Source organism: Schistocerca serialis, chromosome 2, assembly GCF_023864345.2.
Source record: "Schistocerca serialis cubense isolate TAMUIC-IGC-003099 chromosome 2, iqSchSeri2.2, whole genome shotgun sequence".
Taxonomy (NCBI): Eukaryota; Metazoa; Arthropoda; class Insecta; order Orthoptera; family Acrididae; genus Schistocerca; species Schistocerca serialis.
Window position 1 is genome coordinate 319,978,102 of NC_064639.1, and position 144,179 is coordinate 320,122,280.

The 144,179-nt window shown below is 40.1% G+C and overlaps 1 protein-coding gene across 1 annotated transcript; it reads right to left on the reverse strand.

The window, feature by feature from the left end:
* Positions 1-34,998: 34,998 nt before the first annotated feature.
* On the reverse strand, positions 34,999-108,974 carry LOC126457118 (beta-galactoside alpha-2,6-sialyltransferase 2). Its single transcript, XM_050093173.1, has 4 exons — positions 107,918-108,974; positions 58,220-58,419; positions 50,660-50,834; positions 34,999-37,768 (listed from the first exon to the last, which is right to left on the reverse strand). The coding sequence occupies exons 1-4, from the start codon at positions 108,729-108,731 to the stop codon at positions 37,527-37,529; spliced, it is 1,431 nt and encodes a 476-aa protein (XP_049949130.1). The 5' UTR covers positions 108,732-108,974; the 3' UTR covers positions 34,999-37,526.
* Between the last annotated feature and the right edge of the window lie 35,205 nt (positions 108,975-144,179).

Below are 144,179 nucleotides of genomic sequence, written 5' to 3' on the forward strand. Positions count from 1 at the left end.
CGCTTCTCTTTACAGTCTCTTGTATTTATCAACAGACATTATTAAGTCATCTGCGCTAGCTGTTTCCTTTAAAAAGAAAAAGTGCATGTTGCAGCTGATCTTCACAAAACTGTATAACACAGACATCGTCACCATAGAGCGTAGTACCAACTGAGATACTTTCTCCATGAAAATTCCGTGTGAACCAGGAATTTCCATATTCTAAACATATCGACCTTACATGTTTCAAAATTATTTGAAAAAGGGAGAGAACTTAGAGAGCTCTTCTTTCTTCGATTACTCGTTTCACTGCGAAAATGGTAGCTGTTCATGACCGCTCTTTCCTAAAATTATATTGTTCCTCGGAGAGTAAATGTTTTGTAATGGTTTGAATATTTTAGCATGGTGCAGCAGAATCAGCAACTGTAAAATGTAATTATATTAAATTTCATCCTGCAGTTGCATAAGCAAAGAAACTTTACCTAGGTTTCGGCTATAATAATGTAGCCCTCTTCAGAAATGTGACAGCATAATACTACACTACTGGCCATTAAAATTGCTACACCACGAAGACGTGCTATAGACGCGAAATTTAACCGACAGGAAGAAGATGCTGTGATATGCAAATGATTAGCTTTTCAGAGCATTCACACAAGGTTTGCGCCGGTGGCGACACCTACAACGTGCTGACATGAGGAAAGTTTCCAACCGATTTCTTATACACAAACAGCAGTTGACCGGCATTGCCTGGTGAAACGTTGATGTGATGCCTCGTGTAAGGAGGAGAAATGCGTACCATCACGTTTCCGACTTTGATAAAGGTCGGATTGTAGCCTATCGCGATTGCGGTTTGTCGTATCGCGACATTGCTGCTCGCGTTGATCGAGATCCAATGACTGTTAGCAGAATATAGAATCGGTGGGTTCAGGAGGGTAATACGGAACCCCGTGCTGGAACCCAACGGCCTCGTATCACTAGCAGTCGAGATGACAGGCATCTTATCCGCATGGCTGTAACGATCGTGCAGCCACGTCTCGATCCCTGAGTCAACAGATGGGGACGTTTGCAAGACAACAACAATCTGCACGAACAGTTCGACGACGTTTGCAGTAGTATGGACTATCAGCTCGGAGACCATGGCTGCGGTTACCCTTGACTCTGCATCGCAGACAGGAGCGCCTGCGATGGTGTGCTCAACGACGAACCTGGGTGCACGAATGGCAAAACGTCATTTTTTCGGATGAATCCAGGCTCTGTGTACAGCATCATGATGATCGCATCCGTGTTTGGCGACGTCGCGGTGAACGCACATTGGAAGCGTGTAATCGTCATCGCCATACTGGCGTATCACCCGGCGTGATGGTATGGGGTGCCATTGGTTACACGTCCCGGTCACCTCTTGCCCGCATTGACGGCACTTTGAACAGTGGACGTTACATTTCAGATGTGTTACGACCCGTGGCTCTACCCTTCATTAAATCCCCGCGAAACCCTACATTTCAGCAGGATAACGCACGGCCGCATGTTGCAGGTCCTGCACGGGCCTTTCTGGATACAGGAAATGTTCGACTGCTGCCCTAGTCACCACATTCTCCAGATCTCTCACCAACTGGAAACGTCTGGTCAATGGTGGCCGAGCAACTGGCTCATCACAATACGCCAGTCACTACTCTTGATGAACTGTGGTATCGTGTTGAAGCTGCATGGGCAGCTGTACCTGTACACGCCATCCAAGCTCTGACTCAATGCCCAGGCGTATCAAGGCCGTTATTGCGGCCAGAGGTGGTTGCTCTGGGTACTGATTTCTCAGAATCTGTGCACCCAAATTGCGTGAAAATGTAATCACATGTCAGTTCTAGTATAATATATTTGTCCAATGAATACCCGTTTATCATCTGCATTTCTTCTTGGTGTAGCAATTTTAATGGCCAGTAGTGTAAATTAAAACATGCCAGATATTGGCCTTGTCAAACTTAAACAGTTAGTACTACAGTACATAGTCATAAGACTGCGTCACTTCTACTAATGTTTTGCCGATAGGTCACACCAACGGGCCAGACAGGTGGGCCGCGGGCTCTGAGTCGTAACTGGGAGCCGCGGGCAGCGACGCAGCGAGCTCAGCTGGTGGTCGCGCGCAGGCGCGTGCGGAGCAATACAAACTTAAACCAATAAATGTTAACTGAGATTATTACTCACAATAACTTATTACTATAGTTCGGACTATTAATGGCATTAAAACCATAAGTCACTGAAGTTACCGTTTCATAAAATCATCCTCTGTACAGTACACTTTTTAGATGTCTTTTGTCTTTTATAGTTATTGTGAGTAACAATCTCAGTTAACATTTATTGGTTTAAGTTTGTATTGCTCCGCACGCGCCTGCGCGCGACCACCAGCTGAGCTCGCTGCGTCGCTGCCCGCGGCTCCCAGTTACGACTCAGAGCCCGCGGCCCACCTGTCTGGCCCGTTGGTGTGACCTATCGGCAAAACATTAGTAGAAGTGACGCAGTCTTATGACTATGTACTGTAGTACTAACTGTTTAAGTTTGACAAGGCCAATATCTGGCATGTTTTAATTTAATTTTATATTGTGACATTTCTGAACAAGGCTACATTATTATAGCCGAAACCTAGGTAAAGTTGCTTATGCAACTGGAGGCTGAAATTTAACATAATTTTGTAATGGTCTTTCCCTGATTTAATGTTCTTGTGCATTATTACCCATAAAAATCACAATAATGTCTGTCAAATTTTCTGTTACCCATTAGAAGTTGTTCATTTGTACTCGCAGCCCTTGCACGCCACAGAAAATTCGAGTGACATATAATAAACCTGATTTTACTTACAGTACATTCTACTTTTCTCCATAAGCAAAACCAACAGACTCATAATATGAGCTGGGGAAGGCAAAAGGGGGGACGGAGGGGAACAGTGGTTATAATAGAGGGAGGGGGGCATGGATATCACAGGCACCTAGTCCTTACTTAACCCTTAAATGCATGATTTTTTATTTCAAGCTGCAAAAATTACCACGTTTAGTTTATAGTGACTACATTACGAAAAAAATATTGAAATTTTTTTAATTAAATTGACAAAGCATTACTGTTGACAATCGCTACAAACACAACAACAGACCTAATTTCAAATCTATCGTAAAGACATTCGAATTAACTGTTTACACCATATCTACTTACGTTTTCAAAATAAAAAAGTAATTTTCAGACGCCGGCCGGGGTGGCCGAGCGGTTCTAGGCGCTACAGTCTGCAACCGCGCGACCGCTACGGTCGCAGGTTCGAATCCTGCCTCGGGCATGGATGTTTGTGATGTCCTTAGGTTAGTTAGGTTTAAGTAGTTCTAAGTTCTAGGGGACTGATGACCTCAGAAGTTAAGTCCCATAGTGCTCAGAGCCATTTGAACCATTTTTTCAAATTTTCAAACCCACAAATCAGCGCACAAACACCAAAAACACGTCTCTACTTTCCTCCAAAACACATGTGCGGCAGTACATTCACATAGCTGATTGTCGAACTGGTTCAGTTCATCCTGCCATTTAAGATCGCTATGAAGAACTACTAGCAGCTTAGCAGCTGCAGTAAAGTGTATACACTTAACTACGTAACGAATTTGTTACAAAATGTTGCTCAGTATAGGATACACCGAAGAAATAAAGTCTGTAGCTGATCAGTTACTCTAAGCATTAAAGGGTTAATTGAGAGAGTATAATTTGTACACATTACACAGCCTGACAAAAAAGTGAAGCACCCAGAAGTCGCGGTTGGATGTCATTGGAACTTAGTACACATATAAACCATCGCCGGGTACGTAAATAAATGATTTAGAGTCGCAATTCTGTATGACAGTTAGGCACCCACCAGAGTGCTTTAATATTCCAGAATGAGATTTTCACTCAGCAGCGGAGTGTGCGCTGATATGAAACTTCCTGGCAGATTAAAACTGTGTGCCGGACGGAGACTCGAACTCGGGACCTTTGCCTTTCGCGGGCAAGTGCTCTACCAACTGAGCTATCCAAGTACGACTCACGCCCCGTCCTCACAGCTTTACTTCTGCCTGTATCTCGTCTCCTACCTTCCAAGCTGTGAGGACGGGGCGTGAGTCGTGCTTGGGTAGCTCAGTTGGAAGAGCACTTGCCCGCGAAAGGCAAAGGTCCCGAGTTCGAGTCTCGGTCCGGCACACAGTTTTAATCTGCCAGGAAGTTTCATTGCTTTAATATTGTTCATAGAAGGGAAGTGGACAGCTTCATTTGTTGAGTGACAACTGTGAAGGATGTAGAGATGCCGCATACTCATGGTGGACAGCGTTATCAGCACCTGACAGAGTTTGAAAGGAGCCTCATTGTTGGTCTCCATTTTGTCATGTGGTCGAATCGTACAATATCCAGATTTGTAGTGCAGTCGAGTGTGACAGTGGCCTGCATGTTAGACTGCATGGGAACTTGAGGGCAGACGTACTCGTCGTAGAGGTTCCTGTCGACCACGCCTGACCACCACAAGGAAGGTCACCGTATTGTCCACCACACATGGTAAGCACTTCACATCTGCACCTGCCATACATGAATAAGTAATGTGCTCCCTGGGTTATTCTGTCATCCCGCTCCATTGACTGGGGACTAAAAATTACATTATAATCTTAAGAGCCCCTTGCCAAGCCCGTGAGTTAATTTATTTCTGGCAAACGTATGTCTTGAGATTTTTGATACTTCCAAGTCGGGATTACATGGCGAGACGTTGCAAAGAACTTTCTGATATCTTGATGCTCGCCGCCATTCGAACTACAAATCTTCCTTACTATCAGATCTCGGAACTTGTAGTTCGCTAGCAGGCTTTAGGAAGGTAAAAACAACAGCAGAACTCGTAAACATGGCACGTATGTCGTTTGCCCCTTAGTGGCCCCTTCTAGCGCGTCGTAGCCAACGGGTTTTTGACACACAGAAGCGAACAGATTGCACAAATTATGTTGTGCAACAGGAAACCTGCGATGCGTGCGGGAAGTCGGGTTTCCGATAAGTGAGGTACAGTAACCACTGTAATTCAAGGGCCGCATTGTCCGACGCATCCTTGAAATACGGCTGGCGCTCTGGTCGGAACAACTACGTAACTGTCCGCACAGATGTCACCTGCAGCATTTTGCACCGGTTTTTGAAAAAATCAACTTGTCAAATGAATTTAATTTTTCCCTCATTGACCAATGGAGCAACGGTCATTGTCGATGGTGGCACGCATTTTCCCATTAAATCTCAAACGCATCTAAAAAGAATGCGATGATTTCAGAATAAAATTGGCTCCTAAGGTTTTTACCATTTACGAGCAGTGGTAATTTAATACCACCATCACTTCTGTGGTGCCTGCATCTGACAGAAGCGAGAGCAGCAGAGTCATAGTTCGGAGACAATGGCCAGATCATACGTAATTTGCATTTGATCAGAATGATTGCAAATCGCCGTTAAATAATCCGCAAATAATCTCAGGGGCACGCTTTGCTTATAGAAGAATGAAATTAATGGCTGAACGCGGTCTGCATTCGGCATCCGCTGAGCTCGCCGTTTACAAATATGTAAAAAACCATAACTCATCTACAACTTAATAATTTCTGGGAGAACTACTTATTCTTTCGAACAACCCATTTGGAGAGTGCGATGAATCAACTTTGGCTACTCTTCGTTGTATTAGATTTCCTTACTTTCCAAATTTTCTTCATCCTTTTAGACTGTTGTTCCCTTTCTTCTTGAGTCCACTTTCGTCTAGTTGTTTTCTTTCTCTCCTGAAATTCTGCCTTTTGAACTGCCTTTCTGAAATGTGTTCTCTTTTCTATTGTGTGTATTGTAATTCCAGCGTTTTCCATGTCCTTTTCAGTCTCTATGAGACATGCGGGCTTGGATTTGTAGCTATTGAGTAATGTGAATATCCGCTTGGTTAGTCTGTTGTTATCCATTCTGAATATATGTCCAAAAAACTGTAGTTTGCGCTTCCTCATTACAGCAGTTAGTTTTTCAGTTTTCAAGTATAGCTCTCTGTTTCGTCTAGCCGCACGGTCTAGGGCGTCTTGTCACGGTTCGCGTGGCTGCCCCCCCCCCCCCCCCCCCGGAGGTTCGAGCCCTCTCTCGGGCATGGATGTGTGTTGTCCTTAGCGTAAGTTAGTTTAAGTTAGATTAAGTAGTGTGTAAGTCTAGGGGCCGATGGCCTGAGCAAATTGGTCCCATAGGAGCTTAACACAAATTTCCAAAAATTCAGCATTGTTTTTTTCTTTTTTTAGCTCCCAGTATTTTCCTTAAAATTCTTTTTTCGACCTTCTCTGGTTTCTCAAGATCTCCATTTCATGTTTAAGTGTTTCTGCCGCATACAGAGCTTCAGTCAGGTCTGGCCACTGTTTGGTAGTGTCTTCATTTCGCGTTCCAGGACAAGGATTTTTTGTTATAAACGTTTTTGGTCATATGAAACTCTTTCCATTTTGTTCACTCTAGTTTCTATAGCTATTTTTTGCATTGTATGTAATCTACTCTCCTTGATATTTAACAGAATCTGTTTTGTGTATTGTATTGTTGTCAACTGCAATATTTTGAGGAGCATCACAGTTGCTTGTCATGAACTTTGTTTTTTCCAAGGATACTTGTAGTCCTACTTTGGCTGCTTGTGTTTGCAGTTCTCTTATTTGTTCTTGGGCATTAGCTAGCGAATCTGTAATCAATGCCATGTCATCTGCGAAGGCTAAACATTCGACAGTGATCTTGTCTAAACAGTCGACAGTGATCTTGTTTGGATTTCTTCCTAGTTGAATCCGTTTGGTATTGATGGCCTTTCTCCATTCTCGAACTACCTTCTTTAACACACAATTCAAAGGCAGAGGTGACAAACCATCTCCCTGTCGGACACCTGACTATATTTCAAACGATTTTGATAGCTCTCCCCTAAAGTTTACTTTCGATTTTGTATTTGTCAAAGTTTCCTTAAATATTTCACTTGTTTTAGTATTGAGTCCCAATTATTTTAAAATTCACAAAAGTAATTACATATTTTAAGCTCCTGACTTTTCTCATTTCTATTATGTTCTTTAAGTTTAATATTTGTTCTGCACATGACCTTCCCTTCCTAAATCCAGCTTGATACTCTCCTAGTCGTTTGTCAAGTATTTTTCTGCTCTTTTTAAAAGCGTCTTAGACAAGATCTTATAGGTCACTGGTAAGAGGGAGATTCCCCTATAGTTGATAGGGTCTGTTTTCTTCCCTTTTTATGTAGTGGATGTATTAGCGCAGATGTCCATTCTGATGGTAAGCTGTGTGTTGTCCAGATTTCTGATAGCCATTGTATCATGTTGTCACTAGAATACTTCCATAGTTAAGCAACTATATTATCCTCTCCAGGTGCTTTATTATTTTTAAGGTCTTTTATGATTTCTTTTATTTTTTCTGTGGTTGGTGGCTGCGTTTTTGAGTCCGTGAAAAATAGACTAGGTGGAGTGTATTTCTTTAAGCTAATTTTTAAAGTTTTGTAAAAGTCCCTAGCATTGTTCTGTTTGAAGTTGGAGTCTATTGATGCTATTTGGTCTTTCATGTATTATACTTTGATCTTTTTAAGGCCTTTTGATGTTTGCTTCCGGTCTTCTTTAGTGAGTTCCTATTTTTATCATTTTTATTTGCATTCCATATGTTCCAAGCTCGTTGTCTTGTTAGGATTAGTTCGTCACACTCATCATTCCACCAGGCATGTTTCCATTTTCTGGTAAGGAGAATGGTTTCTTCTGCTGTCTGTACTACGTCTTTTAGAAGTTGTTCCCATATTTTAGGTGTTCTCTTTTCCAAAAGTGCCCTGAAATTATATTCCTCAGTTAATTTCTGAGTGTCAAACTTTTTAGGTTTATATTAGCTCTTTCTTTTATATATTGGCCTAATTTTGAATTTAACGATAGACCCTCAAACGGCGGATGGAAAGGAAAGTCCTCTCATTCACTACATGCCACAGTGAACCCTGTAACACCCCATTTTCAGAGTAGGAGCTCCTCAGCACCTTTGCACGTTGCCCCAACACAGCTCCTGGGCCAGATCGTATCCACAGATGATTAAACATCTCTCGTTTGACTACAAGCGACATCTCCTCGTCATCTTCAACCAGATCCGGTGCGATGGCGTCTTTCCATCGCAATGGCGGGAGAGCACCATCATTCCGGTGCTCAAACCCGGTCAAAACCCACTTGATGTGGATGGCTACCAGCCCATCAGCCTCACCAACTTTCTTTGTAAGTTGCTGGAACGTATGATGTGTCGGCGGTCGGGTTGGGTTCTGGAGTCACGTTGCCTACTGGCTCCATGTCAGGGCGGCTTCCACCAGGGTGGCTCTACAACTGATAATCTTGTGTCCCTCAAGTCTGCCATCCAAACAGCCTTTTTCGGACGCCAGCATCTTGTTGCCGCCTCTTTTGACTTAACATAAGGCATACGACACGACCTGGTGACATCATATCCTTGCCACATTGTATGAGTGGGGTCTCTGGGGACTGCTCCCAATTTTTATCCAAAACTTCCTGTCGCTTCGTACTTTCCATGTCCAAGTCGGTGCCTCCCATAGTTCCCCGCGCATCCAGAAGAATGGCGTTCCACAGGGCTCCGTATTGAGAGTCTCTCTATTTTTAGTGGCTGTTAACGGTCTAGCAGCAGCTGTAGTGCCGTCGGTGTCACCTTCTCTGTATGCAGATGACTTCTTCATTTCGTACTGCTCCACCAGTACTGGTGTTGCTGAGTGGCCCCTACAGGGAGCCATTCACAAGGCGCAGTCATGGGCTCTAGCCCACAGCTTTCAGTTTTCAGCCGCGAAGTCGTGTGTCGTGTATTTCTGTTGGCGTTGCACCATTCATCCAGAACCAGAACTTTACCTTAATGATGCTCCGCTCACTGTAGTGGGGACATATCATTTCATAGGACTGGTTTTCGACGTCAGATTGACTTGGCTACCTCACCTTCGTTAGCTAAAGCGAAAGTGTTGGCAGCACCTCATGCCCACCACTGCCTGAGCAACACCAACTGGGGTGCAGATCGCTCTACGCTGCTGCAGCTCTACAGAGCCCTTGTTCAATCCCGCCTTGACTATGGGAGTCTGGTTTACGGTTCAGCAGCATCCTCAGCGTTGCATTTACTCCACTCAGTGCACCACTGTGGGTTTAGTGTATGTTCATGGAGGACATACTGAACAGCACTCCTTGCCAGATGGCTGCAGTGTTTTCACTGCAGAGCTGGTGGCCATATCTTATGCTCTTGTGTACATCCACTCATGCCCTGACGAGTCATTTCTCCTGTGTACTCACTCTTTGAGCAGCCTACAGGCTATCGACCAGTGCTATCCTCGCCATCTTTTGGTAGCGTCCATTCAGGAGTCCATCTATGCTCTGGAACAGTCCCTTCGTTCAATGGTGTTTGTGTGGACCTCAGGACATGTCGGAATCCCAGGCAACGAACTTACCGACAGGCTTGCCAAAAAGGCTATGCGGAAACTGCTTCGGGAGATGGGCATCTCCGAAAATGACCTGCATTCTGTCTCATGCTGCAGAGTTTTTCGGCTTTGGGAGATGGAATGGCATAACAGTATGCACAACAAACTGCATGTCATTAAGGAGACTACGAATGTGTGGAAGTTTTCCATGCGGTCCTCTCGCAAGGAATCAGTTGTCCTCTGCCGGCTCCGCATTGGCCATACGTGGCTAAGGCATCGTTACCTCGCCTGTCGCGAGGACCCACCTCAGTGTCGCTGTGGCTCGCAAAGGACAGTCGTCCACCTCTTGCTGGACTGCCCACTTTTGGTCGCTCTGCGGCAGACTTTTAAATTTCCCAGCACCCTACGTTCGGTGTTGGGTGACAATGCCTCAACAGTAGCTTTACTTTTACGTTTTATTCGCGAGGGAGGGTTTTATCATTTGATCTAAGTTTTAGCGCATGTCCTTTGTCCCTCTTTGTCCTTTACCCTAGTGCTTTTAGGGTGGAGGTTTTAATGTGTTGCAGAGTGGCTGGCTTCTTTTTATTCTCATGGTCAGCCAGCTATGTTAATCTGCTCTCTTGCATTGATCTCTTCTACATGTTTATTGCGCCTCTCTGTGGTTTTCTTGTCCGATTTTGTCCATTTTAGTGTTTGTTACCCTTCTGTCATTCTTGTGGTTTTCTCCTTTCTTCCAGCTGTGTTTTGTATGTCTGGATTATTTCACTGCCGGCCGGAGTGGCCGTGCGGTTCTAGGCGCTACAGTCTGGAACCGAGCGACCGCTACGGTCGCAGGTTCGAATCCTGCCTCGGGCATGGATGTGTGTGTTGTCCTTAGGTTAGTTAGGTTTAATTAGTTCTAAGTTCTAGGCGACTGATGACCTCAGAAGTTAAGTCGCATAGTGCTCAGAGCCATTTGAACCATTTTGATTATTTCACTCCCACCCTTGTGGGATTATTTCAATCGGAACGAGGGACCGATGACCTAGCAGTTTGGTCTCCCCCCCCCCCCCCTCTCCCCTCTTTTAAAGCAACCAATCTTCTTTTTAGAACGTAGATTGCAACAATCTCTGTTTCCCCAACATTTTTAGATTTGATTATTAAATGATGGAGGGGCGTTTTCATCCTTAATCCACTTAATTGGCACATACATTTCCTGAGTACGATTTAAGTTCGTTTAAACTTTGCCCATAGTCCCTGTATCTCTATCATATTTCAACTAAACGATGTCCATTCATTGTCCAAGTGGGATGCCAACAATTGCTTATCTGATATGTTTTTCTGGAATAAATACTCTCCTAGCCTTCTTCAGGGATTTAAAACTTTAGTAACCACCGTCGCTATAATGACATTATGATCTCTAACCCTTTCTCCATACTGACACTGTTGATAAGGTCAGCCCTGTGTATAGATACAGGGCCTAAAATACATGCGTTGCGTTGGAGTGTCTAACAAATTGCTCAAGGAAGTTTTAGGAAAACGCGTTCAAAAGTACTTCACAAGACCGTCTGTCTGTACCACCTCCATTGAATCCACAGATGTCCTAGTCTATACTCGGTAGGTTAAAGTCAATTCCTATTAATACTGCATGATCTGGATATTTCCATGCTACTAAGCATAGAATTTCCTTGAATGATTCTACACCCAAAACGACGGAATCGGGTGACTGGTAAAAACATCCAGTGATTAACTGACTTCGCATATGGCTGCTACTCGTTGTCCAGATAACTTCACGTATATAACTCAGTTTCGACTTTGATGGACACAACGTTTTTGTCGACAGCAATGAACACTCTTCCTCCTACGGCGTCTAATCTTTGTTTTCGGTGTTTGTTCCATGCCTCTCTCTTTCCACTTCGCGTTTCAGCCATCTCTAAGTTCCGAGAGTAATTTCAGTGTGACAACTTTCCTGGAGGGCAGTAAGCTCAGGAACTTTGTGACGAATACTTGGAAAATTTACTGATGAAATTTTGTGTCTCTACTTTGTATGCAATCTGATTTCGCTCTCTGTGAATCGACTGACGAGCGTTGACCAGAGGACCCCAAATTACTGCCTAGCTTAAAAAAAACCATGTGTACACCACAGGTACTCTGCTATCTGAGTAGTTGCTTCCATTGTGTAGTACATCCCTGGCCTATCAAGAGGAGCCTTACAGCTCTCCACCACAGAAGGAAGATACATAAATCTGCAGCCATGACCGCCACAGAATCGACGGAGCCTCTGGTTGAGACACTCCACTCGGTTCCAGTACAAAGGGCATTGATCGAATCTAGATAGGAAACCGCAAATTGTGAGCTCTGCTTGCACGCAATGAGTGAGGCCAGCAGCCTTCATCACCTTCGTAAGCCGCCTATAGGAACTCAGAATGGTCTCCGAACCCAAGCGACAGGCGTCGTTGGTGCCAACATGAGCAACAACTTGCAGGCTACTGCACCCTGCACCCTCAATAGCTGCAGCCATGGCCTCTTCAGCATCTCGTATAAGGCCCCTGGCAGACACACTGAGTGCACACTGGAATTCTTTCAGGCCCTGGACGTTATTTCCCCAAGGGACTCCATAATGTGCCTAAAGCTATGTTCAAGTCGGGGCATTTGTAACATAGCCTTGTGCCTGGCACATGTAGCCGGTGAGGTGTGGCACAAGTTTCAAGCTCCTGCGACATGTGCTTGTAACATCGACGCTGGTATTCCAGGAAATACTCTGTTGTGGCACATATTCCTCTACCCATTCGCTCATCTAAAACACGCCACAAATCTCTGATCTACTGTGCATGCACAGTCAGTTCACAGGCAGACTCGTGATGTTGCATCTTACATGCAAGTGATCAGCTTTGTACAATCGGTAGCAGTTTGTGAAGCTGGAGTGGACTAAATTAATACTATTAGACTAATTGAAGAATATCGCCAAAAGCGTTCGTTATGAGATTCCATGATTCCAAAATCTCATCACCAAACGCGATACAGTTCTTCATTTGCGTATCAGATAAAAAATTGGGCAGTAAAATTCACAACCTGAGGTCACAATTCCTCCTTGAATTTAACAAATTTTCATCGTCGAAGACATCAGGATTGGGCAAAGAAGAACTGTACATATCAAAGTGGTCCGCCTACAATTAGTCGCTCTTCCTGAAGAATGTAAAAAAAAACAAGAATGAGTTTATCCACTTTTGAGATAAGTAAGAGCGTATTTCTTTCACACAATTTTTATCATAAATATTTATTTACATGTTAATGAAGAATTTTAATGTCTTGTTCACAGTCGTGCATGGAAAAGAAAGCGTTTTTGGTGAAGTTGATGAGTATCACTCAACAATCTTCGACACTATGCAAACAAATATTGCCACTCTATTTGTCCTTCAGCAGTGGCCAAATATACTGCAAAACTGTTTCTCACTTGCTTAGCCTCTTTGGTAATATTTCTACTGATTCTTGATATTGATGTAAGTGATGATGATGATGATGATGAAGATGATGATGATGTCTCGTTTGTGGGCACGGCACTCAAGTACGTGGTCATAAGCTCCCGTACAAAGTCCCACTTTTTACACAGTCCATTCTCTTATAACAATCAAATGTAGTCACTCTCACAAATGATGATGATGATGATGGAATGATGAGGACAACACAGACACCCAGTCCCCGGACAGAGAAAATCTCCAATGCTGCTGGGAATCAGACCCGGGACCCCGTGAACCAGAGGCAGCAATGCTAGCCAATAGACCACGAGCTGCAGACATTGATGTAAGTGGTGGGTAATCTCTCAATCTTCTGGGATCTACAGTCCCCCTTTCTAGGTTTTGAGAATCGAAACGACGTGGTGATAAGCAAATTAGGCAAGCTTCTCCATTTCTTCTTACAAGTTATGAAGATAAATACAGCACAAAATCACAATAGTTGCTTTATGGGGATTGAGATGAATAGGTTTTAGTAGGACATTAAAAACAGACGATAGTATACCAAAAACATTTTCAACAGTTTGTCGGGCTCTACTGAGCCTGTAATTATTCTAACTTTGCTGCTTTTGTTATGACATGTCCTTGAAGTGGAAAGACATTGTCAGCAATAATTACTTGGGGGAGGGGGTGGACATGGCTCTCCCAGACAGAGGTTCTGATCTGGGTATGTGCAGCTCACCTGTTTGAAGGTCTTTATTAAAGGTTGTATGGTTAAATATGTCCTTGCACTGTCAGACCCCACTGAAGGAGCGGCCACTTGTCCACTCACAGAGTAAATGGATGAGGCCAGACGGCCAGCCTCCACATTGGTCCTCTGCCTCGAGCGATGTGACAGTGTAATGCCCTGCCACTCATCCTGCAGTGAGCATTGATCCCCTGCGTCTGGTACACTGGAAGGTGCCCCAACAACAGAGCCCATGGATGAAGCAAGGACACCTGAGGTGTCCTATTCAATGGCCCGTTTCTCTGCTGCCGCCACACCCTGTGCCAGCAGCCCATGGACATTTGACCACAGTGCCTTCAGTTGTCCCTCAACTACAAGCAGCTCCTTCTACATCTGCACACAGCATGCACACAACCTGTTAGTCCTACTACTGCTAACTTAAGAATTCAACTATGAAAACAAACAGAAAAGACTAAATATGTGACTTGCTAGTCTCCTGTTACTTCACCAACAGAGGCTGGCAGCTGACAGAGCTGTGGCCAGTGATCACTGGCTGTCCAAAACAACATATGGCTACTGTGCTACACACATGTACACCTGGTTACAGAATGCAAATGAGTTACACAAAATTGCTTTGGTAATAATTAAGTAAGTTGCTGACTGGCTAATTGATCAGGATTGCATTGTGAAAGTACACCCATCAGCCAGAACAATGCAATCACCCACATAATAGGCAGTGTGTCGACCTTTGGCATGGATAACAGCAGCACTGCATCACGGAGTGAAAGCAATGAGGCCGCGCGGTAGGTTGCTGGAGGGTGTTGGCACCACATCTGCACACACAAGTAAATTCTGGGAAAGGTTGCAATGAACTCTGAAGCCACATAAATGACATCCCAGATATGTTTGATTGGGTTCATGTCTGGCGAGTTGGGGGCCGGCACATCAATTGGGAATCACCACTGTGGTCCTCAAACATCTCTATCACACTCCTGGCCTTGTGACTTGATGCAGTATCTTTCTGAAAAATGCCACTGCCATCAGGAAACATGACCGTCATGAAGGGGTGATGTGACTGCAACCTGTGTACCATATTCCCTGGCCAGTGTGGCGCTTTTCACAAGCTCCACTTGACCCATGGATACCAATGTGAATCTTTCCCAGAGCATAATGAAATCACCACCATCTCATCTCCTTGTCGCAGTGCAGGTGTCAAGGAGCTGTTCCCATGGAAGACGATGGATTCATGCCCTCCCACTGGCATGATGAAGAAGGTATTGGAAATTCATCAGACCAGGTGATGCTCTGCCACTGTGCCAACATCCAGTGCCGATGGTCACGTGCCCATTTCATTCACAGTTGCCAATGTCGTGGTGTTAACATTGGAACATGCGTGGGTTGTCGGCTGTGGAGGCCCGTCGTTAGGAGTGTTTGATGCACTCTGTGTTCAGACATATTTGTACTCTGCACAGCATTAAAGTCATGATAGTTCCACCACTGCTGGCTAACTAACCTGTTTTAACAGTCTGCACAGCCTATGACTTCCACCATCTGTAATGGAGGGTGGCCACCTAACCGCCGCACACTGTCTGGACATGATTTCACCTTGGTTTTGCCACCTTTTGAAGGCCCTCACCATATCACTCCTTGAATAACTCACAAGTTGTGCAGTTTCCAAAACGCTCATCCTGAGCCTCTGGACCATCATAATCTCCCCTCATTCAAACTCAGATAGGTCACGTGCCTTCACCATACTACACAGAGACAGCACACTCACTGGTAATACGTACACAATGACTGTGTCTGACTAGCAGTCATTCCTCGCCAGATGACACTGCTCTTTCCTGGATTGGTTTATATCAATAATAGGTCAGTGGTCATAATGTTCTGCCTGATCAGTGTATAGTCTTGCCACTCACTAAGTGCAGTGTTTCAAATTATGTAAATTCAGGTTGGAGTATCAAAAATATTAGAGAATTGATGGACTGCTACTCACGATGTCATCTTTACAGTGAGTAGCACTCTATTCTTTTTGTAACATTGTTAAAGGTGTTTCATCAACTATCTGCTTTCTTGTCTTAATTCCAGACCTTAGTAAAATACAGTAGATATTATTGTGTTAGGGATGTGGAAACTGAGAGACCAGGCTGTTCTGTGACATCCTGATTAAGCTTACACCATATTGGGCTGTATCATTACTATGGCTACATGGATTGCTGATTGGTATCTAATGCAACTAATAACTACAAAAGACACTAAAAGACTGGTAAACATTTAATCACCATTTCTTCCTTGCTGACTTGTCACATCTCATGTGTTAGCCTGCCTTGTGCCATTAACTACCCCCATGTCTGCAGTAGTGCTGCTCAATTATTTCTGGAATACTGTTTTTTTTCCCTCATTTACTATCCTTGTTAATACATTTTGACAAGTTGAATATTGTACTAGACTAACTTAGGACTGCTCTGTCAACTGGGTACATAAAATTCTGCTTTAAAAATAATTTTGTTTGTGACAGGCAACAAACTGACATTTTCCTTTGACACTTGGCATTGCATGGGAGACGTGATGATTAGTATTTCTTTTCATGACTCCAGCTAAACATGTTGTTGTTGTGGTCTTCAGTCCTGAGACTGGTTTGATGCAGCTCTCTATGCTAATCTATCCTGTGCAAGCTCCTTCATCTCCCAGTACCTACTGCAACCTACATCCTTCTGAATCTGCTTAATGTATTCATCTCTTGGTCTCCCTCTACGATTTTTACCCTCCATGCTGCCCTCCAATGCTAAATTTGTGATCCCTTGATGCCTCGGGACATGTCCTACCAACCGATCCCTTCTTCTAGTCAAGTTGTGCCACAAACTTCTCTTCTCCCCAATCCTATTCAATACCTCCTCATTAGTTACGTGATCTACCCACCTAATCTTCAACATTCTTCTGTAGCACCACATTTCGAAAGCTTCTATTCTCTTCTTGTCCAAACTATTTATTGTCCATGTTTCACTTCCATACATGGCTACACTCCATACAAATACTTTCAGAAACGACTTTCTGACACTTAAATCTATACTCCATGTTAACAAATTTCTCTTCTTCAGAAACGCTTTCCTTGCCATTGCCAGTCTACATTTTATATCCTCTCTACTTCAACCATCATCAGTCATTTTGCTCCCCAAATAGCAAAACTCCTTTACTACTTTAAGTGTCTCATTTCCTAATCTAATTCCCTCAGCATCACCCGACTTAATTCGACCACATTCCATTATCCTTGTTTTGCTTTTGTTAATGTTCATCTTATAGCATCCTTTCAAGACACTGTCCATTCGATTCAACTGCTCTTCCAAGTCATTTGCTGTCTCTGACAGAATTACAATGTCATCGGCGAACCTCAAAGTTTTTATTTCTTCTCCCTGGATTTTAATACCTACTCCAAATTTTTCTTTTGTTTCCTTTACTGCTTGCTCAATATACAGATTGAATAATGTCGGGGAGAGGCTACAACCCTGTCTCACTCCCTTCCCAACCGCTCCTTCCCTTTCATGTTCCTTGACTCTTATAACTGCCATCTGGTTTCTGTAAAATTGTAAATAGCCTTTCGCTCCCTGTATTTTACCCCTGCCACCAACAGAATTTGAAAGAGAGTATTCCAGTCACCATTGTCAAAAGCTTTCTCTAAGTCTACAAATGCTAGAAACGTAGGTTTGGCTTTCCTTAATCTTTCTTCTAAGGTAAGTCGTAAGGTCAGTATTGCCTCACATGTTCCAACATTTCTACGGAATCCAAACTGATCTTCCCCGAGGTCAGCTTCTACCAGTTTTTCCATTCGTCTGTAAAAAATTCGTGTCAGTATTTTGCAGCTGTGACTTTTTAAACTGATAGTTCGGTAATTTTCACATCTGTCAACACCTGCTTTCTTTGGGATTGGAATTATTATATTCTTCTTGAAGTGTGAGGGTATTTCGCCTGTCTCGTACATCTTGCTCACCAGATGGTAGAGTTTTGTCAGGACTGGCTCTCCCAAGGCCGTCAGTAGTTCTAATGGAATGTTGTCTCCTCACGGCGCCTTGTTTCGACTCAGGTCTTTCAGTGCTCTGTCAAACTCTTCACGCAGTACCGTATTCCCATTTCATCTTCATCTACATCCTCTTCCATTTCCATAATATTGTCCTCAAGTACATTGCCCTTGTATAGATCCTCTATATACTCCTTCCACCTTTCTACTTTCCCCTCCTTGCTTAGAACTGGGTTTCCATCTGAGCTCTTGATATTCATCCCAGATCACGTAAGAAACAGATTGACCGTCATTACAGCGGAACAGGCAACCGTTAAAATAGTTTTCCCGTCGGTCAACAGATGTCGCAGGCGACGCTACAATGTTAACTGACCTCTCCATGTCGCGGAATTGGCAACGCTGTATCTTCGGTGACGTGAATGACGCTGATTTGTGTTCGGCTAGAGTGCTGCGCGCGAAATGCATTCGTCACACAGCTGACTGTAGACCATGATCGGCTATGGTTTTTCCCGAGTTTTCAATCGAAGAATGTAGATTAGCTCCTGTAATTGTACAAACCAAGTTTATTTCTACTGTAGGGATACTTCTCACAATCATATGCGTAATGAAAAGTAATACACAATCTGCACTCGCGCAGACCTGTTACTATAAGCAATGTTGTTTTCGAGTGAAAGCTGTGTGAGGATTATTAGTGCACAGATAAAAAAAATTAAAATAGGCAGCGTCTATAGTTTGCATGCTATTCTCGTTCTCTTCTATCCTCCTCCCTTCATTCCAGTATAAACGTTTGTTCACATGTATAAACGAATGGCAGTGAACATAGGCGAATTATCTATGAATACTCATTTGCAGCAGTGTAAACGAGGTTTCACACTCATTCACTTCGTTCGCTCTAGTATATACCAGGATTTAGAGGGACCGATGACCTAGCAGTTAGACGACGGCTATTATTCATTTATTTCACTATTGCGATCTCAGCTCTAGAGCCATTTTCAAGTACCAAGGGAAAGGTCTTGTAAGGTAATGCTTCTTAAATTGTTTACCAAATGTTACCACACTATGCTTTGCATTTTGTTATCCATATCTTATATTGGTTTCAGTTTTCACATTGCACACAACAACGCCTCTACAGCCAAAATTACGATAGTGAAGTGAATAAACAGTGTAAAAGAAGTCCAAATCGCAGTAAAGATTTCATTTAAAATTTATATGATATGATTCTTGTAGAGGAAGGGCTGCCACGTTGTATCAGAATATAAGATCGACAAAATTTATATAGGATCGAATGCTTAGGGCTCTTTATTTATTCTTACACGTAACTAATTTATAGATTTACCTGAATTTAAAATCCACTCGCGTGACCTTTCTTTATTTTTGACGGGAATCTGAACATTTTTAGTTCAGGATTTGTTCGTCTACTCCTTCCACAGTTGATATAATAGCAGGCCCTCGGCATGACGACTCGATCCAATACCACCGGTATGTCAGAAACAGCTGTACTTCACAGACGCCAAATAGTGGAAAGCTGCACGCGTTCGGCCGATGTTGCCACATATTTCACAGAAAGGAGTGCCATCTAGTGGTTGATTCCACGAGTAAGGGTGTGACGCTGTTGCCGCCTGGTGGCCGTTCCCTGACAAGGGTTGCCTGCTAGACCAAGCGATTGGGCAATCTGTTTCTTACGTGATTTGGGATATTCATACAAGTGGCTCTCTTTTCTCCAAAGGTCTCTTTAATTTTCCTGTAGGCTGTATCTATCTTACCCCTAGTGAGATAAGCCTCCACGTCGTTACATTTGTCCTCTAGCCATGCCTGCTTAGCCATTTTGCACTTCCTGTCGATATCATTTTTGAGACATTTGTATTCCTTTTTGCCTGCTTCATTTACTGCATTTTTATATTTTCTCCTTTCATCAATTAAATTCAATATTTCTTCTGTTACCCACGGATTTCTGCTAGCCCTCGTCTTTTTACCTACTTGATCCTCTGCTGCCTTCACTACTTCATCCCTCAGAGCTACCCATTCGTCTTCTACTGTATTTCTTTCCCCCATTCCTGTCAATTGTTCCCTTACGCTCTCCTTGAAACTCTGTACAACCTCTAGTTTAGTCAGTTTATCCAGGCCCCATCTCCTTAAATTTCCACCTTTTTGCAATTTCTTCAGTTTTAATCTACAGTTCATAACCAATAGATTGTGGTCAGAGTCCACATCTGCCCCTGGAAATGTCCTACAGTTTAAAACCTGGTTCCTAAATCTCTGTCTTACCATTATATAATCTATCTGATACCTTTTAGTATTTCCAGGATTCTTCCATGTATACAACCTTCTTTTATGATTCTTGAACCAAGTGTTAGCTATGATTAAGTTATGCTCTGTGCAGAATTCTAACAGACGGCTTCCTCTTTCATTTCTTAGCCCCAATCCATATTCACCTACTATGTTTCCTTCTCTCCCTTTTCCTACTGTCGAATTCCAGTCACCCATGACTATTAAATTTTCGTCTCCCTTCACTACCTGAATAATTTCTTTTATCTCATCATACATTTCTTCAATTTCTTCATCTGCAGAGCTAGTTGGCATATAAACTTGTACTACTGTAGTAGGCATGGGCTTCGTGTCTATCTTGGCCACTATAATACGTTCACTATGCTGTTTGTAGTAGCTTACCTGCGCTCCTATTTTTTTATTCATTATTAAACCTACTCCTGCATTACCCGTATTTGATTTTGTATTTATAACCCTGTATTCACCTGACCAGAAGTCTTGTTCCTCCTGCCACCGAACTTCACTAATTCCCACTATATCTAACTTTAACCTATGAATTTCCCTTTTTAAATTTTCTAACCTACCTACCCGATTAAGGGATCTGACATTCCACGCTCCGATCCGTAGAATGCCAGTTTTCTTTCTCCTGATAACGACGTCCTCTTGAGTAGTCCCCACCCGGAGATCCGAATGGGGGACTATTTTACCTCCGGAATATTTTACCCAAGAGGACGCCATCATCATTTAACAATACAGTAAAGCTGCATGCCCTTGGGAAAAATTACAGCTGTAGTTTCCCCTTGCATTCAGCCGTTCGCAGTACCACAACAGCAAGGCCGTTTTGGTTAATGTTACAAAGCCAGATCAGTCAATCATCCAGACTGTTGCCCCTGCAACTACTGAAAAGGCTGCTGCCCCTCTTCAGGAATCATACGTTTGTCTGGCCTCTCAACAGATACCCCTCCGTTTGGTTGAACCTACGGTACGGCTGTCTGTATCACTGAGGCACGCAAGCCTCCCCACCAACGGCAAGGTCCATGGTTCATTGGGGGGGGGGCAACTAAACATTGCAGAAGCTAAATTGCAAATATCTGCCAAAATACTAGAAAACTGTGGCTGATGACTCTAAACCTATTGTAGTAGCCACCAGAAAGATCGCGGGAGGCGCACGTTGGCACGGCGCGTCACGGACGGTAGTTGCTGCAAGTAGAGTCCCGTCCACCAGAGGGCACGCGAGAATTCGGACGCGACCTCTGCCAGCATGACAACAACAACAACTCCGGCAGCACGGGCCGTGCCCAGTCAGTTAACATCGGGCATGCCTAAGACACAGTCCCGGTCTACGCTAAGTGAAGTGCGACGTAAACGTAAACAGTGTTATTACACAATTGGCGACGAGTAGGATCGTTCTTTCGCGTGTTGCGTCGTTGTTCCGGTTTCACAGCTTCTCCACGGCATGGAGGATTTGGTGCGAGTTTTGGTTGCGCGGCAGACGGACCTCATGGCCACCATGAAACAAGTGCTTCCGGCGTTGCTCTCCACGCCGTCTGCTCCGGCGCCGTTCCCTCCTCCCTTTCCCCCGTATGACGAGACGGCGGAGGATTGGGACGCATATGAAAATCGCCTTCGACAGCATTTCCAGGCGTTTCATGTTGCCGATGCGGAGGTATGTCGTGCTCTCTTCTTGTCTTGAATATCTCCCTCGCTGTATCAAGTTTTGCGGCAGCTAGCACCGTTGCAGGAACCCTCGTCCTTGTCTTTTGACGCATTGTGTTCATTGCTGTCTTCATATTATCGCCGCCGCACGCATGTTGTGGCGGCTAGGGTCGAGTTCTATCAATGCAAGAAACAGCCCCATCAGTCTTACCGGGCGTGGGCCGCTACCCTGCACGGTCTTAGTCGCAAGTGTCATTTTGTCACGGAGCAGTCGCGAGAGTCGTACGCTCACGTTATGGTACGCGACGTCATTGTTCGTTCGGCCCCTGATAGGGAGGTCCGGCAACGGGCCCTGCAGTTAGAAAACCCTTCCCTCGAGGAAGTCCTGTCCATTGCTCAATCGTATGAAGTCTCTCACGCAGCAGGTCAACAGCTGGAAGCGTGGTGCGACGTCGCGGAGGTTCAGGGCGGCGCGGCCGCGTCCACTGTGTCAGGGGTGGACGACGTGCGAGCGGTACAATCCGGCCGTTACGGCCGCTCCCGCACGGCGCGTAAACAGAATTCCGGCCACCGGCCCCTGTTGCCGTCCTGTGCGTCGTGCTATATACATCATCATCGGTCAGAGTGCCCCCAGCGTTGGGCCGTTTGTCGCAAATGTAATAGAAAAGGTCACATTGCTAAAGTTTGCCGCTCAGCCTCAAAAGAATCGAAGGAAGCAGGTACAGAGGACATGGACGCTGACATTCAGGAAGTTTCATCGGGCCAGGCTCCCGACGCATCGGCACGCAAACTCTTTATCGAGGTGTAGGTTCGGTCGCGCCGGTTACAACTGCAAGTCGATACGGGCGCGGCAGTTTCGTTGTTGAATGCACAAACTTATTCCGACCTTGGATCGCCCCGGTTGGCGCCAGTTTACCGGCGTCTACGCGGTTATGGTAAACAGTTCATTCCCCTACTGGGTCAATTCACTACCGACGTGACTTACAAATCAGTCACTCGGCCTATTACTTTTATTGTTGTCAGTGATGCGAGCTCAGCTAACCTTTTTGGCCTGGATGCCTCTCAAGCTTTCGGTTTTTCTATCGCTGACACCATACAGTTGGTCTCCGAAGACGTTCCCTATCAATCATTGGAATCTTTGATCTCCGACTTTCCAGATATTTTTGAGGAGGGCCTGGGGCGTGTTTCAGATTTTGAAGCTCACTTAACGTTGAAGGCGTCGGCTCGCCCGCGTTTTCTACGCGCGAGGCAGATCCCCTTGGCTCTCCGCCCTCAGGTAAAGGAAGAGCTAGACCGGCTGACAGCCCTAGGGGTCGTTCTTCCCATTTCTTCCAGTGAGTGGGCTTCGCCCCTCGTTATTGTAAGGAAGCCCTCGGGAAAATTACGTCTTTGTGGCGATTTCAAGGCCACCATTAATTCCCAATTGGTGGTGGACACCTATCCTTTGCCTCGTGCTGATGAATTGTTCTCCTCCATGGCGGGAGGCCAATATTTTTCGAAAATCGATCTGTCGGAGGCTTATCATCAGATACCACTTGATGAGGACTCCAAACGGTTGGCGGTCGTCAACACCCCGTTTGGCCTTTACCAATACCAGCGGTTGGCCTTTGGAATATCCAGTGCCCTGGCGATATTCCAGCGTTATCTTGAGCATGTCACGTCGACAATTCCTTATTGTATTAATTACCTGGATGACATAATTGTCACAGGCCGCAGCACGAAGGAACACTTGCACAACCTTCGCACCCTCTTTCTAAAATTCAGGTCTGTGGGCTTGCGTTGCAACCTGCATAAGTCAACCTTCTTTCAACCATCCATTGAGTATGTGGGCTACACCATCTCTCGGCACGGTATCCAGCCACTAGGCAGTTTGGTCCAAGGTATCGTCAACCTTCCTCGGCCCGCTTCACTGAAAGAGTTACAAGCTTTTTTAGGCAAGATAGCCTATTACCACTGGTTCATTCCCAGGGCTTCCACTATAGCCCACCCCCTGTACTGCCTTCTGCACAAGGCTGTTCCTTTTGATTGGTCGCCTGCATGCGAGCGAGCGTTCACCTTGTTGAAGGGCCTCCTCACGTCAGCCCCTTGTTTGGCAACTTTTGATCCCCATAAGCCGTTGGTCCTGGCTACAGATGCTTCGCAGTATGGGGTGGTGGCGGTCCTGGCCCATCGCAACGCAGATGGTTCCGAGCAACCACTGGCGTTTGCGTCTAAAACACTTAGTCCCACGCAGGCCCATTACTCCCAGGTGGAAAAAGAGGCTTTGGCCATTGTCTACGCTGCTACCAAGTTTCACCCTTTCTTGTATGGCACGAAGTTTCAGTTAATCACTGGCCATAAGCCGTTAATATCGTTATTTGGCCCCGCCTCTCAGATTCCGGATAGGGCGGCCCACAGACTACAGCGCTGGGCCTTGTTCCTCTCTAAGTACCATTATGACATTCATTTTTGCCCTACAGGACAGCATGCCAACGCCGACGCTCTTTCCCGTCTTCCGGTGGGCCCGGATCCTACGTTCGATCGAGAGAAGATTATGTGTTTTCATGTGGATGAGGCGTCCCACCAAGCGGTTGATGGCTTCCCGATCACTAGTTCTCGAGTCGCCATGGAAACGGCAGCTGACCCGGTTCTCCGGCAAGTAGTTCGCCTCATTCAGCAGGGGTGGTCATCCCACCCTCCGGGCTGGGCCTCGGACCCTCTTCGTAATTATTTTCTTCTACGGGACTGCCTCTCGGTCTTGGAAGGCGTTCTCCTTCTGGCTACCGATGATACAGCTCCTCGCGTGGTTGTTCCTGCAAGTTTACGACGGGAGGTCCTCACGTTATTACATGCGGGGCACTGGGGTGTTTCCCGTACTAAAACCTTGGCTCACAGACATGTGTACTGGCCCGGTATTGACAGAGAAATTGAGCACTTGGTGGCTGCCTGTTCCCAGTGTGCGAGCCAACAAGCATCTCCCAGGGCAGCGTTCTCTTCATGGCCGCCGGCAACCCAAGCATGGGAACGTGTTCACATCAATTTTGCGGGCCCGTTTCTCAACGGTTTTTGGCTCATTGTCATTGATGCTTATTCCCTATTCCCATATGTGGTTCGCTGCTCCTCAACCACTTCAGAAGTTGCAATCCAGGCACTAGCAAAAATCTTTTCTGTGGATGGTCTGCCAATCACCCTGGTCTCGGACAATGGACCGCAGTTTATTTCGCAGACCTTCCAGGATTTTTGTAGGCGCTTCAGTATTCGGCACGTTTGCTCTCCCCCCTTCCATCCACAATCGAATGGGGAAGCTGAGCGCATGGTGCACACATTTAAGACGCAGATGAAAAAGTATGTGCACGAATTTCCTGCGGAGGAAGCATTGACGTTTTTCTTGACGGCATACCGGACCACACCAATGGGAGAACGCAGCCCCACAGAGCTCCTCCAAGGGCGTCAACCTAGGACTCTGCTGCACCTCCTCCGGCCTGGTCCTCGCCAGTCTTCACAAAACGGAGTACCTGGCTTTCCACTGGGTATGTCGGTCTGGGCCCGTGGGTTTGGTCGCAATCCACGTTGGATACCAGCGGTGGTCCTGCGCCGAAATGGCCGCCGGCTCTATACCTTGCAGGCGGGGGACCGGGTGGTACGTCGTCACCAAAATCAGCTACGTCCACGTTCGGGCACCCACCCTCTGCCCTCTAGGACACTGGCTTCCCCATTGCCGGCACCTGTGTTGGTTTCACAGGGGAAGTTGCCTCCTCTCCCCGCTGTGCCTCTGCCCCACTGCAATGGTTCTCAGCCTTGGCAGCCTCCAGCAGCTCCAGCACCGGCATCGCCATCGTTCGAGATGCCCCAGCGAGAGCCGGCCCCCCTAGCAGGCTCGGTTTCTCAGGAGGTTGGTTCACCTGTGGTCGTCCCTTCCCCTTCGTCCCCGCCACTGGGTCTTGCCCATCCCAGGGTGGAACAGGGTCCGGAGTTCGACAGCTTGTCGCCCGTTCTGTCCCGGGCTCCGGTTGTGGGACGACGGGGGCCTCTTCGTGTGGGTCACTTCCAGCCGTATCCGAAGGTTCCGGCTCGAGGGTTGGCAGATCCCCTCGACTCCAGCCATCCAATGGATGTGGAGGTCATCGCTCCTGCCCGACGCTCCACCTTCCGACGCAGTGGATCACAGTGGCCTCACCCCCCAAAGGAGGAGGAGTGTAGTAGCCACCAGAAAGATCGCGGGAGGCGCACATTGGCACGGCGCGTCACGGACGGTAGTTGCCGCAAGTAGAGTCCCGTCCACCAGAGGGCACGCGAGAATTCGGACGTGACCTCTGCTAGCATGACAACAACAACAACAACAACAACAACAACTCCGGCAGCACGGGCCGTGCCCAGTCAGTTAACATCGGGCATGCCTAGGACACAGTCCTGGTCTACGCCAAGTGAAGTGCGACGTAAACGTGAACAGTGTTATTACACCTATATATACCAGATGCTTAAAAAAAGTGTACAATTTCCTGTAGGAGCAGTACTGGTAAAAACAAGGAGGAAAGTTTCTATAATGATATGTTCAGAAACGAATACTTGTTGAGATATGGACGGCTGAGGACTCACAGTTCACAGCTTGTATTTTATTTACAGATGAAGTAGGATTCACAAGATATGGCATAGTAAAATACAACATACATGTGTGGGCAGATGCAAGTCCTCGAGCAATCATGGAGATGAGGCATCAGTATCAATGTATCGGCACGAACTATCAGTGACAGCCTCATAGGGACCTAAATTTTAGCAAACAGGTGTGGTGCAATGCATCAGTGATACTGTTTCCACGTGATGAATTACCAGCACTATTGTACAATTTTAACCTCACAGAAAGACGAATGTTGATATCTCAACAGTTATTGGTTTCTATACATATCAATATACGAATTTTTCTTCTATATTTGACCAGTACTTCCTCCTGTATGAGTATGTACATTTCCTCAACCTATGTTGAAAATGACTACAGCCCTTTCTAGATTCAATTATTCATTTAAAGCATCAGTTAACCATCCCTGAGAACCAATGTTTCCTGCTATTTGTGTATGAAGCGGCGTAAAACTCATATAAAATTTGATTGTCATTGGACATCCTAGTATGAATCTAATATTGTGACATTTCTGACTCCCTTAACAGTAAAATTTTGTTCTTATTATTACTGGTATGATTAGGCAGCATAGCCATTTAATCATTACCTATTTTTGGTTGCTGTAGGAAGGGGAGGCAGTAGTCACCTTAACAACATGGAGGCATAAAACTGTCCTTTGGAGATGTCTCAAAGCCATAAAACAAAGGAATCTGGCCAAAAAGTCTCACATTCTGTGAACAACAATCTTAGGTTTTATTAACAGCTCCCCATGCTCCCCCTACCCAACCCCTAAAAATCACTGCAGTAAACCAGCAACTGATGTCCCTCCTCCTCAGTTAGTTATTTTCTCAGTACTCTAAAATACACTCTAAGACAAAAAAAAAGGTGTGCCACAAAGGAATTATCCAAATGGGATTGGTATCAGTAGATGTGATCTGCATGTGCAGACAAGCAAATGATTACAATTTTAGAAAAATTGGAGGATTTATTCAAAAGAAAGAGCTTCATAAACTGAGTAAGTCAATAACATGCTAGACATCTCTGGCCATTATGCAAGCACATATTTGGTTTATTATTGAAAATAGTGTTGTTGGATGTCCTCTTGAGTGATATTGTGCTGAATTCTGTTCAGTTGGCATGTTAGATCATCAAAATCCTGAGTTGTTTGCAGGACCCTGTCCATAATGCTCCAAACATTCTCAATTGGGGAGAGATCCAATGACTTTCCTGACCATGGTAGTGTTTGGTAAATACAAAGGCAAAAGCAGTAGAAACTCTCATTGTGTGGGGGCAAGCATTATCTTGCTGAAATGTAAGCTCAGGATGGTTTGCCATGAACAGCAGAACTGGAGTAGAATTGCCTTCAGTGATGAATTCCACTTTAAACTGAGCCCCAATGACCAGCAATGTGTTTGGAGGTTCCCCAAATAGCAGTGTGATACCAACCTGCCTGTTACCCATCATATGGCCTGACAACCATGAGTGATGGACTGGGATGCCATTTCTTTTCATAGTAGAACCCCTTTGCTTGTCTCCCTTACAGCACAACAGTACATCAGCAATTTTCTATGTCCCCTTTTGTTGCTCTTCGTGGCAAGCCACACTGGGCTTATATTTCAGCAAGAGTTTCTACTGCTTGTTTCATCATTGCCAAACCGTAAGTTGGCAAGTAAGGTTGGCAGATCTCTCTCCAATTGAGAACATTTGGGGCATTATGGACAGGGCCCTTCAAGTGACTCAGAATTTTGATGCTCTACCATACCTGTTGGACAGAATTCGGCCCAATATCTCTCAGGAGGACATCCAACAACTCTATCAATCAGTTCCTAGCTGAATAATTGTGTGCATAAGGGATAGAGGTGGACTAGCATGTTATTGACTTTCTCTATTTGTGAAGCACTTTTTCTTAACTAAATCATCCAATTTTTCTGCAACTGTAAATCATTTGTTTGTCTGTACATCTACATTGCTCCAAATGATTTCTGTCCCGTTGAGATAATTCTTTCATGGTGTGTCTTTTTTTTTCTTTTTTGTCTTAGACTGTTTGTTAGTTTCATTGGTTGGGTCTAGACTACAGCAAGTCCCTTTCTTCCACCACATTTATCCTTTTTGATAGTAAGCTGTAATTTTGGCTTCACAACTTAGGAGGGCTTGTCCCTCTCTGCTGCTGGTGCACTTTTGGCACATCAGTGGGTCACTTACATGTTATTACTCATGAAGAGACAGATATCATCTTTATATGAATTAGTTCACCTCATTAAATGATTGAAGAACTGTAGATGCCAAAATGACTCAGGGAATTTTACTGCTGACGTAATCTTCCATATCCTGCATGCTATTCCTGGGTTTTCAGCATATGTAAGTGGTTATAAAGCATCCAGTCTGCCTTATGTACCTGGCTATAAAGCATCCAGTTTGCCTTATGTAGCTGGCTATAAAGTATCCAGTCTGCTTTACTGGGCATCTGTACAGAGAGCCAATTTCTATGTACTGCTCCGTATGGCAGAAAAATGATCTATTACTTTTAGATAGGTTTTTCAAGTTTTTAGGCCAACGTATTTTACTCAGAATCTCTATATTATTATTATTATTATCATCATTATCATTATCATTGTCATTATCATTATCATTATCACTATTGTTATTATTATTATTATTATTATTATTATTATTTTATCTTCTATGAGTAGCCTTCATTGTGACACTGTGAAGTTTAGAGATATGTTGCATAAATACTTTGTGAGATGTCGCAGTATTTTTAGTTGCGCTATAACAACACTTTTCTCTTCATGACAGTTTTTATTGACTTTGTTAAACCTTACAACTTATGCATTTGAGCATTATGCCATTTTCAAAGGATCTAAATAAGAAGGGTATGCATGAGAAACATGTGATGACATCTAATAATTGTAAATACACCATGACTAGTGAATAAAAATAACACTTACCAAACATATTATATGCAATGTGTTATAGATCAACAAATAGCAAAAATGTATCTGTTGAACATATACAGGTATGACATAAGACTGAGGAGATACAATGTATTGGACAGATTCGTTTTTGCTATTTGTTAGCCTACAAAGCAGTGTGTCATATACACACAACAAAAAAAGTTTAGCACCACCCCAGTTCCCAGAACTCCTGAACACAGACGTTGACTATGGATACTGTAACATAGACACAGTCCCTTTGACTATTCAGAGATGTCCCTAAACCCACCCAAAGATGTAAACAACCATGCCTGAGGAGCGCCTGTTAGATGGTGGGGCTTCGGCAGCCAATCAGTTCGAGTCATTCCACCAGGAAGGAGGTACACGGCTCCTGTTGTCTGTAGTTCAACCACGTCTAGATGGTCAATACTGCGGTTCAATGATGTCCAAATTGTTACTTTGTGCCAGGAAGGGCTCTCAACAAGGGAAGTGTTCAGGCATCTGAAGTGTCCAGGCGTCTCGGAGTGAGCCAAAGCAATGTTGTTTGGACATGTACGAGATACAGAGAGACAGAAACTGTTGATGACATGCCTTGCCCGGGCCACCCAAGGGTTGCAGTGGATGACCGCTACCTATGGATTATGGAAGGAAGTACCCTGACAGCAATGCCACCATGCTGAATAATGTTTCTCATGCAGCCACAGGACGTCATGTTACCACTGAAACTGTGCACAATAGGCTGCATGATGCACAGATTCACTTCCATGGCAAGGTCCATCTTTGAACCACAACACCATGCAGCATGGTACAGATGAGCCCAACAATATGCCGAATGGAGAGCTCAGGATTGACATCACGTTATCTTCACCGATGAGTGTCGCATATGCCTTCAACCAGACAATCATCGGAGACGTGTTTGGAGGCAACCTGGACAGGCTGAACGCTTTAGACACACTGTCCAGTGAGTGTAGCAGGGGTGGAGGTTCCCTACTGTTTTGGGGCGGCATTATGTGGGGCCATGTACGCCACTGATGGTCATGGAAGGCTCTGTAACAGCTGTACGATATGTGAATGCCATTCTGCAACTGGTAGTGCAACAATATCAGCAGCATATTGGCGAGGCATTCATCTTCATGGATGAAAATTCATGCCCTCATCATGCACATCTTGTGAATGACTTCCTTTAGGATAACGACATCACTCGATTGGAGTGGCCAGCATGTTCTCCAGACATGAACCCTATTGAACATGCCTGGGAGGGATTGAAAAGGGCTATTTATGGACGATGTGACCCACCAACCACTCTGAGGGATCTATGCCAAATCGCCATTCAGGAGTGGAACAATCTGGACCAACAGTGCCTTGATGAACTTGTGGCTGGTATGCAAAATGCAAGAGGATGGGCTACTGGGTATTAGAAGTACCAGTGTGTACAGCAATCTGGACCAATCTGGACCAGCACCTCTGAAGGTCTTGCTGTATGGTGGTACAACATGCAATGTGTGGTTTTCATGAGCAATAAAAAGGGCAGAAATTATGTTTATGTTGATCTCTATTCCAGTTTTCCGTACAGGTTCCAGAACTCTCAGAACCGAGGTGATGCAAAACTTTTTTTGATGTGTGTACTTGGTAAGCGTTAATTTCCATTCACTTGACACAGTGTATTTACTATTTATTACTTGATGTCATCACTTGTTTCTCACATACACACAATTTATTGCAGATCCTTTGAAGATGGCGTAACACCAAAACACACGAGGTGTAACACAGCCAATAGAAACAATGGTCAAGAAAAAAGAATCATTATAGTATAGAGTTTCTAGTAATGATAGTGCCTGTCAGCCAACTGATAATGTTGCCACAGATGATAATGATCTGCTTCATGTGTTATAGCTTTTGACAAGTTGCAGAACTTCAACCTTGTTTAACTTTGGTTAATAGAGACAAGTAAGAGAATCAATAGAAAACACAACAAATGAAAGCTGTTTTGGTGTATGTTAATAAAATCTTTGTCTGTACACACTGTTACAAAAGCTCATGATTCACTCATGGGCACACACTTTCATACTTACAAAAACTTTGACATTGTGAGGGACATGTGTCATTCTAAATATGAGGAGGAAAAAGCTCTTTTAAGGATAACAGATCATAGTAACACCAGGTGAAATGCAACAATAAAGAATTATAGGCAAAATGTAACAAACGTCAATGTATACTCTCTGAAATGAAATACATTACTTGAGAAACTTGTAAATAAGAATTAAAAATTATCACTGAATTTATCTTGTAAATTTTCTCTCTCATAGTCAAAATTGTTTGAAAACAATGTTTCATAATATCAAAATCATATTTTCAAAACAGCTAGTCATTAATTAATTACACAGTATCAGTCTGTATTTGAAGAGTCCTTTTGTGTATGCCCAGATCTTATAAGTAAGCACATGTGCACAAGACATGTAGTTATCTAGAAAAACATACATATTTATTCAATACATTGTTGGTTAATAAACTTGATCTCAAAAACAAATTTAGTGCTGCAGTTTTGTAAGCATCCATTTCATAATCATTATTAATAAATATTTATTCCATTGCAGCACATACTTTGTTGTTCAAAAATAAGCCAGATCATTAAGGACACATCCATCATTTCTAAGATTGTAAAAGTGATGATTATTCTAATAAAAAACATGAGTAATGTGAGGAACAATTACTGATATAATGTGTTTATAATGTATGCAGGTCACCAAAAAATAAAAAGAACATGAAAAAATTGTTTACAAAAAGTTCCAACATTCATTTTAGAAGACCTCTGAAGTGTATACCTGAACATGATGTTATACTATTTCAAGTACATCCTGGTAGACCCACAATGTGTAGCTGCATACATCATGTTACTGATCAGTTCACCATCCAAATTTACATTAGTATCACAAACCTCTATCCAACCAAGCACTTACAAAGAATTATCATTGCATATCATCTGCCATAGTGACAAGGAAAGAATATCATCAAAATAGCCATAGCAATGTGTGATATCACTCCCAATACAACAACAATGAGCAGGTGCATTATCGTGTTGCGCTTACAAATAACTGTATGTCGGTGAGGTGAATCTTCAAATTACTCAGACGGCTTTTGTTGAAAGTAACATAGATGTCTTTCCTGTATAAAACTATCATTTCCAACAGCTGGCCAAGTGAACAACTTATTAATCATGCCACAATATTCATTGTGAGGATATTAAAATCAGCCTTTATTTTCAGTGACTTCTACAGCAATTTTTGTAAAGTGGAAATGGTGCAAACATAATGAAGTGTCGACAGAAGTGCCAACACCGTATTGTTTGAGGAAGCCGAAATGCACGCTATAAGATCACGCAGGCTGGCGTGAGGTCTGAAACAGGATACGTAATGAATGCTATAAAGAAAAGTACGTAGCTCCTGGAATACTTAACTTTAATCCACAATTGGTGAACATTGGTCTTGTTGATACAGTATTATCATCTCAATATAACTTGGTGATGGCGCCTTGCTAGGTCGTAGCAATTGACTTAGCTGAAGGCTATGCTAACTATCGTCTCGGCAAATGAGAGCGTAATTCTCAGTGAACCTTTCCTAGCAACGTCGGCTGTACAACTGGGTCGAGTGCTAGTAAGTCTCTCTAGACCTGCCGTGTGGCGGCGCTCGGCCTGCAATCACTGATAGTGGCGACACGCGGGTCCGTCGTATACTAGCGGACTGCGGCCGATTTAAAAGGCTACCACCTAGCAAGTGTGGTGTCTGGCGGTGACACCACACATAATACGTTGATAAATGTTAGTGATAAAACTCTTATTATAAACTATTTTTCTTTAAGTGATAACAATAATATTCCTAGTCTATGACAAAGGCTGTGTTCAGTTACAGTACTTCATTTTCAAAAAATAAAATAATACGGATAACTGCCAGTTTTGAAGCATTGAGAAAAGTGTGTGTGTGTGTGTGTGTGTGTGTGTGTGTGTGTGTGTGTGTGTGTGTTTGCCACATTTGAATAGTACAGTTAAAGACTATGAAGACCATGTTAACTAGCCAACTTTAATAACACATTGACAACCACAGAAAATAGTTACTAATCATTCAGAGAAAAACAGAACACAGAAGTCTTCAGGTATGAAATTATTTGTTTGTGAAGTCATGATAGTTACAGTTATAACACAGTATATTATAGAATCAGAGTTACAGAGTGTATACCAGTATGCAAATGAGCAAATGTCAATTGCTTATGGACTTCCACTAAACAAAATTAGTATCTAAATTCTTTAATTCCAGGCAGCTGAATATGTTTATTTAAATACAAAGAAAATGACACATCACCAAGAGATAATGCATGATGCTGTTTCCTCAAATAAAATTAAATGATTCCAGAAGCACTAAAACAATGTGTATATGTAGGTGATCAAGAAATGACAATTAAAATTTTCCGGTTCCTATGTGTATTTATTATGAAGGTGAAAGTTTGTGCTATATGTATTTGGTAACAAACTGTTTCTGTATTGAATATTTTCCAGCCTACAGAGTATAAATGATAACTGTTTACAATATACCATATTGGTGTAAAGAGAGAAGAGATGAATAATTTTAAAGTAGAAAACTTGTGATCTATCAAGCCTGGAAACTGCCTCAAATTGGCCTGCAAAAACCACCTAAGCTACAATGCATGCACACCATGAGATTTTCAGTATTCTCTCATTCTCTTCATGCAATCTATTACTCCTAGAGAAAAAAAGAATAGAAACTGTTTTGTATGAAATTTAATGTAGTTTAGTTTTATGTTGGGATTGTTACAGATTGTGATTTTAAAGTTATTCAAGAAAAGCATATGAAACTGACCTTCAAAAGCGTCTCACCCTGTACCCACCCAACTCCAGTCAGGATTTTTTGTGTGTTGTCCTCCCTCCTGTCACTACAAAAATTTGAAGGTATGCAAATTATTTCCATTTTCAACCTTTTTGGGGTTCCGTTCATAAATTAGTAAAAATGGAACCCTTATGGGGTCACTTTCTTGTCCATCTCCCTGCCTGTCTGTCCAGCTGTTATAAACCCTTTCCTCAGGATTGGGTAGATGTATTAAATTGAAATTTATGTCAAATATCGAAGTCTATGGTCCCATAGATGTGTAATGAAAGTAAGCTTCAAAATCAATGCAGACAGAAGATACAGTTATTTATGTCATATACTTTGATACTCACAAACTCATTCATCAAAACCTACAGGGTGATCCCCATTGGTCTAGGATTGTGAAATTTGGCAAGAAGCAATGTTTCATATACAAGTAATGGAAAAAACAGAAAATTGTTTACTTGTAATTATATCACATGAAAAACGTATTTCTTTTGTCATTTGTTATCTGACTTCAAATTGAAAATTAAAACATTCTCAAGAGCCTCGGAAATCACAGGACCAACATTTTGCAAGTATCAATGTTGATAAAAGGCAAAAATCATTTCTGCAATAAATGAACAATCTATACAAACAGTTAAGTCTGTGCAGAATCCTTAGAGCATGAGTCCTATTCTAATCAGACCAACTATTCTGGTCTTCACTGACTGGGCTATTATACCATCGGCTTAGTCGTGCACTCACAAACTGTATAATTTATGTTTGTGTATGTTTTACCTCACAATTGTCTGATTTTAACAGCATGAAATTGACAGCTAAATTGTGTTGTTTGTGTGGTCTTCTTAGTATGAAGCTGCTACAGTTGTTTATATCAAATTTTAAATGTAATTTGTTTTTGCAAAATGTCTAAGTAACACTTTTTTTCTTTCATTACCCTCAATGGAAAGTTTAAATTAATAATAGTCAACTAAGCCAGTGGTATAAGAGCCCATTTAAACAAGATTGAAAAAAAAAATAGTTGAATATGGGAAGTAACTTACGCAGTCGCAAATTTTTGTACAATGTTAGGAGGAATGCCATGAATGCCTGATTGGTGTGGGAGGGGGGGAAAGGGGTGCACCTGAAAATCACTTTCGTATGTTTTTCTTGAATAACTCCAAAACTGTGTCCTATAGTGAAAACTTATCCCAATACAAAATTGAAGTACATTTAATTTCCTACAAAAAAGGACCCATTCATTTTTTCTCTAGGGCTAATAGTCTGCTCAAAGAGAGTGAGAGAATATTGAAAACCCCTCATGATGCAGATGCACTGTAGCCCAGGAGATTTTTGTAGTCCATTTGGAGGTAGTTTCCCAGCTTGATAGACCACAAATGTTGCAAATGCTATTAGGATTATGTGTGACTGAAGATGGCAGATTTAGTACTATTGATAGGCACATACAAAAATATATGCAACTATTTTAGTTTTGGGAATTATTACTTGTTTCCTTAGAGAGGAGAGATGGATCGATTGGGCAATTGGGCGAGGTTAAAGATGAAGGGTAGGTCACTCAGACTTTAGGATGAGACAATCCTATCAACAGCTGTGTTTGAGCAATTGAGCACTGTAACCATGTAGTGAGCCAAGTGAGCAGCAGTTATTCCCCGTCACTAACTATCCGTGCAGCTTCTGTCTTGCTTGCTTCCAAGTGGGCAAGCACTTGGTGAGTGTGACCCAATGGACATGTCAAATTTTCCAAATGGCTAAGGAAATGTGATGATTAGCTACGTTAAAATGCAGTGCAAGGCCTATGGGAGAGCACTGAGCCTGTACACACTGGAACTTCACAGCCTTTGTGCATCATATGATTTGCGTTTGGCTATGCAAGCAGTTGTGTCATTAGGCAAGTCAGTGAAATATCTTTGGCAACTTCCACTAAGCTGTGCTAAATTTATTCGTCTTCTCTCGCACACAGCTGCCGAGAAAACAGCACACAGGTGGGCATGTGCTTGCAATGCTCTACTGGGTGACCTCTCTTCCTTTTTAACCCTCCCTGGCCTATCCCTCTCTTCTCTCCTCTCTTCTCCTTCAGGAAGGAACTAATTGTTCTGAAAGCTAGGACAGTGTTTACTGTTAAATGTGTTTGTTGGTATTACTAAATATTTTGCTTCCTAAAGCCAGGTCTCATAATTTTATAGTTTTCTTGAGGAAATTTTACTCTTGATGCAATTAGCTCAAGCAATAACAACACCCTTTTTTTTTATAATGTATTCTACAAATGGGAGGAGGGTACTTTATGGCCACCACAAAAAAATGCAAATTTTGTTAATTGTTATTGACTTTTATTAACAACATACTTTTTAAAGAGATTCTGATGTCTAAGTATGGTCCAGACCTGAAAATATTGAATATGGCATCCACTGTAAAATGTTGCATCTATTACTACACATCAATTACACTTCAATTTTTAGATTGTTAACCTCAAAAAATTAATACAACTAAAGAATTTGGTAGAAGCATTCAGTAAAAATAATAAATATTTCCTCCATAATTTTAAAATATAAAGTACATGCCTAGATTACAATAATTAAAAAAGGTGGGCATAAAGTAACCCCCTTTGGAATTGTTATGAGTTGAACATAACGTAGCATACTCAGTTACGATAATGATGAATAAACAATCATTCCATCGTTAAAATCCTGTACACATCTGTAACAAAATCCATACTCCAAATAAAAAATAAAACTACTCCTATAGATAATGAGACTTGATATTTACATTACATGAAATTGCTAGAAACTATGGTGTCTGTTACTGTAAGTCAGGCTGAAAACTACTTCTGTCGTAAGTTATGAAACATATTTCCCCTTCCTGCTATTGACCACAATTATGTGTTAACAAAGTACTGAACTACACGAATTTTGTTTGGTGCATCACAGAAATGACAGTGACTGTTCATAACCACAATGCTACTTCCTATCAAATTGTAAGTTACCAACAAGACAATAGCTCATCTTTTGTAATAGCAATTCTGTAAATGTTCAAAAAATTTAAAAGGACACTCATACTCATATACATCATTTGGTAAACCTCACACCAGAGGTTACATGATGACTTTCTTCCTTATATTTAATTTGCAATGTCTGTCTGATTCAGTTTTTTAGTTTTTATCTAGGTATAATTAATGATATCACCTGCATTAAAGATTTGTCTCTGATTTCATTTTGCATTTTCCCAAATCATTACTAAGAAATGCTGTGCCACCTTGGAAATAGAGTAAATTCATTGAATAAAGTGACCTGACTGTTAACACTACAGTGGTACTAAATTTGTATTTGTACACTTCACTTTAGTTTAATTTGTCCAAGATCACAAACTAGATGTTTCTGTTTTGAGGAATTTGCTTTAAAATGAGTGGGGCTGTGTGTTATCAAAACATGAATTTATTTTGAGGCGTCTGTTGGTGTCAATACAGTACATAAGACAAACTAGATATCATTATAAAACTATTTCATGAAAATAAAATTTGAAAATTATCATTTATTGTAATATATATAAATATTTCTTTCTTGTGAATAACAATAGTTGTTAGAAGAAGAAGAAGAAGAAGTTATTAAGAAAACATAAATAAACAAGATCAACATCCCAATGTTTTGTATCCAGGGACTCTTACATAACCATCATAGAAAACAGCCACATCATTTGCTGTGTTGAGAGCCAATGCTAAAAGCTTCTCTGCTGCCAGAGGATGCCAAACACCAAATGTACATGAAAGGTCTTCAGCTACATCCCAGTAATGACATCGTTTTGTCAGTCGCACAGAGGGCACATATTCAAACAGATCAACATATGCACAATGTGGAAGCAATAGTGCAAGTCCTGCAAAGCAAATATATAAGACAGAAAGCTACTTTCATAAAAGACAAGAAATTCAAGTATTTAAGTGTAACAGACAGACTGGAAATGAATTACAGAGCATTTAACTATGATGTACTGCCTTTGGCATGACAAACAAAAAGAATATCATTGCAAAAGTCTTGAATTTTGAGTTTTCTTGAAAACGTTTAACATTATGTCCTTATTTTCTTTCCACACATTTAGGGCAAAAAATATATATTGATTGTACTCTGCTTACAGTATAATCATTTCAGCATGACCATTTTCATAGTTAGAAGTTATAGCTCAAGAAGTTTCCTTTGGTGCCAACAAAGGACATAAAGGCTATGAGAACACAGAAATGGAAGTTTTTATTACATATAATTTTTTTCTTTTGATGCCACTTGATCAAGACCAGATAAAGAGATAGAGTTTTATAAAATGAAAGTGATAACAAGTGAATATGTGTGTAACGCTTACGGAACCAGGAAATAAGGAGAACCAGAAACAAATGGAGAAAATGTCCCAGCATGAAATACACGATGTAAGAATAAATGAACTAATATTGTAATGTAACATACTACGTGGAATGTAAAATATTATGTAAGAAAATCCAGACACTCACAATATAGAGAAAGCACTGAGCACTGAGTAGTGTCAGGAGAATGTAGCTTTGTTAAGTCCATATGACAAAACATTAATCATCCCATTCAAAGGGCACAATGGTCAATTTAGAGCACTGTAGATGGTGCAAAACTGCTAGCAGGTTGTGAGATCCTCAATAGCTGACATAGGTCATGGCAGTGAAGTAGTGTGTATGTGGCAGTCAATTGTATGGAGTCAGTGCAGTAAGGTGGGTCAGCATGGCGATGGGACGGAGTCACAGGAAGGAGATATCATGCCCATTACCACATCATGAATGAAGTTGTCTGGTATATTGCTGTATCAACTGCATGACATGTCTACAAGAAGCAGTGTAACATTCACAGACATGTATCACAGCATGAGGAGTGTGGTTGTAAAAAGATACTAACTGTGTTGGTGCCACTTTACATTACCATGAAAGCCAAGTAGTTAGCACAACTTTACTGTCAGCTGCTATGGCACTGTTTCTCACACATGCCCGCTGATGGGACCATGCCAGACTCCAGCATATAAGTCAGTGACAGACTGGCCTGATTCTTACCTATGTGTGTCATGATGCCAGCAATGGAGTGCATGTTGAGTATTATCTTTTTGGCTTGAGCATTATTTTGTGTACTCTATCCGTAATGTGCAGAATTCTAATACAGCTTGGATTGTACATTGCTTTGAAACAGACTTAACACTGTTTCTGAATAGCATCTTATATGAGGTGACTTACCGAACAAAAGCGCTGGCAGGTCGATAGACACACAAACAAACACAAACATACACACAAAATTCAAGCTTTCGCAACAAACTGTTGCCTCATCAGGAAAGAGGGAAGGAGAGGGGAAGACGAAAGGAAGTGGGTTTTTTTCCCACGTGGAAGTAAATTCTGTTGGTAGTACATGGAGATCACCTTTTTTTACAAAGGTGGCAACAAGGACGAGATTTGTGATGCTTGTAAAATGGATTCTGAAAATTTTTGTAATTAGGAGAGAGTGTGAGTTACTCAACAATGGAAGAATTCCAAAAGCTCCTAATGCAAACTGTGCCGACTTATCAGGACTTATATAATAGTCAATGCATGTGTTAGTGACTGTAACAGGAATGCCTCCCACGCCACTCTCACTTACAACCTTTCCACCATTTAATGAGCAACAATACCAGCTACACATTTTGGCTTGACAAGTTTCTGATACAGAAAGACAAAAGTCTATGTTCTTGTCAGGAAATCATGAACTATATCAGCTTATACAAAAGCTACAGCCGTTAATAAATCTGTCAGAACTTGAGTTACCTAGATTGTTTCCTCTATTGCAAGAACATTTTTCAATGAAGAAACATTTTATTGCAACCAGGTTAAAATTTGGCAGTGAAAAAAGTGCCCCTATCACTTTTATGCAGACTGGGCCACTGACCTACAGAGGTAAAGGAGGGATGGCAATTCAAATGTTTGTGCATGTAGAATTATGCAGACACTCTAATTAGGGGCATTATAGTGCATCTTATTTCCAATGCAGAAGTGAAGGATCACATACTGCAGGAATGAGATCCATCTTGTATGGAAGTTATGTGGGTAGCTCAAGCCTATGAAACTGCCCACACAGCCCACAATTTGCTTATGGAGGAAGGAGACATCACAGTGATCTGCTCCATGGCACTGGTTATGTGGGACTACACGCCACCTCAGATGGGGTCCCAACCTGCTCCACAGTCCAGGTAGCATCAGCAGCTGAGCTGTTACCCAGCTGTAAACATTGTTCCTTCACCTTGCACACAATATGTGCACGTATCGACATGTGACATGCCACATGTGTAAAGGAAAAGGACACTTGCAAGACATATGTCAAAGCAGGTTCTAAGTGTATATGTCCCAATCAACGGAAGTGTACCAAGTGAGTGATGACTCTGCAGAAGGGAAGAAGTCTCAGGATGAAAGCTAGCAAGTGTACTTAGATGTGTTCATAGGTAAACACCCTGTGCAGTTACTTCTCAGCACCAGTGCTCTGTGACCTTGCTAGACCAGTCAACTTACTTAAGTTTCAGATTGCTGCCCTTGAAGGCAGCTGAAACAAACCTACGGATGGACCTATGGTTACTATCAGATGCCCTTGCTAGGAAAATTTAGTTACAACAAAGAAAATTTCCTTGTGGCAGATGATCTCATTTATGGGATAGACACTTCCCATATTCTTGGGTTTACAATTCGTGAAGAACCAAAAGGACTAAAATGCAACCTGCACATTGCTTCAGGCAACCCCTCCTGACAGATTTTTGTTTCAACTTCTCGGGCAGGACTCAGACTAAATGAAGATTTTATCACAGTCACCATTCGTGTGGATATGATGCCTCACGCTGCATCTGATATGCACTCTGGTATTCTGGTAACTTATAGGGCCAACCTGACCAGGTCACAGCCCTGCACTGCCAGTACTTCATGACTGCCCATCACTGCACCCTCTTGGACACTTTGCATCTACTTCTGGAGCATGCCTTTGCCAAGTGACCTCCCTTCTAGGTGGGCTCTTTGGTACAGGCTCCTCAGCTAGGACTCAACCCAATGTGGATTAGTGGCACAAACTCTGCCCACTGTGGGCCTGTGTTGTATGCCATGGGATCCATCTATGCACTTCTATAGCAATCATTAATACAAAGGCAGTTTTTGTTACAATAAGATTCTTTCAAAACATGTTGGAGTGAGCAACCAGTCACATTATTTCTATGAATCATTAAGTCATGACAGGAAGTATACCAGATGTGAGCTTTGTTCCATGGATGGCTCAACACCCTCAGACTTGATATGACTGTGAAGGTCAATAGATATCCTCAAAGGTCAAAACTGGGTATGTATATGTCAAAGTGATGTAATGAAGAGATTTCACCATAGTGAACCTAACATCATCTTTTCTGTGACAGTCATGCAGTAGAAAGAGTTATGGATCTTGCTTAGTGTAACTGATGTAAGATTGTGCCTATATTGAAGTCTTATACATCTAAACTAATGTTTCTGGTTGCAGCAACTGACATGTCAATTTGGTTATTCAAGAAAACATAGTAATAACTCAACAAGAGTAAATAATTAGTTCTCAGTCTTCTCAAGAAACCAACTTGGACCTATATAATGAAAAGTTTGGATAAATTATTACAGCCCCTAGATGACAACTAAAGGGTAGATGAGTATTTATCGACTTTTTCCAGTAACATTCTCTTAATGGAACCCATTTATCCTTTAAGGTTGGTGATGATTCACTATGATTGTATGCTAGAATTCTTGTCAATTATTGTTAATCTTACCATTGTATGAGGGTGTTATACTAGTATTTGGGTTCATCAGCTGGTACCTGATAATCACATTCTGAAGTACTAATTATTATTGCATTTTTCAGCAGAAAATGTCATTTTCAAGATGCATAGGTGGCAAATGCAGAAGAAAGAGGAGGCACTTGAAACCTGAAAATTTCTGAAAAAATTGAGAACAGGTCCCACTGTCAGAAACAGCTGCTGAACTGGACTGCATCACGTGGAGATAAGTATAGTATCACGTTTATAGAACAGTGTGGTGTCTTTCAAGCACTTTATTTTTCATTATTTTGTGTGTGTAAAACAAAAGGGAGCACAAACATGGCAAAAACAGAAGATGAAATAAAATCAGGATGTAGATGTTGTGTTAAATCTGTTAAATCAGTCCACGGCAAGTTAGAAGTGGTAAAGGATCTTAACTTTGCAGAACTGATTGAAATACTTTCCACACATATGAAAGAAAATAATGAGAGTTGGAATCAGAAATGAAACTTAACAATGATGAAACTAGTAAACAATTACAAAACAATAAGAAACAGCTTGAGGCTTTCAAACTAGAAAACAACAAAAAGTTTCAATTTATAAGATGGAAATAAGTGATCAATTACAGGTGAAGCCAATGGACAGTTTATGGTGTTCAGGGAGGAAAGTAGAGAAATCCTTGGTGAAACTGAAGGTAAAATTGAAGTAAATACTACTCAAATGGAACAGCTAAAAGTCTTTGTTGAGACTGATCTATAGGGAATGGATAACATTGAAAACAGGATTCTTAACTTAGAAACTGAGTTTATGCAAGAAAGTAGTAAATGTGAACAGAAGTTCAAGGAGACTGGATCTGTTATTAAAAACGAAGATAATAAAATAAAAACAGCCTTGCACAAAATATATTAGCAAATGAAATGAACCGTGGTGGTATCTTAGATCATGCAGACTTTCTCCACTCTAAAGGTAACTTTAACTTTATGAGTGGTATGACAGACAATTTAAAAATTAAATTCATTAAAATATTTCTTGATGGAGAAGTTTTATATTGGGCAATCCAAACCTTTAATCAGTGGGTAACACTTGCTGAGTTTGAAAATGTCATTTTAAATAAGTTTTGATCATATTCTGAACAAGGCAGAATTAAAAGCAAGTTTTTAAATCGAACAAACTACAGAGGAGGAAATGGGGATATGAAAAACTTTTTCAAAATCTAATTGAAGAGATTAGTACATTTAGACAGCCTTTTAATGAAATGACACAAATTGAGCCACTGAAAAGGAGATTGCTTGAGAACTTAAAATGGAATTTAATTGATGAAATGGATGATTCAATGCATCAATTTTTAAAAATGTGTTGACAAGTTAGGTAGGATTTTGGAGAGTGTTAATAGACAAAACTTCAGTCAGAGAAATCATCAATATGCGGGATGAAATCAAAACTCAATATGGAAATTTTAGAAATGAACATCACAACAGTAGAATGAGAAGTGATTGTACTGGAAATGGTAGAGACAGAAATTGGAGAGGCAATTCTGACAATAGGAACAATGGATGGAAAAGGACAACTAAAGTGCAAACACAAAAAATACCTGTTAACAGGGGAAAACAAGCAATAAACTGAGGATTGTTCCAATGAGGCCCATAAGTTTTGGGTAAGGGGATCAAATATTAATCAGACCAATGAATTTTGTTGGGATGTTAAAAGTAATTACAGTCAGATGACACAAAAACATATCGACAATACTTTACACCAAGTGAATAGATTCGAGTTTAACAGTGAATTTTGCTATACCATGAGAAAGAATGATCTGTTACAGAATGACAATAGGCAAAAGGATGTTAGAAACTTGGGTCTGGATACAGAAGTAGTTGCAGACAGTTACAGTTTGGTTGAAAGTGACTTCAAAGTAATGAAGTGGGAAGAAGTGGAGATAAGAATAATGTTGATCCTGAATTTGGGGGGAGGGGGGCAAGGTTGTTTAATGAAGAAGGATGTGATGTAGTGATTACTAATGATGTTATGCATAATACTGATGATTAGACACTGGGAGCTGAGCAGGCTGAAAACAACATTATTGATTATAATGCAAATAATAAATAGTGGTGATAAAGGTTCTGAAGCTGCTACTGATGTTTATATTGAAATAAATTAGGAATAAGCAGTCACCAACAATCAGTCTTTCCCTCTCATCCCGTTTGGTAAGTCTCCCTCAACCAGGATTCCAGATGGCTTTCCCAAACTCTACCCCTTTTCTTAAACATCACCAGTCCTTTCCCTTCACCCCTCTTCTTTCCCCTTCAACCCTTCTGCCAGAAGAAGGAGCAACTAGCTCTGAAAGCTAGCAGACTGTCATATCTTTTTATATGTGTGCTCTCCTGCTGCCACTTGGTGAGTAGATTTGTTATCTATCCAATTACTTACATGAAGAAATAGTAAAGTTAGATGGTGAAGATGAAGTTTCAAATGAGGGTAGGGTTAGTGATCCATTTGTATCTCATAGACCATTGTTGCCCATTGGAGTAAGCGAATCACCGAACATTACAAATGGTCATGATGCTTTGGGCAATTAAGTTTTTTATGTGTGTGGAGGGGAAGGGAGAGACTTTTTAAGATTATTCTGAAATTACTGTGGGAAAACAAATTTGAAAGATTTTGGGACAAACTTGGGGAAATTTGTGAATCTTTTAAAGGAAAGGGTTGTAACAACAGATTTATTGTTTTGTAACCAACTTATTTCAGAGGAGAACACATGCATCAGAGACCCTGGTGTATCAATCAATCTGTTAAAAACTGAAATGGAAACCTTAAGGGAAAAAGAGATAATAAAAGAAACAAGTTTTAAAGGAACTGAAAATGATTTGTTGTATGAAGAGTCTGAAAGAAGAATTGCTTCCCATATAGAAATTACTCCAAAAGTTGTATATGGATTAATTATCATATTTTTTGTCTCTTCCACATTCCCAGCAGAGTGATATGTCTCTGCTAATTTCAACATGTCATTAACAGCCTAAAATGATCCAGAGTGGTAAAATTTCAATGATTGCTTTATTGTTTATAAGTGTTTGTAGATGTTCACCTTTATATATTTTATTAAACTGCTCAAGTGTAACATAATTTTGTCAATACTTACACTATGAATTCAGATCAAAATTTTTGTGTAATGATTATTTAGATTACTTGTAATGATTTATGTTGAAATCGTTTATTAGAAAGTAGGAAGGAAGAAGGCTGTTGAAAAGTCAAGAGCAATGGAAAAAGGTTTTGCTGATTTTCAATATGGGTTTACCTTTTCAATTTACTAAGCAGTACCCTATGATAGGAGGAAATCCTTATGTAAAAATTTTATTACTTTTTCTGAAATGATGTAAAAGTCCATAGAATTGTCAGACCTGACTGTTACCTAGCCCTCTCTTTAAATGAGACAAAGGCTAATTTTGCGATAGCAGAACACCGCTGTTGGGTTGGAATAGCTGGGTAAAAATTGATTGTAGCAAGTTGGATAAGCTATCGTTTTATCCTTCAATGTGAAACACTATTGAAGATTGTATAGAGTATATATCTTGGGCAAATTCTCTTTTCTTCCCAGAATGAAACTTCTGTGGTAGCCGCACATAGTAATTTTTTTAAAACTTAGTCTTAATTACATAGTATGACACTGTAGGTAGTGGAGAGAAGGTGTTGTAATTACAACAATAACTAATCACTCGCACTCCTGTTGCTTACTATGAATACTTTCATTCTCGAACATACACACAATGTGTGTAGCATAGACTGCGTACTACAGAGAACTGATCTGGCAAGGATACAGTTGTTCTTGCTGCAGTAGGGCAGTGTAGAAGTGTGTAACTCTAATACGAGAAAAAGTTACAGTTATGTGCTAAAAAAAGGAGTTTGCGAGAATTGTAACGTTGAAATAACAAATTTAAGAGAACGAGTTTCAAGTCTACAATTCTTAGTCAACACTTTAAGAAGCGAAATCACCACACTCAAGAATGAGAATCGGGAACTATGGTCGAAGAACAAATCAAGCGAGTCGCACCTGATGAAAGGCACAAATCGTCCAAGTGGACAGAAGTGAGACACAAAAGTAGGACTTTAGCTGGAAAAATAAAAACGAACTTTGCAACGGCAGTTACATTTATGTATAAAAACAAATACGATGTTCTACAGTCCAATGACAGTGTTAAAGACAGTGTAAATGATCCAAACCATTCAAAAGACAATGCGCTGAAAATGAATAATCACTCTGGGAAAAAGGTTGATAAACGGGGAACAACGGGTAAAAATAACTGTGTGCTTTTTCTAACAGACAGCCATGGCAGGAATTTATCAAGTATGTTTCAAGAAATAAATCGAGACTTAGCAGTGACCAGTGTTGTTAAACCTGGAGCGGGAACTAAACACTTTTTAGACCCTTGCATTCAAACAAAATCCACGCAAGAAAATGACTTTGCATATGCATAATGGGATCAAATGATGTTGTGAAAAATGAAGCAGATGTCTCCGTAAAAGTGCTTCAGAACTTTCTCGAAAAAAATAAATCAAGGAATACAGTTGTTGCTACAGTGACTCATAGGCACGATCTAATCTATAGTTCATGCGTTAATAAAGAAATTCGAAGAACGAATATTAAAATAATGAAACTGTGCTCTGAATACGCAAATTGTGCTGTGGTCGATATAAGTAAACTGCAGCGTAACCTTCACACCAGACATGGGCACCACCTAAACAATGAAGGGAAAAAGTTTGTCTGCAAACGTGTCAATGAAATAATTACAGAAAGACTCACACAGAATAAAACAATCTACGAAAGTAGCGGTTTGAGTAATACCTGGAATGTACGTCATTTTTTAGTATAAAAGTCTGTGAATTGGTGGGTAATAAACCTCCTGTACTTGAACTAGGTGTTAGAAGTGACATTCGAATGAGAGAGTGTTCACAGACAATAAACAATAAAGATAAATCTGTTACTGTGATGCAAACGAACATTTGCTGCATTAGGAACAAAGTATTACAATTAGAACATTTTTGCAGTATTGAAAACATTGATGTTGTTTGTATCTCAGAACATTAGTTGACAGAAGATCAAGTACAATAATTTGTTCCTCAAGGGTATGCTGTTGGAGACATTATCTGTAGAAGTGAAAGAAGAATGGAGGTGTCCTAATATTTGTTAAAGATAGTACAATGTTTACTAAAATAGATGTTAGCTCTTACTGTGCAGAACTAGATGAAGAATTTAGCTGTGTAAGACTAAACGTAGAGAATACTATAATTGTTAGCTTATATAGATCACCAGGAGGAGATGTAAATACATTTTTCGAAAGATTTGAGCTGCTTATGAGGAAAATACTAAAATCTAATATAAAACTAATTATCTGTGGCGATTTCAACATTGAAATGGCCAACAATGATGAACATGTTACTAGAACGTTTTTTAATATCTTAAGATCACTAAATTTACAATGTACAAATTACACACCAACACAGGATAAGGTGTGCTTAGGTAATATTATAGTAAATTTTTCTAGAGATATGTATGACATCAGACTTGCCAGTGGAGCCCAAGCTGATCATGAACCAGTGATTTTAATATTCTCCTGTGATCAGTTGCTCAAATCAGTCAGAATCAAGTCTAATGCCACATGGGTAAGAGGGCAGAAAGATGAATATATTAATTTATTTATTGACAGAATATCTGATGTTAACTGGGACTTTGTATACAACACACAACCTGAGAAGGGTGCTGGTGAAATGGTGTTTAACAACTTCCTGGAAATACTCATAGAGTTATGGTACTCCTGCTCACCATTAATCAAAAGTAGCCCTAAGCATAAACAGAAAAACAAACAGCTAAAATGGTATACAGATGAGCTAGCTCTCACTAGGGAGGAGCTGCTCAGACTGTACAGAATATATAAAAATTCTTGTCAACAAGGACCTGAGCTAGATAATACTTCTTATAGAGCTTATCTAAAATGTAAAAAAATCTACAAAGACAAACTGTCCTTGGCCAAAAAACAAGCATGTGAAGATTACATTGAAAGTGCTCCCAACAAATGTAAAGCAGCATGGGATATCATCAACCAATATAATTCACCAACCCATACACAAGATGCAATGCTTGGTCCCAGAAGAAGTAAATAATTACTTCCTAACCTCAGTGAATGAGCTGAAAAACAAAATCAAGCAAAATGGCACTTGTGCACTAGATCATCTTAGTGCTGTGCCCCATAGGATGTATACTTTCCACTGGAATGTTGTCACCCCAGAGGATATTGTAAAACTGTGGCAAGATTCACCAACTCCAAAAGTATGGACTGTTATTGGTTTTCTTACTATGTAATGAAAAAAAAAAAAATACGCCTTATCTGTCAACCTCTTTCTTTCATTTTCAATGTGTGTTCAGAATCTGGAAATTTCCCAGATGCACTCAAAACTGCTAAAGTGATACCAATCTCTAAAAAGGTAGATAAACATCTGCCCCAAAACTATCGACCAGTTTCTATTGTCCCAATTTTCTCTAAAGTTTTTGAATATGTAATGTACAGTCAACTAAATAACTATTTTGATAAGCATGGTCTCCTCTCCAACAGACAGTTTGCATTATCAACATGGTAAAAATACCACTACTGCTGTCACTGAAGTTGTTAACCAGGTGTTAACTGCATTTGAAAATAAGGATCTAGTGTCAGTCGTACTTTGTGATCTTAGCAAAGCCTCCGACTGCATACCATCTAACACCCTACTTGCAAAACTGGAATTTTATGGCATACACAAACCATCTTTGGATGTAATTGAATCATACTTAAGTAACAGGAGACAGTTTGTTTCAATTAAAAATAGATGCTGTTCACTGAAGGAAGTTCAGACTGGAGTGCCTCAGGGCTCGGTCCTAGGTCCTTTTCTGTTCATCATTGCAATTAATGACTTACCTTACCATGTAGGAGAAAATTGAATAGTCTGTTATGCAGATGATACAACATTGCTCAATACACACCATGACACAATAGAACTGCATCAGGCAACACAGGAAAAACTAGAACTAGTAATGGATTGGTTTTCTTCTAATGAACTCCTGTGTAATCCTGATAAAACACAAGAACTAATTCTGGGTTTAACTACAGCTGTTAAAGGCAAATCAATAAAATTGTTAGGATTCCACATTCATTCAAAATTAAACTGGGAGGAACACATTAGCCATATCTGCAAGAGAATAGCAAGAGTGCGTTATCTCATCTGGAGACTGACAGATGTAGTCACTGATGAGTATCTAAAGGTGGTATATTTTGGCCTCTTTCAGTCACACATTTCCTATGGCATATTGTTATGGGGACATTCTTGCTTTGTCAGTGAAATTCTGAAAATTCAAAAAAAAAGTAATCAGAATAATGAGCAAAGTTAAGCCCAAGGAACACTGCCACCCCCTCTTTATCAATCACATGATATTAACTGTTGTCAATCTATACATCTACACAGCACTGCTTTATGTCTAAAGCAACTTAAATGAGTTCGAGATCAGAGAGAACATACATCCCCACAGCACCAGAGGCAAACTGGACTTCGACATACAAAGACACAGACTCACAAAGACTGCAAACTCACAGAAAATAATGAGTTTAAAACTCTTCAATAAACTTCCAGCATCTGCCCGGTCACTGACCAGTAATATTTTCAAACATAAGGTTTATGACTGGTTACTCAAACACCCATTTTATAAGATAACAGAATATTTTGAAATAATCATTGACATTAGTATATAAGAATATTCCTAAAAGAAAATGAATTAAATTGTAAAAACTTTACTGTAAAGTTATTGTTAATTATATATTTAATGTTCAGACCTATTCCACTGTAAGTGGTCAATGGTGAATAAACTGAATACTGAATACTGATGTTATTGGGTGGGGGGTAGAGCCAGTGATTCTACAGTTCCACAATATTTCTGCCCTAGAAGAGTGCATTTTAGTGGAACTCCTTTGAGGATTGTACATAAAAAGTAAACTCTATAATCTTTTGCATATTTCTGAGTTTAGGAGATCTTCTAGAAGAAAGAGTATCAATTTCATGTTTTATTTTGAGAGTGAAGTTCCTTTGCTTCCATAATCAAAATAAATCTGTATACAAAGTATATTATCTGGGGTTTTATAAAATGTCAATTTAAAAAACAGTGCTCAACTTTTGTCACACAAAATAATAATGTCCAAGATTATTGCGGACACAAATTTAAGAAAATTGACTGTATTGCAAACTGAACTGTGGCACAAAAGAAACAAGGGCTGCATTGCACCAGAAGTATGACTAAAGAAAAGGACTAATATGTCAATGAGGGGAACACATGAAGTGAAATGTAAGAAGTAAATTATTGAAAACAACTTATGCAAAAATAACATGTAGAACAGTGATAATTTACTTTTGACAATATTATGAAAAGTATAGTTGCTACTGACCATATAGCAGAGATGCCAAGTCGCAGACAGACACAACAAAAAAGCTGTGAAACAAAGCTTTCAGCCACACAGGCTTTCATCAGAATTAGAAAATGTACACACACACATTCACTGGCCACAGTCTGGGGCCACCAAGGCCAGCTTTGTTTGACAGTCTTTTTGTTATTGCTACCTGCAACTCAGCAACTCCGCTATACGGTAGGAGCAACTGCCCTTTTTATAATATTGTCATTATTCCATCCTGGATTTTCCATTATTTGACAATATGCTTATATTACTTCATTATGAAATTAATTAACAGACATTATGTCATTTTCCTTAACATTTTCTTGAAGTCACTAGGCAAGTCACTTAATGTACAAAAAGATGTTTCTGACAACAACAAAAATAAAATAAAATGTAATATATGACATAACTAAGAACTAATTAATGCTTTACTAAACACTATGACATATGAAAAGATAGGAGTAATTTAATTTTGCAAAATATTATATCCTTGTTACTTTAAATTTGTGAAGAAGGGAGACATTACCTAAGAATCCTGAAGATGGTGGATTTTTTCTTATACGTACAGGAATGTGGCTCTGTATGTATTCCCATAGAAGCCACTGTGAGCGTGGATCCAGCAAGTGAAACACTGCATCTGGAAACTTTTCTCGATGTTTGAAGTATGGGGTGAAAACATCAAAATCAGGATTTTCATACCACTGTAATTTAGAAATAATCGACTATGAACAACTTCCTAGAAGCTGAAATGATTAATAAATAAATTTACAGCTTGCACGACATAAAATTTTGTGACATAAGGGAGAAAATAAAAAAAGGTAAATGTCCAAAATTGAAAATGTTAAAAGAAGAACACCATAAAGCAGGGCAACTTTGTTACTTAAGTATTTCATTTTGACAATAGCTTTTTGTTCTTAAATACTGTAAGTTGGATCAATGTTCAACCCTTAGATATGCTGCAGTGTGTTCTTGCATAGTGCTGCAATTAGCGATGGAAGCAACAGGTATGTGCACTACACTTGAGATTGTCACAAAGCCATTTTGTCTGCAAGTGGAAAAAGTCTCTGAAAATTTCTTTGGATCTCTTTTCCACTGTCAATAACTTTGAAGAGCTCACTAACTGAAGGTAAGTTGTTACAAATAAGTTTCATCCACAGACCATTCTGTATAAAAGTTAAATTTCCTTCAGGCATTGGAGAGTGAAATAAGTTATTTCCATAGATTATAAGGGTAAGTTTGTGACTACACACATACTTGCAGAAACAAGTGTGACAATTTAAAATATAGATAACAAGTCTCATTAATGAAATTAGTGATATCTGTGAATGGTTTAGTAAAAAAAGAAAAAATATTTTTCACATTTTAACTTCATTTCTAAAAATAATACACAGTTGCTCATAATATAGTATTAAATACATCACAACATTTTTTTGTTTCTCATACCACTGGAACATGTCTAATAGTTTGCACTACTTACCTTGCTTAAAATATAGTGTTAAATGCAAGTGTTGTGACCTGCCCCTTTTTTCCCTACCTCTCACAGTTCCACTGAACAGATGGGTAAATAGGTGTGTAGAAGTTTTATTTAATTACTTTTCTTAATGTAGTTTACCATTTTTCTTCATTTTTATTTTGTTTCAATCACAATAGGTGTACAATCATTTGTATTTTAAGAAAGTTAGAGAAATAAGTCTCACCAATTTGCCAGACTTTGTGACTAATGTTTTTCTGTGTATTGATGAAACAAAAATCATAAAACTGAGCAAATCTGTAACAAAGTTATAACTGTGTGCCATAAAGAAACACTAAGTCAGCCCATCTTATGTTATGGATAAATTTAACCCTATTCTCCATGTCTTAGACTTCATGTCACAATTTTGTCCTGAGTTAGGTGGTTACTTTGTGACAATTAATATTCTATATTCTGAATACCCCATCATCATAGTCATTTGTTGCACATAAACAGGCCATTTAGGGCAGAAGACAAAAATATACAAATACTTAAACACAAAATATAACAAAATAATCATCCAGTCCATCAATCATAATGAAACAGAATTGTAACGTCATAAAAATTGATTACATATGTTTGCCCATTTACTTCTGTCACAGGCATCTTCAATCCTGGCTGTTGGATCTGTTTCTTTCAGGGTCACTAGAGTTCTGTCTTTCCACCTTGCCCACAGATGATCCGTTGGACATCTACCAGTTGGCTGATGTACTACTTCTTTGTTAGGGAGAGTATCAACTTCTGCTCAGAGAACATGTCTTCTCAAATGTGCTCTCAAAAGCATGGATCCACTCTTCTGTTGCCTGTGTACTTGCACATCTCACAACCATACATTATAACCAGTTGCACTAATTACATGTATCTTGCTTTCCTGGGATACAATGCATGACGTATGTAGGCGGTTTAAACTGTAGTACACTCAGGTCACATTTAGTGTCCTTTTGTTGAATTTCTTTCTCTGTTCCATTTATATTTGACAATATTGACACTGGTACTTGAATGTTTTGACTCTCGAAATTGTGACTGTCTATACTGGTGGTGTCCTTATCATTTTGTCAACTAGAAACTACCATATATTTTCCTTTCTCACCATTGACCAGTATCCCTAGTTTGCTTGCTTCTAGCATAAATCAAGATGTATCTGCTGCCATCTTATTCAGAGTTTCACCTACCTTCACTACATCATCTGCAACTGCAAGGATAATCTCTCTTCCAATCGTTTCCATAATCCTGTTACAGCCAACTGCACACCACCATTTCCAGTACAAAGTTGAACAGGACTGATGACAGAGTGTCACCCTGCCTCAGCCCATTCTTAACTGTGAACGGTGCTGACAACTGATTTGTGAAGTGTACTAGTCAACTTGATCAGTTGTAACAAGCTGCAATCACCCTAAAATACTTCATTGGTATACTGAACTCCCATGTTATCTTTTGGAGGGGTGGCCTATTAATGCTTTCATATGCCTGCTGGTAGTCAATGAATATAAGGTGTAAGTCTTTATTGAATTCATAAAACTTCTCCATCATTTGTCTCAGTGTGAATACCTCATTCACATAAAAACTTATTGTCACCAAAATTAAAGGATGCAGGTTATAAAATTATATATATATAGAGTACACATTTGTATAAGATTATGTTATAAAAAGTGCTCGTTCAAGGCATCACAAAGTTGCCAGTTTATGGTATATTTCTACCTTCATAAGATATAACTCATTATGTAGTGCATTATATAATTCACAGATCCTCCAAAATAAACATTAAACCATTAAGATAAGGTGGAGTTTACAACTAAATTAAAGAACTTTCTGTTGCATGGCTCCATCTTCTTCAATAAAGAGTAACTTCACAGAAACTGTTTAAATCATTGGTTTAGTTTATTTCATGATTAATGTCAGCACTAAAATACAGCAATATGTCATACTATAAAAATAAAGGGTTTTAAAGCAGGAGGAAGTGTCTTCCAAAACACTCTGACACACTATGAACTGATAGGCTAAAAAAACTGAAGAAACTTACACTGCGAGTGTCGGTAACACTAAGTCATTTTATTGTATTGCTCTTAAATAAAATGTACATCATACACTTCTTTCCACATCCCAGAGATTGCTTGGCATTGTGTCCATATAACACAATTATTTTAATATAATGTAAACTAATACTTTCATCTGGAAAGAGCTGAAGAAGAAAAGGAGTTGGGAAGTAATTATTCAGTGTTAAGCTTGAGGACCATTCTACAATATCTTCTCTTCCCTTTATCTCTGAAAGTATGTACTACTGTTTCACAAACCTGGGGTTTATATTTACAAATATTTTCTTTTGGCCAAGATAAAGTTTCCTTCTAACAGGAAGATGTCAGTCCTACTTCTGAAGCATGTCATTACCAACACTTAGTACACAAATATACAATTATATACCATTTTAAATTACACCACTCATGACTATGATCATGAAAGACTTAAAGTCTTAATGAAGAAATGGTGCATTTATGCAATGAAAGAACTGTTTGGGTTACACTTCATTTCTCTACATCAATTGTTATAACGTGTTTCATCAGACTGTCATCACTATCTCCTGCTGCAAAATTTTTCTTAACAATTTCAAGATTTCCTATTTTGCTTATTTTTATGATGGAACCTAATGATGATAGTCTTCTCAATAGATTATGCAATCCAGACAGTTCTTTCACTGTATTCTTGGTAGTATGACAGAACATCATTATGGCAACAATCTATCCCTTCACCCTCATTTTGAAAATAAAAATAATACCATTCTTTTGAAAATACTGTGAACAAATGCACAACAATGCACACAACATCATCATTATGCTATTGATCCACACCTCAGATTATTTTGGTGTCACATATATTTCTGGAAGAGAGATATGTATCCCTACTTCTACTTTACCAACAAATGATACTCACAAAGTGTAAAACAATGTAATAATTAATATTTAAAAGAGTACTACTGTTGTGAATGTTTTTGGTATACATTTACATGTGGTGAGTAATCTGGAGTAACGACTTGTGTCTTCAAAGTGGGACGCTGATCACATAAACTACATAAGTGGCTGTATCCGTAGGGCCATTTGTATATCCTCCAAGAATCGAGACACATTGGCCCTGATGCAACAGCAATAGATGACAATGTGGAAAGCAAATAAACTGAGCCAAAGAACTTGAAATGTGTATACATTCTATTGTTTATTTCAATCTGTCATCTTGGCACTTACACTGCAATAGAGAGTTAAGGAACTACTGTATTATTCCATGTAAAGAAATGTTTAATATGAAGAGTTTCTGTATTTGAGAGCAAGAAAATATGGCTCACAGATCTGGGAAGTGTCATATTTATGTGCACTGTTGGATATTGTGCTAAATCCATAGCTTCCAACATTTACTGCCAAATCTCAAGACAAAGTCTGAGCCTTATCCCTGGTCATGATTAAAAGAGCTTACATCATAATCACGAGTCAACACTCATGAGAAATGTCAAGTTCTATAACACTAATCATGAATATAAGGAATATTACACTATGACTTTGATTGTCAGCCTGTGTGCGCAGTGTTGTAGTGTTCAGTGTAGAAGCTTGCTTTCTTGACTTCGTAAAATATTTTAATTAGTGTTGATCACAGTCTAAAAGATGCAAGGACTTGTTTTTATATTTTGTTTCGCTTCTTTGTCATTTATATGTTCTAATAGTGTAGCATTATGCTGACAACAGCATCACAGTGTAGTTTGACCTCTTGCTGCTGGAAGGAGATGAGTATATACTCGTTAACATGTCATGTTATCTCAGCACTGCCACTTTACCAGAGATCCCAGAGATTTGCATCACTTGCATTAACATATTTTACAGGAAATAAATTCCTTAACATGAACCTCAAATTTACAGTGTGTTTGCATAGTTCCTCTTCCAACATACTCTAGGACCAGTAAAAATATCAATTAAGGAAAACAGACAAAATAAGTTAACTTTCTGGCACATTCAACTTTAAACTCAATGTAATGGACACATTGTTCATCTTAGATATTTGAGAATCTGTCTAATTGTGATTAAACAATGTCCAGTGCTTTTCAACATTTTTCTGTGCATAATGTCTCATAAGTATCTACAATAGTCTAAACAGAGGTGTACACATTTAGAAAGTAGGAGAGACTATGGTTATCATCTGGAAAGGCACAACACAAAAAGTGTAGACCACAGCTCCTCTTATGTGGGGATCAAATTTTATAACAAACTTCTAATAAATTTAAAATTCAAGTGGAAACGGCTTTGAAATAGCCTTGAAGGAGTTTCTTATCAATAATTTTTTTCAAAGTATTAATGAATTCCTTTTAGAGAATGAGAATACTTCCATTTATACAAATAGTATTTATATGTAGCATTAATCAGGTTATGTAATTATTTTTTTTATTTTTATTGTTCGTAATAGTTGCCACAATGTTATGACAGGAAGTGTAAAATATGCCCACAATCTAAAACAAACCCTTATATTTTTCTATGGAGAACAAATAAAAATATTTGGCACCTCTAATTAATTGATAAAGAATTAAAGAGATTAAAACAATATATTAAACAAGTGATCAGTTCACAAAATAAACAATTCATTCGTGCAGTCACAAGTCGTGTTCTGTAAACCCCAGAGTTGATGTTTTAAATATTACTTGTGTGGATAATAAATATATATTTATCAGTGAGATACGGAAGCAACTAAGTGGCCTTAATTGAAAAAATAATCTTTTTTTTAACCTTTTTTTAACTCATATTCTGTAAATACCATCATGTAGCAGAACCATGTGGAATATTGGATTATTCGAAGTATATGGTAACAAAAAAAAGGTGCTTAGCTAAAATGCATGCATCAAAAGAAGCAGTAAAGCCTCTTATGTGAAAAATGCTGCTTCTCCCCCATTACAAAAAGTATCTGCTATTGCTTGCTAAATAAATCTGAGAGTTATTGGACAGAGATGTGCAATCATACATCATTTGCTGATGCTTGCAGTGGAATGGTTTTCTCAAATAAACTGACTCATACTAAAAGTAGGTGCCAATACTGTGGGCACTGCATTTCTTTACCATTATCTGGTATTTACATAGCAATTGAAGTCAAACTATACTCTACCAACAGCTTCGTCATTCAACTTTTTATGTGTTATTTTGATATTCTTATGAAAATGTCAGTGCAAACACCAATGAGCATAATATTATTGTACCCTTCTTTGCAAGAGCTAATGAAGTAAAACTAAGAAACTACTTTTATCCTTTGAGATGACTGTATACTTTTTAATAACTTGGCAACAAAAAGAGTTACAAATATCAATCACAGCACAAAACTTTTCTTGTGCCAAGCATTAGTCAAAAACTTTGATTTAATATTTTTAACAGTCTATGATATATTAAGTCTGTTTATGAAACATGAAATACACTGTGGAAGCCTATGACAGCTGTTTAAGAGGGTACTGCTGGGCTATATTTGTGTTATTGTCATTTTGTTCTAAACAGTTGTTAATTCATAATACCTTCCCCTGAATGTCATGCAACTCCCATATATTTTACATGCTTCATAGATTGTATTAAATTCTCCACAAATAGCAGTATATTATTACATAGTGACACTTGTACTTATCATTCAACATTGGCATTGAAATATTTTCACTATATTATTTATCATGATGGAAAAGTTCCATTAACAACATAATTTTATATGTCAACAAGCATAAAAACAATAGCATGATGCACACAACTAACTCTAGAACATTATGCATAATTTCAGTAAATTATCATTGATCAATAGTCTTCCTTTATTTTCCCTAGCATTTATCCTGTCAAGTATGGGGTACACTTTTATACAGCAAATTTTATTTTATTATTTAACTGTGTAGCTGGATGCTCCTACTGATGCCAATAGTTGTCAAGGAACCTAAGGGAAAGAAGTTGTGTGGAGCACCTGCCTGTGAATCATGTACCTTTGTTAAGTGCATTGTCATATTTAAACTGCTTGCATATAATATTCTCTGATGCGGAAGTTAGGGTCCAGCCCAACAATTGCCTAAATGAGCATGGGAGACAGCCTATAACACAATCATGCTGTCACTAAACCAGCCGACAGTTGTTAATCCGCCATGTGGATTCAGTGTGGGTCTGGCACATCTCCCTATCTCACAAGCCAGGGCACTGCATGTTGTGCCATATGAGCAGATACTAATCAACAGTACATTAAGAATAGCTAACAGTTCAGCATCATCAGGTATCCATAGTAGACCACATGATTTCAAATCCTTTCATCCAAGGTATCAGAGATGTCAGCAATCACTGATTGAGTAGCATATGAGAACATGTTCATCCAATGAACAATAAGTAGCAGGATTTACTATGAGTATCATATACTGCTATACAAACAAGAAGGAGACAATGCAAGAAAGTTGATTTTCCTCTTAAACCACTGAGCAAAATTTATCTGATAAATTAAGACTGTGGGTATGTTCAATGTTTCTCCAAGTGTAAATATTACTTTCATTATTATTATTATTATATTAGAAGTGACACCAGTAAAATTAAGGAACAAGCTTACCTCTTCAAGAGATGATGAGTAATTACTTGGATCCCAAGCAAGGAGAGAGATACCTTGATAAAGTGCTGATGTAAGGAAATTGAATTCAGGTTTTGATACAACCTGTGAATTAAGAATGCGCAGAGTTGTTTTTGATCCAACATCAGATTCATAACCTTCTGTTGGTGCATGGTTGAACCTCAGAACAACATCATGTGTATCTAAATCATATAAAGTCAAATGTTAGTATGGTATTCATGTAACAATTTAAGTCTGCACAGAAAAAAAAAAAAAAAACAAATGAAGCAAAATAATAATGCATGCCAGAACTAACGTTATTCATTATTACAAAGCACAATGCAATTTGTGTTCAGAAACTGCAAATACATGTCTTTGGATCATTGCTTTTCTGATTTGCAGAACTGCATTTGCTGACTGTAAGCCTCTGAAAATAAAACTATCTGGATATATTACTCAGTGAGCAGAGAACCATAGTGTAGGCATACAAAATTTATTTCAGACGAAGACGTGATTACACTAAGTGTGCTCCCTTGAGTAAAATCAGCTTGTTCAGAGAATTAGACTGGGAGCATGTTGTCAACTCAATACACAAATATTTACTCTGCAAGGAAAAATTTCAACACAATTGTAAGATGACCACAAGTATCTTAGTTATGAAGCTGTAATTTGATGCTGTAAGCTTTAACATTATCATAAAACAAGAGGGTCATGTTATCAAGCAAAACTGATACTTCTTAAACCTACATACAAATCATCTGGAGATGGCTGACAATCTTTTTGAAAGTCTCATCTATCCAACTCCCGAAGGAAAAAAAACATGCTATCTACATGTTAATGGGAATTCTCCATGAATTTATAAAAAAGGGGATTATTATTATCTTTCTCCATATTCATGGATACTTTCCTTCAACCCAAATATGGAAAAGATGATAGAGGAAAAGTTTTGCTTTGTTGCATAAGTGGCACAAGTACAAAAAGTCATAATGCACCGGCAGAAAAATGCTCCTATCAGAGCACAGAAAAGGCAGATTTGCTCATATTAACAAAAATATTCTGACTGAAAAGTGGGGTACCAGCTGTATCATTCTACCTTCCTCAGCACCTTTAAACATGTTCACAAACATATTCATGCTCTTTCTAACATGTAACTCACCTCTCACTCCCACAATCTGCCATAAATCTACACAGATACTCCACAAGCCAATGCATGGTGAGTAGCAGAAGGTACCCAGTCATTTCCTCCCCTGTTCCACTTGCAAATAGAGCAAGGGAATTTCTTGTATGTTAACGTCATCATCGTTATGCAAATGTGCATTGATGGTAGTAGAATCGTTTGGCCATCAGCTTCAAGTGTTGGTTCTATAAATTTTCTCAATAGTGTTTCTCAAAAAGAATGTTGCCTTCCCTCCAGGGATTCCCATTTGAGTTCCCAAAGCATTTCCATAACACATATGTGTTGTTTGAACCTACCATTATCAAATCTAACTTGCTGCCTCTGAATTGCTTAAACGTCTTCCTTGAATCCAGCCTGGTACAGATCCCAAACATTCCCACAGTACTCAAGAACAGATCGCATCAGTGTCCTATATGCAGTCTCCTTTATAGGTGAACCACTCTTTCCTAAAATTCTCTCAATAAACCAAAGCTGACCATTTGCCTTCCCTACCATAGTTCTCACTTGCTTGTTCCTTACAATGTTACCCCCAGATATTTAAATGATTGACTGTGTCAAGCAGGACACTAGTAATACTGTATCCAAACATTACAGGTTGATCTTCCTACTCATCCGCATTAACTCACATTTTTCCTTCCCATTGCTGGTGTCTCTTCTCACTGTCTCTGTCTCTCTCTTCCTTGTAGCCATTGTCACTGACTCTGTCTCTCATTATCACTGGCTCACACCAAGTTCCACTTTCTCTTTCTCTTTATTCTTCTCCCACTGGCACTCTCTCTGTCACTCTTCTCTCAATGTCTACTATGTTCCATTGCAACTGTATGCCTCTCTTTCTCTCACACTGCCATTGTCTCCTTCGCTCTTTTTATGCCACAACCACTGTCTACCATCTTCCAGTATTTGTTAGTTTTCTGCCTCTTTCTTACTGCCACTTTTTCCTTCTTTCTCTGCAAAAAAAAAAAAAAAAAAAAAAAATGTGAATATGTTTACATGCCAATATTTTTGTGAAAATTTGACAGGTGTTGAGGAAGGTAGAATGTGGCAGCTGGTACTTCACTTTTCAGTTCGAGCTTTTTAATAAAGAGGAGCATCTTCAACTGTTAAATGCTCCTCTTCTTTCTGGTGGTTCCCTTATTTTCCCTGCCACAGCAAGGCATGTCACTCATATGAAAAGAAGTTTATAGGCTAGCAAAATTTTGGTAGTTTACTTATGTGGAACAGAAATAGCACAAAACTAATTTTACACCTCAGATTGGAGTTCGTGAGCACAAAAACGTTTCTTGTGCTTTAGTTTCCAGAACCCTTCCGATGGTAATGGAGACACTTTACAACATGTTTCTCCATTGTATGTCACGACATTTTCACTTCACACTGCAGCTTAAGTGCATATTTTATGTGCACAAGTAGGGTAACTTCAAACCTCTGTATCTCGGTAATGGATAAAGATATCTAGAAAATAATCAGAGCTGTTTGAGACTGGAATCTTAGGAATATATCGTAAAAATTACAGCAATTTGCTGCACACAGTGATCTCAGAATCCACAATTGGGTTTTGGTCTACTGCTGATGGCATAAAAAAGGTGAAAAATGCATTTTTTTGTGGTTTTCTCAAGAACTGCCCATAAGTTTATGCAAATGTATCATTCATTCATTCATTCATTCATTTGGGTATAACCATCAGTTTAATTAAATCACACGTTTATCAAGGGTACACTAGTCATCAGTCAACCTATTTAATGTACACCTATTACAGAGCCTGAGACATTAAGAACCTCATCTCTAACTGAGGGGACATATCATTTAAATGAGTAACAAGAAACACACTTTTGCACAGCCATTGTGTCATCATTCTTATCTGATAACCAGGCTGTTAGTGCCTCCTCTGAAGATCATACACTGCAAACAGATCATCTGCTGCACAACACACTGAAAATAAATGACAATGGAACCTCTAAAACCAAAAACAAAGTTGAGGCCTTTAAGGGAAAGGTAATTATAAGATAAAAATATGTTCAGTTGCCACCTGTATCAAAAATATCAAACTTTAACATATGAATGCAACTAAGACATCCTGAGAAAGTTATCCATTCTCAGGGATGTGCAGCACAATATATAGATCATTGGCAAAAACCTATGGTACAGAGACCCAGACAAAATTCTGCAAGACAGTGAAAGTCCCAACCCTTTTGTACAACAGTGAAATATGGAGCCTGAAGGCTAATGGCAAGAGTCAAATTCAAGCCACAGAAATAAAGTTATCGAGAAGAATCAAAGGTTGTAGCGAATGGATCACATCCACACAGAAGACGCCAGATGAGAACTGGTAATCCTTCCAACATCAGGATACAGGTTGGCTGGCAGCTTTTCTAGGAGCTCTTTGCGGTGTGGGGGAGTAGCCATGTATGTGAAAAACGGCATGCCAGTTGAGTCAACTGATGTTTCAAAGTACTGCACTGAAAAGGTGTTTGAATGTTGTGCAGGTGTGGTTAAATTTAATGGAGCTAAACTTCTAACCGTTGTTATTTATAGATCCCCAGATGCCAATTTCACAACATTTTTCCTAAAGCTAGAGGAGGTTCTTGGTTCACTTTATAGGAAATACAAAAAGTTAGTTATATGTGGTGACTCAGTGATTGTGCAAGGAAAAGGATGCTGGTAGACCTCCTTAATTCATATAATCTTATGCAAACCGTATTCTTTCCAACGAGAGTGCAAGGGAACAGTAGAACAACCATAGACAACATTTTTGTTCATTCCTCATTACTAGAAGGGCATTCTGTTAGCAAAAAGGTGAATGGCCTTTCAGATCATGATGCACAAATTTTAACTCTAAAAAATTTTTGTGCTGCAACACATGTTAAATATAGTTATCAACTGTGTAGGAAAGCTGATCCAGTTGCTGTAGAGACCTTTGTAAACCTTATCAAGGAACAAGAGTGGCAAGATGTTTATAGCACTGATACAGTAGACGATAAATATAATACTTTTCTCAAGACTTTTCTCATGCTCTTTGAAAGTTGCTTTCTGTTAGAACGTTCAAAACAGGGTACTAGCACAAATAGGCAGCCTGGGTGGCTGACTAGAGGGATAAGAATATCCTGTAGAACAAAGTGGCAGTTATATCAAAATCTAAATGCAGCAGCCCATTACAAACAGTATTGTAAGGTGCTTAAAAAAGTTATTAGGAAGGCAGAAAGTATGTGGTATGCAGATAGAATAGCTAAGTCTCAGGATAAAATTAAAACCATATGGTCAGTCGTAAAGGAAGTGGCTGGTCTGCAGAGACAGGTCAAGGATATAGAATCAGTGTGTAGTGGGAATGTCCGTGTTCCTGATAAGTCGCATATATGTACAGTATTTAATAATCACATTCAGAATATAGCAGGTGAACTAAATAGAAACCTAGTCCCAACAGGGAATCATGTAGCGCTCGTAGAAAAAAGTGTTCCGAGACTGTTACATGAAATGCTCCTCCATGACACTGACAAGAAGGAGATTGAGTTAATAATTAAATCACTAAAGACCAAGAACTCTCATGGATATGACGGGGTATCTAGCAGAATACTGAAGTATTGTTCTGTGTATGTTAGCCCAGTACTTAGCCATATCTGTAACTTTTCCTTTAGGAGTGGTCGGTTTCCTGACCGATTAAAGTACTGTGTAGTGAAGCCACTTTATAAAAAGGGAGACAGGGATAATGTTGACAACTTTAGACCTATTTCCATGCCATCGGTGTTTGCTAAAGTTATCGAGAAGATTGTATATACAAGGTTACTGGAGCGTTTAAATTCACATAATTTGCTGTCAAATGAACAGTTTGGTTTTAGAAATGGTTTAACAACTGAAAATGCTATATTCTTTTTTCTCTGTGAGGTTTTGGATGGATTAAATAAAAGGTTGCGAACGCTAGGTGTTTTCTTTGATTTAACGAAGGCTTTTGACTGTGTTGATCACAAAATATTACTGCAGAAGTTGGACCATTACGAAGTAAGGGGAGTAGCTTACAATTGGTTCGCCTCTTACTCTAAGAACAGAAAGCAGAAGGTAATTCTCCGCAATATCGAGAGTGGTAGTGATGTTCAGTCGCAATGGGGCACTGTTAAGTGGGGCGTTCCCCAAGGGTCGGTGCTGGGGCCACTGCTGTTTCTTATTTATATAGATGATATGCCTTCTAGTATTACAGGTGATTCAAAAATATTTCTGTTTGCTGATGACACCAGCTTGGTAGTGAAGGATCTTGTGTGTAATAATGAAACAGTATCAAATAATGTAGTTCATGAAATAAGTTCATGGCTAGTGGAAAACAATTTGATGCTGAATCACAGTAAGACTCAGTCTTTACAGTTTCTAACTCACAATTCAACAAGAACCGATATTTTGATCAGACAGAATGGGCACATTATAAGCAAGACGGAACAGTTCAAGTTCCTAGGCGTTCGGATAGCCCATGTCCAGGATCTTGTTCAGAAACTAAATGCTGCTTTATTTACCATTAGAACAGTATCTGAAATAAGTGACAGTTCAACACGAAAAGTAGTCTACTTCGCGTATTTTCATACGCTTATGTCATATGGTATTATTTTTTGGGGTAATTCTTCTGATTCAAAAAGGGTATTTTTGGCTCAGAAACGGGCTGTTCGAGCTATATGTGGTGTAAGTTCGAAAACCTCTTGTCGACCCCTATTCAATAGTCTGGGAATTCTGACATTGCCCTCACAATATATATTTTCTTTAATGTTGTTTGTTGTTAGCAATATTAGCCCATTCCCAAGAGTTAGCAGCTTTCACTCAGTTAATACTAGGCAGAAATCAAATCTGTATGTGGAATGCACTTCCTTGACTCTTGTGCAGAAAGGAGTGCAGTATTCTGCCGCATCCATTTTCAATAAGCTACCACAGGAACTCAGAAATCTGAGCAGTAGCCCAAAGGCTTTTAAGTCCAAACTGAAGAGTTTCCTCATGGCTCACTCCTTCTATTCTGTCGAGGAGCTCCTGGAAGAGCTAAAAAATTAAGCAAATTCCAGTGTAACATTGTTGATTTTCTTTATTTAAACTTACGACTTGTCACCTGATATGTTTTTTATATTTCATTTTATCTGTTTCTACTATCATTTTATAATTTCATGTATTGACTTGTTCCATGACCATTGAGACTTCTCCTTAATGTGATCCCATGGAACAATAAATAAATAAATAAAATCAGAAAATCGAAGGATATAGCCAAAAATGGCTCAGCCATATGCTTTGAATGGACAATGAGCAGCTAGCAAAAACAGTGTGTTGGATACTGACTGACAGGCCAAATATGCTAAGGAATACCAAAAAAGAGGTGGACTGATAGACTGGAACAGTCCAATAGGTCGAATCATGATGTAGATGATGATGTAAAACTCGTATGGGCTTCCATTCTAGTGAGTACCTTCCCATATGGTTACCACAAACAACGGTGCCTGAAACTTATGCATAAGCAGGACAGAAAATATGGTAGTTTTCCCGAATGCTCTGTATCTGGTGATATGCCTCAATCACCCAGAAGAGAAAAAATATGTTTCCTGACAGAACTGACAGACAGAATGATACTTATGACAGAGGACCTGCCAAATTTATTTAAACCCTAAAGGGACAACACCTAAATGCTTTGCCTTCAATAGAGCCCCCCCCCCCCCCAAATGTGAAGAGCTTACAATTAAACTGCAATAGCAGCACTTTGGTTGGAGTAGAACTATGTAGACTTCTGAATGAAGTACAGGCACATATATCTATCTCCAAGAGCCATAAATGCATGGTGAAAAACTTCTACGCTTTCCGTAAATCTCACAACAATTACTGTGACCTAAAATACCAAGCCTGGGCTTGTAATAGTGAAAAAAATTACACAGTCACAAAAATAATACAACCATATTCTGAACATGTATCCAACCTGAAATTATGCATGGATGAGAATCTTGAATCATCACATCCATGTAGGCAAAGTACTATTATGACATACGGCCTTTTTCTGACCAAATAAGAGATATAGCACAGTTTTACAGTTTTCTAGGGACAAAAGACTACTCATACTTAGTGACATCAGTGCATGGTCAAAGCTCTAACATGTAGACAGAACAGACAATAGCAGACAAATCGTAGTTTATACAATAAATGAATGCCAGCTCTTTGATCTAAACAAAGCAGGACAAACACCTACATTCTGCAGCAATGCAGGAGGAACGAGCAGTAGTGACATCTCACTAGCAAATGTAAAGTCCACACTATATCCCAACAAATGATAAGTACTAGAAAATAGAAACAGTGTCTTCTTTCAAATGAAGCTGGCTGGAAAAAATTTGCACTGAAACAGAAACTCCATTGGTTCACTGAGGCAACAAACTAAGGAAAGATACTAGTGAAAAAATGAAACATTACCAAAAAGTGAAAACAGCACAAGAGAGGGAAATAACACTAGAACTACACAGTGAAGCAACACAAACAATTGAAAACAAACTACACAAACTAGACAGGATCACTGGAACAAGGATGTCAAAACTCAGCTACAAAACAATATATGGGGGAATCATTCAAACTTCAAACAGCTAAGGTAAAGATCCAGACACTACTGCCAACTCTTAGCCACAAAGAGGTCACTATTACAGGGGGCTGGAAATGTTCAGCAGTGCACCTGCTGAACAAGTTTCTCCCTGATGATGAAAAAATGAATAGCTAGTAACATCACACAAACTTACAAAGACAAATCGATGACACCTACACAAATAGCCCTATTGCTGTCCCATTTGCCCAAGGAGAGCTAGTGTTAGACGTTAAAAAATTAAAGAATAAGAAGACTCCCAGTCCAAATGGCATACACTCAGAAATACTCAAAAATACAATTGCACATATCATTTCTACAGCTACCGAATGACGCGTTGCTGCAAGGTAGGGTCCCTGCCATATGGAAAGAAAACTGTGAAGATAGTAATCAGCAAAAATCAGGGGATTGGCACCCAACAGACCCAAAAACTTATAGGCTCATCTGCCTCTTGAACACTTCAGCTAAAGTACAGGAGAGATTCCTGTGTAAATGACTACAGTCACACAGAAGAATCTTCAGTCTTAGTCCACATCAGTATAGTTTTAAACCCAAACATTCAGTAGACAATGCAGTTAACCACACACTGGAAATAATACAGGACATACCAGAAAAATACGCAGCAACAAAAGCAATATACATAGCCAGCACCTTCAACAATCTCTGGTGATCTGCCTTGTTCGCAAGGCTACAAGAGATGCAGACACCAACAGTCGTATACAATAGCTTACTTGACTACTTCAAAGGTAGGGTGACTCAATGGTAAGCAGGAATGCAAAGGGTTATCAATAAAATAACTGAAAAATGTCCACAAGCTTGTTTAATATGTAAATTGTATAAGCTACAGACTGTGAGGAATGTGAACTTTATAATATTGTACATAAGAATACATATGCAGTATAATAAGACGTAACTACACACACGCAAACACAGAACATAGATAAGAAGTGCCCTGCAGGTAGATGATGCTCGAGGGCACCCTTCTGGGGCTCCTCTCCAGCTTATGGTGCGGGCAGATGGAGGAAGTAATTGTAATAACAAATAGTATTGTCATATCTCATACACAAACAACATAGAGTTAATCTCATGACACACATACATACAGTAGTAACCATAGTAGAATATATAATGTTAATTCAAGTGAGACAGGCTCAAGAGTGAGGTACGTTTGAAGTGTTTACCAAAGCTCTCATACTTGAAACAGACAAGTAGAGGAATCTCTTTTACTATCTAAATCTTTCCTTTTGTCTATTTTTTTCTTCTTAAGTACATAGTATTTTTTTTTCTTTTTCAAAATGTACTTTACGAATCAGACGTTTTTTTAACAATGTTAATTATGTAAAAGGCAAGAAAAATAACAGTACTGAGAGAAGCTGTAGAAATAGACAAAGATTCTACCTCTGCAGCTCCTTACTAATTTTTAGTAGCAAATGACCTACCATAGTTACCAGGGTGGTGGGTTATTCTGTAATGTTAATAAATAAATTAATAACAAATAGTGCCTGAAAGAAGATTGTTTTGAGCAACTTTGACAGCAAATAGAATATGTGAGAGTTAACTAGCTCTATTGGAACAACAATGTACTATCCAGAAATTGGTGGCTCACGTGACTTACATTATTAATGAAATTTCTATTAATCTAATTTGTCATCAGTCTTCTGACTGGTGACTCATCCCAACTTCCAGTCCTGCACCAACATCTTCATCAGAGTAACATTTACATCCTATGTGCTGGATTATTTCTTAGATATATTCCAATTTTTGCCATTTGCGCATTCTCTAGTACCAAGCAAGTTATTCTCTGATGACTTATCACACTCCACTATACTGTCCCTTCTGGTCACTGTTTCCCATATTTTCCTTTCCATCTCAGTTTTGCAGAAGACATGATTTCTTTTGTTATGAGTCCACTTAAATTTCAGCATTCTTCTGTAACATCACATCTCAAATTCTTGACTTTCCTTCTTTTCCAGTTTTCCCACAGTCCATGAGTCAATTCCATTTAATGCTGTGCTCCAGACATAATTTTCAGAAATTTACTCCTCAAATTAAGGTCTATGTTTGATACTAGTAGACTTCTTTAAGTAAGGTATGTCCCCTTTGCCTTTGCCAGTCTGTGTCTTATATCCTCCTTGCTCCAACCATCAGGCATTATTTTGTTTTTGCGAGGTAGCAGAATCCCTTCATCTACTACATGGTCCCCAATTACTTTTATATTAAGTTCATTGCTAATCTCAGTCCTGCAACTCCTCATTACTTTCTTCTTCTCAGTTTGTCCATTGCATTGTTCACTCCATTCAACAGATCCTGTGTTTCTTCCTCACTTTAAATGAGGACATAATTCATAAGCAAATCTTATCATTGTTACCATTTCACACTATATTTGATGCCACTCCTGAAACTTACGTTTAGTTCCACCTTTGCTTCTTTGACATACAGCTTGAACACTAGGGGAGAAGGACAGCGTCCTTGCCTTACACCCTTTTTAATCTGAGCACTTCTCTCTTGGTATTCTCATTGTTCCTTCACATTTCTTGTACATATTATGCATTACCTACCTTTTGGCATAGTTCATACAAATTTTTCTGAGAATTTCAAACATCTTGCATCATTTTAAATTCTTGTATGCTTTTTATGGATTGACAAATCCTACAAAGGTCTCTTGCTTTTTAAAAAAATTTCACCTCCATTATCAAACATAACATTATAAATATCTCTCTGGCTCGTTTATATGCGTTCTAAAGCCAGATTACTCAGCATCAAACAAATCCTCAATTTTTTTCCATTTTTCTGAACATTGTTCTTGTCAGTGACTTCAATACATAAGCTGTTCAGCTGGTTGTGCAATGGCTTCCACATTTGTCTGTCTTTGATACCTATGGGATTGTGTGGATGATGTTTTTTTAAAAAATGTCTAGTAGTGTGTCCGCAGTCCCATCGATTCTATGAAGTAACTTCAATCATCAGTTGTTCATCACTACTGCCAATGACACTAGAAATTACAGAGAGAAGTTCCTTCTGCCTTTTTTGATTGTAAGTCTTCCAAAGGTCTTTCAAACTCTGACCATAATACTGCATCCTCTATGCATTACAAATTGACACCCAATTAATCTTCTATAACATCAGGATAAAGTTCCTCCCACTCGTAGATACCTATCATGTACTCTGTGGATCCATCCCCTGCCTCTTTTGGGTTTAACGGTGGAATTCCTTTTGTGATGTTATTATTGAAAATCTTGCTTTTAATTTCACCAAAAGTTATTTTGACTTTTCTATATTCTGAATCTACTTTAACAATGACCATTTCCTTGTGAATTTCTTCTCATTTTTTCAGTTATTTCTTATTACTACTTTGCCAATCACCAAATCGTCCCATCATTTACCTAGTATGGTTCCATGGGGATAATATTGCCTTTCTTCCAGAGATCGTCTCTGTTACACTTTTATGGTGGCTATACTGACCTCTTATTATCCCAGCAGCATGTCTCAATTTGTCTGATGTCCTTTGTCATTACTACTTGATAAGTAGCAATACTCTAAAACAGTTTGCACATATGTCTCAATATGCAACTTCCTCTACAGATGCACTGCCTTTCCTCACAACCTTCCCAACCTGCATAAGTCATCTGTCCACTTTCCCTATTACTGATTTTACAAACTAGTATGCCTAATAATGTAAATGGTGTAAAGGCTCCATAAGTTTACCACTAATCTTGAAAGATGTTACTGGGTTCTTTTTTTTTTTTTTTTTTTTTTTTTTTTTTTTTTTTTTTTTTTTTTTTTTTTTTTTTTTTTTACATTGCATTAAAATTAAAATTTAAACTGAAATCATTTCTCATTTTTTCTGACTTCACTAAAAAAAGGTATCCACTGATAGAACAAATTCTGGGGCATCGAAATAGTCAGTTTGCTAATGGATGGAAGTGTAAGGGTACAATAAGTTCAAATGGGTGTAGGTCACAGCAGTTATTCAGAGATGAAAAGGGTTTGTACAGCATGGACTAGAATTGAGAGCTGCACCAAATCAGTCTTAGGATTGAAGATTGATGATAATGATGATGATGGTTGATATTTTAGGGCACAAAATGGTGAGGTCATCAGTGCCTTGGACTGAAGGCCACAACAACAACAACAACAACAACAACAGCAGCAGCAGCAGCAGCATTTACTTGGTTACAGTGGTACTTATCAATGAAAATAGTTACCTACAACTCCAAATTTTAATTCCAATTTACTATCTGCCATGCAGGATTACAGCAAACACTGCTACTAGACACTTTGCTAACAGAACAAAATTATTGAATATAGGTATTCAAATCATTTGTAGAAGGGGTGACTAATGAGATATGTTTTAGTTTTCTTTCAAATTGGTGGGCATTCCTGATTCCTTTTAGATGGAAGCTTGTTGAATATCTTCACACCAGAGCTCATAATGACACCATGACTTCCAGACAAGGAGGCAAAGACAATGAAAATTATTTTTCTGTTCTGTATTGTGATTCTATACACCACAGTTCAGCTGAAACTGATTATTATTGCCAGCAACAAAAGCTGTTAAGGAGCAAACATATTTGGAAGTGATCGTAAGAATTCCAAGACGTTTAAAAAGGCTTCTACAAGATTTACGATCATCTAGTTTATACAATATTCATATTGCTCACTTCTGCTGAACAAACATTTATTTACTTTATGTTGACTAGCCCACAAGATAATTCCATAAAACAGGGGTGTGAAAAAATTTGCAAGATAAGGCAATGCTTGTCTTTATGTGAACACAGTGAGAGATATTTCTAGGACAAAACACATCAAACTGTGTTTCTTAATTACTGTATTGATGCCTTGATCCATTTTAGTGCATCATCCAACTGAACACCAATAAAATTTATACAGTGTATTTCATTTCATGTATGAATGTTAATGTCTATTTCTGATGCTAACACATCATTATTGCTTGTTTGAACTCACATAATACAAATCTTTATAATATTAAAATTTAAACTGCTAGTGGGAATCATTTTTTAGCCTGTTCAGCTATCACCTGAGCTGTGTCTGGTTGTACAAAAACTGCGACACCAGGAACAAAAACAAATCACAAGGTTTTACTTTATTGTGTGCACACAGGATGGAAGAATACAAGATTTTAGAATAATACAAGAGTAAATTCATAGATGGTTTGAGGGTGTACAAGAAATGAAATTTAGTGCAAAGGGCTCTATCTCTGGCAGAAAAAACTGCTCTAACCAAGCTGGGAATCAAGTCAAATTGAGCTTGGATGATGGATATATGTTGCTTCATTTCTACACCAGATCTTAAGTAATCAAATAATTTAGGGAATGAAAATGTCCTTAATTTTTATTTAAATTTTTAATCATTCCCAGATTCTCACTTACATCTGCTAGTAGTGTTGTTCCAAGACCTGAATATAGACTCCTGAACAAAGACGTATATTCTGTATGGAAATTATTTCTGTGTCAGTCATCATAGTTAAGTATTAAATGAGGTCTCTTTCGTATCTGGAGGAGAATGGTGACTTATAAACTGATGAATTCACAGCTTTAGTCATATTTCATTTTATTTGACTAGTAACCAGTTTCAGCTTAACAATTACTCTCAGATCTATAACAGGAAATTTAAAATTAACGTTGTTTCGGAATGTGTTAAAGATGAACCATGAACCTATGCTATACACATGGAAAATGGTTCAGCTAATACCTTATTATGAAACAGTGGGAAGATATTTAGTCACTAAATGAAATGATTAACAATATGCATGATACTTAAATTAAGGCACTTTACTTGATTTAAAGATTTTACATCACAAACAAGAAGACATGTTACTTGATGTACAGTACTGGATGAAACTGAAATCTATGCTAATCTGAAAAGTGATTGTAAAAACTCCCTTAATTTACACTGCCTACTTCAAAACTCTTAGACAATTGTTATAACAGAGTACATTGTCATAGTATTTAGTCGCAGTTTGGTTCCTGTCATAAGTGTCCATCATTATTCTATGGGCTACTTGCTGGCAATGATCAGATCCTCACAGCGGACTGATACAAACACAAGATGATGGACTGCCTGCTCCCCTACCCATTCCATGACTACCACATGCTGATGGGCTCCCCATGCAGAGACAACTGCTGACATTACTTTGAACAACTATGCCCTCATCATGCTTATGTTTCTTTGGCATATACTTTATTTCTTATCCTTTGTAATTACAGGCATATTTTACATTACTTCTATTACTTTTAACATATCACTTTGTTTTTACATGTAGTGAATTCACACTCCTCTACGCTCTGAAGTATACTGTTGCACTACATTTTCTTGTAGCCTTTTTCTAAAATTATTTTTACCATATATGTACTTGACAAATGTATGAACATCACTTTTGACTGAACTTAACTACTCTCAGTAAATGTTAGCTTATTAAAGAGCTGTCACTGCCCCAACCATCAGCACCTGTAGTGCTAATATTTGTAACTACTACCCATTATCTAAGTCTCATACATTTATATTGTTTATCACTCTAGTTAACGACTATACTTTCTTTGTGTGGATGGCTTCTACAGTAATTAGCTTACTTGTTTTCCATGTGCGTGTAATATGTTCACCTCCATGTTTCACAAATTCTAAAATTCTTCTATTTTTCTTAATGACAACATTTTCACCATTTGACAGTATTTATGTTTATTATGTCCACTGTCAAAATTTAGACTTTTTGGTAGTTTCAAGAGCAATATAACAACCCTCAGCATATGTGAAACATGTTATGCAGAAATCTGCAAACCCAAAATTGTAAATGTATACATAACAGTCATAATTGCAATCAAATGGCAAAAATGTTGTCATTTTAAAAATTTTGGATGACTGTGGTCCCCAATATTTTATTTTCCTTTTATAGATGATTCCTGTACAGCTGAAACCCTTTAACTGCTCAAATAAAATAAAATTTGTCAAATAATGTGAATCATCTGGTTTATTGAAGTAATGTATATTACAATTCAGCAGAAATTACCTTGTTACCAGCAATAACTACCATCAACAAGTGAAACGCCTACAAACCAATTGCACAAATCTCAAGATCTTCCAATAATCCCCTGCAAGACTGTAGCATATGAAATATACAGTATGTGTTTAGTCTGCAGGTGAACACAGTGAGTGATATTTCTAAGTGGAAAATATCCCAAACTGTGCTTCCTTATCATTCTGTAACTGTTATCACTCCATTTTAGCTCAATATCTATTTAAGGAACTATAACATTCATGTAATGTATTTATAAATTTTGACATACTGTTAGTGAAACATGACACTATGGTTTAAAATTAAAAGTCTAGAGTCACAAATTTCTATTTTATTTACTCAGTTATTTAAATATCAGACCTAAAAGAAAAAAAATGTTTTAATTGTTCTAAAAATATAATACTGTGGCTCTAAGACTACTACGTCCATATGGTTAAGTCTTACCACCAGCGCACTGCCAACATGGATTGCAACTAAATTACCACCTAGGCAGGTACACATCACTTGCCAGAGATACCTCATAACTGAGTTCTTACAGTGGACAGTTGGGCATTATATGACAAATGGCTCTGCCCACTATGCATCAGTCACCCAATGACGAGGTTGTACCATACATTACATAATTTGATTAGCAACTTCACAATACAAGGATTTCTCTAAAATAATCCTTCCAACATGGACTTGCTCACCAAATTATGCATCGTAAATGATGCACATGTAGTAGGTGGAGTATGTTGGTTTATAACGCCAAAGAGCTCAGTTGTGAAATACCTCCTAGCAAGTGACATGTGCCTATCTAGGCACTACTTTATGATCAATCTATGCTGGCAGCAAGCTGACAGAAAGAACGGACCATACAAATATAGTGATCTTGCAATTGTAGTATTGTGTCACATTTTAAGAGTATTTATAACATTTCCGTATCTTTTAGATCTGATGATGGTTAAATAACTGAAACCTAATACCAGATATAAATGTTAAAACTGCAACCCTTACACTTTCTTTCAGTTACATTGTATTCATATACTGTATGACCATAATGTCTATACCTGACTGCTATTTTTGTCATTTGTTTGAAGATTCATCAGTTAGCACAATTCTTTAATAACTAGTGGATCATTTATAAAGGTTCACAACAGAAGAGCACTGACTACTGAAATTTGTGATGTAGTAAATTTTATGTGCCTGTGTTTCGAGTTTTGCTTTGCTTCTACAGTGGATCCCTTTTATTTTCCACACAGTAAAAACTTGTGGTGGGATCAAATGGCAGGTACTTTTCTTGCTTATTTTAACCACAATGTTACTGTATACTGATTTTTTTTAATTTTAAGACATTAAAGAAATATGCCCTGATTTACTGACTAATTACAATCCCAAGTTATGGGATTTTATAAAGTCATTTTAAGTTTTCAAACATTCTACAATAAATATAATGACAGTCAGAAGAACAACAGAGTTTCACCTACATAATGACTTTCGTAATCTTGGTTGTTGTATGATAGCTGCTGTCGTTGATTGGGCATCATTCAAAGGCATGTCAAATGTTTTTATGATATATTTTATTTCTTACTTTGGACAAATTTGAATGACGACATTTTAAAAATCAAATATCACACCAGCGCAACTTCTTATGTGCAAAATAGCTAGGCCTCAAAGAGATGAACTTTACGACACTTCATTTACACAGGTAGTAGCAACTGTTAGTGAAATATTTCAATTTTCCCTCAAACCACTAACTAATTTTTTCTTAATTACCCTGATTTATTTCAAGTAATTAAATTTTTTTTTTTTTTTTTTTTTTTTTTTTTTTTTTTTTTTTTTTTTTTTTTTTTTTTTTTTTTGCAAAACTAGACATCACACTGCTCAATTTGATATCCCATTTCTCCATTTCCAAATCTTTGTTTGGCTATGAAAATTTGAACAAAAGCCCATTGTGTTATCTGCAGGGAGTCATGTTTTGTTACACTCAAACATTTCACCAATTTGTGTTCAATGATTTCAGTGCATTGTCATTTTTTCCACCATAACTTCCTGAGACAGAACCTTACATATGTGCTTCTGTTTGTTTCTATTTAAGCCTGATACATACTATGCTTATTGTTTTATTGTCAGGGGTGTTTTCAGTGAGTAGTGCATTCTTTTTATATTTGAAATACTAAATCAAGAGTCTTAGGTACTGTTGCTTTCAGTTTTTGATTACAGCCTGTCATCTGAATTAGAATGAACTCTATCTCCCTGACATAAGATGGTTTAATCCTAGGTGTTATTTAAACTACCTGACTCCATGTATCTTTACCTTCATTTCTGTTTATGGAAAACAATGTTTGAACTGTTACAGGAATTGATTTGCAAATGTTTTTTAGTTCACATTTAGCAAATCTGCTTTAGTAAATACCATCACATAACTTGATGAAATCATCTTGTGTTATCAGTGAAATAAAGGACTTGAACTTAGACAGTGTTTAAGCAGGTTTCCTTCATCTTCAGCTAAGGTGTCAAGATTCATGGGGGAAATAATTTTTATGGATTCCATACTATACTCCTTATCTCTCAAAGTGTGTATATAAAAATGTGTCCCAGCCACTGGTGTGTGATAAGGTACTGTCAGTCCAAGAGTTGAGTATCTGTCCAATCTGTCAGTTGTTCATGCTACGATAATCTCAGCAGGGCGTATTCATACTGAATGTGCATTAATGCAGCATCCCTTGAAGAAACTAAATGTAAACTTCTGCCTCAGTTAACAAGATCACTGCTCACTTCTCCAACATCTTGATCACACAGTTCCAGAATCCACTGGCATGACACGTGCCTGTTTCACATGATATGGTCACAGGGTCACCCATGGACACAGAAGAGCCTTATGCCCAACACCATGTGTCCACTGGCAGCCACAAGCTCCACTACGTTTAGTACAGTATATGTATGGATGGCACATTAGTAACAATCACAGTCACATACAGTCTGTTGATGAAACACTACTGTTTACAAACACGGTCTGTGAATGTGCTCTTGGTTTGTGAAGTATTGCCAATTTAAGCTTGGTCATAATTGAAGTTTCTTACAGTTTTAGTTGCTGTGCATTTATTGTAGTCTATTGCCATCACAATTACCAACACAAATGTGTGTGTGTGTGTGTGTGTGTGTGTGTGTGTGTGTGTGTGTGTGTGTGTGTCATAATTATCGTCAAGACAAGGTTCGTATGAAAAAAAAATTTTTCGAAAATCCACTGGAAAAGTCAGAACTTTGGATACATTTTTGTCTGAAAATCTCAATGCCAAAAATGTGATGGTCAGTTTTATAGTTCTGCTGTCATGTTTTCATAAAAATAAATAAAAAAATTGTGATGTTTAGTTTTTATTGTTCTCATGTCACCTGTTTTCATAACAGCAACAAATTCCGCACTGCATATTGATATTTTGCAGAAATGAATACAATTTAAAGTGGTATTTCAGTGTGCTATCAATGGTGACCATATATTTGGTGTGTTGCAGAAATTAAATTGATGTCAGTTGATGGTAATTTTGTATGTTGAAAACATTCAGCTAATTTCAGTTTGTGGTTTATTTCTTTAGCAAAAAAGCCACTCTTGAGACTTCAAAATATTGGTTGGTGTACATGCAACACAAGCCAAATACATGATCATCGAGTCAAAAAGACAGATGAAGAGCATAGACAGCATTTGGAGACAAATTGAACAAGCACTTCTCAAGCATGATCCATTATGATAGCAGAACAATGGATATAGACATGTTTCAATCACTCAGTTAGAGCTTACACACAAAACAGACAGTGGAACATGACAATTCATACTGAAGATAAGGTGTTCAGATATGATCTAACAGTTGGTTAGGCAGTGCATGTATTGGTCGACTTTGGAACAATGGGCAATGTTGCAATGCTGCCAGGATTATGTTGTGTGAGTGAGATTGTCAAATTACCATAATCGACACCGCCATTAGAGCCACTGACATCATTGCTTCCTGGCCAAGAACTGTTAGAAGCATTCCTTGCAGAATATAAAAAAGTACAACACTTACTTCCAAATGACTTCATTTGAGGCAAATATTATCAAAGAATGAGGGTTTAACCCAACTTTTAAGGTAAATTCTTTCTTGTCTGCATCACACATCAAGATTCCATTTACAATAACAATAAATAAGTTCAGAGAGAAGGGTGAGGAGGAGATGGACAGACAAAGGAGGAGGAAATGTACACAAAGAAAGGGAAGAACGATATGGACAAAGAGATGAGGAAGGAGGAAATGAATAGAATGAGAGTGGGGTAATGGATGTACTGGGAGTGGGGGGAAGGTGATGGACAGATATAAGGGGGGGGGGGGGGGGGAAGCAGGAGATGAATAAAGGGAGGGGGAGGAGGAGAGGGATAGAGAGGGGTGGGGGGGTCAGAAGGAGATTAGAATGTATATCCAATGTCCCTACATACACTCCTGGAAATTGAAATAAGAACACCGTGAATTCATTGTCCCAGGAAGGGGAAACTTTATTGACACATTCCTGGGGTCAGATACATCACATGATCACACTGACAGAACCACAGGCACATAGACACAGGCAACAGAGCATGCACAATGTCGGCACTAGTACAGTGTATATCCACCTTTCGCAGCAATGCAGGCTGCTATTCTCCCATGGAGACGATCGTAGAGATGCTGGATGTAGTCCTGTGGAATGGCTTGCCATGCCATTTCCACCTGGCGCCTCAGTTGGACCAGCGTTCGTGCTGGACGTGCAGACCGCGTGAGACGACGCTTCATCCAGTCCCAAACATGCTCAATGGGGGACAGATCCGGAGATCTTGCTGGCCAGGGTAGTTGACTTACACCTTCTAGAGCACGTTGGGTGGCACGGGATACATGCGGACGTGCATTGTCCTGTTGGAACAGCAAGTTCCCTTGCCGGTCTAGGAATGGTAGAACGATGGGTTCGATGACGGTTTGGATGTACCGTGCACTATTCAGTGTCCCCTCGACGATCACCAGTGGTGTACGGCCAGTGTAGGAGATCGCTCCCCACACCATGATGCCGGGTGTTGGCCCTGTGTGCCTCGGTCGTATGCAGTCCTGATTGTTGCGCTCACCTGCACGGCGCCAAACACGCATACGACCATCATTGGCACCAAGGCAGAAGCGACTCTCATCGCTGAAGACGACACGTCTCCATTCGTCCCTCCATTCACGCCTGTCGCGACACCACTGGAGGCGGGCTGCACGATGTTGGGGCGTGAGCGGAAGACGGCCTAACGGTGTGCGGGACCATAGCCCAGCTTCATGGAGACGGTTGCGAATGGTCCTTGCCGATACCCCAGGAGCAACAGTGTCCCTAATTTGCTGGGAAGTGGCGGTGCGGTCCCCTACAGCACTGCGTAGGATCCTACGGTCTTGGCGTGCATCCGTGCGTCGCTGCGGTCCGGTCCCAGGTCGACGGGCACGTGCACCTTCCGCCGACCACTGGCGACAACATCGATGTACTGTGGAGACCTCACGCCCCACGTGTTGAGCAATTCGGCGGTACGTCCACCCGGCCTCCCGCATGCCCACTATACGCCCTCGCTCAAAGTCCATCAACTGCACATACGGTTCACGTCCACGCTGTCGCGGCATGCTACCAGTGTTAAAGACTGTGATGGAGCTCCGTATGCCACGGCAAACTGGCTGACACTGACGGCGGCGGTGCACAAATGCTGCGCAGCTAGCGCCATTCGATGGCCAACACCGCGGTTCCTGGTGTGTCCGCTGTGCCGTGTGTGTGATCATTGCTTGTACAGCCCTCCCGCAGTGTCCGGAGCAAGTATGGTGGGTCTGACACACCGGTGTCAATGTGTTCTTTTTTCCATTTCCAGGAGTGTATTTAGCAATAGCAAAGCATTGCCAGGTTTGCTAGTTAGTAATAAAAACTTTCTGCTCATATTGAGAGGACTTAAAACTTTTCTCTCTGACCAGCTTTTCTTTGGTTTTTTTAAGCTGCTGTAGCACTTTAGGTCAAGTTCATGTACATGATTTTTGGTAACATATTTGGAATACAGAAAACTAAATTTAGTTATAATGGAAAAATTTGTCTTGATGGCAAAACAGAAGATAGTTTATTAGTTGGAACTGGCGATCTGTGAAGGCGCTCAGTGAAACTGAACTGTATGCCAGAAGGTACATTCATCAAATGGTGTAACACATGTGCCTGCTGGAATACAGCTCAGCTTCGATCAGTGAGTTTGTGGATCACTTGAGAAGATGCCATTTGGTCTGAAGACAATTTATATGGATTGAAACGAGTCACCACTAATAAATTAACTTCTATTTTGTGATCAAGACTGATTTTTTTCATTATAACAAGTGGTTCTTGTTGGGATGGTTTGAGCTCTCTATACAAAGTTAGTGAGAATAGTATTCCATCACACTAGGTACAGACATGTGTGTTTCTTAGTGTAGACTGAATGCCCCTGCATACCATCCACATTATTCTTTATCAGAATAACCAGGAGTGGAAAGCATCAGTTTTCCTATACCACCATAGTGAATTTGATAGTGCTGTATATTGCAGAAAATCTGTCAGATTTTCTCCACCACACATACAAATCATGAAAGTATTATCCATCTGAAGAACAATTTTGTTTTCAGGTGTCCAATTTCCAGTCTTTTTCCTTAATGTGCTCTATATACATCATGTATTGGAAATTCTTTTATAAATTTTGAGGAGAAATTCCTCCCACCAAAACAGGAAAATGGTCACATAAACAAATAGTTAGAGAGTTTTTAATGAAGGAACGCTTTGCCAAACATCTCAAATCAGTAACCCATAAAAAGTGTTTGAAATGCCTTCATCTTGCTTCTACACATCCATGTACATAGCAGGTAGTGGACTGTTACATCAGTTTGTATACTCTTTTTCAATTTAGGGAGAAGCCAGAAGTCACAAGATGCTAGGTCAGGGAATAGGGAAGCTGACAAACCGCAGCCTTGATGTTTGGTAAAAAATCGCAAATTAACTGAGAATGATGATGGGTGTGTTATCATGGTGAAGGTGCCAACTGCCTGCTGCCAACAAGTCAGGCCATCTGCATCTCACTTCTTCACAAAGGCAATGCCCAACCCCTCGGTTGTATTCCTTTTTGACATTCATACCTTCTGGGGCATATTCATGGTAGGCTATGCCACTGGACAAAAAAGATGGTCAGCATGATTTTCACATTGCTAAGGAACGCCTTCACTTTTTTTGGGTCTCAGGGATGATGGATGTTTCAATTGGGATGCTCTGTTTCTGGGTCATACCCATAATACAAGTACTCATCACCAGTGATAACTGTGTTAAGAAAGTTGGGATTACTGTTCAAAGTATCCAGCATGTCCTGTGCAATCTCTTAACACGTTGCTTCTGCTCGATTGTTAGCAACTTTGGCATAAATTTTTCAGAGATCCTCCTGGGGTCCAAATATTCCATTAAAATGGAATGAATGAAGCTAATACTAATTTTCACTTCATCTGCAAGTTCTCTGATCCTGATTCATCTACACTGCATCACTAGAGTCCTTAAGTGATCAATAACAACCTCATTTGCAGTTAATGAGTGCCTACCTGAATGTGCTTGACTCTTCACTGACGGGCAGCTATCTCTGAAGTGATTGTACCAATCCTTTATCTGTGTGGTACCCATCACTTCATCTCCAAAAACCTGTCAAATCTTGTGCTTTGTTTCAACCCTAAAATCAACAAGATTGAAACAAAATTTGATGCAATAATATTGTTCCACTGTTTCTGTCTTTTTGATCACAACACGAAATCTAACAACTACCACTTACACGTGTTCAGCTGTCAGTGGCTAGCCGCCAACTGGCTGACTGCACAGTCACGAAAAAAATCAGAAATGTGCACTGCATATGCCAACAAACATACAGAGCATGCATGCCCCAATATCATTGTTGGTTTCAACGGCAAAAAATAATGTCAGATACTTTCTGAACAGCCCTCGTACAACCAATGAAATTTGTACCCAATAATTAAAACTCATTTTGCTAGAAAATGAAGCTGCCTCAACACGAGACAATGTGTCAATAACTCACAGTATCCTCCATGGTGATTTGTTGTAATAGGGATAAACTTTGCTGATATTAACTGGCACTCTGCTGAGACACACTTTGTAGCACCAGCAATGGTTGACTGAAATTTAGCATGACTCATTCACATGCCTGACCAAGAAGAATGCACTCCGCAGGCTGTCAAACAAAGTAGTTATAAGCACAGGGCATGTCAAAACAGGATGTGATATAAGTACCACACAGACAGATCATGTATTCATATTGCCGTCAATGTGCACTGGGTCTTTTGACATTTGTCAACTATGGGAAAAGTCTTGTCATTGCTATATTGCACAAATACTAATCGATTTCTTATTTCTAATGTATTATTTACAGATGATGCAACATTTGGAAGAGATCCATTTTTGTCATTGGACATAAATCCTCACATTACTGTTCACTCTAGGCAATAATACCAGTTTAATGTGAGAGCTGAAATTGCATACGACTGTCAGATAGGCCAAAGACATCAGTATTGTCTACATGGATTTTATTCAAAGCAGTCTCTCAGACTTACTAAAGAGAGAGTCCCTGAGACAAAACAGATGCCTTATTGCACAACGGGACTCCACCAAAGTTCAGCCACATGGTTAAAGATGCACTGGAAGATATTAGGCTGGCACATGAGTTCATAGTGGTTTTCTTTCCATAAGTTTAATAAACACAACAACACAAATAACAGAGACTTTAGTCATCAATAATACATTCTACTTCACTATTTACTACAGTCTCCCAATGCTGGCATAGAAATAATGTGGTTTTGGGGCAAAAAAAAAAAAAATCACTGAGCCATGTTTAGAATGCATTTGCATTCAGAAAGGAAGTTCCTTGAAGGCTGTTCAGTAGAGAGCAGAAAAGATGAAAATCTGAGACCCAAGAGCAAGTGAATAAGGTGAGTGTAGAATGACCTTCCAACTTAACTCCAGTATAGTGGTTTTTGTAAGTCTAGCAGAACACAGATGGGCATTACCGTGCTGTAGCATCACTTCGCACAATCTTCCTAGGAAGCAATCCGTAGCACACAACACCACTGTTGTTCCATCAGACGTATAACATTACCTTTTACAGATGCACATAGGGCTTTGAATGGGGAGCCGCTGTGATGTTTAGGCTCAATCATTCCTTTCTTTTCCTTATGTTAGCATAAAAGCACCATTTCTCATCACTAATAATGATACACGATAGGAATGGTAAGTGATCTTCACAAGCCAATTAATGACAAGCAAGCAGAGATGCACATATGGCAGCCAACTGATTTTTGTGATTTTGGCTTAGAGCTTGTGGTACCCATACACTCAATATTTGAACCTCTCCCATTGCATGAAAATGTCACATGATGATGGAATGATAACTGTTCATCACATTTACCAGTTCTACAGTACACTAATGTGGGTCATTGTGGATTAATGCATTTAAATGATCTTCATCAAACCCCAGAGGTCTTCCTGAATGTCACTAATGTCAAAATGATCCTCCTTAAAATGAGAAAACCATTTTCTTGACTTGATCTGTCCACTGCCATTATCCCTATATACAGTGCAAATATTTCTGGCTGCCTCCACTGCTGTCACCCCTCTACTGAAACCAAACAGAAGAATATGTTGGAAATGTTCTGCTTTCTTCACTTGGCACTCCATTTTCCAGCTTCCACAGCTCCACTAACTATCTCCAAATGACAATATGTACATTCTTCCAACCTCAGTTATTTGGGGTATTGCCTGTGGGGCCACCTCAAACTATTGGCTTATGAAGCAAACATTCCTAACGCAATGACCCTTCATTAATAGGTCAGTCACAGTTTTTTACCATATCCAGTAGTATTTTAATACAAAATTTATGGTACAAATGAATGCATGTTTAGAAGCAAGTAGATATTGACATTTGCTATAAATTTGACTGTCATTAATAACTCAAAAATGAAGGATTTTCAGGTCTGTGTTTATATGGAAATTATAATACGTTTTTGTGTGAAGCATCTGCTACCCCCCCCCCTTCCTCCCCCCAACAATTAAAAAAACTATAAAACATTTGTTTAGTTACAGAAATGCACTTCATGTTAGATATATGTACTGGATTTGTAATCAGGGTCAGTAAATGAGGCCTGATAATAAGTCTGTTTGTACAGAGTTTATTTGAATATACAATAGGATTAACAGTATACAACTCAATGGCAGATGGCAATAATTCACACAGAGACTAAAGGGGGGATGGGGCAAGCATCCAAAAACAGAAATTAACAAAAACCCAGAAAAGCAGAATTGACACCTTAAAACAGCATTAACATCATTCCACTAACACCTTCCCTCAGTGTTAATTATTGGTGTTACAAAAACTAAATTACAAGACTTAAATAATTTTATTTTACCTAGTGGCTTTGTCAGAACATCAGCTAGTTGCTCATTTGTGTTAATGTGCTTTAACACAACTTTCTTAGCACAAACTTTCTCCATAATGAATAAAATTTTGACATCTATATGCTTAAGTTTATGTGGCAACTGTGAGTTTTTGCAAAGACTTATTATTGGTGTATCATGTTCATAAAATACAATAGCTCACTGAATGCCAGAAAGACTATAATACAATTACTGAACCAACATGTTGCACTAGTTGCCATACTTAAGGTTACAAATACTGATTCTGTTGATGACAGATACACTGTGGGCTGATTCTTAGAACTCAAAAAAACACTGCAACCAAAATCTTTAAAAATATAACAAACTGTGGACTTTTTACCTACTCTGTCACTGACTCCGTCAGAGTCAACGTAACCAATTATACTATAAGTACCGTACAAGTTTTATCCCTAACATATAACAGACTCAGTTTTAGGGTTCCCTTAATATAATGCAATACATGTTTTAAGGCATTCCCTAAATCCAGACTTGTGTGTGATTGGTACCAGCTTAGAATACTTGTTGCTACAGAAATATCTGGTCTGGATCCTAACATGGCATACATCAATGACCCTACTAATTTTCTACATCATTTCTTAATGTCATCATTTTCAAATTTTTCTCTTTTTAACACACTGTGATAAAATTTTGCTCAATAGGAACAGAATTACATTTGAACATATCAAAAACTTTTAACACTTTTTCAAGATAGGTACTTTGTCAAATAGTGGTAGTTCCCTCCCCTGAATTTTGAACAATATTTATTCCCAAATAGTTCATAATCAGACCTAAATCTTAAAGTTATCACTAAATAACAGCTTTACATTGTCAATTTCACTCTGAGAATTTGAAGCTGTCAGCAGATCATCAATGTAAACAAGTATGTCTTAGTTTTATTTCTGTCTTTCTATACAAGCAACACTCAAAATCAATTCCTAAGAAATCCTAAGCCAGTTATTACTGTGCAGGATTTAACATTCTAATTTTTGGGTTAGTCCTTTAAACTACAGGGGCCCCTCTACAAACTTTACCACTCATTTTATTGAAACATCCAATATGTAATTTAACATAAAAGTCTCCAACTATTTCTCTATACAGAAAAACACTACAAACATCCAGTTGATAGATGAGAAAGTTATTCTCATGATGATAGAACAATACTGATATCAGCCACATAAAGGCATTGAAATAATTCAATTGCAAAAAGTAAAACTTTGTGTCGGACCTTGACTCGAACCCTTATTTTCCTCTTCATGAGTGGTCATTTTAACTGCTTCAACTATCTGAGCACACTTCCTGTCCAACCCAAATTCCCAAGTTGTCATACACTTCTTTAGTAACACCCTCATGTACAATAGTAAAGTTATTCTCATTACAAAAAAATGTCACTGATATTTATTACATTTCAGAATAAATCAATTTTTAATGATATTTTCTTTGTGGGGGACCACAGTCATACAGAATTTTCTGAAAGAAATTTCTGTCATCTGACTGTTAATTGTTCATTTATTGTACACAATCGTGATTTCAGCTTTGAAGCCGTACCCAAGCGCATACCGAAATATTAAAATATGTCTGACATGTCTATGACATGTGACAAAGCAAGCTGGGATCTTTTTACTTCCTCTCTTGTTTTGCCATCTGCCTCCTTAAAATCATTTTATTTTCATTTTTCCTTAATTATCATTAACATGCCTAAGTGTAATCTGCATTTTTATAAAAGAGGAAGGTTGGTCCTCAATATTAAGGAATATAGCACTAGACCTAATTTTGTGCTTATTTTTGTATATACAATTAATTTACTAATTTATTTTGACCATTCCTAGTTAGTATCTTTTGTTATGGGGTGAAATTAGTAGTTGTTCTGTGACTTATATTCTACTGTTGACTTACAAATAAATATAAATTGTGTGCTCATTATAAACATTTGGAAGAAGAACCACTAGATTCTTAAAGTATTTATTTGGCTCTATTCTAAAACATGTTAGCAAAGCCAGCCATTAATTAATTCCAAAGCAATTACCAGTTTTGTCAAAGTATTGTTTGTATAACTATATCTGTTAATTTCATTATTTAAACAAATAATTTGGCCTAACCCTTGTAGTAGAAGAATCTGTTAAAAAGAAGGAATTTTTCTATATATTCAGTTAATTTAATGAGTTCCGTTTTAATTTTAATTTCTGTAACTTAAACGTTGAACAATGTATAATTTCAGTTCCTATTATTTTGAGAATGTATAAAGGCCAGATTTTTGGTCCCCAGTCAGTAAGTCCACAGCCGATTTTCAGACGTCAACCTGTATTGGTTAGCTCAACAACAATGCACCAACTTAACCAGGAAATAAGTTTAACACAAATAGCCCGTGTGTTAAAATAATGACGGTGTCTGTTCAATAGTGCCACAAGTACTGCATTATTCTGCAAGAACTGTGTGGTTAGGTTCTTACTGCTTATAGATATTTGACAGTAGCAGTATGCTGACATTTGCCTGCAAACTATTAATGAGGCTTATCAAAATTAACCTATAGTGAACTGGTCATATTAACTGGAGGGGGGGGGGGGGGGCGTTGTGAACGGTGGAAATAAAGAACTGTGAAACAGCAACTGTGCTACTGTCAGCTACATTATTTACAGTGGTCAATGTTGAAGTGAGTGTTGCTACCTTAAAACAACATTAACATTATACCACTAACATGTGGAGTTCCATATTTTCTATTTTTAACTATGACTGCCAGTTAAATATATGTGTGTCGAAACCTACATGTTTGGGTTGTACGTATACAGTGGAACCCCTGCTTAGCATTTGTCTTGATGAATGTGGTTAATTAATTTATAGCTGTGAGGTGGTAGCCCCATCACTAAGCTTAACCTCCGCAGCGCTCGTAATGCGGCCAAGGGATTCTATACCTACTGGCTCACATCAATGATTTGCCTCGGATAAAGGATTCAAAGGAAACAGACATAGGCTATGGAACAGGAATTTGCGAGATAGAAACAAGAAACACTGCTTCACATTTGGGACATGGAACGTTCATAGTCTTAATTTATAGAACCACACTAAAATTGTCTTGTAAAGCAGCCTAGAACTGACTCAAAACAGTCCTTGTATTCCCAATTTAACACATTGTTGTGCAGCATTTTCAGAATTTCTAATCTGTTTTCATGTGATGAGTCAATGAGTCACTTAGCCATGAGCACTTTTTTTTCTTGTCCACAGATGTGAACAGATAGGATGAACACACCAACAGCACAACATGCTCTGTCGTGTAAAACTCAATGTAGTTTGGCTTGAGAGAGAGAGAGAGAGAGAGAGAGAGAGAGAGAGAGAGAGAGAGAGAGAGAGAGAGAGATGTGTTCGATGAATCTGTCTTGACAGAGTTCTGGAAAGGTTCATATATGTCTTCATTGTAAGATGGCATGAAAACTGCTAGTGAGCATGACAAGAGAGTAATTAAGACCACAGGACTTCCATTCATGCTTGGCAACATAATACCAGAAAAGTGTGAACCTGCAGTGTAACAGAATAACATGCAATTATCTACCAACGTGCACTGTAATTCTGCAACTAAAATTCAAGTCTGTACTTCAGAATCCAGATGGACAGGCATGTGGGGGTGCAGCACAGGTACTCAACAGTTATTTAGTCTATAGGTTACATTAAACACTTAAAAAAAAAAAAGTGTTACAGATATGCAATGTTCATTTTATATTCAGTTTTGATCTATTAGCAGCTATTTGTACTTTTTTGCTGTTTCTTAAATCAGAAAGTATGGCTACGTGTTTCAGTTTGCAAGTGCCAGGCTACAAATCCAAAAGTCTGTATTCTGGTCCACAGTCAGACTAGGACCTTTTCTGTCAATTGCCTCTTTTTCTCAAATATGGCTGCAGATTTCTAGACTTGCGCTATTGGGTGGGGAATTGTAGGAAGCCCCTAGATAGGTCAGGGGTGCACTACACAAAGGAAGCAGCTACTCGGGTAGCAGAGTACTTGTGGCATGCACATGGGGGTTTTTTAGGCTAGGCAGTAGTGCAAGGTGTCCTGATGAACACTCACCAGTCGACGTGCAGGCAGGGAAATCAGGACGCGCTCAGTGTAAAGACACTTCAGCTATCAAGATATTAGCAGTAAATTTTCAGAGTGTTCGGAATAAAGTTCATGAATCAACTGCCCTCCAGGAAGTGTGTGGCGCGCAAATTATTCTCGGGACTGAGACCTGGCTGAACCCTGAGATAGGAAATTCTGAAATATTTAGTGAGGGCTGGAACGAGTATCAGAAAGACAGAATAGACACCGTAGGAGGTGGTGTCTTCATTGCAGGTGACAAAAATATTGTGTCTACTGAGGTCGAAGTAGAGTGTGATTGTGAAGTTATCTGGACACGTTTAACAGGGCTAGGAGGAATAAAGTTAATTGTTTGGTGTTATTACCGGCCACCAGGTTCCGCCGTGACACTTCTAGAATCATTCAAAGGGACTCTACACTCTGTATCGCAGAAGTACCCTGATCATGCTATATTAGTCGGAGGCGACTTCAACCTACCTAGTATAGACTGGGATGTCTATGGATTCATTACAAGTGGTACAGACAAGCCATCATGTGAATTACTTTTGAACACATTATCCGAAAACTGTCTTGAGCAGCTAAATCGACAGCCAACGCGTAATGGAAATATTTTAGATCTGGCAGCCACAAACAGACCAGACCTCACCAACGGTGTCAGTGTTGAGACAGGGATTAGTGATCATGATGTTGTCATTACAACTATGGTTACAAAAGTTAAAAAGTTGGTCAAGAAGGCTAGGAGAGTATTCTTACTAGAAAGAGCAAATAACCAGTTGTTAGCATCCCACTTAGTAAATGAATCGACTTCATTTACTTCCGGTACGATGGACATGGAAGAATTACGGGCAAATTTTAAACACATTGTAAATCACGCACTGGAAAAGTATGTGCCAAAAAAGTGGGTTATGGGCGGAAAAGACCCACTGTGGTTTAACGGCGCAATTCGGAGAATGCTCAGGAAGCAAAGACAGTTGCACTTGCGGTACAAGAAAGATCGGGAGAATGAGGACAGGCAAAATTTAGTAGGGATTCGTGCTGCTGTAAAAAGAGTGATGTGCAAAGCATACAACCACTACTACCACCATACCTTCGCAAAAGATCTTGCTGAAAACCCAAGGAAATTCTGGTCTTACGTAAAATCGGTAAGTGAGTCAAAGGTTTCCATCCAGTCACTCACTGATCAGTCTGGCCTGGCAATGGAAGACAGCAAAATGAAAGTTGAAATTTTAAATTTAGCATTTGATAAATCTTTCACACAGGAGGACTGTACAAACATACCGTCATTTGAGTCTCGTACAGATTCCCGTATGGAGGACATAGTGATAGACATCCCTGGGGTTGTGAAGCAGCTGAATGGGTTGAAAATAAATAAATCACCAGGTCCTGATTGGATTCCAATTCGGTTTTACAGAGAGTACTCTACTGCATTGGCTCCTTACTTAGCTTGCATTTATCGCAGATCTCTTGCCCAACGTAAAGTCCCAAGCGACTGGAAAAAAAGAGCAGGTGACACCTGTATATAAGAAGGATAGAAGGACGGATCCTCAAAATTACAGACCAATATCCTTAACATCGGTTTACTGCAGGATTCTTGAACATATTCTCAGTTCGAATATAATGAATTTCCTTGAGACAGAGAAGTTGCTGTCAATGCATCAGCATGACTTTAGAAAGCATCGCTCCTGCGAAACGCAACTTGCCCTGTTTTCACATGATATCTTGTAAACCATGGATGAAGGGTATCAGAACGGATGCCATATTCCTTGACTTCCAGACAGCGTTTGACTCGGTGCCCCACTGCAGACTTCTAACTACCTGCAAACTTCTAACTAAGGTACGAGCATATGCGATTGGTTCCCAAATATGTGAGTGGCTCTAAGACTTCTTAAGTAATAGAACCCAGTACGTTGTCCTCGATGGTGAGTGTTCATTGGAGGTGAGGGTATCATCTGGAGTGCCCCAGGAAAGTGTGGTAGGTCCACTGTTGTTTTCTATCTACATAAATGAACTTTTGGATAGGGTGGATAGGAATGTGCGGCTGTTTGCTGATGTTGCTGTGGTGTACGGGAAGGTGTCATTGTTGAGTGACTGTAGGAGGATACAATATGACTTGGACAGCATTTGTGATTGGTGTAAAGAATGGCAGCTAACTCTAAATATAGATAAATGTAAATTAATGCAGATGAATAGGAAAAAGAATCCTGTAATGTTTGAATACTCCATTAGTAGTGTAGCGTTTGACACAGTCACGTCGATTAAATATTTGGGCATAACATTGCAGAGCGATACGAAGTGGGACAAGCATGTAATGGCAGTTGTGGGGAAGGCAGATATTTGTCTTCGGTTCATTGGTAGAATTTTGGGAAGATGTGGTTCATCTGTAAAGGAGATCGCTTATAAAACACTGATACGACCTATTCTTGAGTACTGCTTGAGCGTTTGGGATCCCTATCAGGTCGGATTGAAGGAGGACATTGAGCAATTCAGAGGCGGGCTGCTAGATTTGTTACAGGTAGGTTTGATCATCATGCGAGTGTTACGGAAATGCTTCAGGAACTCGGGTGGAGTCTCTGGAGGAAAGGAGGCATTCTTTTCGTGAATCGCTACTGAAGAAATTTAGAGAACCAGTATTTGAGGCTGACTGCAGAACAATTTTACTGCCGCCAACTCATATTTTGCGGAAAGACCACAAAGGTAAGATAAGTGAGATTAGGGCTCGTACAGAGGCATATAGGCAGTCATTTTTCCCTCGTTCTGTTTGGGAGTGGAACAGGGAGAGAAGATGCTAGCTGTGGTACGAGGTGCCCTCCGCCACACACCGTATGGTGGATTGCAGAGTATGTATGTAGATGTAGACGATTTGTTAATGTTAGAAATGCTAAGCTGACGATACTTCGGAGGTACATTAAACTGTAGTTCCCCTACAATTGACTTGGTAATTCAGTTTGAAGGTTGGTAGAAAGAAAGTGCCCAGTAATGCACTGTGGTGTTCACACCAATTTCCACATTGAGGACAGCTTCACTTAATTACCAGAAAAAATATCCATTATCAACAGTGAACGGAGAAAAAATAATTAATATCACTAACATCAATAATTGTAAGAAGTACAAATTCACAGCAGTGTGTTCAGTTTCCGGTATTATCTCTGTTCAACTGCCGTTATTGTGATTTTCAGCCCAAAAAAAGATTTGATACAGCTCTCCATGATAGTCCATCCAGTGCAACCCTCTTCTTCTCTATACGTATAGCTACCACTACATCCATCTGAATCTGTTTACTGTATTCATTCCTTGGTCTCCCTGTACAATTTTTACCCCCCCCCCCCCCTAAACAATTCCTTTTGGTATCAAATTAACAATTCCTTGATGTCTCAGCACGTGTCCTATCAATCAATCCCTTCAAGTACTGCCATAAACTTCTTTTTTCCTAATTTGATGCCATAATTCCGCATTTACTATCGATCTACACATCTAGTCTTCAGCATTTGTCACCAGCACCAGGTTTCAAAAGCTTCTATTTTTTTCTTGTCTGAACTACCTATTATCCAATGCGGGCACATTAAACTCACATTTTTACACATATATCTCACAAATTTCTATTCCACAGAAGAATTTCTGTTACTTTAATGAGTAAAAGGTACTGAGCAGGAATTAATAACTCACATTTTTATATTTAAAAAACTTCCAAATATTCATCGAGTAGCCATATTTACAAATTAATATGGGATGTAAATGTAAAATGACTCATTCCACATCATTACAATTTTTTGTGCAAAATGATCCCTGGAACATAAAACTAACTAAATAAATAAATAACTAATTGAGAAAAAGAAGCAGCATATCTGACAGAATATATACATGAACTGAAGATATTGTCTCCATGTTTCCAAGTGCCCACTAACCCTCCACACCTTTAATCTACCTGCCTCATAAGTCTCCCCCTCCTATCCCCACTCTGTCCATTTCTGCTGCCCCTTGTGGTCTGTGAACAATAATTTCAGTTCATGTTTGTATTTTGTCAGATACAGTGATTCTTTTTCTCAGTATGTTTATAGGTACGACTATGTGTTCAAATCTGAAAGATGTGTGTTTAACCACAAGTTTGATATGACCACACTGGATGATACATGCACTAATGATTGCTCCTCTACAGCCAAAATCGATCTTCAATAAATCCAAGTATTCACCAGTGATTGCTGCATTCTTCCATTTTAATTGCGCTTATGTACCTAAAGTCCAGAGTTAATGTTTATTTTTGTAGTTCCTATGTACACTTGACCACATGTGCCAAGAAACTTATATAGTCCTGTTGTGGCAAGTGGTGGGTATCAGTCTTTTGCAGTATTTAAATATTCATGCACTTTTCCTTGTTTAAACACTCTGTCTTCTTAGTGCTCTGCTGGTGTGTTCTGTTAGTTTTTTAATGATTGGGAGAGAAACTTTCCCTTTACTTGGTTGTTTTTCAGTTCTTTTGGGGTATGGTGCCCTACTTCCCTCTTTGTCAGGGTAGCCATTTCTTCTGAAAGCAGTTCTTAAATATTTAAGCTTGTCCTCTGAGTACTGTTTTCCTCCACCCCTCTCTCTGAGCATACCTTCCTCCCCTCCTTCCCCTCCGTCTATTCACATCCTCTCCACCCCCCACCCCTCTTTTTCCACCTCCACAACCCCGTTACTTTCCCACCTGCCCACTACTCCTCTACATCTATCACCTGTCTCATCTATCTTCCCCTCCTCCTCCCTCTCTGTCTATACCCTCCTCTAACTCTCTCTAGCAATGCTCATTGGTATGTGTAGCCCCTGGAATACAATTCAATAAAGCATGCTGATACCACTTCCACAACATGCTAGGCATGCAGGGCGGGCTACACATCAGGGGCTTGAAAATCTTTTATTTGCCCCTGATGTACAGCCCACAATGCAAAGAAGGCCAATAAAGTAGGACAGTACTACTAAAACACAATACCCTTGTCATGCCAGGCAGACTACATGTCAGGGTCCGGAAAACCGTTTCTTGCCCCTGACATGTAGGCTGCCTTGCCAATCATGTTTATTTGGCCAGCTCATACTGTTCCCACACAAAATGTCTGTTGTATAGGGTAGCCATGCCCGGGGTTGGGAAAAACTTGCTTTTCCCCATATCTGCATTCCTATTGGAGTTAGGAGTTAATAAACCCCACAGTGCTGAGACTCGCGAGGCCTGCTGTTTCTGTGCTGAATTTAACTGAAACTGATTGTGGGGTTTGGAAAGAGATATCTCTCTCTCTCTCTCTGTGTGCGTGAGAGAGAGAGAGAGAGAGAGAGAGAGAGAGAGAGAGAGAGAGTGATATTGTCTTCAAGTTTTTTTCCCTTACCTAGACACTCTATTTTACATTCCTTCCCCCTTTGCCTTCTTTGCTTAGTACTCGTTTGGCATTTGAGCTCTTAATATTCATACAGCTGCTTCTTTTTGTCTAAAGGTCTGTTTAATTTTCCTGTAAGTGGCATCTATCTTTTCACTAGTTAATCATATTTTTACATCTTCCTTCTAAGCCACTCCCGCTTAGACATTTTGCAATTTCTGTCAGTCTCATTTTTTAGAAGTGTGTATTTACTTTCTCCTGCTTCATGTGCTGTATTTTTATATTTTCTTCCTTTTTCAGTTAAATTCAATATCTCTTGTGCTACTTGGGGACTTCTACTAGGCTCTCATTCACCTATTTTACCGTCTGCTGCCTTCACTGCATCATCTCCCAAAGCTAAGGTATAAATCTGTCTTCCATTCCATTTCTTGCAAAATTTCAATCAATCATTACCTGAAGCTGCCTCTGAAACTCTGAACAATGTAATTCTTTCAATTTCTCTCCGGATTCCACGTCCCATCTGCTACCATTTTGCCATTTTCTTGAGTTTGAACCTGCATTTCAAAGTAATAAATTATCGACATAGCCCACATCTGCCCCTGGAAATGTCTTAAAATCTAGATTCAATATCTGTCATAGCTTCAATCAGAAACTTTTCCATACACCCAGAAATCTTTCACTTACACAGCCTTCTTCAGTGAGTGTTAAATCAAGTTTCTGTGATGATTAAATTCTGCTGTGTGCAGGATTCTACCTGGTAGCTTTCTCTCTAATTCCTTTTCACCAATCCATGTTCTCCTAATACTTTTTCTTCTTTTCCTTTTCCTTTCCTTTGCCACATTATACATTCTTTAAATCTTTTCTTCATCTGAAAAGCTAACTGCCACATAAACTTGTGCTACTGTGGTGGCGGCTGAATTTTTGTCTATCTTACTATGACAATGTTTTCACTATGCTGCTAATATTAGCTTACCTGCATTCCAATTTCCTTATTTATCATGCGTTACCCCTATTTTATTTTGTGTTGATAACCCTGTACTGAAAAGTCTACAAGTCCTGGTCATACTACCACTGAACTTCACTAATTCTCAATATAATTTCAACCTATCCATTTCCTTTTTTAAATTCACTAATGTCACAAACCAGTTAAGAGATCTAACATTCCACAGTCCAATCCTTACAACATCAGTTTTGTTCTTCCTGATAATGACAACCCCCTGAGTAGTCCATGGGCAGGGATCCAAAATGGGGGCTATTTTACTTCCGGAATATTTTACCCAAGAGGATGGCATCATCATTTAAACACACAGTAGAGCGGATTGCCATTGGGAAAAATTACAGTTGTAGTTTCCCTTGCTTTCAGCCATTCGCTGTCCTGACACAGCAAGGTCATGTTGGCTAATGTTATAGTGCCAGATCAGTCAGTCAACCAGACTGTTGCCCCTGCAAATAATTTAAAGGCTGCTGCTTCTCTTCAGGAACTACAAGTTAGTCTGGCCCTTCCACAGACATTCCTCCATTTAACTTGCACCTACAGTACAGCTATCTGTATCATTGAAGCATGCAAGCTACCACACCTTGACAAGGTCCATGGTTCAGGGGATCAGCCTCTCTAGTGATGTAATGAAAAACAAATGAATGGAATATATGATTCACAATCTGGCTAAATTCCTTGGTATTCTTTAACATGATTATGTTTGACATTCTCTAATCAGAATACATTCTGGAGAAACCTATGGGAAAAGGGATAAAACAATGTAATATGAGGGTTGGGACTTTAATAGTGGCAACTATTTATTTAGAGCTCGTACAAAATAGGTAAGTGCTTCAAAGTTTTACTGACCTTCGAAGTAGTCACCATTGTGTATAACCTGTTGCCAGCAATGTGGAAGTCATAGGTTACTCTTAGCAGTAAAAGTTGTGTTGACAGTTCGAGCGCCGTGGCATACTGCCCGATGAATTTGTAACAGTTCTGAAGCGAATTCTGTCAACTATTTCCTTCAGTTTAGAAATTGAGTTGAACTTATGAGGGCTTAAGTCACGGGAGTGCAGTAGATGGTGTAGCACTTAGCAGCCCCATCACTCAAGCAAATCAGTAACAGCTTGCACTGTTTGTACGTGCTTGAGCATTGTCCTGCAAAATGATGGTCAGGTCCTGCAGAAAGTGTCATCACTTCTGTCTCTATGCTGTTCATTTTTGGAACACAACCTACAACCAGCTTAGAGACAAAAGTGATGACACTTTCTGCAGGACCTGACCATCATTTTGCAGGACAATGCTCAAGCACGTACAGTGGAAATTGTTACTGATTTGCTTGACTGATGTGGCTGCTAAGTGCTATACCACCTACTGCACTCCCCTGACTTAAGCCCCCGTGTGTTCAACTCGATTTCTAAACTGAAGGAATCACTTCACAGCATTCACTTCAGAACTGCTACAAATTCGTCGGGCAATAGACACGCCGCTCGAACTGTCAGCACAACTGGCACTGCTTAGAGTATCCTATGACTTCCACATCGCTGGCAACAGGCTATACACAATGCTGGTGACTACTTTGAAGGTCAGTAAAACTTTGAAACATATGTCTATTTTGTACGAGCTGTAAATAAATAGTTGCTACTAATAAATTTCCAACCCTCATATATAAGGAAAAAGGAATAGAACAATGTAATATGTATGTGCATGGTTCCCAATGATATGAACTACTAAAACATCATATTGTATATGAACTTGGTAAAGAGAGATAAGATTCAGTGCTGTGGTGCACAAACACTATTCTGTAATTGATGGAGCTCCTAAATTTCTAAACATATAGTTTTAGCCAATAGGCATCTTCTGTGAACTGGCAAAAACCTTTATCTTAATCAGAAATTATTTTAAAAAGAGAAAGAGAGAAGGAGAGGCAGGGGTGGGAGAAGGCAAGGTATGGGGGGAGAGGGGGTTGCCACATAGGCACCAGACAGTTATAATTAAAGTGCAGCTATCCACAAAGGTCCAATGTGGGCTGTAATTATTAATGCATTGAAGCAGAACTAATTTATACCGCAAAAAAATTAGTTCAAATTTTTGCCACCAGGTGCAAATCTGGCTCTGTGAATGTAACAAGATGTATAGAATGTTTCTGTTTGTGATGGATTAGGAATGGGACGTTGGCAGAAAAGGTAAAACTAGTGAAAAGGCATTATGTTAGTTTTATTAGCAACCGCTGATTACACAATTTGTTCAGCATGAGCACCAGAGATGCTGGCAACATGCTGCGGCCATAAAATGACGTAATCAACAGTTGCTTGCAGCAGTTATGGTGGAATCTGAGCAATGTATTCCAGTATACTGGGTTCAGATCAGGTACTGGCTGAATGTGTCCCTGGAAAATGCGTTCTTTTAGATATCCCCAGATCCAAAAGCCTTATGGATTCAGATCAGGTGATCTTGCACACCATGCATCTGGAAAACCTCTGAAGACAACACTTTTTGTGAAAGGCTGCATTAAGCAGATCTTTCATGGGCAAGTGACATTAGGTGTTGCCACATCTTGAATGGAAACAGTAATTTGCACACAGTTGCACTCTTTCAAAGCACGAATCACAAGTTGTAGAAGAGATCTTGCCAATGTGGAGATGTCATGGTACACCTGACAGGTCCTCTGGGTGTATCCTCTTCAAAGTACAGATCAAGAATAAGGGTGCTTGTGAATCCACACCACACAGTCACATATGGCAAGTAGAATGGCTCTTTGTGCACAACATCTGGTTTAACAATAGCCCAGATTTGAAAGTTCTGTGTATTCACTTTGGTCTGTAATGTAAAATGTGCCTCATCACTCCATAGAATACAGCTCAGTCAGATGTCAACAACTTTGATCTTTGCCAGAAACTGAAGACCAAATTTAGAAAGTTGCTGCACATCATGATGTTTCAGTTGCTGCATCATCTGGATCTTGTAAGGGTACCAGTGTAATATAGACTGCAAAACTTTCCAGACTGTTGACCGAGGATGGACAATTCTTGTGATACTGAATGAGCACTAGCACTATTCGGGGCATGTGCTGCATGGGCAGTAAGAGTAACAGCAACCTTGTCAATAACTTCCACTGGAATATGATGCCTTCCTCTTCCAGGTGCCACACCAAGCTCAGCATTGTTTTCAAATTTCATTATAATCTTCTTTAAAGCATTTAATGACACTGGGCCTCTTCTCAGACCTTTTAGTTGGCAATACTCAGTCGATACAGTACTGTAATTGCTGCGGTTTCATATAAAACAGGTTCAATAACAGTGCACGGTCTCTCTTCCAAATAACCATACTGTCCATTGTGTTATGGCTTGTCAAATGCCATTGTAGATGTCATACAGTCATACTATGTGCAGTGCCAGATTTGCACCTCATGGCTAAAATTTGAACTAATTTTTTTCCAGTGTAAATTGGTTCTGCATTAGCATATCTACCAAGTTTTAGTGCAAGACAATAATTATTTTCATTATAACCACTCAGTATAATCAGCCCATCAAGTAATTCCCCAAGTTCCTTTCTCACCAACAGCAAGCTGAGTGAAAATTCAAAGTAACGACTGTCTCAGACTAGGGTCTCTCATAGTCTGATACAACATAGTCCCTAATGATCCTGTTCTGGGTCTCTTGCTCCTTTATTTTCCTAGCTACATACAACCACCATAACTTTCAACTTTTCGCATATGATATCAGTATTATGACAATATATTTCAGCTATAGACAGCATTAATATACTGTCCTATGTTTTTATTGTGTTTATTCTCTGTTACGATTCACCTTATCACAGCCTGACATATTTCATTCATTTTTATATCGCTCACAAAGTCTCAGCAGATCTTACAGTGTAACACAGTAACTATCAGGCACAATCGAACAATGGAAACTTCAGGTTGGAATACCAACAATATTAGGAAAAGGATCGATTGCTAGTCACTGTAAAGAGGACTCACTGACTTGCAGACAGGCACAATGGAAAGATTGTTACACATTATAGCTTTCATCCAAAGCCCTCTTCAGCAAAGAAAACACGTGCACATTCACACAACATACCTGACAAACACATGACCACTACCTCCGGAGCTGCAATCGCAGTTAAGTACAAACAGTCAATATTTCCAAGTTACTGAGTTGTCACTTAAATAGAAAAGACAAATTGCACCTCCTAAGTGCACACCACTAGCTCTTTTGGAATTTTTTCCTGAATAAACTTCTCTCTTCATTACTAGCAACAGGGAGATTAAATTTATGTTCACAGTGCAACCATTAAGCAGTTGACAGTACTTACCTACGTTAACAAAATAACATCCCTATTTATTAAGACTAGCTCCATACTTAACTACTCAACGTATTTAAGGTGTGTTCCTTGGATTTTTTTATATTTTTTATATTTTTGGCTTGGTGTATTGTAGGTAGAGTAGTAAAGTATGTGAATCCACGCATATCACGTAAAATTCAGTCCATTAGCTTTAATACTAAGACCACTTACACATTATGTTTCTAACAATTATGTTGGTGGAACAAAACCACCAACAGGAAACGCCAAATTCAACATGTAATTACCTGAAAGTTTCACAAATTGCTCAAGTGTCAAATAAATGCAATGTATGTAAGATTGTCATCACTTAATAATATTGCAGATTGTGTATGTCATAACTGTATTTATACATACAATCTGAGCTCCACGATGAGAAATGGGCCTTTCAATCTGTTTGTAACATCTCACCTTCGAAGTATCCAAATTCCGTTTACTTGTGGTCATACTGCTAGATTCTTCACGAACTTATTTGTTGTCTAGGCTGTAGGTGCGTGTAATGACCAAGTATTGAATATGCGAACTGCCTCTTTGTGCATTCGCCTATGGAGTTGAATTCTCGGCAAAGAAATAGCAAGCTTGTGGCTTGACAATACACAGTATTCATACAGACAAAATGTATCTGAACTACGTACTATTTTTTGTCTCTAAGGTAAGAACAACATAAGAACATACATAAAAATCATAAAACGCTCTGACAGCTCGAAATAATGCACCACCAATTTTAGCAACCCTCATGACTGACACTCAAAGGTAACTGACAACTCTGCCCTAACGATACTTATTTGCACGCGCATGGCACATCTCGACACTGCATTGCACTACACTGTGTAGTGGCCCCAGAATTTTACGGAAGTCTGGAGACACTTGTGTTCCAGCCTTTTCGAACACGCGTTATTTTAAAGCAGGGCGTAAGGATGAGTATGGGATACTGCACCCATTTATTGTTTGTGCAGGTGAAACTGGAAGGGAGATAATTTGTCGGTGCTGGCAAGTGTTCAGCACGACCTGCCAAGAATGAGCAAATACAGCCCGGAAGCTCCGTGACCGACTGCAAAGAGTAATGTAGCATTGTATTGTTAAAAAACATATGGAGACACCCGAAAAAGTGACTGTTTATTAGACATTGAACTGCTGTTGAGAGTACATGGACTGGACGTGGATAGTCAACCTCGATAAAAGCTTATGTATTAATTGTGTTCAAAAATGTGTAATTAACTGATTTTGGGTGCCCGGTAATGTGTGGGATTACGTCATAAAGTTTAGTTGGCTTTTATTATTATTATTATTATTATTATTAATTTTTTTTTCTTTTTTGTACAAAGTGGAAATAAATATGTTCTGGTGCATTGAATGATATTTCAAGAGTAGCGTATTTTTTAAATAAGAAGAGAGAGAGCACGAGAGTGAAATTTCCCCTTCCTAGCAGTGAAACCTTCGGAGAAGCGTCCAGTGCTAGCAGAAGACATCGGCGCTGCAAGAAAGCAGAACCAGCATTCTTCAACAAGTAAGTCCACAAAAACGCTTAAGCTGTATAGAGAGAGCTTAACATTACATCGGGCCACCACAACTGCAAGACAAACTACACCTTGGCTACTAATCAGTAGAGAACCATCTAGGTAGCATGCCAGAAAGTGCACTTGTTGTCCAGATCCCATTGTACTTGTCAACGGCAGTTCTGAAATAGTTGGTGATGGTGTTGGTGTTAGTGCTGGTGATGGTGCTGGTGGGTGTGGTGGTGGGCTATTGGGTAGTCAGTCATCACGTGGAACATATGCTGATTTTACTCTTTCTATGGAGACTGTAATAGGCTTGCCGTTCACCAATACCTTGAAGGTGCATTCCCCTATTGCAACACACTGTGTGCAGGCAGTGTACAGTGGTTGGTTGCAGCAAAGGTCTGACACCATCTGCGCACAGCACAGGTCCTGATGAACTTATGTAACAGGCATGCCATGCCTTGAAGCTAGGTGTGGGTGAAGTCAGGTGACACATTCCCCCAGTCGAAGTTGCTATGATTGATATCAGGTAACTGCAATGGTTGTGCTTCTACAAACTCTCCAGGTAGGCACAGGGATTTGCTGTAAACAAGTTCTGCTGTTGAGATGTCTAAATTGGGTTTATTTGCCATCTGGAGGTCCAGTAATATCATTGGTAGGAGTGAGTGGTGCCAGCACAGTTACTGCCCAGTTGGTAACTGGTGGTCCTATGGTGCACTGTGCCACAGAACTCTGTTAGTTAGGACAACAGGTCCAACTGAAATTGGCGGACATAATCAGTCATTACGTACAGCAGCAACCAAACTGAAAAATCCAACTTGATGTGAAAGCAGATGCCAACATTTCTGCAGACGTGTTACACAATTCGGTTGCTTACAGCTAGGTGTAAAACAATCAGTCATAGTAAGAGTATATCATTATCCACTGGAAGAAGGTAGTGGACCCATGATGTTGACATGGACATGTGAAAATCGCGTTTTTGTTATCGGAAAATTCCCCAACTGGTGCATGTGCGTGACGGTCGATCTTGTTCCACTCATGGCAGTCTTTTTGTATTCTTGGTTGCACAAAATGGTAGGAGACTGGGCAAACTGTTGGCCTAACACCAGGATGACTTAAGTTGTGCAACTTGTTGTTGATGGGCTTGTGAAACACTACCAGCAATAAAGACCTTGGCTTTCCACTCAAGAGGTCACAGTATATTTTGGCTTTTGTATCAGACACATTGACTAACCTCAAATCTATGGCTGTCAACAGGTTGTTGAGATAGTTTTGAAGCTCTTTGTCAGATTTCTGTGCCTCGGAAAATCATATGAAATCTATAGTGCTTGAGCTGTTCAAAACACAAGAAGTGAGCAATTGTTGATCTGCTGAAATGCATATATAAATGGCTTATGCTCTGTAAAAATCATGAAATTCCCTGCTTCCAGATGTAAGTGAAAGTATTTGTTGCCTTATACATTGCGAGGAATTTCCGATCATAAGTGCTCCACTTCTGCCATGATGATGACAGCTTATGGGAGTAGAAGGCCGAAGGTTGGCATGTGCCCTGATGGAACTCTTGTAGAGTAGCCCCAATTGCTACTTGACTGAAGTCGACTGCCCGTGCAAGGGGTGCTTTCGCCGCTTCAAAGGCCACACTCATGGCATCAGTCCACTGAATTAGGGAATTGGTCTGACAAGTTCTGTGGTAAAAGGTTCTCGTAATGCTGCTGCTTGTGGCCAGTGTCGTAACTCGCAAACATTATATGAGCTTGTGATCTACAAAATGGCTTACAGCTTTCCAAGCTAAGGAAGTGAGCCCTTGGATGAAATTTGGTGCTCTAAACAATCAATCTGTGGTTATCCAAAAAAACACTTGGATGTGTTCAGTATCATGCCATATTTATTTAGCCATTCCAAGACCTCTTTCAGGTGTTGCTCATGTTGTTCTGACGAGAAGATGAGAATGTCATCTAAGTACATGAAATAGAAGGATAGTCCTTGTGGTACTGCATCCATAAACTGCTGCCATGTTTGTGCGGCATTTTGCGAGCCGAATGTTGTATACAGAATCTCAAAAAACCAAATGGGGTGGTGATTGCAGTTTCTCGAATGTCTTCTTCCACTATGGATATCTGTGTATACACCTTAACACAATCTTATACAATAAAAATTGTCATGCCACATAATGTATAATAGTAATCATGCAGCAGAGGAACAGAATATCATTCTAGCACCAACTGGCCATTGAGGGCCAAGTAATCCCGGCATGGATTCCATGCACCATCTTTCTTTGGCACCAGGGAGAGGACCGTGGACTACTGAATGGGACTATAATCCCCTCTCTCTACATGGCATTAAATTCTACCTTTGCGATCACTAACCAATCTGTAGACAGACTTTGTGGCCAACGGGAAACTACAAGGCTGTTTGTGATCTTACTATGATTTACAGTATCATGACATCCCTCTTCCAGTGCTCCTGGGGGGTCATGTCAAGGCCAGGAACCACTGTAGAAGGCACATGTATTCCCCAACATCTGCCTGCACAACTTCGGCTGAGTGCACCACAGTGCAGTGACAGAAGCCAGAAGTCACCAGGCCAGTTACACTGACCACCAATTGCACATTTTCCATGTCCAGTAGCACATGGTATTACGCCAACAAATCAGCACCGAAGATGGGCTCAGAGACATCCATGATCATAAAATCCCTCATGAACAGACAGAGCAGCCCCACGTCTAATTCCATACACTGATTAGTACTGAAGAGTTGTTCATGGCGGACAGACGGAATAAGGTTGCTGGTCTATGATAACATATCAGTCTCTGGGTCAAGATACAAAAGTCTGATGTAGTATCCATTCAACATTTGTAGCCCAATTTCCAGTCACTAATGCTGGAAAGACATGTGGCAATCAGAGGTAGTGCTTATGTCCGATCATCACAGGCACTTTGGTACGTGCATGGCAATACGCACTTGTGTGCCTGGTCCCAAAATCTTCAGTGATACCAGTGAACAGAGTGTAGTTCTTGTCTTGTTATTCAACGAGGTAGTGGAGGAATGACTTCTAGACCTCCTGCAGTACTGGTTTCTGCTGTCGCTTCTGTCACATCAGGACAGCAATTCATTGATTCACTTGGTGAGGGCCTCGACCATAGCTGTTAGATTGTCCATTATCTGCTCATGTGAGCATGGTTTATGTTAGGCCATGAAACATCACAGCTGGTGCACCAGTCAGGGAAGAGAACATCGTCAATGGTACTGGATTATTTGACAGTCAACACACTGTAACATATAGTGACTGATGCACCAAAGGAATCTCCAACTGCTATGCTATTATGGCAAGCAGCTGCTCCACAACGTGCGCAGCACGTTATCAGGCTCAGTCTAAGTGTCCAACTTGCTGCACAAATGCTGTAACTATTGTGGAGACTTTTGGCCGCCAATACCCTCTTGTTTTGACACTTGCTGGAGGCATTCCTCTTGTGAGGTGGAAACCAATCATATCAATTCTGAGTTAAGCTTTTCGTACTCGTCACCTCCAAGGGGTGTGGTGATCACATCTTCCATTCCAGCAGCGTAACTGTTCTCCCGCTGACTAACAACCAATGCAAATTAAGTGGAGCCTGGCATAATACCCACACAGAGGAATCTGGCTTCCATTTGTGTGAACCATAGTGCCAGGTTGTTTTGCCAGAATGGGGGCAAATACATTGAAAGTCTTTAAACTGACCAAATTATCACACCCAAGAAATCCATCATACCAGATCCAGCATAGTTGCACCTCTTGCATGCTAGATCATGTTGGAGTCACTACTGTGATCATACTGCTGGATTCGTCCTATAGGCCTAGCCTCTAGGTGCATGAAACGACTTACGCCATATGTGAACTGTCTCTTTATTGAGTTTGCCAAAGGAGTTGAATTCTCTGCATAGAAATAGAAAGTTCATGCCTAGACGATACACAGACTTCATATAGATAAAATGTATCTGAACTAAAAGCTATTTCTTGTTGGTAAGGTAAGAACACACATAAAAACCGTAAAAGTCTCTGAAGGAATAATTTACTATTGACATCAGTGCATCTGGTAACTCACAAAGATAGCCAATTGACATCTACGTCGAACGATATTTATATATTTGTGTGCACATGATATTACTTGACACAGTACTACACTACAAGAGAAACTGAAGCTAGGCTGCTCAACACATTTAGATTTGATACCACAGTAATATCTTGAAAATTTGTCTAGTATGTAATTAAAATTCAATCTAAAACTGAAGAGTTAGACCCATAATCTTAACATGTTGCACATCCAGTGAGAGTTCACAGATCTACAGAATACATTTACAATTGTCCCATGATAATTACAGAGTGACAATGTTCCATATATTTCTTGGACATCACACAGAAAAAGAAAACGGAGAATGGAGAAGGTAAAAAGGAGAATGTAGTTCGTGTGCTTCTGCAAAACACTATGTAGCATATGCCAAAAAGTACATAATCTCTCAGTCACTGAAGTTATCAAGTGTGGTGAATTTTCCAATGCAAAATTGCTTTTTATTTTATCTGCCATTGCAACCTTCTGAAAAGGTCTCTGATTCACTAATTTACCCATGATGAAAATTTTGTAGGGTCACACACTGAAGGACACTAATCAAGGACAATTCGAATGGGAACTTTCTAAGTCGTCTCTTGTGTAGGTAAGAATTCATGTGATGAAACATACTCCAACATTTGCCTTTTCTTTGAACAGATCAGATTTCCATGATTGTCCACAATTTAAAAAATAAAATAAAAAACAACTTAAACACACTATACTACACCATTTGTAATGATATACTCTTAACTAGTTAACAAAGCATTGAGTTACAATAGGTACTGCAACATGTGTAGGGCTAAAGCTCTTGGGTTTCCAGTCAGACTTCTTATCACCACTGCCACTACCTGGTGAAGTGTTCCCGATGTCCCTATATTTATACTAGTGAGGCAGCTGCATCTCCTGCCTGGGGGGGGGGGGGGGGGGTATTCTGTGGCTGGCATGTGAGAAGGGGACTGGGGACAAGGGGGAGGGGGAGAGATGGGGGAGGGGGGGAGGGGGTCAGGACAGAGTGTGCACTCAAATCTTGAATCTTTGCAAGGGCATTCTTCACCCATCTCATGATGCAGACTCTGCTTGTCTCACTCTCTGTTATAGCTACTAACATGGGCTTTCATGCCTATTGGAAAGATTATTTTGGACTCTTTATTTCTATAGACTTCTTTACAATGAATGTTGATGCCAACATCAGCTAAACACAGCTCTGTGTCTCAAAATGCTGCAAGGCACACATCAGGTCTATATATCTGGGATAGAGCACAGCCCAAATTAAGAACACTCATTTGACTTTGGAAACACAAAGTCACTGTGACCAACAAATGGTTACTGGAGAAGTATTAAAAATGATACAAACAATGACACAAGAGAATCTTTTAAACAGGGACAAGAATTATCACCTGAATTCAGTGTAGAATACTTTGTCAGCAATTACACGCCCAGAGCACATCTGATAGTGGCCAGTATGCAAGATGACGCAAGACTGTCCAGACAGAGATTCAAGTGCAATTTCTGATCACCACTACTATGCTCCCCACTCACAAAAGAAGCAGACAGCTGGAAGGTGCGACCACCCCCTGGTACAAATATAGGGACATCTCAATAGTTCGGCAGCAGATGAGTATAGGTAAGTTATGTGTACGAAGAAATTATATACACCATAAGGATTTACTTTGCTCACAAAACAACATTAGAATCTGTCATTAGGGTTTAACCAGTTGCATTTATAGACTCATAAGTTTGTTCTTCTCATAGTGATTGTTATGAGAAATAATTTGTATTAAAATAATTATGTAGTAACTACTGCCACTCCCCAGACAATAGCAACAAACAAAAAGAAAACCTATTACTGACCATCAAAACAAAGTAAACAAAAGAAAAGGGGTTGCAGAATTAATTTCTCTATGTCTACAATAAAATCACCCAGAAGCAGCTTTAGAAAATATGACCCTTAATCACTATTGCGTTTGTAGATGAAAATGAAGAAAGATGTCAATAGTAATATGTATGTGGTTATTTTGCACACCATTCTACAAATTTACAACTAAAAATTAATCCAAACAAAATTAAAAGACCATCTAAAGAAATGCTTTCAGTTTGAATGATAAATGAAAAGCACTATATTGCTTATGTTCTACAGGACTAATTAACTGCATTAACTAGTTTTTTGGCTTAAAAGTCTTTAAAGCCTGATGAAGGCCTTGTACACTGAAAAACCAATTAATGCAATAAATTAAACCCACAGAACACAAGCAATATAGTGCTTTTCATTTATTATAATGTTGTTCTACTAAGAACCAACGGAAGAATCAGCTAACATGCTATCAGTTTTACAGGTAACTTTGCAATTAATCATCATGTTACAGAACAGGGTACGAGATTGGACAGTTTGGTTATAACTTCATACACATTTTGAGCCAAAGCCAAATGCCATACCCCTTTTCCGTTCAAGTTGTTGCTGTGGACAATTTTACTCCTTTTAAGATTCAATTATTTGTAAGAAATATTTATTGTGAAACTTTAATCACACTGTCTCTTCAATAAGGCTTCAGTCAGTACATTTACATTTTGTACACTCATACACAATGAAAATGTTTATTTCCAAAATTTGGATTACCCCATAAGGTATTTGCGAATGAAAGTAACCGAAGTATATGCCAACACACTATTTTCTCAATTTCGATATTACTAATGACATGAAGAGCAAACCCTGCATTACTTTTTTTATGGAGTGCCAGACAGACTGATACAGAAACAGAGAGAGATAATGTAACTGAATAGATAAAAAATCTACTCACCAAGCAGCAATAGAACATGCACATAAAAAAAGGTTATCATTATGCAATGTTTCAGAGCCTGTGGTTTCTTCTTCTGGCAGGTTTATTGGGGAAGGAAGAAGGGTGAAGAAAAAGAACTTGAGAGGTCTAGAAAACAGGGTAGATTTTGGAAAAGTCATTCAGAACCACGTGTCGGAGGTGTTGACAGGTTGAGAAGGAAAGACCTTTCTTATGTACGTGTTCTGCTGTCACTTGGTGAGTAGATTTTTTATCTATTCAGTTACATTACATTGTCAAAAATTGATCGTTTTCATTGGGGGAGATATATATATATATATATACAGAAAAGTGAAATTGTAGTAATATTGTAATACATTCTCCTGCATTCCATGTTGTCCCTGACGACATAAAATGGTTTGCCCTTCAACACAATTAATTACTACACATTACCATGATCACATTTTATACAAGAATGATTCAGAAAACCAATAACCAAATAACTAATAGTTCTCAGTTCCTGAAGAAGAATAAACTGATCCAGGATTGAGTTATTTCCATTGTAATGACTCCTTTACAGACAGCAATGGATCTGATTTTAAATGAAAGAAAATATTCATGAATAAGATACAACAAATGTACACAATGAAACATAAATCCATCATTTGTAGTATCCCACAGGGAACCCGGAAGTGAAGCAGTTGTCAATATGGAAGTTTCTTTGAAACCACAATGATTTACAGGGCATCATCCTGTTAGACCTAATGTCTCACTTTTTACTAGGACAGATAGAGGCTCATTCAGATATATATTGGGATAACTACACAAAAACTATACACTAATAATAGTGTACAAACTCACATTAATATCTGGAATTTTCACCACACAACTAAATTGTTAGTCCCAAAATATGGAGGATCTAGCACTCCTACTAATATGAGTACCATACTGCCATAGAATACACACATTTCCAGCAACAGAAGTCAATATGATTTCTAACAATGCTAAAACACTGCCTTGACTGTCAAGTTTCATATTGGACAGGAACAGGGCTATACACATTAACCATGTCACATTATAAATTCAATCTACAATGTAATCAAATCACGTGGTATTTCAAGAGTACACTCTTCTACATCATATCCTACAGAACTAGGCACTTCATTCACATTGTGCTTACGCTGTTCCTTGACACAAAAAAAACATATATGATACAAAGCATATTTAATGTGCCAAATCTACAAAGCACTAGTCGAACTTTAATGAAGTACTGTCTGCCAGGGGAATTGATTGAAGATGCATGAAACTAAATCTACAATCTAATACAACATTTACCAGATCCATGCAGAGGAATATAATTTGCCTGATAGTCTCACCTATAAAGTTACCAAGTCCTGATCCATCTAAAGAGCCAGCATTAGTAACAATTGCACATGTGTTGAAATGCTTGCCTGGTTTTCCTAAAAGAGGTTCATCTGGAAACTGCTTACTAAGACCAAGTGTTGAAAAGGGTTCATCATTCTCTGAAAGAGTTCGGATTTTTACTTTGTTCTGCAGCTCACAAACTAATTCGTGAACACTTTTGCCTTGGTATGACCCTCTTGGGCCAGCATATTGAACATTGTAAGGGTTATTACCATCTCCACGAGCTTTAAAAACGCTACTCTCTTCCAACAAAACTCGACGCAGTTGAACTACGAGTTGACTTTTATATGTGGCAACCCTTGCTGAGAGTTTGTCATTTACCAACGGTAAGTCTGGCGAAGCAAGGCATTCTGAAGAGTCACCGCTGCACCTCGGTCCTTGGCTCTCTACGTCTGTGTCCATACCTCGGAGTTTAGGAAACCGTGGTTGACTGTATTTTTTAATGACTGTAGTCGACGTTTTATTTGATCTGCTTCTTAAGTGATGTCTTGGAGAACTCTTATTTGTTACATAATTTTTGACAGTTTGATTCTCTCTGTTAGAGCTGACTCCCATTGAAATAGTTTCTGACGAACCGTGATAATAAAAATAGATCTGACCATTACTGCTATAAATGTTGTGATTATTGTTAATAATACCAGCTAACTGATTATGCTGTCTTTCCACATATTGCCAGTATTGTGACCACAATAAATAAATATAGCCACACATTCCTATAAAAACCAAATTTATAAATATCCACACAGATACAGCAATCGCTCTCATACTGCGAATTTGACGAGTACTAGTCTTTCTTAAAATTATATACACATTTTATAATCAACAGCAGTGCGGTACTGTGGCGTAAACTTGCCGCACAGCTTTAATTAAAAAGAACCTAAAGCAAATAAATTTGTTATAAAAATGACACAGCCTAAATACTGAGGAAGACAAAACAACAATGCCTATTACATGTGATTCTAATGCCAACAACGATATTAACAAAACACTACATCCCATTAGCAGACAAATTCAATTTTTGACAGCACATGAATGTTACGATCTTTGGCCTCAAAGACATTCCACTAACATAACAAAAAACCATCAAACTCGGAAGTCTTGTATACGAGGAGCTTGTAAGATCGTGGCTTGTATATCATAACGCATTCCAGTAAAATCCGGCAAACAAGACTATAAAAATGAATTTCTTAGAATTATAAATCTTGATTCACGTATCTTTCCAAACTTTGTTAATTTTGTTGTCGATTTATGGCGAGAAACTTCTATTTTGTTCATGTATAGGCAGGCAGTTTTCGGATATAATAGTTGTGCATAGATTGCAACTACAATATGAATATATAAATTCAACAAGTATCCCGAAGTGAACCTTGTCGCTTTTCTTAAACATAGCAACCCTGATGCAGACTTTGAATGAATACGAACAGACGCATAAAGAAAAGCGCTGCGCGACGCGCTTTCGTGACAAGTTTGTTTAAAGTTCGCTGCACTGATTCAAATTACAGATTGGTAATTTTTTTATGTTTGCCATAATATTTTAGCAGTACAAATTATGAAAAATGCGGCATGAAGAAATTTTTTAAGCAGCATTCGATCGCATTTGTTACCGATCTATACAATACTGTCTGAATAAGAAAATTATCGGCAGTTCACTGTTGATATCATTAAAGATGCATCTGTGACTAATGTAATAAAAGTTCCACTAATAGCCTATAGCCAATGTATTTAAGACAAGTAGCAGATCCGTATACAAACCGAACACAACCACGAGCACAGTGTTTAATTACGTATCTACTTTCGATAGGCTTCTAGAATAGCACGATATTGTACATTCCCGATTTTGTGGTATGCAAAGTTTTGTGTTTTCTCGTCTTAGTGATACTACTTTGTACGACAGTTAAGGTCTGTCCACAAGGAACTATTTGCCTGATTATGACACAAATCGCCGCAAATCTGCTGCTTCGTCATGTGTCGGTGTAGTAAAGAATTTCAGCAGCCAGTGTCCTGCGTAGCTGGGTCACTTGCCTTACCAGCGACTCAACTGGCGACGGCAAAGACGATTTATAGGGTCCTGCAACGTGGACGACTCGATAACGTCGTGGAGAGGAAGCACCCGAACGTCAACTGGCGAGTAGTGTGGAGGACAATTCACCATGTAACACTGGACACTGACGTCACGGCGATGTGGTATATCACTGTCAACGGTAAGCCGGTGACCAGATCAAGGCTACATGCGATCCACATGGTAGACTCACCCACGTGCACGAGCTGTGGAGTTCAAGACAACGATGAACACCGTCTTAGCTGTGGCGAGTCCACGGCAGTGTGGCACTTAGTGAGGCAAATGTCAGCATACTTCTTCGGGTAACGCCGAATCATATCGACCCCAAGACTATCTTATTCCCATGCACTAAAACTAATGCCATGACATGGCTTCGTGGACATGCAGTGCATTATTTGTTTGAAGACGACACTAAGGACACTTTAGACTTTTGGAACTCTTTGCAGGAACGACATTGCAAGATCCTCCGTAACCCAAAGTATCGGCAATATTTTTCCAATTTTTTGTGGAGTGCGTTCCACGACCCTCCACGCAGCTGGAACATCACGGGTAAGAGAAGCTAAAATTACAATACGATGATAGAACACTACACGGTACAACGTGGGATCTACTTTCATCGTTACGAGAAGTCATACCTGGATGATACAGCAGATGGAGAGTTTCGTTGTGAACCCTCACACTCTGTAGCAGTATTTGCCCCATTTCCTCTTTTTGTCCCCAGTGCGAAAAGGTCTTCGCAGTTTTTTGTTTTCCCACCCGGTGCAAGATGTAGCACTGGTTAATGGTGGTATGGATGCCACCCTTCAGTTTTGTTTCATGGTTTCCTTCGCCCCGCACTTTGCTCTCTTTCTTTATGCCTTTTTCTACAACTATTAGCATGGTTTTAGTTATGTGCGTCCCCAACTCGACGCAACGAGTGCACTTACTACTTTTCAGTGCCTTACTGTAAAAAAATTAAAAAAATGAAAAAAGAAAAAATTTAAACAATTAAAAATAAATAAAATAAAAAACACAAAAAATAAAAAATATAAAAAGTAAAAAAAGAAAAAGGTGGTAACGCGCTCGCCTCCGATGCAAGCTGGACCGGGTTCGATTCCCGGGCCGGGCTGGAGATTTTCTCCGCTCGGGTACTGAGTGTTCAGTTGTCCTCCTCATCAGATCATCATGATCACCGGCGCGCAAGTCGTCAAATGTGGCGTCGAATGAAATAAGACCTGCTCTTGGCGGCCGAACTTCCCCGAATAGAGGCCTCCCGGCTAACGATGCCATACGCTCATTTCCTTTTCATTAGGAAATGGTAAACAGCTCACTACATCTGTAGATTTTAATTTACGTTTTCCTGTTTGCTGTTGGGTCAACTGCTCTTCTCTATCAAAGAATTTTAAGTATGTGTGAAAAGCCGATAGCTGCAATGCTTGCTCATATTTTTCCACAAACGTGATTGGCTCACATGTTTTTCAATAAATTCAGAATGAAGTCTTTACAGCAAAGATGCGTATCAGTCATTTTAGAATTTCATGTGCACGCAGAGCCGAGAAAACAGATTGAACACACAGCTGACTCAAACACGTTTCGCGCCATATTTGCATGGATTTCCAGTCCACATGTAACAATTTGTCTGCGCAGATGTTACTGGTGTCCTTACATTTGAGCTGTTGTGCTCTACTTCGACTCCAATTTCCACATTTGTACACTTCTTACATCTGCGCAATTTCTACTCCACGTGATTTGAGTTGTCTGGGCAGATGTGCGCACACAGATGGTAGCAAGTTGGCCGTGTTAACTTGTATTTGAAATTACGTGATAATAGGCCCTGACTGGCCGATGGACGCTTCTTATTTAAGTCAACTTTGCTAGGCAGTGCACTCTTCCGTGTTACATCAGCAGTCGGTGTTAACGCTATGAAAGAGCGTGCTGCCTAGCATAGTTGACAATGGAATTTATATTACGAAATGACAACCTAACAAATTCGTGGTTTTATTTGACGTTAATGATTTTATATTCGCCTAGTACAAAGCTGTAATTGCTTTTGAGAACCTGATGATGGTCTGTCGACCGAAACTGGCTGTTAAATAAAGAATTTTATCAGCAGCTCGAAACGGTAATCGTGACGTTTTTCCAATATCTATGAGCTGTGGAGTATCACCTCCTGAAAAGACACAAAAGTACTTCACGGCCTTCCAGGGAAATGTGATAGCACCTCAGTTGTTACAGTTATATTGTTTGTTTGGCGTGTAAAATTTACTGATTTTGCCCTAATATGTGTCTTTGTCTGTCAGGAGTATAATCGAACAAGAGGGCACCAATATCTATCAAATTTTCACAAAAAGTTGCGCACTTCAGTAAATATAGAAAGATTAGTGGGTCACACCCGGAGTCAAATTGTATAAAAATCTTGGAGAAACAGTGAGTGAGGATATGAAATTTAACGATCAAATAGGTTCAATTTTGAATTTAAAGAAAGTAGTAACCTTCCGTTCTTTGGTCGGATAAGGTGAAATTTCAGCTTATCTACGAAGGGGTTGTTTGTAAAACGTTTCTAGGACCTACATTGCAAAACTTCCGGGGTGTATGAGATCCTTATCAGGTTAGGCAAGCAGGGAATTAGAGAGCTACCGAAGAAGGGCAGGACGACAGGTCAAAGGTTTGTGTGACTCACGGCAGGGTGTTGCGGAAATGCTGAAAGGCCGAACGAGGCCATACAGGAAAATAGACGCCTAATGTCCAGTAAGAAACTGCATAGCAAATTCCATGAATCAGTTTTAAGACAGAAATCAAAGAATCTCCGTCAACTATCTACATTCGATTGCACTACTGTTAAGATAAGGCTTAGACAACAGTAAATAATGTTGTGAGTAACATCACAATACGACTTATAGGAAACAAATTATTGCTCAAATGCAAAAAATCACATCCTTTTCTGATGCGTAAATCTCGTAAATGTGAGAGTTTGTTATCAGGATCTTATCAAATTATCTCTATAATAAAACACTATGAATTGTTAAGAGTGAAGACACGAGTAGGTGGAAGATTTCCTCGGCAGGGAATGAACTGAACATTTCTGTCCTTGGCCTGTGAATATTCTTTATTTTCACTAACAGTGAAGCACAAAAATCTTGGTTTCTTGCCTTATTTTCATTCTTCTGTTCCCTGTACGTTCATATTTTGAGGTAAATCTGGGCAGTTGCAAGGAATATTCGTTGCACGGAAACAGAATATCAGCGCTATATGCAGTGTCAATTTGCCAGTTTCGTGTAGGTCGCTTTTTAAATAACTCGGAACTTGATTATTGGTATCCCAGAACCTATCCTCCCGTATGGAACATATTCCAAATTAACTGCGAAATTCACACAGGAAGGTGCATTTTCAATAGGCTTTCAACATAAATGTAAAATTTCAGGTATAAACTTGAAAGTTTCAATTCTAAGTGGACGGGCGACTTTTAGACACATTCCCTTTATTATACAGGCGGCCAGAAACAGTCCGAACAGCTTGTAAGGATGTTGCAGGGTAGGCTGTGCTGAGAAACAATTATTAAGAAAAAAATTCGTTATGTTGCCCCGTTTGCCGATTAGGTCGTCGCGTTCATTCAAGTCGGCCGCCAGATACAATTAGTGTAAGTTGTTCTCATAGTGTAGATGATAGCGAACGAGACTGCTCAGCCTTTGACCAGGGTTCGAACCTTATTACCATCCCACGTCCAATCTTCGTATCGATCTCTTGTTCGATTTTATGTAACCGAACTAAGAACACATTTGGCGAAACCGTCTGGGGCGGGGCGCTAGAATTTGCAACGGCCAGAGCGTTAATGCAGTTTTTACACAACATGAGAAGTATCTTCTCTCTCGTGTAGTTTCCACTCCACTTTAGTTTCCATTTCGTCAACATCTGCTAGTTTTTTTTTTTTTTTTTTTTTTTTTTTAATACTTAACGGGTTTCAGGATGAAACAGATAGCGGAAGGTGGGGCAAAGCGCCCAGAGAGGGAAATGTGGTCATTGCATATTGTTTGCCCTGAGCAGCGCTGTTGCCAACTGAAAAGTGGTCAGTCCTAATACGAACCACCACTTTTCTCAGCGAGTTTGACAGAGAAAGTAAAAACTTCAATGATTTTCAAACGTCTGGTTTTGGGTGAGTCATTTGTACTGTTCTTGTTACCTCACTTAAACGTAGAACAGAACTTTTTTACAATAGCCATGTTTAGACAACGACATTTTTCGGTTTGATAGTTTCATATGTGAACCTCTAAAGCCGACATGGCGTCCGATACAGAAAAGTGGCCACACTATTCCTCGGAAAAGTGGCCAAGGAATTAATTACAACCGTGTATTGCACATAACTCCACAGATGAGATTGACGTTTAAACTATTTTACACACAAAGCTTTGATCCGTCATTCTACCCCTTTATGACGATTTTGAATTAGCTAATTATATTACATGAAAACCGTCTCTCTTCTGCTATATATGTACTTTAATACAAAAAAACCAATTGAAAACGTTCTGCTGTCGCAGCTTGATATCGTTGCAGATACTAAGGCATTAACGTATCTAAAAAAAAAAATAATTCCGGAAATCAGAAAAACAAGCAAGGGATCTCTCGTTGCGATGGGACCGGCTAGCACCTTTTGTAGGGTATAGTAATCAGTAAGTAAGCCTTCAGAAAATATTTATAGTTTGTAATAAGCCAACATTATTTTCTTTTTCGCTTAAAAATATGTTAAAAATATTTGGTGTGATACCTTATAATACGTAGACTCAAAATGTGTGAATGAAAAGCTTCTATCAATAAGCACGGTTTGGTAAAAATTCAGTTTCCCTTAGAGTGGTGACTTGACCCACCTTCCCCTACTCCCACTGAAAAGGACAAAAAATGTACTTGATCTTATCCTTGGTTGGAAACGAAAAGTTTTAATATGTAATGGGGTACACTTTATTATATCCAACTTACATTCCTCCGAGTTCCAGAATACAGCTGCAGATGTCAATTTTAGGAAAGTATGTCATATATTCGCACGCCACGCCAGATGAATCCATTACCCTAGAGTCTTTCTGGTCGTGATCATGCAGTTAGTTGTATGGTATGAACACCCACAAACAAGGACATTTACTTTCGTCCAGTGAGGTCAAAGTACAGGGTGTTTCAAAAATAATATACATATTTCGAATGCATATATTTATTAAACTTTAAGACATACGAATATGAAACTTTACACACATATTTATGAACCTCTCAAGTTCAGATTACAGATGTTCAATATGTCCTCCATCAGCGACACGAACAATATCACATCAATACTCAAATTCCTCCCATACTCAGACAACCATATCCTTCGTCACTGATGTCATGGCAGTACGGATCTGATTCTTCAACTCTTCCAGCTTCTGTGGGAATGGTGGTACATAAACGTTGTCTATTACGAAACCCCACAGGAAGAAGTTAGAGGGTATCAAATACAGTGACTGTGGAGCCCAGCTGAGGCATGCTAAGTCACCAGCTCCTTGACGACCAATCCAACGGTTCGGTAGAGTTTCATTCAGGTATTCACACACTTGGCGACTCTAGTGAAGTGGTACCCCATCTTGTTGAAAAATTAAGTTGTCTTCGGGCAGCCTCGGAAACAACCAGTTTTGTAACATAGCGAGATACTGCTGACCATTAACCTTGCTTCCATCAAAGAAGAATGGGTCGTAAACAGATGATCGGGCTATCGCACAAAACACATTGACTTTGGGCGAATCTCGTACATGTTCAATGGCTGCATGTAGGTTCTGTAGGCCCCAAATTCGAATATTGTGTTTGTTAACCTGACCACTAACATGGAAAGCCGCTTCATCACGATGCATTGTGCGAAGGTGTTATCATTGTCAATAGCATCAAGAATCTCGTTACAAAATGCCACACGTTTGCGTTTGTCATCAGGGTGCGGAGCTTGTAACAGCTGTAACTTGTACGGCTTCATAACCAACCAACATATCAAAACACGCCAAATTGTTGTTGTAGGCAGTTGTAACTCCCGACTTGCACGAGTTGATTTTGAAGGACGACGCTGGAAAGCAGTTTGAATTCGTGCAACATTTTCTTCAGGAATACGAGGGCGGCCAGGACTCTTTCCTTTACATACACATCCTTTATCTAGAAACTGTCGCTACCATCTGTGAATGTTCCATCCATTCAGAGGATCAATTTGGTACCTCAACCTGAAACATCTTTGCACTGTAATCACGGAATTGCACTTCGCAAACTCGAGAACACAAAGCGATTTCTGCTGCGGAGTAGCCATTTTAAACATATGACGGTTAGCAAGCAAAACGGAAGACAACTGACATCTAGCGGCTATTAACATAAACTAGACTATGTATTCGTTTTTCCAATAGCCGAGCCGAGGCGCAGCGATCGATGGTTTGGACAAAATGATACTTTGAAATACGTATATTCTTTCTGAAACACCCTGTAGACTGGAACATTACGAGGGCAAGAAGGAAGAAATAGTTAAGATTAATGAACTAATTCTAAAAGCTGTAGTTCAGGAAATTCCGTCCCACTGATACGATCCTCGAAAGGAAACAGCTTGGCCAGGCGTCAGTATCCATCAACAAGGAGAGACCGGAACCACTAGAAGCGGTATCTGATGTTCTGCAAACTGTTAGCGTGATAACAGTGGCGCTGGGTGTACAGTATTACACAGTTATCCGTTACTTGCAGGAACTCGCGTAAACCGAGCAAACCCAAAACCACTCCATCCGATAGCGATAACTTTATAACCGATGCTGCATTGAAAGCTGGAGTGTACAGCGTCCTTTCCCAAGAAAAAAAAGTGTGAAGCTACGTCTCTTACACTGTGACACTGAGCTGTTTCCATCATTTTTATAGTCCCGTAGCTCAGTCGGTAAAAACGGAACCATTATAGGATCACTTTGTTTCCCATCTGTCTGTTTACCTGTCCTGACTTAAGACTCTTTTTCCTCAGGAAAGGGTACAGGAATCAAGTTGAAATTTGCGTCACATGCTAACGTGTACGATCCCTTGACGGCGAAAAAGGTTTAAGCCATTAAGCCAATACAATCAAAGGGTAGGCCCTTTATGTCACACAGCTTGACACTCGCAAGCTCACTCATCAAAACATATAGGGTACTTTCCATTGACCTAAGATCACGAAATTTGACACGGAGCAAGGTTTCACAGTACAAGCAAAGGAAAAAATTCGAAAATTGTTAATCTGTACTTATTCCACAAAATAATTGTTTTTTTGTTGCCATTTGTTGTCTGTCTTTCTGTCTGTCTGTCTGTTAACACCCCTTTTCTCAATAAGATATCGAGGTTTTGTGAAGTGAACCTGAGCTGTTTAGTATACCCGCAAGATGCCGCAAATCCGATGCTCGGTGAACTTCCAGCAAGGCACACTAAAACAGACATTTTAATGAAGGGAGTCATTAAAATACGAAAGGAAGCTCACGGTGACTATTACAATATGGTTTATTGTCATATTGTAAAAAGCCAAATAAAGTGATTTCTCCGCTGAATCAAGTAATAAACACTTAATAAGTGGACAAGGGACTGTAAATATGAAGTACAGCCATGGCACAGCTGTGTGGGTCCATAGCAGACTGGAATTAAACAATGTCGCGAATAAGGCCAGTGATCGCAAAAAAAAAAAGGTTAGTGATCTGATGAAAAGGTCCCAGAAAAGCATGAACAAACACCAATATTTTTACCAAAGCGCATGAAGGGTGCAACCAGATGGCTGTGAAAATTAGATCTGTGAAGAGAAGCCTGACGCAAGTCAGAAACTTAGCGTTTCCCTTGTTTCGGTGGCTGTAGCAATGGTGCATGTTTACCACTCTTAGGCCGTGCGAGTGACGAAGACAGCTACTGTGGTGGCTAGAAATTCTGTCAGCTTGGCCTCTGTAACTTGCTCGAAGTCAGATACATTTCTCTCCGCAGCATCCTGCAACGATCTGGAACACGTTTGTCCTCAACGGTGTCCCTAAGCAAAGTCTGTTCTGACTTTAATTTCTGGAACTTAGCTGGTTCTGCTAGTGCAAGTATCTCGCCAGTCAACTGCATCAGTCCTTGCAGATTCCGATCGCTGATAATTTTATAAACAAATTTAAAAATTTTCTTCTCTTCTGGATTTTGTTGTGGTTAACCAATAAAGTATGGTACATTATCATTACATGATAGATTCCCATTCAATGCCAACCAAAAGTTCTGCACATCTGCGCGTGGGAGAACTAGCCTCTTCTACTGAAATAATTACTGTGAGCCGATCAGAAAATTGCCTACTAGAATTTGAACAACCATTCCAGCAACACCAGGCCTCAATGGCTGTTCCCATGCTATTACGGCTTTTGAGTCCTCGGTATTCTGACTGGTTTGACCCGCCAGGGTAGCCGAGAGCGCTAACGCGCTGTTTGGGTAGACGCTCCGGCTCCGGATCGAATCCGCCCGGCGGATTAACGACGAGGGCCAGAGTGCCAGCCAGCCTGGATGTGGTTTTTACGCGGTTTTCCACATCCCACTAGATGAATACCGGGCTGGTCCCGACGTTTCGCCTCAGTTACACGTGTCACAGACATTTGAAACACGTCCGCACTATTTCACGATTTACACTCGACGCAGACAGTTGGGGTACACTGATTCCGTCCTGGGGGGTACGGGATGGCCTAAAACTAACATTGCCAAATCCGTTGTAACCACGCCGACCCTGCGATCGCTGTGGGACTATGGTCATCTGACTGGTTTGGTGTGGCTCACCAAGAATTCCTCTCCTGTGCCAAACCCTTCAGCTCAAACTAGCACTAGCAATCTAAGTCCTCAATTATTTTCTGGATGTATCACAATCTCTGTCTTCCTCTACAGTTTTTGCCCTCTATAGCTCCCACTAGCACCCTAGAGGTTATTCCATGATGTCTTAATACATGTCCTATCATCCTGCCCCTTCTTCTTGTCAGTGTTTTCCATATATTCCTTTTCCCTCTGATTCTGTGGAGATCCTCCTCATTGCTTACCTTATCAGTCCACCTAATTCTGAACATTCTTCTGTAGCACCACATCTCAAATGCTTCGATTCTGTTCTGTTCCGGTTTTCTCACAGTCCATGTCCCACTGCCATTCGATACTTTTCTACAATCGTACAATCTCAGAAATTTCTTCCTCAAATAAAAATCTATGTTTGATATTAGTAGTCTTCTCTTGCTCAGAAATGCCATTTTTTCCAGCTCTAGTCTGCTTTTTATATCCGCCTTGCTCCATCCGTCATGGGTTATTTTGCTGCGTAGTTAGCAGAAGTCCTCAACTTCGCCTGAATTGTGATCACCAATCCTGATGTTAAGTTTCTCACTGTTCTCATTTCTGCTAGTCCTCATTACTTTCTTCGATTTACTGTCAGTCCATATTCTGTACTCATTAGACTGTTCATTCCATTCAACAGATCCTGTAATTATTCAATTTTACGCAGGGAAGCAATGTCATCAACGAATCTTATCACTGATATCCTTTCACCTTGAATTTTAATCACATTTTTGAAGCTTTATTTTATTTCCGTTACAGCTTCTTCAACGTACAGATTAAACAGCTGGGGCAAAGGATTACACCCCTGTCGCACACTCTTTTTGGCTCTGAGCACTATGCGACTTAACTTCTGAGGTTATCAGTCGCCTAGAACTTAGAACTAATTAAACCTAACTAACCTAAGGACATCACATACATCCATGCCCGAGGCAGGATTCGAACCTGCGACCGTAGCGGTCGCTCGGTTCCGGACTGTAACGCCTAGAACCGCACGACCACTTCGACCGGCACACACTCTTTTTAATCCGTGCACTTCGTTCTTGGTATTCCATTCTCACTGTTCCTTCTTGCTTCTTCTGTATATTGTATATTACTCGTCTTTCCCTATAGCTTACCCCTATTTTTTCTTGCAATTTCGAACATCTTGCACCATTTTACACTGTCGAATGCTTTTTACAGATCGACAAGTCCTATGGACGTGTCTTGACTTATCTTTAGTCTTGCTCCATTATCAACAGCAACGTCAGAACGGCTCTCTGATGTCTTTACCTTTCCGAAAGCCAAACTGATCGTCATATAAGAGATCCTCAATTTTCTTTTCAATTCATCTGTACATTATTTTTGTCAACAACTTGGATGAATGAGGTGTTAAGCTGATTGTGTGATAGTGGCTCTTTCAGTCTTCGAAATTCTGTGGATGATGTTTTTCCGAAAGTTTGATGGCATAGCGCCAGTCTCATACATTCCACACACCAAATGATTTTAGAAATGTTATCTGCCCCTTCTGCCTTATTTCTTTCTTTCAAAGCTCTTCTAAACTCTGATCGTAATACTGGATCTCCTATCACTTTCCCGTCGACCCCTGTTTCTTCTTTTATCACGTCTTCAGGTAAGTCCTTCCCTTCATACTGGTCCTCAATGTACTCTTTCCACCTACCCGTTCCTTGTTCTGCATTCAACCGTGGAATTCCCATTGCACTCTTAATGTTATCGATCTTGCTTGTAATTTCACCGAAGATTGTTTTGTCTTTTCTACATGCTGAATCTGTCCCTCCGACAATTATTTCTTTTTCGATTTATTCACATTTTTCATGTAACCACTTCGCCTTAACTTCCCCTCACTTCCTATTCATTTCGTTCCTAAGTGACTCGTATTTCTATACTCTGAATTTCTCTCAATATTTTTTGTGTTTCCTTCTTTCGCCAATCATGTTACTCATGGTTTCTTTGCAGTTATCTCACTGGTATCTGTCTTTTCTCTCCAACATGTCCATTCCTCTTCAATTGAACTGCGAACTGAGCTGTTCATTATCGCAGTCAGCTTGAGAACTTCAAGCGTTATCTCTTCATTTCTTAGTACTTCCGTATCCCACTTCTTGGTGCCCTGATTCTTCCTGACTAGTCTTTTGAACTTCATCATTACGAAATCGTGATCTGAGTCTATATCTACTCCGGGGTACGTCTTACAATCCATTATCTGATTTCGGAATCTCTGTCTGAGCATGATGTAATCTAACTGAAATCTCCCCGTATTTCCCGGGCTTTTCCAAGTATACCTCCTCCTCTTGTGGTTCTTGAACAGAGTATCATCTGAAATTTATTGCAGAACTCGATTAATCTTTCTCCACTCTCATTCCTACTGCAAAGTCCATATTCTCCCGTAACCCTTCCTTCTACTCCTACCCCTACAACTGCATTCCAGTCACCCATGACTATTAGAGTTTTATCCCTTATTTCACACTGAATTACCTTTTCAATATCCTCACAAACTTGACAATTTTTTCAAGGTTTCCCCTGGTATTCACGGACCAGTCCCCTTATATAGATGAATTACCCACATACATACCAATCCCGCTTTTCTAGCGGTAAAGGGCGTGTGTGCAAATTGAGAGGCCGCAATATCGAATCTCGGTTGGAACACGGATTTTTTAGTCTTCGTTTTAACATTGCTTGCATGTGTCAATCAGAAGAGGAGTCGCCTGAAACAACACGTGGTTCGGATTTCACGTTAAACTGTAGGTCCTGTTTCCCTGGTTAGATAACTGGTGTCGGTTAGAGAAAAACAGGTCGCTCAAGTGGCGTCCAATAGAAAGACCTGCACCAGGTCACTGAACCATATGAAATTACTGTTATTATCATCTGTATGTGTCACCAAGTTTGTACAGAACCCTCATAGTGCAAGCCCAACTCGCACTTGTCAGGTTTTAGGAGACACCTTGCTGATCCAGTGAAGAACCACAACCTATTTTTCTCATGGGAAAGATCACCTGGACAAGAGTTCTGGCTCAGATGTTCCTTCAGCACAGGAAGTGGAATACGACATTAACGTAACAGACTCTTGCCGGGAAACGTGAATGCCACTGAATATTAGTATTCTCTCGCAAGTAAAGTATCGATGTTCAGAGCTTCAATAAAAGATTAGCACTTCAAGTCGAAAAATGTAATAGAGAAAGTGAATGATTTCACTTGAGGACGAGGCAGGCAGGCTATGAGAGCTTCACTCGCAAAATCGTAGGGGCTTGTGACGTCGCGCAGCGTAAATAACAGCTTCGTGTCGATCGAAAGAAAAAGTCGCTTGGAGCAAAGTACCCAGAGTTTTTAGTCGCTGTGCGATGTGTGGAGCGTAGGCACTGAAGTCTACCCCAGATAATTACCGTTTCATATCGCTGGCACAGTTCTAACCTTGTGACGTTCATCGGAAAAAACGTCGTTTCCGATGGAATGGTGTGGATTACGAAACAGTATCACGGGAAGCTCAGCTCGGGCTGATCTTCAGGTCGTACGGTGAATAATAATGATCAAGCTAATCAGCTACTGTGGATTCTGGCTTTACAAAAGCGGTTGATTGAACACTACAGTGCGTTTATATGCAGTAGTTCAATGGCTGCGGGACTGAACTTAACAACGTCAGTAGTGAAAAGTGGCATGTTTATTCGAGAAGGAGTACCACCAACAAACAACAGTGTGACTCCGAATGTAACCGATATGGAAGGCTTTGACCACTGTTGTTAATTGGTGACATTCATGTATACCATACAAGACAGGTCGTTAACAACGATTTATCATGCATTGCGCGGATATCCCAAAGACCTTCACAAATATTCAGTCACGTGTCTTCGATTCAGCGACTAGGAAAAGATTATCAGATGGAATATAAAAATTGCCCCCGAGATAATAAAAAATGATTTACTATGCACTCGTCACAGTGAGTTATGTACTTAAAAATAATTGCTAGACCCCGTAGAAGAAAGATAAAATTATCTACGATAGTCCATATTCCGCACAGATGATTACTGCATTGAAACGTAATGGCTTGAAAGATCTCGTAAATACCGAACATAACACAAGTAGAGGAAAAATGCTCCTATCGCAGCACAAAACAGGCGAATATGCTCCTCTTTATTAAAAGTCTCTGACAAAAGTGGGGTACCAGCTGCATCATTCTACCTTTCTCAGAAACCTTAAAAATTTTCGTAAACATATTATAGTAGTCACGTGACTGAATATTTGTGAAGGTCTTTGGGATAACCGCGCAATGCATGATAAATCGTTGTTAACGACCTGTCTTGTATGGTATATATGAAAGTCACGAATTAACAACAGTTGTCACACCCTTCCATGTCGGCTACATTCGGAGTCACATCTGTTGTTTGCTGGTGGTACTCATTCAGAATAAACATGCACTTTTCGCTACTGACGTTGTTAAGTTCAGTCCCGCAGCCATTAAACTACTCCATACAAACGCACTGTAGTGTTGAATCAACTGCTTTTGTAAAGCCAGAACCCACAGTACTCAGCAGATTAGCCTGATCATTATTATTCACTGCATGACCTGAAGATCAGCACAAGCTGAGATTCTGGTGATACTGTTTCGTAGTCCACAGCATTCCATGAGGAACGATGTTTCTTTCGATGAACGTCGCAAGGTTAGAACTGTGCCAGCGATATGAAACGGTAATTATCTCGGGCAGACTTCAGTGACCACGCTCCAGACATCGAACAGGAACTAAAAACTCCGGGTAGTTTGCTCCAAGAGACTTTTTCTTTCGATCGATACGAAGCTGTTATCTACGCTGCGCGGCGATGGAAGCCACCTACGATTTATTGAGTGAAGCTTTCAGAGCCTGCCTGCCTCGTCCTCAGGTGAAATCATGGACTTTCTCTATTACATTTTCCGACTTGAACTGCTAAATTTTTTATTGAAGCTCTAAACGTCGATACTTTACTTGTAAGAGTGTATTCAGTGGCATTCATGTTTCCCAGCTAGATTCTGTTACGTTAATGTGGTGTATTTTTAATATTTTGGAAGGCGAATGGCTACTTGTAAGTAGCAATAAAAAGGTTCCAGTTCCGGACCTGTTAAAAACCTGCATACTACAGACTTTTCTTTCACTTTATTGAAAGAAAAACACCTGCATACACTATATCCCCCCCCCCCCCTCCCCATCCCTTGCCCCCAGGTATTTCTTTCATCTTTGGTATTACCGATTGTTGAGCAACTTCCTCAGCCGACAGATGAGCGGTTTCTTTAGTATCATTATTTACTTTTGATCCTCGCCTCTTCACTTTGCAAACATGTATGTGACACAATACATAGGAATTTTGCTTTACTGCTTCTTTTAGCGAGGAGAAAACTTAAGTGTCTGGTCATACGAAGACTGTCTGCATTTAAATTGGTATTTACAGAAGACCTGGAAGAGGAAGTCTAAGATCGAAAAATACAACGCACCACGTAGGAATTATCCGGATGGGACGGAAATCGGTACATTTGATATACATGTACAGACAAACAAACGATTACAGTTTCAGAAGCATTCGATGATTTGTTCAAGAGAAAGAAATGATTTCTTCAAGAGAAGGAGCTTCACATTGGGCACGTCAACATTGCGTTGATTTATCTCTGGCCCTCATGCAGGCAGTTATTCGGCTTGGTATTGATTGGCAGAGTTGTTTGATGTCCTCCCCAGGCATATCATGCCACATTCCGTACAAATGGCGAGATACATCGTCAAAACCCCGAGATCGTTGGGGGACCCTGCCCCTATAGCTCCGAACATCCGGCGACTTTGCTGGCCAAGGTTTTGGCAAGCACATACACTATGTATGCGGGCGGGCTTATCTTGTTGTAATGTCAGCCCAGGATGGCTTACCATGAAGGGCAACAAAACGGGATGGAAAATATAGTAGCGGATGACAAGCATGGGGTTCTGCTACGAAAAGAAAGAACTGTCGTCCCAGACCAATACTCCTGTTTGTCGGGCCGAACGGCGGGCGACAGTCAAGTTGGTACAGTATGTTTGTAAACTCAAGAGCGAGCAACGCTTTTGGTGGGGGAAGTGGCCTTTCCCGGAAGAACGCTGCCCCCACAGGGGCACCCAAAATCAGTTGCCCATTACCTGTTTAGCGGTGTAGATCGAAGTGCAGTGATGTCGTTCCTGTTCGTGGTATCTTAGTTGCCAGTGTCGGTCAGTTAACTTTGTATACTCACTGATATACTTCGTTGTCCGGAAGTGATGGATAATCGCCCTGCTTTGCAGGAAAATGTGCAGAATACGAAGAAGAGGAGGTATTTGCGGAGTAACGAGTCTTCGATCTCGTCTAATGTTATTGCAGCATGTGTTAAGGAGGCGACGCAAAAAGAACTGTTGGCTAATATTATCAGTCCCAGTCAAAGGGCTGCAATTAATGCAAAAGTCAGCCTCGCCACAATAGGACGCAAAAGGAAGGAACGCGAAAATAAGCCACATGGTTTACTGGAATCGCCACGAAGGAAAACTAATAATTTTGGGCGAAAAACCCATCGTCACAGATATTTTTACAAAATCGGTCATTCGACAAACGATGGAGGACTTTTACGTAAACCAAAAAGTAGTGCCGACATTACGAAAATTACTTACTGCCGTGCAACAAAATATACATTTTCCTTGGTAAAACGATGTTTTACGCAAGACACTGCGTGAAATGGGTTTTACCTGGAAAAGATTTATAAGTAAACGAAAGATTCTGGTAGAGAGAACGGATATAATTGACTGGCGACGTAATGAACTACGAAATTTTTTAGAATTGGATACCGACTGAAGTACTTCCGAATCTGCCACCGAACTGTGCTATTGTTATGGACAACGCTTCATATCACAACAAGGAGCATGACAAAGCTCAAACTACGTCCTCGAATAAAAGGGAAATGATTGAATGGTTATTAAAAAATAAGGTGGACGGTGACTTGACAATGAGAAAAACAAAATTAATTGATTCAATTAAACAGCATAAGCCGGAAGACAATGTATTTGAAATTAATAAAATACTTGAAGCTCATGGACACACTGCGCTGCGACTTCCACCATACAACTGTAACTTAAATCTAACTGAAATGGCGTAGGCAAAACTCAAAAATTTCGTCAGAGGAAGAGATATTCTTGGAGATATTTGCATGACTAAGTTGCTGCAGTTGCTGAAAGAAGGTAAGTAGCCATTTTCTGTGTTTCTATTTTCTATTCCAAACTAAATTTTGCAGTAACCGAAAAAAGCATATACAAGCACTTCTCCCAATTGTTACAGGTTTTGAAACGATGACTCAAGATGACTTGAGTGCGTACTGCCTCCACGTGGAGAAACTTGAAAGACAGCACTGATTTAAGGATGGGATTATTGAAGACATACTAGACGCCATAGCTATTAATTTAGAAAGTGACGACGTCGATAATGACAGTGACACTGTTGATGATGACGTCTAAAATACGATGTATGCAAACAGGCAATGAATAATTTCTTAAAAAATTCGTTGTGTGTCCTTTCAAGCCTGATTCTGCTCATACACTATAAAGTTTCTTTTGGTAGAAATGTACTACATGGTAGTAAAAATGTTAAACAGTTTTCCAAAATAAATACAGTCGAATGTGGTCCAAAGCAATATATACCTTTATCACTAGTTGTACAAAATCAGTATTAATTTAAGAACTTCATGATAAGATTAATTAACTTTTCGGTAGTAGAATGTGATTCAATCACGTAAAACCTTTGATGCTCATGGAACAGCAGCATTCGAATGTATTCTGTCACTAAATCTCTATCTCGGTTACTACTCACCTGACTCTAAGGTATATTGCATAAAACATGTGCGCTAAAGCTATTCTGAACAAGGCTGAAATTTCCTCCGAAAAATGTACACCGATCTGGAGTTCTATGTAAAAAGCTTGACATACGAGATGCGTTCATATATTAATTTTTATTTTTTTGGTAAGTACTTTATTTGTTAATCTACAGAAATATTATCCTCTTCAAAATATTACCCATTACAAACCATACACTTACGCCAGTGCTTTTCCCAATTCCCGAAACACTTCAGGAACTGTTTCCTCGGGATAGTTTATAGGTCTCTTATCTGTGGATTTTTAATCTCCTCCATGCTTGAAAAACCGCTGTCCTTTAAGGCCTGCTTTGAAATGTTTATACCTCTTGCATGCTCTTGGTTTACTCATAAAAGACTCATCAAAAGCAATACTCAAAATTTCTAAAAAACTGATACACTTTATTCCATTCTTATCACAAAATTTAATACAGTTTCTCTAATCTATTTTTATACAAAACAAATAATAGTTGATGCTACCAAAATACATGTAACCTTTTTGACAGCTGACAACAGGGTAAATACCCAATATGCATGACACTGTACAGATACTTTTCAGACAAGTTTACGATCACAGTGACAAAAAAGGAGTGCAAATCGGCTCGTAAATTTATGGTTACTTTTTAAACACTCCTCGTGTTGCAAGAATTGTTACGTTTCAATGCAGCCCTTCAAAGAAAACTTCTACCTTTTAGTATAAACACTAAGTAAGAACAAGCCTTAAATTCTACAGATTGATTGCACTATATGGGGTTCGTTTTACAAATAGCAATAGAGCAATACACATTCACATGAACAGGCATTCGGTTCTGTGTTTGTAGTAGAATCCTAACTTCCGGTCTTATGTTAATATCATATATTCTACGATGTTGTGTTTCGGAAGAAGCTATCGTGTTTTGTATGCCCTATCTTCTTAACGCATTTGTCTAAAAATAAACGCAGCCGGGACGTATCTGTATACGGCGTCGCCACAGATTTAAAGCGCGCGCCGCGGCAGGACCGGTACTACATTATTAAACAGCCTTGTGACATAGCTGGATAGGCATGGTGGGAACTCGCTCGCTCTTCAGTTTACCCATAGGCTTACACAATGTGATCAAAAGTATCAGGTCACCCCCAGAAACATGCGTTTTTCATACTAGGTGCATTGTGCTGCCACCTACTGCCAGGTACTCCATATCAGCGACCTCAGTAGTCATTAGACATCGTGAGAGAGCAGAATGGGGCGCTCCGCGGAACTCACGGATTCTGAACGTGGTGAAGTAATTGGTGTCATTTGTGCCATACGTCTGTACGCGAGATTTCCACACTCCTAAACATCCCTAAGTCCATTGTTTCCGATGTGCTAGTGAAGTGGAAACGTGAAGAGACACGTACAGCACAAAAAGATACAGGGCGAACTCGTCTGTTGACTGACCGCCGACAGTTGAAGAGGGTCGTAATGTGTAATAGGCAGACATCTATCCAGACCATCACATAGGAATTCCAAACTGCGTTAGGATCCACTGCAAGTACTATGACAGTTAGGCGGGAGGTGAGGAAACTTGGATTTAATGGTCGAGCGGCTGTTCATAAGGCACACATCACGCGGGTAAATGCCAAACGACGCCTTGCTATGAGTTTCCTGTGCTACAAATACTGAGAGTAAAGAAATTTAGCCCTAAACGAAAGTTATCGGGGCAACCATTTCCAAGCAAAACCGAATAATACTCATCAGTTGCTTCAAAAGTCGCCTGCAGAAACTGTGTCTACAGGCAGTGCTTCTAGACGTAAACTTTCGCTTTCTAAATGTAATAAGAACAAGCCTAGTAGTATCGTGAGCAGCAATAACAACGGAAATGTTATTGTGAACCTAAATATGCTGTCAAGACTTTTGAAGAATGCTGTGAAATGTAAATACTGCAATTGTGAAGATAATATTGACGTTTCTGAGGACATTTCAGGAAGGTAGGGTCTTTCAAGTCGTTCAGTGATTGCCTGTAACTCGTGTAAGATGCACTGTGATACTATGACATCGCCAATAACTGATAGTCGACATTTCAGTGTAAATATTCAGCTTGCTTATGCAGTGCGGTGTATTGGAAGGGTAGGACAGCTGTCCAGACTTTTTGTGCAGTAATGGATTTGCCTACACCTCCACTGAAGTTTGACAGATAAAATAAATTACTACACAATGCTTTATGTGTGTAAGTGAACATTCAATGAAAAGAGCAGCAGAAGAAGCAGTAGCCTTGTCTGAGAATACAGACACTGTAGCAGCATTTGATGGATTTTGGCAGAAGAGAGGTCATAGTTCTGTGAATGGCGTTGTAACTGCCACATTTATTGAAACTGGTAAGATACTAGATTATGAATGTCTAAGAAAATTGTTGTTCAAGTATATTGATTGGCACCCATGTTTGTGTAAAGAACTTTGATGGTCCATGTGGAAACATGGAAACGAAAGGAGTTCTAAACATTTTTGGAAGATCAGAAGTCAGTCGTGGTGTGAGGATGGAGACTGTACAGGACACACTAATGTTGTTAATGATAGACCATATGGGGACACACTGGTAGAAAAGCTTGAATGTGTTGGGCATGTACAAAGGGAAGATTCGTGGTGCAAGTACTGGTTAAGCAATGCTACGAACATGCAATATACCCACAAGCATTCCTTACAACTTGCTGTAATGGAGGCAATTAGGCCTATATATATATGGATCTGGCAAATAAAAATCTACTTAGGAAATGTTTGCATGGTCTCTCTCAGAATCCAAATGAAAGCTTCAACAGCTGTGTATGGGAAAGAATACCCAAAACTATAATTGTAGGGCTGACGCTGCTGAAGATTGGTGTATTGGATACAATAATAACATTCAGTGATGGTGCAAGTTCAAGGATCAATGTTATGAGGAAATTGAATATCCAGACGGGAAGGAATATGGCTTCAGCTCTAACTGCTATTGATAAGCGGCGGGTAACCGAAGCAGAGACAGCTGCAGAAGCTGCTACCGGTGAGTCAAGGATGAAGAAAAGAATGAAAAGAAGTAATATGGAGGATAAGGAAACAGGAGGACAACTGGAGTATGCAGCTGCAATGTTCCAAACGAGCATAGTGGTAAGTTAATAAATGTGTAAATCTTCTTTTGCGATTTACCGAAAACTTCAATTTTCATCATTCAGGTGCACTTTTCCTCTAAATGACTGAAGTGAGACTCATAAAAATTAATACAGATATTTAGAATGACCTCCTCTACCTTTCTTATCTGCTATTTCCTGAAAAATTTATGACATCATGATGATGTTGGTAATATTTGAGCTACATTTTTAAATATTTTTGTTGTAGTAAAATAAATTACTTGTCTTTTTCACAGATCAGCATCATGGAAGGAAACTGGAGGCATAAAACACTTATGTGAATGTTGTCTGTAACCTGACTTTTTCCAAGCTGTGCAGTCTGTGGTTCCAAAGAAAATGGTACCACAGTGAAATAGTGTTCCGTTTTTTATAATATTATAAGTATTGTTGTCAGTACCAAAATATAATAAATATCTCAATGATTTTTTGAGAAATGCTTTGACTAATGACCCTAATTGTGTGTAAGAATTCTGAGCTATCTCTCATTTATAGATCAGTTGCACTATGAGGGTGAAGATAATGCTAAAAATGCAGCCCGCTCAGGGGTGTGTCCCCTTGCACCTTCTTGCTTTCCACTGCTGAAGAGCAATTCGGGGATGGCGAGTGCATCTTTCAACACGAACGAGCACCTGTTCATAATACACGGCCTTTGGCAGAGTGGTTACACGACAAAAACATCCCTGTAATGGACTGGCCTACACAGAATCCTGACCTGAATCCTATAGAACACTTTTGGGATGTTTTGGAACGCTAACTTCGTGCCACGCCTCACCGACCGACATCGATACCTCTCCTCAATGAAGAATGGGCTGCCATTCCCCAAGAAACCTTCCAGCAGGTGATTGAACGTATGCCTGCGAGAGTGGAAGCTGTCATCAAGGCTAATGGTGGGTCAACACCTTACTGAATTCCATAATTACCGATGGAGGGCCCCACGAACTTGTAAGTCATTTTCTGCCAGGTGTCCGGATACTTTTGATTACTTAGTGCAGGGGCGGGCAAACGTTGCACGCCGCTCGTGAGCGCACAGCGCTGCACGTGTGCTGCTCGCCTGCAATCGCCGAATGGGGCAGTGGCGACAGCCGGCAGGTTGCGGCAGTGTAGTACAAGGCTAAGCGGCGGACGTTGATGCGAAGTGACCACTACGTAGTGAACGTAGTATTTCAAGAACCGGAAAATGCAGAGTGAATCAAGGAAACGGAGACGTGGAGATTTGCTACCTTTTAAAAAGTAATGGGAGAATCATTTTTTCTTTGTGCAAAGACGTGAAAATTCGAAATGTTTAATATGTGGCAGTATTCTCGCTGGTCAGCGGAAGTTTAGAATTGAAGGCCATTATAATAAATTTCACAAGGACGAGTACAATTTATTGTCGGATTCTGAGCGGTTGGGGAAATTGATTGAGCTTAAGAAGAGCGACCTGGCGATATTAGATGCATCTGTCCTAGTTGCCGTTGTCACGAGAGATCTGCGACTTTCTCTCGTCATGTCTCTCATCTAACTGATTTAACATTTTATGGAGCACTGTTTTCAATTTTTCGGGACGACAACAATAATCGCCCAGCGGTACGTGCAAGCTATAAAATTGCGCTTAATATAGTGAGAGCTGGATGAATTAATAAGCCTCGGTTAAGAGCAAACATAAGTGATGAAAATTTACGTAACTGTCTGCGTTTGTCTGTATGCAGAAATTTTGTTCCAGATATTAAACGTATTGTAAACTCCACCTGTGATAATTAAATAAAACGTATCGTAGTTAATAGGTACTCTTTCAAACCATGATTTATTTCAAGCACTCCTGCTAACCTTATTCCATCATTCAATAAAGCAAGCTAGAAAAACAAAACGCATTACAGAGGAAGGAGTGGACAGAAGGTATGGTGGGGAGGAGAGGTAAGCGGGTGACCAGCTTGCCCCTGTGTGCACGCAGAACACCTGTTAACTGCACACGTGCAAGTGCACCGCACACGTGCAGGATTCCTGCCCGCCCCTGACTTACAAGGGGAGGCCGCCAATTGTGAAATTCAGATTCGATTCATACTGCGCATAATAAAAGCTCATGGCCAATGGTGTAATGTGGCAAAGCACCAAGATGCACTTCTCAGCCGTTGTCGAGAAAAATCGACAGTTAAAAGAAACCGTTGCCGTGAAATACTCTCTACGATTAATAGTTTCCTACAGCGTCGTGGCGCAGCGGTGAGCGCTCGGGTTCGTAATCCGAAGGTCGCCGCATCGAATCTCGCGCCATGCACCTTTTTTTGTATTATTAGTTTTTTGTAAATCATATATATATATATATATATATATATATATATATATATATACTATTAATGAATTGCTTATGCATGTTGGTTGGTGAAGGCGGATCGCTCTCCAATTGTACCGCCTCCATTTTTCCCTTTTTTTTTAACAGGGTGTACCAAAGCTCTCCCGTCCGCACTGATTTTCGACGATGTTATAAGTTGCGCTAGGGACCGCATCTACCTTCTTTCGAAGTTAGCACGCAACTACGCTGTTATGCGGCGGCTCGTTTCGGCCCATTCAACATCTGTCCTTCAAGTGTAACGAGCGAGTAACGGAGTTTATATTTCATACCTGCCACAGCAAATTTGTGTTCGTGGTGTGTCTATTCTAATTCGAACGTTTGACTTACGCTATACGTATTCCTTTCGGAATATCGTTTCTACGTCTTCCGTTAACTATACGTGGATAACATTATGAAGATAATTCAAATGGCTCTGAGCACTATGGGACTCAACTGCTGTGGTCATAAGTCCCCTAGAACTTAGAACTACTTAAACCTAACTAACCTAAGGACATCACACACATCCATGCCCGAGGCAGGATTCGAACCTGCGACCGTCGCGGTCGTGCGGTTCCAGACTGTAGCGCCTTTAACCGCTTGGCCACTTCGGCCGGCATGAAGATAATTAATAACATTTGTGAAATACAACTTTGTTTGCGGAAAACATAATGATGTTCGAAGTCGCCAGTTTTTCCACGACAAACGACTTTCAACAACTTATTATATGCATAATTGTTGCAACTGATTGCCGGGAATTATATATATATATATAAAATCAGTGTGGACGGGAGAGCTTTGGTACACCCTGTTAAAAAAAAAAGGGAAAAATGTAGGCGGTACAATTGGAGAGCGATCCGCCTTCACCAACATGCATAAGCAATTCATAAATAGTATATATATATATATATATATATATATATATATATATATATATATATGAATTACAAAAAACTAATAATAAAAAAAGGTTGCATGGCGCGAGATTCTATCTGGCGACCTTGGGATTACGAACCCGAGCGCGTACCGCTGCACCACGACGCTGTAGAAAATTATTAATCGTAGAGAGTATTTCACCGCAACGGTTTCTTTTAACTGTCGATTTTCTCGACAACGGCTGAGAAGTGCATCTTGGTGCTTTGCCACATTACACCTCTGGCCATGAGCTTTTATTATGCGCAGTATGAATCGAATCTGAATTTCACAATTGGCGGCCTCCCCTTGTTAGTGTATATCCAACTGCTGTGCAGGGGCGTCTCCAGACACGTCTTCACTGGTCATCGGGGCTCAGTTCGCAGCGAGACTCATCACTGAAGACAGTTCTACTCCAATCAGTGAGATTCCAAAACGCTAGTTGGATAGAATTTGGCACGCTATCGCTCAGGAGGACATCCAACAACTCTATTAATGCCAAGCCGAATAATTGCTTCCGTGAGTGCCAGAGATGGAGCAACACTTACTGACTTACTCAATTTGTGAGGCTCCTTGTCTTGTATAAGTCATCGAATTTTTCTGAAATTGTAAGCATTTGTTTGTCTGTACATGTACATCACATCTACCGATTCTCATCACATTCGGGTAATTCTTTATTTTTGTCTTATAGTGTATACATAATAATACACTGATCAAAAAAATTTGGGGTACGTGACTTTCGGCGCCTGCCATACTCCATTGAACAATAATTTAGGACTGGGTGTGTTACCAAATTATACCATTATCTTTCTCAAATTAAGTTCAGAACAAAACGTCATTACGCCCTCGATTGTTTACATAAAAAGAACTGAAATGTCCGACAGGTGCTGAAAACAAAGTGGAAAGAATCATTCATCCCGTTAACCTAAGTGTGCCCTCCGTTAGCCTTATCACTGTCTGACAACTACGTGACCCACTCCTTATAAATGTGCTGAGGTCATCATATGATATCCGTTCCCTTTATTCAATGGGTGCCCATCAGAGTTCTTGGAGAATCTTTCGTGGGATAGGACGACCACGAACACGTCTGTCGAGCATGTCCCACATCTGCACGATGGGGTTTAGGTTGGGACTCACCGTCTTCCATTAAATTACTTCAATGTCTATGCTTCGCAAGACGTCCCTGCTGACGCCTGCAACATGGGTCCTGACATCAGAAGGGATTCGGGGCCGCAACCGTATGCAGCAACCACAACATGGTCCAACAGGGACTGTTCGATGTACTGCCCGGCGGTAAGGCGACCATGGATAACGACAAGTTCCGTGTGGCAGCTAACTTTGAAGCCTCCCCAAACCACAGAACCTTCCAAATTTGTCGATTTCCTTGACAACAATTCTCAGCTACTGCTCACCGCGGGTCCCCGCACACGAACAGAGCCACCACCTTCGCCTCCTCTGTGAATAATTTCGCCAGTGACGAAGTTGCCGCCTGACATAGGAACGGTAGAACTGAAGGCGAGCTGCAAGATGTTTTCGTGTCAAGCGGTCTACTCGAACAGGATGTCTGGGTCGTGCGGCACTTTCTTATAACCTGTTCAATACAGTTTGATGGGACACATCGGTTCCAGTGGCCCTCCTGAGAGGTGGTCTAATAGATGACTGGAATAAATGCATACCAGGCGACGCCAGGTATTCAGCTAGTAAGATAGATAAATAGCTGAAAAAGTTTAATATGTAGTTGTTTTGGTTTTGTTCGCCAATTTTCGCGAAATATTCCGGCTTTTTTCGAGGTTCTTGCCAACTAATATTTCTCAGTGTTTCTGTTATACTGTGTGGTCACTGTGAGCATTCTCTCCGTCCTCCCTTTGTGTACGCTCGAGATCGGCTGTTAGTCCCAGCTGAAATGGGCTCCATTCAGCGGACTGTTGCCTACGTGAGTTTTGTAACACAGATGTCATAAATCACTGATTGCAGAACTTCTTGTTATATTTGCTGAATTACAGCGAAAAGTTATTTCCAATTTTTTGGGAGAATTTTTTTGGAGTGTCACCATGGCTCTGTTTCATTCCAAAGACGTCTGATGGGGTTGAGGTCGAGGCTTGAGCGGCCCAGTCGTGCAAACCTACCGATTCTTTCAGAACCATGTTGCTGTAGTCCTCGTTTGTAGAGAGGACATTCATCATGCTGACACATAAAAAGTCCCATGCCAAATTTTTGCCACAGTAGAAATAATTCTACTCTGTTCAAAAGTTCCTCATGAAAATGTGAACTCACTTGTGAAGTTTACCAGAAGTAATCTTCCAAGCCACATTCAAACTTTCTCAGTCACTTGTGTTCCAATGATTTTACCGTACCTTCTTCCACAGTTCTAATGATCAATAACTGTGTTATCTGAGCCATTGTGAGGAACGTCAAGCTTTTGTGCTTGTGATCACTGGCCTTTTGGCAGCAGAACGACCACGAAATCTGAGTCCTTATGCTATCTGACCGATAGCTACATCATCGACTCCTTGTACCTGTGTTGCACCGGAGATCCTTTGCAATAACTGTCAAGGATGTATAATGTGTTGTTTGAACAGTACTCTGGAGATACCTGTCAGGTAATGTCTTAGGCGTACAAGAGCAATTATAAGAGTTTTTCAACAAACGTGAATTTTCCACTTAACAGTAGATTCGCCAATGCAGACTCGTCTCATAACTCTTACAAAATTCTTCTGCAGGAATGCCCCAATTTCTCAGAATTTATTTAGTCTTAAAAGTTAAAATTTAGTGATATAATCAGTCATCATTTCTTTCAAATTTTTGCTATAAGGGTGATTCAGCTGTCCTTATTGATGTCGTTTCATGCAACCGCCTTCATTACCATGCGCAAGATGTTCATCTTCTCTTGCTCGCTACGCGCAAACTATTTGTTCTGCAGAAAAAATAAATAGGAGCTTTATGTAGGAAATTTAACATACCTAAATTCTGTACTGGGATACGATTTTGTTGGAGGCCGTAGTTTTCAAGTTATTCAAGAAAAACGTACATTTGTGACCTTCAAATTCAGCTCCACCTTCACACTCATCTTTTTTTGGTATTCGCTGACTGCCCTTATTACGCCACCTGCAGAATCGAGCACTTGCAAATTGTAAAACTGACGTCTATGTACATTTTACCTAACAGGTTTGAGAATTTTGCCGGCGGAGTGGCCGAGAGGTTCTAGGCGCCACAGTCTGGAATCGCGCGACCGCTAGGGTCGCAGGTTCGAATCCTGCCTCGGACATGGATGTGTATCATATCCTTAGGTTAGTTAGGTTTAATTCGTTCTAGGTTCTAGGGGACAGATGGCCTCAGAAGTTAAGTCCCATAGTGCTCAGAGCCATTTTTTTGTGAATTTTAACAGTATAAAATAAACAATTATGTCGTTGTATCCACCAGGCCTTCTTACTACGAAACTATTGTACTTATAGGGTTAAGTCTGCATTGAATTGTCAACTTAATTAGTTTGAGCGTTTAAATTAATGATTTAACAAAATAGCCGACTATGTTGGTGGTGTACACCCCAATGAATAGAAACCAAAGACGGTCGAATATCAGGAATAGTTCGTACAGTCGTAAATTTTTGACAGTGGTAGGAGGGAGTGCCACGAACAACATACTAGAAATACTGACGGGTACGGGTTGAGTGTGAGAGTGGAGGTGCGTTTGGTCACTTTTGTACGTTTTTCTTGAATAACTCGAAAACCGTTGCCTCCAGTGATAACATATCCCAGTACAAAATTAGTACATTACATCTCCTACAAAAAGACACTGTTTATTTTTTCTGTAACACTAAGAGTTAGCGCGTAGCGAGCTAGAGAATACGAAAATCTCGCGCCTCATTGCTGAAGGCCAAATACAACATTGCGGGTTGCATAAAACAACATTGGTTGGGTGCAGCTGAATTAGCCTGTGTAGTCCTCACCATGTTCTAAGGCTTTACGCCAGCGTTGTCGGTGAGGATGACCGTAGACCCTGTTGGTGAAAACTATAGTCCTGTGCTCGTAGCCATGTTTCTACTGCACGAATTCCGACCTCATCATCATTAAAGCGAGTCTCAGGTGGAGAATCCTTACGTAACCCACTCTGACGGCAGTCCAAGGACGGCAGGTCTGGGCATCAGGGTGGATCAGGCAATGATGTCCAATCCGATATGGCGATGTATTGTCGAGTTCTGAGAGCTGCGTGTGGGCGTAATTTGTCGCGTTGAAGCAAGATTTCTCGCCAGACCGAACTTGCCAGAAATGGTTCTTGAGTTTTTTCAGAGTTTTCACATACGCCTCTGAATTAAAGGTTTACCCTTTTTGGCAGCACATACACGAGAACGACACCATCATTGTACTATAATAGTAGCATCAAAACTTTGCCAGAAGGTAGACCTGCCTCGAATTTATTCTTTTTTGGTGATTGCCGTTGGTGCCACTCCAGTACTGCCTTTTGTTTCCAGCTCAATGTGATTCGTCTTGATTTCGTCATCTGTGACGATCTGTGACAGAAGGGCTTCTCCATTGATCTCAAACTGCTCTAATAGTTCCAATGAAATGACTTTTCTTTGAATCTCCTAGTCTGTTCTGAACACTGGTGGAGCCCGTTTTGAGCACACTTTGGAATAGTTAAGCCAGTCATTGGACACGCACTTCCAGTGTTGCTATGACAGACTGTACTAAACACGGCCGATCATGAATCTCAGTCAGTTTCTGCACTTCTTGAAGCCTTAACTGCCTTTACCCATCGCCTAACAGTACTCATAACAACTGCATCATGACCATAAACTTCACACCAACGTTTACGGAATTTCACTACAGTTTCTGATTCCGCAAACCAAGACTTCAAAATAGGAGTTGCTTATAAAGCGTGTCTAATGTAGACGTAATTTTCACGGTTCATTACGGCTCTGCTGGAATTGTTCGAAACTTGATACACGTGCAGAAGAAACATCAAGTTTGAACCAGGGCTTTTGGCTATATACGAGGGTTGGAACTTTAATAATGGCAACTATTTATCTACAGGTCGTACAAAATAGATACTTGTTTTAAAGTTTTACTGACCTTCAAAGTAGTCACCAGCATTGTGTATAAGCCGCTGCCAGCGATGTGGAAGTCGTAGGACACTCTTAGCACTGCCAGTTGTGTTGGCAATTCGAGCGGCGCGGTCTATTGCCCGACGAATTTGTAGCAGTTCTGAAGCGAATACCGTGAAGTGTTTCCTTCAGTTTTGAAATCGAATTGAACTCACGAGGGCTTAAGTCAGGGGAGTGCAGTAGGTGGTATAGCACTTAGCAGCCCACCAGTCAATCAAATCAGTAACAGCTTGCACTGTACGTGCTTCAGCATTGCCCAGCCAAATGATTGTCAGACCCTGCGGTAAGTGTCACCACTTCTGTCTCTATGCTGTTCATGTTTGGAACACAACCTACGACCAGCTTAGAGACAGAAGTGATTACACTTTCTACAGGACCTGACCGCCATTATGCAGGACAATGTTCAAAGACGTACAGTGCAAGCTGTTACTGATTTGCTTGACTAATGGGGCTGCTATGTGCTATACCACCTACTGCACTCCCATGACTTAAGCCCTCGAGAGTTCAACTCGATTTCTAAACTGAAGGAAACACTTCACGGCATTCGTTTCAGAACTGCTACAAATTCGTCGGGCGTCCGCAGCTCGTGGTCGTGCGGTAGCGTTCTCGCTTCCCACGCCCGGGTTCCCGGGTTCGATTCCCGGCGGGGTCAGGGATTTTCTCTGCCTCGTGATGACTGGGTGTTGTTTGATGTCCTTAAGTTAGTTAGGTTTAAGTAGTTCTAAGTCCTAGGGGACTGATGACCATAGTGCTCAGAGCCATTTGAAGCAAGCCAATTCGTCGGGCAATAGACCGCGCCGCTCCATCTGTCAACACAACTGGCACTGCTAAGAGTATGATACGACTTCCACGTCGCTGGCAACGGGTTATACACAATGCTGGTGACTATGAAGGTCAGTAAAACTTTGAAAAATGTATCTATTTTGTACGAACTGTAAATAAATAGTTGCCAGTATTAAAGTTCCAATCCTCGTATGTTACCGGCCGTAAGGAAAATTCAGTTTTATTTATTCAACGATCAACGTATACACCGAACAAAAGTCTGAGGAATGGGATAGACCCTTCCTGGTTCAACCAGGAAACCTCCGATTCTTTAAAGAATCGCACTCGCTTGTATAAAATAGCTTCAGACGTCTGATCACTCTACAAATCCAATTTTACATCCGTTGCGCAACAGAACATTACATTATCGGAAGAGAGCACATGTTCTGGTATTCCTGCTGATAACAAGTGCATCACAGTGTGAGAGTGAAATGACGCAGCTACTGGAAACGCACTCCAAAGCTGAGACTTACGCAGGGCAGTCCAATACTTAACGGGCAAAAAGTCTAAATTGCACAGTTTCACCGTGAAATTCTGGCGGTAAGTGCACTAATTGCAACATCGCAGCCGTAGTGAATGTGGCCAACAATTTGATCAAGTTTACGGAGACGTGGGTGATGTTGATCCACTATACATATCTTGTACCATGCTATTTCCATCTGTTGGGCAAGCTGCAAGAACATCTACGGGGAAAGACGTTTTCCAGCGACGAGGACGTTCACACAACAGCTCTCTAATGGATTTCTATTGTCAAGGAACTGAACGATTAATAGAATGTTCCGACCGTTGTTTACACAGACTTGGCGACTATTATCTGCTGCAATTTGAAATATAGAGCAGCATCCAATGACCGTTGCTTGACCTGCTGCAATAACGTGTAACTTACTTTTTGAAGTTCTCTTGTAGGAGACCACGAAGCAGAAAGCTGTATTGAAAGGTAAGTTAAATATCCATAATCATCCATCCAGATTGATCTAAAGTGGAACTATTTCATAACAATAGTTGTAGGAAAAGAAGATGCCAGACAGATTCGTTGGAAGTACGCTAAGCAATTGGAAGTTAATTCTCTCACAATAGAGGCAGCTTATAGAACACACTCTGGAGCGATTGTTGAGTACTGTTCATCAGCCTGCTGTCTTTACCGGGTTGGACGGGCAGAGGACATTCAAGCAAGAGAGACGCGTTTCGTCACATGTAGCAAACGCGAGAGCATCACGCAAATGCGCATCAGACTGCAGTGCCAGACGATTCAAGAGACACGTTGTGCGTCACGGAGATGTTTACTGCTTAAATTCCTAGTTGATGTTCGCTGAAAAGTCTCAGCCAGAGAAATTCGGGCTTGTACTGTCCTTTTTCCCAAGTACAGGGCTATTACAAATGATTGAAGCGATTTCATAAATTCACTGTAGCTCCATTCGTTGACATATGGTCACGACACACTACAGATACGTAGAAAAACTCATAAAGTTTTGTTCGGCTCAAGCCGCACTTCAGGTTTCTGCCGCCAGAGCGCTCGAGAGCGCAGTGAGACAAAATGGCGACAGGAGCCGAGAGAGCGTATGTCGTGCTTGAAATGCACTCACATCAGTCAGTCATAACAGTGCAACGACACTTCAGGACGATGTTAAACAAAGATCCACCAACTGCTAACTCCATTCGGCGATGGTATGCGCAGTTTAAAGCTTCTGGATGCCTCTGTAAGGGGAAATCAACGGGTCGGCCTGCAGTGAGGTTGAACGCGTGCGGGCAAGTTTCACGCGTAGCCCGCGGAAGTCGACGAATAAAGCAAGCAGGGAGCTAAACGTACCACAGCCGACGGTTTGGAAAATCTTACGGAAAAGGCTAAAGCAGAAGCCTTACCGTTTACAATTGCTACAAGCCCTGACACCCGAAGACAAAGTCAAACGCTTTGAATTTTCGGCGCGGTTGCAACAGCTCATGGAAAAGGATGCGTTCAGTGCGAAACTTGTTTTCAGTGATGAAGCAACATTTTTTCAAAATGGTGAAGTGAACAGACACAATGTGGGAATCTGGGCGGTAGAGAATCCTCACGTATTCGTGCAGCAAATTCGCAATTCTCCAAAAGTTAACGTGTTTTGTGCAATCTCACGGTTTAAAGTTTATGGCCCCTTTATCTTCCGCGAAAAAAACGTTACCGGACACGTGTATCTGGACATGCTGGAAAATTGGCTCATGCCACAACTGGAGACCGACAGCGCCGACTTCAGCTTTCAACAGCATGGTGCTCCACCGCACTTCCATCATGATGTTCGGCATTTCTTAAACAGGAGATTGGAAAACCGATGGATTGGTCGTGGTGGAGATCATGATTAGCAATTCATGTCATGGCCTCCACACTCTCCTGACTTAACCCCATGCGATTTCTTTCTGTGGGGTTATGTGAAAGATTCAGTGTTTAAACCTCCTCTACCAAGAAACGTACCAGAACTGCGAGCTCGCATCAACGATGCTTTCGAACTCATTGATGGGGACATGCTGCGCCGAGTGTGGGAGGAACTTGATTATCGGCTTGATGTCTGCCGAATCACTAAAGGGGCACATATCGAACATTTGTGAATGCCTAAAAAAACTTTTTGAGTTTTTGTATGTGTGTGCAAAGCATTGTGAAAATATCTCAAATAATAAAGTTATTGTAGAGCTGTGAAATCGCTTCAATCATTTGTAATAACCCTGTACTATTCGCAAACGGAACGAGAAGGATGGGGTTGAGGGGTGGGGGGCAAATGATGGTGGTATTAACCGAAAGAATCTCATGTATCAAAAGATTGTCTGAGGAGTATGGATGTAAGGGCAAGCGTGTGATACATATTCTTTCCTGTGGAATTAACTATGGTTTTCACATATACTTCTGTTATTGCCCCTATTAATTCTCATCTTCAAAGGTCACATTTAAAATGTCTTTTTGTACATGCCTCTGTTATTCTAAGCGTTTGCTTTTCAATTCTTTGTGTATCTCTTGACACTACTTCGAAAATTTGTCATGTATTATTATTCACCATTGTATAAAATCAATAACCATCTAACAGAATCATTCTGCATAACTATTTCTTCTGATGGTGGAACATTCAGTCACTTACAATTATTGACAGAATTCCGCTGCATATCGTCTTATTTTAGTCAATCAATTTCATGTCAGCTGTGTAGAACACTTTGTTGCTTGTCTTTCATTGTCCCGAAACAAACTTTCTTTTACAATGGGACTTCAAAAATTATGTTACACCATATAATGGCAGGTGTAATGTAATATGGCGTTCTTAGGAATACACTATTCCACTATTAGCCTTCAAGACGTCTAAAAATGTTTGTCTCATGTAACAACTTATTACGGAGTATGTAAGTGGGGAGCATCCACTGTGGGTGCTCCGATCTTGGTTTGTGCAGATGGCATGCGAGCGATAACAGGAAAGCGCAGCGGCAAACCGTAAGACCAGGTGAAAGGATTGACTTGCAGTAAGGGCCCTTTTGTGTTTTGGCGCCACGAGTTGGTGGTGTCATGATCTCCTGGGAGTAAGAGGACAACTGACAATGTCAACGGGAGCTCCAAACAAATGAATTACTATATCACTTACTTCTAACTTTGATGTACGACTTGAGAGTCGGACATTTGTTTGTTATGAAATGATCATTAAATCAAGACCCTAAGCTGTCGACACGCGTTGATATACATCAACGGAGACGGTTGAAAATGTGCGCTCCGACCTGGACTCGAACCTGGGATCTCCTGCAGACGCTCTATCCATCTGAGCCAACGAGTGCACAGAGGATAGTGCGACTACTCGGATTTATCCCTTGCACGCTCCCCGTGAGACCCACATTTCCAACTGAATGTCCACACACTACATTCGTAGTGCCCTTGCCCATTACACTCATTACTCGTGGAAGACAATCATACCGAGTCCCGTAAGAGTTCGGGCAATGCGTGTGCAACCAGCACAGAAGAAGGTCAATGGTCGGTTAGCCTTAACTATTTATGAAGATGGTATCTGTTCTTTCGGGCATGTATATTTGCAAAATTTATTAAAGGTAACATTCATTTAGGGAGTGACAGATCGAACGAGACCGTGTCGTACGACTGATACCTATATAAGTTGCGTTTCATCTTACAGGCTTAGTAACTTTTATTGGATGCTGCACTAAATGTCAAAGATACTATAGTCACCAAGCGTTTGTATAACTGTCGTACCGATCTCAACTCCTGTGCAAAGCGTGCGGCTGTGGAACGGATTAGGTAGACCACAAGAACACGCAGGAATAAATCCGCTCCTTTGTCACGAAGACGTTCGAGAACGGTTGTATGAACGACCACGTTGTTCGGCAATCTCTTTTCCCCGCAGATGTTCTTTTAGCTATCCGGAAAGATGGAAACGTATAGTGCAAGATCTGGATTTTGTGACGGACGCTCCCAAACGTCCTTTCCAAACCTCTGAGGCAAATATTGCGTTGTGCGCGCTGTGTGGAATGTTGCATTATCGTGCAGGAGAACAATGCCTTTGCTTAATTTTTCACGCCTCTTGTTCTCTACAACATTGCGCAGCGATGTTAGTGTTGCACAGTGCGAATTGGCATTAATAGTTGTGCCATCTGGCCCTATGCTCTGTGTACAAAACTCTTTCACAGCCGAAGTAAACGGTGACCATGTCGTTCCCTGCTGACAGCGAACTTTGCATTTCTCCCAGGAGCCGAGAACATATTTCTCCATTCCATAGACGCTCTCTATGTTGCAGGTGTGAAATGGTGGTCCCGAGTCTCATCAGCCGTAACGATGCGGCCGAGGAAATTATTGCCTTACGAGGAGTAACGCTCAAGGAACTCCAGAGTAGCAGCAAAGCTTGCGCCTTTGTTTGCAAGTGGCAGTGATCGTGGAACACAGCACGAGCGCAACTTCAGGTACTACAGACAATCTCGGACAATGGAATTAGCACTGCCTAATGAGGTGCGCATCTGCTGAGCGGTGTCAGTGATTGTCACTCTGCGATTGCTGCGAATCTGCTCTCTATTGCCTGGACATTGGCATTTGCGGTCTACGTCGATGGCCTTACTTCCTGGTCAGTATAACCCACGTCTGCACGGCCTCGGCTACATTGTTGGCAACACTTCACTAGGGCAGGAAATCACACTGCATCTGGTCCATACAATGCCGCAATTTCACGGTGAATCTGTGTGGGTTTTAGTCGTTTTGCCCGCAAGAATCGTTCTGTTCAACGTACTGCAACTTTGAAATATGTGCCCAGTTCCCGCGCCTT

Bases quoted from the DNA above. Each gene is read 5' to 3' on its own strand.
- LOC126457118 (XM_050093173.1), bottom strand. From the start codon at position 108,731: ATGAGAGCGATTGCTGTATCTGTGTGGATATTTATAAATTTGGTTTTT. The intron at 58,420-107,917 runs GTGAGACTATCA...TATATGATTTAG, and splicing joins AGGACTTGGTAACTTTATAG to ATACACATGATGTTGTTCTG. The intron at 50,835-58,219 runs GTAAGCTTGTTC...TCTAAATTACAG, and splicing joins ACTCATCATCTCTTGAAGAG to TGGTATGAAAATCCTGATTT.